The sequence below is a fragment of the Phodopus roborovskii genome, unplaced genomic scaffold (assembly GCF_943737965.1).
Source record: "Phodopus roborovskii unplaced genomic scaffold, PHOROB, whole genome shotgun sequence".
NCBI classification, from domain to species: Eukaryota; Metazoa; Chordata; class Mammalia; order Rodentia; family Cricetidae; genus Phodopus; species Phodopus roborovskii.
The window spans coordinates 10,731,657-10,872,896 of record NW_026125506.1 but is presented as its reverse complement, the minus strand read 5'-3'; the positions used below and the strand labels follow the sequence as shown (position 1 = coordinate 10,872,896).

General features: G+C 45.5%; 7 protein-coding genes across 11 annotated transcripts in view; 2 read left to right on the top strand and 5 right to left on the bottom strand.

The window, feature by feature from the left end:
- Anapc7 (anaphase promoting complex subunit 7) overlaps window positions 1-22,176 on the bottom strand; it is a 23,697-nt gene extending 1,521 nt beyond the window's left edge. The window contains exons 1-10 of the mRNA XM_051176608.1: window positions 22,014-22,176; window positions 18,719-18,905; window positions 17,855-17,974; window positions 11,848-11,959; window positions 11,141-11,294; window positions 9,511-9,653; window positions 6,655-6,772; window positions 3,598-3,794; window positions 2,650-2,874; window positions 984-1,134 (exon numbers count right to left, since the gene is read on the bottom strand). Coding sequence (XP_051032565.1) covers window positions 984-1,134; window positions 2,650-2,874; window positions 3,598-3,794; window positions 6,655-6,772; window positions 9,511-9,653; window positions 11,141-11,294; window positions 11,848-11,959; window positions 17,855-17,974; window positions 18,719-18,905; window positions 22,014-22,114 — 1,508 coding nt within the window. The 5' untranslated portion in view covers window positions 22,115-22,176. The remainder of the gene's footprint in view (window positions 1-983; window positions 1,135-2,649; window positions 2,875-3,597; window positions 3,795-6,654; window positions 6,773-9,510; window positions 9,654-11,140; window positions 11,295-11,847; window positions 11,960-17,854; window positions 17,975-18,718; window positions 18,906-22,013) is intronic.
- Window positions 22,177-31,688: 9,512 nt separating this feature from the next.
- On the bottom strand, window positions 31,689-45,578 carry Arpc3 (actin related protein 2/3 complex subunit 3). Its single transcript, XM_051176607.1, has 7 exons — window positions 45,422-45,578; window positions 40,517-40,616; window positions 37,063-37,139; window positions 34,689-34,757; window positions 33,745-33,871; window positions 32,759-32,853; window positions 31,689-32,003 (listed from the first exon to the last, which is right to left on the bottom strand). The coding sequence occupies exons 1-7, from the start codon at window positions 45,425-45,427 to the stop codon at window positions 31,941-31,943; spliced, it is 537 nt and encodes a 178-aa protein (XP_051032564.1). The 5' UTR covers window positions 45,428-45,578; the 3' UTR covers window positions 31,689-31,940.
- Window positions 45,579-46,481: 903 nt separating this feature from the next.
- Gpn3 (GPN-loop GTPase 3) lies at window positions 46,482-56,069 on the bottom strand. 3 transcript variants are annotated; one of them, XM_051176604.1, is made up of 7 exons: window positions 55,955-56,069; window positions 54,188-54,296; window positions 51,016-51,183; window positions 49,522-49,646; window positions 48,143-48,258; window positions 47,919-48,015; window positions 46,482-47,166 (listed from the first exon to the last, which is right to left on the bottom strand). In XM_051176604.1, exons 1-7 carry the CDS (start codon window positions 56,000-56,002, stop codon window positions 46,975-46,977), a joined length of 855 nt encoding a protein of 284 aa, XP_051032561.1. In that variant the 5' UTR covers window positions 56,003-56,069; the 3' UTR covers window positions 46,482-46,974. The 3 variants fall into 3 exon arrangements, with proteins under 3 accessions (XP_051032561.1, XP_051032563.1, XP_051032562.1); XM_051176606.1 differs by having other exon boundaries at window positions 55,902-56,061; XM_051176605.1 differs by having other exon boundaries at window positions 55,995-56,050.
- Window positions 56,070-56,441: 372 nt separating this feature from the next.
- Fam216a (family with sequence similarity 216 member A) lies at window positions 56,442-65,217 on the top strand. The gene is made up of 7 exons (XM_051176603.1): window positions 56,442-56,758; window positions 58,067-58,125; window positions 59,212-59,333; window positions 61,660-61,789; window positions 61,869-62,040; window positions 62,980-63,062; window positions 64,850-65,217. The coding sequence occupies exons 1-7, from the start codon at window positions 56,694-56,696 to the stop codon at window positions 64,996-64,998; spliced, it is 780 nt and encodes a 259-aa protein (XP_051032560.1). The 5' UTR covers window positions 56,442-56,693; the 3' UTR covers window positions 64,999-65,217.
- A 404-nt stretch (window positions 65,218-65,621) lies between these two features.
- Vps29 (VPS29 retromer complex component) lies at window positions 65,622-74,220 on the bottom strand. Its single transcript, XM_051176602.1, has 4 exons — window positions 74,075-74,220; window positions 68,716-68,907; window positions 66,643-66,878; window positions 65,622-66,172 (listed from the first exon to the last, which is right to left on the bottom strand). The coding sequence occupies exons 1-4, from the start codon at window positions 74,075-74,077 to the stop codon at window positions 66,055-66,057; spliced, it is 549 nt and encodes a 182-aa protein (XP_051032559.1). The 5' UTR covers window positions 74,078-74,220; the 3' UTR covers window positions 65,622-66,054.
- On the top strand, window positions 74,070-99,628 carry Rad9b (RAD9 checkpoint clamp component B). Of its 3 annotated transcripts, none has more exons than XM_051176601.1 (11): window positions 74,070-74,207; window positions 75,843-75,913; window positions 76,768-76,917; window positions 77,104-77,218; window positions 82,240-82,339; window positions 86,452-86,558; window positions 90,146-90,252; window positions 90,341-90,405; window positions 91,049-91,171; window positions 92,517-92,745; window positions 99,518-99,628. In XM_051176601.1, exons 3-11 carry the CDS (start codon window positions 76,867-76,869, stop codon window positions 99,626-99,628), a joined length of 1,008 nt encoding a protein of 335 aa, XP_051032558.1. In that variant the 5' UTR covers window positions 74,070-74,207; window positions 75,843-75,913; window positions 76,768-76,866. The 3 variants fall into 3 exon arrangements, with proteins under 3 accessions (XP_051032558.1, XP_051032556.1, XP_051032557.1); XM_051176599.1 differs by lacking the exon at window positions 74,070-74,207 and adding an exon at window positions 74,280-74,398; XM_051176600.1 differs by lacking the exon at window positions 74,070-74,207 and adding an exon at window positions 74,300-74,391.
- A 1,706-nt stretch (window positions 99,629-101,334) lies between these two features.
- Window positions 101,335-138,308, bottom strand: Pptc7 (protein phosphatase targeting COQ7). The gene is made up of 6 exons (XM_051176598.1): window positions 137,756-138,308; window positions 115,086-115,265; window positions 110,584-110,782; window positions 107,427-107,550; window positions 105,747-105,876; window positions 101,335-104,862 (listed from the first exon to the last, which is right to left on the bottom strand). The coding sequence occupies exons 1-6, from the start codon at window positions 137,994-137,996 to the stop codon at window positions 104,804-104,806; spliced, it is 933 nt and encodes a 310-aa protein (XP_051032555.1). The 5' UTR covers window positions 137,997-138,308; the 3' UTR covers window positions 101,335-104,803.
- Window positions 138,309-141,240: the final 2,932 nt, after the last annotated feature.

Sequence of the window (141,240 nt, the reverse complement as noted above, 5' to 3'; positions counted from 1 at the left end):
CACTGTAGTCAGTGGGATAGCAAATGCCTCCAATGAAACCTGGTGCTTGACTTCTCATTCCAAGCCACACTGGAATCCTGCTCCTGCCCACAGACACAGGGTAGTCTGTCACAGCTCCTCCTTACCCAAACCTTCCATAAAACTCTGGCCTACAGAGGCTCACACACTTGGGCCCACCCAAGACTGCAGCGCAGAGTTCAGAGCACTGGGAGTGTCACTGAGTGCTCAGAGCCCTGCCTTGGCTATCTAAAGGACACAGGAACAGATGAATGCAGCCTGATGAGGACAGCGCTAAGACACACTCGTCTCAAGCCTCCAAAAAAACCTCGCTTCTGCACTCGTCAGTACGAATGACTGTATTTATTGTTTATTCTCATTTAGCCATTTATTTATTTTCATTTAGCCATTTATTTATTATTAGTGTTATTAATTAGTGTCCACAAGCACACATTTGTCTGTGCGTCATGTATAAATCATGGCAGGTGTGCATGCAGAGGTCAGAGGACAACCTTTGAGCCAATTCTCTCCTTCCACCTTTATGTGAGTTCTGAGAACTAAGGTCTCCAGGATTATGTGGCAAGAACCATTACTGGCTAAATCATGACAGCCCCTAACTCAGTCATTTAATACACAGTGAGGTAGGTAGATAAGGAAAATTGGTTAGTATTCTGACCAAGATGAGAGGTAAAAGCTGTATTCAAATTTCAGAATTTAAGTTTTTAATTATTGCAGAAGGTAGAGACATAACCGTATAAAGTCATGGAGTGGGGGCAGGCACAGCAGCATCTGTAGAAACCAGTCTGGTTTGGGTGAAGAAGACTGAAGCATCTCTTTAATTCTGCTAATGTGTTTTCGGAAAATATGTCACAAGTCATGAATTCACAAACTTCCCTCTTACTATTCTTAGCCTGCCTTCGGCTGAGGGCACAGCATGTGTGTCTCCCCTGCCTTCACGCCCTCCCCTCAGAAGGCTGAGCACCCACCTCAGTGCTATACTGTACTGGTCCATTGCTTCCTGGTACTCGTTCACAGCCACTAGGAAGTCCCCTAGGATCCGATGCAGGACACAGTCACTCTGATTGGCCAGGGCATTCCTCAACAGAGCAATTCCGTCTTCATATTTCTGTTCCCTGCCTACAGAGAGAGACCATCTTCACTGCTCAGCCAGTGCACAGTAACACCCGCCACAACAACTTCTTCAGAGACGCCCTTTAACAGGGGCTGCAGTGTTCATGAGGGGCATGTGCACATGTTCTATATTTCATTGGGAAATTAGTACAAGTCCTTTCTTTTTTTTTGGTTTCTTGGGACAGGGTTTCTCTGTGTAGCTTTGGAGCCTGTCCTGAAACTAACTCTATAGACCAGGCTGGCCTTGAACTCACAGAGATCTGCCTGCCTCTGCCTCCCAAGTGCCAGGACTAAAGGCATGTGCCACCAACATCCAGCCGAGTACTGAGTCTTTCAAAAATGTTTTATTACATTAATTTATTTGAAAAGGAGTTAGCATACCACAGCACGTGAGTGGAGATCAGAGGGCAATTTGTGGGAAGTGGCTCTGTCCTATTGTGTGGGTCCTGAGGACTGAACTGAGGCGGTCAGCCTTGGTGGCACCTTTACCTGAGCCACCGAGCCTGTGCCCTGCTTCTCTAGATCACTCTTAAACGCTCTTAGGAGACAGAGTCAGGCAGATCTCTGTAAGTTCAAGGCCAGCCTGGCCTACAGAGCTAGTTCCAGGACAGCCAGAGCTGTTGCCAAAACATAAGCCTAATTCTATTTTATTTTCTAAATCACACAGGGGTTTATCGTGAATCACAACAAATGTTGTTCCTACTTATGTAGTATCTTGTGTTGCCTTTGGAATCCCGATGCTAGCACAAAGGCCAGGACCAGATGAGACTACTGGCCCTCCTCTAGACCATGAGCCAAAATAGCCTTTACACCGCATCATTTAAACATATGATTATGCCAGAAGCAAGAACAAAGCTAAGAGAAGGTTCCAGACAGCTCAGAACAGTTCAAACTCACACTAAACTAGTTCAAAACTATACCAGAGATGAGCTTAACAGCTACCAAGTGACTTTAGCTAGTTTAAACCAATCTAAGCAGATCTAAGCCATGTCTGGTTGTGATCTATGTAAAGCACTCTTGATGGGAGATGTTATTAAAAACCGAACTCCTTACACACTCTTCTAGCTGGTGCAGACCTGACGGGAGATGTCATTCTGTAAATATGTTTCTCTTATTAGTTAAAGAATAAAGCACTGTTGACAAATAAGAAGGCAAGATAGGCAAGACTAGGAGACAAGGAGGATCCTGGGAGACTTAGTAGAGGAGATTCACAATGTAGAGACTTGAGAGACGAAGAGATCTAGACCCTCTGTCTGGTAAGATAAGACCATGTGGAAATTCTTAGATTGATAGAAACGGGCTAATATTTAAGACAGAGCTAGCCAATACGGAATGCTAGTAACAGGCCAAGAGCTTTATATCTAATACAGCATCTCTGTGTGTTATTTGAGGCCGATGCGGCAGTGAGACCAGGCTGGTGGGAAAACTGCTCATAGCACAGACCTGCTCCGCCATCTTAAGTGTCCTCCCAGAGATGAGGGTCACAACAACCACAAAGAACACCCAAGTGTGAGTACTCACTGAGCAGCTCCGCTTTCTTCACCACAGCCTTGACATAATCTGGCCTCTGGGCCAGTGCTTTATCTAACAAAGTTTTGGCTTTCTCCTGTGTCACGGGGTCTTCCAGACACACGGTGGCTAACAGGGTAAGAGTCTGAGCATTTGCACCTAGAGTTTTGTAAACATTGTTGGCCATCACCATTGCTTCTCGAATGCTGTTAGAAGCTAAGTAACATTCTATGAGACCTGAAAAACAAGCAGAAACCCTGTACCACAGGCCAGCCCCACCAGGCCCCTCCCCACCCTCTGCCACTGAGCCAGCTGCACCCCCTTCAGTGCCTTCCTTCTCTTTTCCTGTTTGAGACACGGTTCTCTGTGTACCCTGGCTGTCCTGGAACTCACTCTGTAGACCAGGCTGGCCTTGAACTCACAGAGACCCACTTGCCTTTGCCTTTGCTGGGATTAAAGGTGTGCATTACCACACCTAGCAACACCTTCCTCCACTCTAATGACCAATGGGGCTGCAAATGACCCAGCATAGCCTCTGACTATATAAGCAGATTTTTATTCCTTTCAACTTTAAAATTTTCTCTTCAAATTTGAACTCATCTTCCTGCTACGAGACAGACTACTGAGCTTATTTTTAAATTCTTATAAAAAATGTTTTAGAGGAACAGAATCTTGTAAGAGCTATTTCAGTGTCGGTGACTCAGTCACCAAATGTTGCTAAACCTGGCACAGCTCTGCTGGGTTTCAGCAACATCCTGTCTCAAAAAATTAATAATAAAAATGTTTTAAAAATCAACCAAGCAATCAATGCTTGAGAGACTGTCTGGCTTTTAAAGCTGCTCTTCCCTGACCACCACAACTTTAACACACACTAACCAAGCTCAGAGGCTCTGACCTAACAAAACCGACACCTGGTGCAGCTGTCACACCCACAGTCACACTGGCAGTTTCCTGTCTTACCTTCATAACAGTCTAAGCGACAAGGTGCAAGCCTTATGGCCTCCCGAAAATGTATTATAGCTTCCTGGACTCTGCCCATGTTTCTAAGAGCTGCTCCTTTGAGTAGTAAAGCTTGGACGCTGTTGCTATTCAGTTGAATGGCCTTGGCGCCCAAGTATAGGGCCCGAGAGTAGCGCTTGCTATAAAAGCTATGGCACCTAGGGAAAAAAACACCAGAAGTTATTTGAGAGAAGCCTCAATGCCAGGCTGGGTGGCAAATTCCTGTAACACTAGCATTTGGGAAGCTGACAGACTGTCATTAAAAACAAAACAAAAAACAGGGCTAGAAAGATAGCTCAGCCGTTAAAGGCTAGGCTCACAACCAAAAACAAAACAAAAAAAAAGCTGTCCAAATGGCTCAGAGGGTAAAGGTGCTTGAGGCTGAGCCTCCTGACTTGAATTCAGTTCCTAAGACCTACACAGAGAAGGAGAGAACCACTCTCGCGGTCTTATGACGTCCATATATGTGTCAGGTATTGACACATCTACATGAAGTAAATAAAATGTAATAAAAACGTTTTTAGCAAGATTCATCCACAATCAGAGAAAGCCAGTTACCAATTATCCTTACAGCTACAACCCAGAGATCAGTAAAGAAGCAAAACAAACATAAACCAAACTAAGCATCACCTCCAAGCGGCATTTCACACAGGCAAGGTCAGGCACTCCTGGAACCCTGGCATTCGGAAGGTGGAGTCAAGAGGCTCAGAAATCAAACTGCAGGGAACAATAAGTGATCAGAGTGCTTGGCCATAAATGGGATAACTGTGTCGCATCCCCCTTTGGAGAGATCACTGTGAGGGCAGAAAGAGTCTAAGAGGCAGAAGTCTGGGAGGACTGGAGCAAAACAGTGTCTTCTGGACACAACAGAACCGCTGCATCCTGGACCACCAGCTGCCATGCCTGCATAGAATCAACATTCCAGCATGCAAGGGAATGGGGCTCATGAGATCCCACTCATAAATGAGGACCTATGGACAGCTGGTGGCTCTGGAGAAAGAAAGAGTTCCTTTTTCTTTAAGTCTGGCTCCTGCAGGTGGACTATCCTTCATTGCATTGCCCTATACCCAAAAGTAAACAGAGAGCACAAACTGGCGTCAAAGGTTTATTAACGAAAAAAGAGGGAGCTGGAGAGATGGCTCAGCTGTTAAGAGCACTGGCTACTCTTCCAAATGATCTGGTTCAATTCCCAGCACCCACATGGCAGCTCACAATTGTCTGTAACTCCAGTTCCAGGGATCTGACATACCCCACACAGACAAACATGTAGGCAGAACAACAATGCTCATAAAATAAAACATATTAAAAAAAGAAAAACAAAAGAGGATATGAAGTTGGAGAAGGAGTTGGGAGGATAGATCTGGTAGGGATTAAGAGGAAGAGTTTGGAGCGAATAAAATCAAAATACAATGTACGAACTTATTGAAGAATTAAAAAAAAAAAAAAAGGGGGAGGGGGATAATCAGAAGTCAAAGGCCAGCCTCAGCTACACAGTAGGTCCAGCCTTAGGGTACATGAGACTCTCTCAAAAAACAAAGGCCAGCCTAGCACGGTGTCACACAAAAGGAGGGTCTTTTCTGATTTCAAGGCCAGCCTGGTCTACATATTACCTTCTAGGACAGCCAGGGTTACATAGACAGACTTTGTTTCAAAACAGCAGCAGCAGCTCTTTGGTCTTGGCAGCAGAAACAAAATGAGGAAAGATGAAAAACATCATCCTTTGGAAAGCGTGGCAATAAAATGCACACATTGTATAGCTACACAAATAGTAACAATACTGCCCACCACCTTCAGAAGTCGACCTATGCCAAGCACCAAGAGAAAGTATAACTACTAGAATGCCAAGGCAAAGAGAAGAAACACTACTGGAATTGGACCAATGAAGTTACCTAAAAATTATCTATCACAGATTAAGACATAGATTCTGTCTTAATTTAATTCAGGAGGCAGAGGCAGGCAGATCTCTATGAGTTCAAGGCCAATCTGGCCTCTGTAGAGAGTGAATTCCAGGACAGCTAGGGATTCACAGAGAAACCCTGCATCTTGATAAACCAAAACAAACAAACAAACAAACAAAAACAAAACCTTACGGGGCTGGAGAAATGGCTCAATACTTAAGAGTACTTGCTGCTGCTCCTGCAGAGAACCAGAGTCTGACTCCCAGCATGTTCCAAGGAATCTGATCACACCCTCTTCTGGCCTATGCAGGTACCAGGCACTCACGTAGTATTGGGGGGAGGGGGTGGGCTGGAGAGATGGCGCATTGGTTAAGAGTACTGACTGTTCTTCTAGAGGACCTGTGTTCAATTCCCAGCACCCATATGGCAGCTCACAACTGTCTGTAACTCTAGTTCTGAGGGATCTGATACCTTCACCCCAATGCACATAAAATAAAGGTTAAATAAATTATTAAAAAAAAAAAAAAAAAAAAAAGACACACACAGGTAAAAATATCCAATTACATTAAAAGCCAAACTAACAAAAAACATAATGGACTCCAAGTAGATCAGGAGAGCACTCTTATAAAGTAATCTTGTCACTTCAGTTTTATTTCTATCTGTGTAAGGTCAGTACTCATGGCTCTCACCCTGAATGAGGCCTACTAAACATAATGCATCGCCGCTGTTCTTAAGCCCTGAAGTCAGTATTATTATCCTGATCTCAAAATGAGAAAACATACTGAGAAGAGTCAATAAATGCCCAAAGTCACAGGCACATGCTGGGTTGATTCAGCTCTCATGACTGTGATTTCAATTTATATTCTTTCTTTCTTTCTTTCTTTCTTTTTTTTTTAAAGACAGCATCTTAACTACGGGGCCCTGACTAACTGGAACTTGCTATGTAGACCAGGCTAGCCTGAAACTCACAGAGATCCACCTACCTCTGCCTCCTGAATGATAAAAGAAAAGCTGTCCCCACTATTATTCCTGGTTCAACTTACATTCTCTTAAAGAGAAAAAACAATCTTTTAAAGAAATAGACTGGAAATTGGAGAGAAATGAGGATGAATAAGCATACCCAGAAACCACCCAGGGCTCTGCATGCTGATCAGAGATGTTGAAAAGGCGGCAGCCAAGGTTCTCCACATCCTCCAGCCGCCCTTCCCGTGCCAGGAGGTAGCCGTAAACATCCATCCCTGAAAGAAAGGACATGGTAAAAAGAAGCTCTTCTACCAAAGAGGGAAAGGTCCTCAGAAAAGGCAAAGGAGGCAGGAGAAATACATCAGCAGTCAAGAATACTTCCTGCAGAGGCTCGGGTTCAGTTCCCAGCATCCACGTGGAGACTCACAACCAAATGAAATTCCAGTTTCAGGGAATCTGATCTCTGAGGGAACCAGGCTTGTACGAGGGGGAAACACACACAGAAATTTAACAAAAAGTCCAGGAAGAGCCTGTGAAATGTCTCTGTAGGTAGGACTATCTATCACCAAGCCTGATAAACCAAAGTTCAATCTCTGGGACCCACATGGTAGACCACCAACCCAAAGTAGCCCTCCAACACTCATGTGTGCGGGCCTGCTAGCACATAAACACACACAAATAATTTAATTAAAAGAAATTAAATAAGCTGGGGTGAGGGTGACACATGCTTTTAATCCCAGCACTTAGGAGACAGAAGCAGGTGGATTTCTGTGAGTTAGAAGCCAGCCTGGTCTACAGAGGAAGTTCCAGAACAGCCAGGGCTTAAGATGCAGCTCAGCTGGGAGGATGCTTGACCAACATGCACAGAGCTCAGGGTCAGTTTCTAGCACCACATAAACTGGGATAGTGGCACAGGATAGTGGGAGCTGGAAGCAGGAAAAGAAGTTCAAGGTCAACCTCAGCTACAAGAGACCTCCTCTCTAAATGACTGAATGAACAAAACAGCAAACCACAGACAGAAAACAAGAAAGGCCCTCTTTTGGCCTCTGGGGGCTCCTGTACACACATGCTGAACATAAAAGTTGTACGCAGACACCACACACATGAAAGAACGAAAGGACAGGGAGGCACAGGAGCATCAAGTCCTACATTAAAACTTGAAACCCTCTCATGCCAAGAACTGTCCCTAAATCTGTAGTGTGGCAAACAACATCCCAGAGAAGGCCCCCAAAAGGCATCATATAACGCTGTTACCTAAGAGCTCTTACCCATCTCATGCTTACTATGATGAAAAGGCTCAGACTCAAATAAACAGACAAACAAATAAATAAAATAGCCTGGCCTATGCCCCAAAAAGCTGTTATTGTATTCTAGAATGCAGCTCATCAGGGAATGCTACCTGTCTCCCAAGCCCTTTTCATTCCTCCCTCGTGGTTTATGAGAGCCCATGCTGACTCTCAGACACTACTCTCCTCCCTTACCATCCCTTCAAATTCCTAGTCCTCTCACAGTGAGAGCACAACTAGCCTGGGCTTTGGATATAAATATTCAACTCCAAGCTACCAATACCACCAGGCTAGTATTTCTAAAACACTATTTTCTCCTCTCCTTCTCTCCCCTCCCCTTTCCTTTTGTTTTTGTTGATTTTTGGGTTTTCCAGACAGGAAATATCTCTTTGTATCCTTGGCTGTCCTGGAACTCACACTGTAGAACAGGCTGACCTCGAATTCAGAGAGGCCCCCCAAGTGCTGAGATTAAAGGCATGTACCACCACTGCAGGGTTCACTCTGTATTTCTTTGGTGGTGGGTAGGTCTAAGGCAGGGTTTCCTGCAGCCCACAATGACCAGATGAACTTGAACCGCTGACCTTTCTTTTTCTACGTCTCAAGTGCTAGTGCTAGGATTATTAGTGTGGTGTGGAGAAGTGGAATAAACACCAGACGTTCTAGACTGTTCCTACATCTGAATACATGGGAAGGTCCTTTCACACTCAGTCATCCTTTTGTTTTGTTGAATCAGGGTCTCACTGTGTAGCTAGCCTTGATGTCACAAGCCTGCCTCAGTGTCTGAAGTGTTAGAATTATCATTCAGTTATTCTTTATGAATCTAAAAGGCTGTTTATTATCCCAGGCATATTTTTCTGTTGGCCTCTGTTGAGTCTTTAAGATCTGACTTCCCTCTATTCCTGAGCATTCTATTTTTCAAAGTGCTGGCCCTGCCTGCACCCACCTCTCAAACCACTGTGCCTTGTTCCTTCACCTGCAACTGCTTCCAGATCAGTGGCTTCTCTGCCACTTTGCCCCATTCTTATATCTGTCCCCCACTTCTTTATAATTACACTAAGGACAGAGTAAAACCAAAGTCCCTAAAAGGACATTAGGATTTTGCAGATGCCACTAGTCAGCCACATCATAAATTATAATTCACTGGGGTGGGGTGGGGGGAGTCACGATACTCCTTAAAAGAAAAAAGCTAAGTAATGGTCTGTGAGGAGAAAACACTTGAATTCAAGTCAAACAACCACTCAGATTAGTATTAGCTAAGTGTTAGAGACATATGCCAGGCCAGGGAAAGGACTGCTGTAATAAGTTGCCACACAGAGGCTATCCTGAAAAACAGCACATGCTGTGAGCCAGCACTTGGGAGGTGGAAGCAAGAGACTTTAAGAACTCAAAGCCGGGTTCAAGGCTAGCCTGGGCTACATGAGACCCTCTCTTCACACAATAAAAAACAAGTGGCTGAAGAGAAGGCTCAGCAGTCAAGAGCATATGACCTGAGTGGATTCCCACACTCAGGTCATGAGGGTCCTAACTCCAACTCCTGGGGAATCTGATACCCCTGGCTTCTAAAGACACTGCACTCATGTGTACATACCCACACACAGACACATTTACACATAATTAAAAATAGGTCTAGAAGCAACAACAATAACAAAACCCAAGAAAAAGACAGGTGTCAATGCCACACCCTGCCTTTCTCTAGCTGCCCTTTACTTTGCAGCCCCAGGATTCACCTTTTATCAGATAAGGATCCAACATCTGCGCCTGCTCAAACTTGAGGACGGAGTTCTTACTGTCTCCTGCTCTGAAGTACAGGTCTGCCAAGCTCCCCAGCAGGTCCACGTTGTCTCGCAGTAGGGATTTTTTCTCTAGTGAACTTAAAAGATATTAAATACTAAACCCTTAGAATCTGTTACAAAGCTTTAATCATTCAGTTTGGGAGGTGGGCATATGGATGACATACTTTTCTGTATATATGACATTTTTCATAACTAGGTTTTTGGGGGTTTTTTGTTTTTGCTTTTTGAGGTAGGGTTTACTACATTACCCAGATTGGCCTTGAACTCATGATCCTCCTACCTCTACCTCCCAAGTCCTGATATTTATACTCAGGCATGACAACTCCTAGCTATAATAATAATAATTAAAACAAACAAACTTTGGTGTGCCAGCAGATGATTCAACAGGTAAGGGCAGTGCTTGCCACTAAGCCTGATGATCTGGGTTTGACCCCTGGGACTTACATGGTAGAAGGAAGAGAAGTGACTCCTTCAAGTTGTCCTTTGACCTCCGCACAAGCATATGTGCCCATGAACAATAAATAAGTACAAACGTAATTTTAAAAACTTTTAAAATGCCCTAGGTATAATGATAATTTTTTACATAGGGGACTGGAGGGAAGCTCAGTGGTTAGGAACATCAGATGCCCCTGCAGGGGACCTATGTTCAATTCCCAGCACCAGCACCTTCCTTAACTTCAGTCCCAACGAGTCCAATGCCCTCTTCTGGCCTTTGTGCACTAGGCACACACGTGGGACACAAACATGCATGCAGACAAAACAACCATATACATAAATAAAATGGTTAAGTTATACAATGAAACGGGGTGTCTATGCGTGTGTCTGTCTCCAATATAACACTTAAATCTACAAAGAACTTTCTGGTTATATTTTTCCTTCTATTTTTTTTTTTTTACATAGGGTTTCACTGTGTAGTCCTGACAAGCCTGCCTCTGCCTTGTGAGTGTTGAGATTAAAGGTGTGCACCACCATGCCCAGCAAGGTTACAGTTTTTAAGAGGACAATATACAATACATGATTTTTATATGCAATTCACAAGTGACAGCTACTAATGACTGGGAAAAAAAATACAGCTTTTTGTCCTAGGACTCTAAACAGAAAGAAACCCCAATTGCAAAGAGGCGCCCTCTGTCAGGTGTTGGAATAAACACATCTATCTACCAAACAAAAGGGCGTGAACATGCCAGCCATAGCAAAGCAGGCTGCTCTCTGATGGTGGCCATCTTCACAGCAACAGAGCACAACTCAGCCCAGCTTTTCATTTTCACAGGTTCCAACAGTTTGTTACATGTGCGACCATTCAGTGCATTAGAAAACACTGCACAAAGATGACTAACTGCAATGCCAAGCAGTAAGCATCTACCTTTTCTGATTTACCAGAAATATATCAGCTTTCCAGACAAGAAAAGGGCCTTAATTCTTGAATTAAGACAGATTTGGTGGCTCGTGCCTATAATCTGAGCATTAGGGACTCTGAGGCTGGGAGACAGAGGCCAATTCAAGGGCAAGCTGGGCTATGTAGTAAGGTGTTGCATATTTCAGACTGTTACATCCTGGCTCTCACCAGATGGTGTTGATTGCTCTTGAGTTGTCTCCAGTGTGCACAAAGGCATAGGCTTTAATCCACACAGACAGCCAGTCCAGGTTGGGCACAGTCTGGATCACATTCATCGTCATTGATGCCACCTCTGCACCTTTTACAGAAAGAGATAACAAACCTAACCCCCCCCCCCCAAAAGCAAGAGAAAGGTGAGGCACAGCATCTTCCTCCCACAGTGCAACAAACAACAGGCTGCACAGCTGCCTCCCTAGTCTAAGCAAGATGCACACAACACATAGAGGTCAGAGCCTCAGCACACTAAGCACATGCTGTCACTGAGCTATCCCCTAGCCCTAAAAAACAGGTATTGCCCTTTATTTAAAAACTGACAGTATTTGGAGTGTTTTAAGCCTATTCTAGGGCTGGAAAAATGGCTAAATAGTTGAGAGTAGTATTGTTCTTGCAGAGGATCCAGGTTTGATTTCCAGGTATCCTGATATCCAGGATAACTTAAAAGCATTCCCAACTCCAGTTCTTTGGGCTTCAATGCCCTCTTCTGTCCTCTATAGGGACCAAGCCCACATATGGTTCCCAAACATACATACAGGCCAAACCCACACTGACATAAAAGTCTAAAAGAATGCTCTGCTCTATCTAATGCATACTCATAATTGAGAACAATCATCTTGAACTGCAACTACCCCAGGCAACAGGCAGAAAACTTTCTATACCTAGAATGGCGTCAAGGGCCAAAGGGCATTGCCGCAGGACCTCCTTATAGCTGGTGACTGATGGGCGTTCCTGACCAGCCTTCTTGTACAGGTTTGCCAACATCATGTTTATCTACACACAAAAAACAAAGGACAGTAAAGCAAGTGTATCTGCAGAGGAAGAACTTCACCAAGAGCAAGTTCTGATTTTTATTCCTAACTACTATTCTGCACGGCCCTGTGCAAATAAAGACCGATTGCATTCCTCTAACAGAGAATTGTTATCCTTGCTTTTCCTAGTTCTGTCATCCTCCCAAACAACCTCTATATATCTGAACCAAAGATGCTGCCTCTGGGATTAACACAGACCCAGAATTTTAGTTACTTTGATTTTTTTCTGTTAAGATGAATAGGTGCAGAAGTGTTGAAGCTGATATATTTTAAGGAATTTTTTTTGGGGGGGAGGGGTTGGGTTTTTTTTTTTTTTTTTTTGAGACAGTCTTACTATGTAGCCCTGGTTGGCCTGGAACACATAAAGACCTACCTGCACTTTTTAATTGTGTGTGTATGTGTGTGTGTGTGTATACATACTAGTACAGGTGCCCACAGAGGCCACAGGAGTTAGATCACCCTGGAGCTAGAGTAACAGATGGTTGTGAACCATCTAACATGAGTGTTGGGAATTGAACTCAGGTCCTCTGGAAAAACTGAGTATGCTCCTAAATGCCGGAGCCATCTTTCCAGCCCAAGCTGGTATTTTAAATTTAATACTAATACATAAGAAAGCAAAGAAGAAGAAGAAGAAGAAGAAGAATAAAGTCTTCAGGCAGTGGTGGTGTGGTGGTGCATGCCTTTAATACCAGCTCTCGGGAGGCAGAGGTAGGTGATCTCTGTAAATTGAGGCCAGCCTAAATCTATAGAGTTCCAAGGCAGCCAGGGCTGTTACACAGAGAAACTCTGTCTCCCAGGGCTATGAGCTAGCCCACCCCATCCACAGCATCTATGAACTGTTAGAGCATGTGAAGGGGATGAACGAACAGATCCAAAACTGCAGGATCTTCCACAACACAGGACAACAGGAGATCCAAGAAAAGCCCCAGAGAAAGCACATTATTGATAGTGCAACAGAAGCCAGAGACCTCGATCCAGACCAATGACTCACAGAAATGAACCCTTACAAGTACAGATGAATGGACCAAAGGGTTAACTGTGTAACTCAGCAGGTCACATTACAGCTTCCATGATGAATTCCTTTTTATCTTCTGGCTTTTCTTTTAAATTTTGTTTTGGGGGAGCTTGCATGGGCAGAAGCAAGGGGATGGGGAGGTTAAGTGGAATCTGGATGCATGATGTGAAATCTACAGAGAATCAATAACAGTTGAGAAAAAATAACTTTACTCAAAAAAAAAAGTTAAGAAATCTTAAAAAAAATTTTTTTTTTTTTTTCCTTCTTCAAGACAGATTTCTCCATGTAATCTGTCCTGGAACTTGCTTTGTAGATGAGGCTGGCCTCAAACTCAGAGATCTGCCAGCCTCTGCTTCCTGGGTGCTAGGATCAAAGGTGTGCACCACCACCGCCTGGCTGAAATCTTCACAATTTTTAAGAAGACTTTATCTTTATTAACATGCACAAATGTGTGTCTGTGTTCATGAGAGTGTGTGGGTGTGCATGGTTGCCTTTGGAGGCCAGCAGAGGTAGATCCCCTGGAGATGGGATCCTCTGAAGATAGAGTTATAGGTGCTTTGAGCTGTTGATGTGGGTTCTGGGAACCAAACTCTGGCCCCAGGAAGAACAGCAACCTCTTTTAATTGCTGAGACATCTCTTGAATCCCTGTTTATATTTGGTTTTATGAGACAAGATCTCACATAGCTCAAACTGACCTCAATTTATTCTGTACCTAAGGAGGGCCCTGAATTCCTGATCAATGTGCCTTACCTCCTGAGTGAAGGATAGCAGACATGCACCACTAACTACATCTGGCTTTTTTTTTTTTTTTTTGGTTGATGTTGTTGCTTCTTATTAGTAGCTCAGCCTGGCTTGGAACTCACTATGGAGATGAGGCTAGCCACAAACTTACAGCAATCCTCCAGCTTCAGCTTCCTAAGTGCAAGGATAACAGGCATGAGACAACAAATAAGCTTGGCTTCTGGCAGGCCAGTAGTTAGAATCTGGTCTATCTAATACTTAAACTAGAACTGTCTACTTAACATACTGAGACAAATAAATAAATAAACAAACAAACAAATGAATGAATGAATGAATGAAATCAAACTCAAAAGTGACCCCCTGAGGTGACATGACTCAAATAGTAACCACACAATTTAAATCTACATTTCAGGAAAATTTAAGTATGGTACTTAAAGCTATTTCCATAGAAATCCTTCATTAGAAACCCTATTTTTATGCCTATTATGGTGGCACATGCCTATAATCCCAGCACTACGATGAAGGCAGATGCAGATGATCATTATAAGTTCAAGGCTAACTTGGGCTACATATTGAAAACCTCTTTTAAAAACCCCAAACATGGGAGCTGGAAAGATGGCTCAGCAGTTAAGAGTACTTGTTGGCTCCTACAGAGGACCCATCTGCAACTCTATTTCCAGGTTGTTTGCTTATTTGTTTGTTTGGTTTTGGTTTTTTGAGACAGGATTTCTGTGTAGCCTTGGTTGTCCAGGAACTCAACACTATGAACCAGACTGGCTTCCAACTGAGAGATTCGTCTGTCTCTGCCTCCTGAGTGCTGGAATTAAAGGAGTGTGTCATCACCACCTGGCAACTTCCAGGGGGTCTGATACCCTCTTCTGACCTCCATGGGCAACAAGCACACTCATGCTGCACATAAATACGCAAGCAAGACACATACATAAAAATAATGAAATGAACCAGGTGATGGTAATGGTGCACGCCTTTAATCCCAGTCAGTACTCCAGAGGCAGAGGCAAGTGGATCTCTGTGAGTTCAATGCCAGCCTGGTCTACAGAGAGAGTTCCAGGACAAGCTCCAAAAGCTACACTGTGAAACCCTGTCTTAAAAAACCGGGGGGAAAAAAAAAAGAAAGAAAGAAATAGAAAGGAATGAATAAACGTAAAACAACAACAACAAAATCTAAACAAGATCAGCAAAGCACTTGCTGCACAGGCCTGGCAACCTGAGTTCAATCCCTGGAAACCACAGTGGAAGCAGAGAATTAACTCAAAGTTGCTCTCTGACCTCCAATGCACACTTACACACAAATAATAATGAAAAGTAAATAAATCATACATGAAACCCAAAACAAAATACTCTCATCCCTACCCCTACATTTCTGAGAAAAATCTACAAGCACCAAAGGATGTAGACAGAACAAAGATGGAGGCTGGGGAGATGGCTCAGTGGACACAGTGCTGGTTTGTGCAATCACAAGACTCTTGAATCAAATCCCCAGAACCCTTGTAATGGTTGGGCACTGTAGCTTGCAACTACAACCCTAGGGCTGGCAACTCACTGGCCAGCTAGTCTAGACAAAAACACAGATCATTAAGTTCAGTGAGAGACCCTGTCTGGAAAAAAAAAAAAAAATAAGATTGAAAGGAACTGAAAAAGACATCCCAACATCAGCCTCTGGCCTCCACAGGCCACATAGGCAACTACACTAACACACAGACATACAAGCAAGCATGCAGCTAACACACAAGTGCCCAGGACACACATTAACACAGAGTGCATAGCATACTCTCTAAAGTACAAGCAACCCTCACACAATAACACATAAATATATACACACATACAGAAATAACAAGAACGGAAATTTAATGAAAGAAAACAACCATGTCCCAATTTAAGTGCTTAAATGCAAGTTGGTGTTTGGAAGACTGTTAACCTGAGGAAAACACAAAAGTAAAAGAACCTTTAATATTTTGTTATCTGCAACTTGATATGCCAGCTATCATATATTCACTCAACTCAGTGGCTCTGGAGAGAACATCTGTTCTAATTATAAACCTAGTACATAAGTCTAATACAGTTTAATTCACTGATGCCTACACTGAAATAATAAAATAATAAAATGCTACAAATTATTTTATTTGGCTTTAAGTAGTGCATTTTAGAGGCCATTTGAAAATGCAAAGAGAAGGCCAGAGACAGCTCAGCAGTTAAGAGCACTGGCTGCTATTCCAAAGGACCAGTGTTCAAGTCTCTTTACCCGCATGGCAGTTCACAACCATCAGTAACTCCCATTTCAAGTGATCCAACACCCTATTTTGATCTTAGTGGGCAACAAACAAGCACACAATGTACACCAATGCTGTGTGTCTCCTGACAATGGAGCTTGACAATCTGACTACACTGGCTGGTCAGCCTGTAGTCACCCCAGCTGTGGGGCTACAGACATGTGGGGCTACAGAGGGCTTTTTACATTGATGCTGAGCATCCGAATGCTGTGCCTCATACTTTAATAGCAAACATTCAAACAACTGAGCCATCTCCCAATCCAAGGGGAATCTTGTAGTTTTGATTTCACAAAGGAAAAGATTAATACAATACTCCTGTTACCAGATGAGTTCCCCATTAAATATAAAAAAAAGGAAGAAACTTTAAAAAGTGTTTGTGCACCTGCTCTTCTTATCATTTTCCTGACAGGAGGAAATGTCAGAGAGGGACAGAAAGGAGCACTCAGTGTTAGGGACATGTTTTGGTCTTTCAGAGGACCTGAGTTCAGTTCTCAGCACCTACATCAGGTGGCTTACAACTGCCTGTAACTCCAGATCCTGGGGATCTCACACCCCTAGCCTCTGCAGGTACACATACACAATAAAAAATAATAAAAACAAATATAGCCAGGTGTAGTAGAGCATGCCTTTAGTCCCAGCACTTGGGATGGAGAAATAGATAGCTCTCTGTGAGTTTCAGGACAGCCTGGTCTAAACAGTGAGTTCCAGGACAACCAGGGCTACATAATGAGACCATGCCTTGAACAATATTTTTTTAATCTTTAGGGGGCTGGTCAGATAGCTCAGTGGTTAAGAGCACTTTGTTCTTCCAGATGTTCCAGAGGACTTAAATTTGGTTCTCAACATCCACGTCAGATGGCTCACACTGACCTTAACTCCAGCTCCAAGGGATCCAACATCTCTGTGAGCACCTGTACTAACATGCACATAACCACATAGACAGAAAAACAAATCTTTAAAGAAAGAAAAGAAAAAGGAAGGAAAGCTAAGGAGTAGGTGGGTCTGGTGGTGCAAGCCTGTGATGCCAACTACAAGGCTGACTGGGGTAAGAAGAGTCTCAGCCCAAGCCAGTCCTGGTTACACAGTTTAAAAACAGCTGATAAAATCAGTGAGATTCTGTCTCCAGATTAAAATTTTAAATGAAAGGGAAAAGGTCAAGGCTTCAGCTTAGTGATGGGGTCTTGCTGATCATGCCTGAAGCCCTGGGTTGGATCTCCAGTACCACAAAACCAAACCAAACAACTTTTTGTTGCTTGTCTGTTTTGGGACAGTTTTGAACTCCTAGTCTTCCTGCTCCTATCTCCCAAGTGCTAGGATTATAAGTGAATGTCACTATACCTAACTGAATTCTTAGGGCTCCTTAAAGAACTCAGCTATCTATCTGTCTAACCCCAAGTCCACTTTCATTGTTTTGAGGAGACAGGGCTTCTCTGCACTTTGGAGCCTGTCCTGCAGACCAGGCTGGCCTTGAACTCACAGAGACCTGCCTGCCTCTGCCTCCAAAGTGCTGGGATTAAAGGTGTGAGCCACCACCGACACCACTCCACTCTCCTTCTAAGGGGAGAATGTAAGAGTAAGAGCCATTTCCAGGCTGTGGTGGAACATGCCTTTAACCCTAGCACTTGGGAGGTAGGTGGATCTCTGTGAGTTCAAGGCCAGCCTGGCCAGAGCTGTTACAAAGAGAAACCCTGTCTGGAAAAAAAAAAGAACAAGAGCTATGAGAAGAACCATCATACAGACTTGCCGAAACATGGAGAACACACATGATGAAGCAGGGTGGACAGACCTGGGGAAGAAGGAAATTCAACTTACTTTGGGAGTTCTCTGTCTTGAAGGGATTCCATCAAGTATAGCAATGGCATCTTTGTCTAGTTTCAGCATCGTGTAACACTCCGCCATTTTGTATTTTACTTCAATTTCAGATGGAAGACACTTCGAGATAATAAAAATATGATATCAACAGCCTGACAGCCCTTCAAAACTATTAAACAGAGTAAGTAATCTCATAAGCTAACAATTCGGCTCCTAGACATACAATCAAGAAATAAAACAAGCTCACCCAAAAACGTGGATATAGGTGGGCAGTGGTGGTGCATGCCTTTAATCCCGCCTTTAATCCCAGCATTCGGGAGGCAGAGGCAGGCAGATCTCTGTGAGTTCAAAACCAAGTCAGTTCTACAGAGTAAATTCCAGGACAGGCTCCAAAGCCAAAACAAAAGAAACCAAAAACCCGTTCACAGCCGCATTTCTCATGGTCCATAAGAAGCAACCCAATGTCCATCAATTAAAAAATAAACATATGCAGCATGCATATACCATGGAATATTACATGATAATAAAAAGTGAAGGACTCTTTCCTTTTGTAACAAATCATCCCATCACTGAAAAATACTCAACCCTGTCTCTCAAAAAACCACAAAGGGAGAGAGGGAGAGAGAGGGAGAGGGAGAGGGAGAGAGAGAGAGAGAGAGAGAGAGAGAGAGAGAGAGAGAGAGAAAGAGAGTTTGGGCAATGGTGGTGCATGCCTTTAATCTCAGCTTTCAGGAGGTAGAGGCAGGCAGAGGAGGTTTGAGGCCAGCCTGGTCTACATAGAGAATTCCTAAACAGCTAGGGCTACACAGAAACCCTGTCTTAAAAACCCAAAATAAATAAATAAACAAGTTCTCTCTTAACTACCTGGCTCTGTGGAGTAGATGCAGAATTTCCAGTTGAAGGTCGAACTTTTGAAGTTTTAGTCAATGCTTTCTTCTGCTGTAAAGCCATGGTATATTTACTAACGGCATTTCGGTATTCCTTGTCGTGAAAGAGGGAATCAGCATGATAAACCAAAAGCTGGTACTTCTGAGACGGGGAAAACAGCTCACTAGAAAACAAAGGAAGCAAATCCTACATAGGTTATTTTGAAAATTAGAAAGAACACCTATTGTGAAAAATTAGTTTAAGATTGGTTACATTTGTTTATGCTGTGAATTATCTGTGTAATGATGCAGAGTTATGATGTATTTGTTAACTCTGTAAAGATATGCTATGCTGCCTGTCTAAAACACCTGATTGGTCTAATAAAGAGCTGAACAGCCAATAGCTAAGCAGGAGGGGGATAGGTGGGGCTGCTAGGCAGAGAGAGTAAATAGGAGGAAACTACAGGCTCTAGAGAGGAAGAGAAACAAGAAAAGGAAGACAGAAGGAAGCCAGAGTAAGAAGATATACCGAATAAAGATAAAAAGCCCAGAGGCAAAACATAAAGAGAAATGGGATAATTTAAGTTAGAAAAGCTGGCTCGAAAGAAGCCAAGCTAAGGCTGGACATTCATAAGTAAGAATAAGACTTTGTGTACTTGGGAGGCTGGGTGGTGGATCCCCTGGTAATTACCTGGCATGGGTGCTGGGAACCAAACTCAAGTCCTTTCTCTGCAAGAGCACCAAGCATTCTTAACTATGGAGCCATCTCTCCAGGTCCTAGAAGACTTTAATTTTACTCACACAAAGAAACTTGACAACACTAGAAGCACTATTTATTATATCTTGACTCTCAGGTGTCTACAGATAATGTAAGGAAACCCATGTTTCAAACTTTCCTTTGTTTTTTTCAGTGCTTCAGGTGGAACCCATGGCCTCACAAATGTTAGGCAAGCCTTCTATCACAGGCCTTCATCCTCTAGCCTCAAAAAGATACCATTTTAACTAGCCCTTATCAGCAAGGTTAAATGCCTGGACATTGCTTTACTTTTTGTCCTGCATGGGGTACCCAACCACGGTCTCTGCATGCTAGGCAAACATTCTACCCACAGCTCTATCTGCAACCCTGGTTTATGTTTATATTTCCAGTCCTACTCCTTCCCAAACACATTTCTCTCTGATAAGTAAAGAACAGACTGAGAAAAGAATTCTATAAAAACAGTGGAAGCCATAAGTGGTGGTTTAGCCCTTTAATTCCCTGAGCCTCAGGAGGAAAGAAGCAGGTAGCTCTCTGAGTTCAAGATCAAGCCAGCTCCAGAACAGCTGGGACTATACATCTATACAACGAGACACTGTCTCAAATAAATTAAAAAAGGGAGAGATTTTAAATAACAAAACAAAAAAACCCAACCAGGTACCACTGCCACTATGGTCATTTACTCCTGTAGTCCTAGCATTTGGAAGCAGAGGCAGGATGACCAGACATTCCAGGAACTATCCTTGGCTATATAACCAGTTCAAAATTGGCCTGGGCTATGACCCTGTTACAAAACGGGGATTAAAAGTGGATTGGGGTGGCCTAAGTTAAGAGCATCTGGGTTTAAGCAGAAGATCCAAGTCTAAGTCCATCATACCTATCAGGCAGCTGTAACTCCAGCTCTGGCCTCCAAGGAATCTTCTGGCCTCTGAAGGCACCTGGCATACACGTGATGTGTGTGTGTGTGCGCCTGCGCGTGTGCGTGTGCAGCGCCGTGTGTGTGTGTGTGTGTGTGTGTGTGTGTGTGTGTGTAGTGCATACACATAAAAAAGAAATTCCAAGTCATCCCCTAATCCTGTTTCCCTTGGCAGGCACTGATCTATAGTACTTTTTAAAGAATACATTTTGTTATTAATGTGTACTTGTATACCTGTGTACACATATAGGCACAAAATCAAAAATCATTTAAAAAAGAAGTCAAGTGTGATAGAACATCTACAATCCCAGAATTTAATGGTAGAGACAGGAGGATCAAGTGTTCAAAGTTAGCCTCAGCTTCACCAAGAACCTGTCTCAAAAAAGCAAAACAAAGCCAGGCATGATGACTCAATCCTTAATTCCAACATTCTGGAGGCAGAGGCAAGTGGATCTCTGAGTTCAAGCCTAACCTAGTTTAGTTCCTAGTTTACAGCCAGAGTGACACTGAGAAACTGGAGGGTGGAGGGAGGAATAAAAACAAAAAAGACAACAAGACATTAAAACAGCAGAGAATGAGTAGTTACTCTAGCTGGAAAAGCAACATGCTACAATGCTATATATAACATCATCAAGCCCCAAGAATAAAGATTAGGACAGAGCCAGGTGGTGGTGGTGCACACCTTTAATCCCAGCACTCAAGGGGCAGAGGCAGACAGACCTCTGTGAGTTCGAAGCCAGTCTGGTCTACATAGCAAGTTCCAAGACAGCCAGAGCGGTTACCCAGAGAAACCAGAAAAACAAAACAAAAAAGCGACTTGAGCTGAGACCTGAACCAGGAGCCAGGTCTAAAGTGAGTCGGAATAGGAGCAGCAGGTGCCAATGTCTAGAGCTGAGACCCAGCCTGGGCATTGAAGGAGCTGAAAACACAACCAAGGAGGTTGCCCCGCAGTGAGAGCTCGAGCATAAGAAGAAATCAGAGAAAGGAAGGAACTGGTTGGCTTGGCGAGCCACGGCATAGAGTGTGCACATGACGGGGTTTTTTAAAGCAGGGTCCAACAAGCACTCAAGGCTAGTGCTTGTCTCGTGCTTCACCTAAGACCCAGCAAACCGGGCTAGAAATGTCACTCAGTTGGTACTGCTTGCCTAACACTCATGAAGCCCCGGGTTCGATCCCCAGCACCACAAGAACGCCGAGCACGGTGGTGCAAAGACCTGCGACCCCACCTTCTGGGAGACGGAAGCAGGAGGGTAATAAGTTCGAGATCATCCTCGGCTAGACAGCCCGTGGCAGGCTAGTCTGGGCTGCAAAGAGCCCCTGCTTAGAAACAAAACCAAACGAGTCACTACACGGCAGTTGCGTCGGGCCTGTCCAGAGGCTGCAATGGTGTTTTAAAAAAAGCGCCACTCCGCCCGCCCGCCCAGGATGCTCGCGGTTCCGAGCGTTCGCCACGGAGACCAAGTGGGCCCCTCCCTAGGCCGCCACGGGACCTCCGCGGCTGGCGCGCGGGGCTCTGGGAGGCAGCAGGAGGGATGCAGCCTCCTCCCAGGCCGCCGCCGCCGGGAGCGGCCTCGCCGGGGCCACGGCGCCCCTCCTCCCCCTCAGCCCCGCGCCTCCACTCACGGGTTGTTATTACTCATGGTCAGCAGCAAGCTGCTGAGGAGCCGCACGTTGGAGTGCAGCCCCGCGGCCGCCATGTCCCGCACGTGGTCTATCACACTCATCCTGCCCGGCGACGGCGCGACCCGGCAGCAGCGGACAGAACTCCCAGGAGCCGAGCCGAGCCGAGCCGAGCCGCGCGGAAGGCTCCAAAATGGCGGCAGCGCCGGGGTCCTTCGGGTCCAGGCGCGGCTCCACCCCCCAAGGACATAGCTAGCTACTGACGCGCCTGCGTAAAAAGAAGCGCCCGGGAGGCGAAAGGGGTTTTCGCCAGCATTGCGTCACCGTCTTAAAGGGTAGGCCTTATTGAGGACTGGCAATGCAAAGGAAGGCATCCCAGTAGGAGGAACGCTGGCTTTGTTTGCAATAAAGCCAGCTTGAGGCGTGGATGCCTCGAAGAGGCTAGTAACAATGTACAGGAATCCATCACAAAGAAATATAGCAGTGGTGGGAAACTGACAGTTAAAATTAAATTTTTGAATCAGGCGCCCAAGGGCCGACTTTTTTTTTTTTTTTACACACCTACGCATGCGCACCAGGTGAAGTTGCCACGCCCCCTCCTCTGGTGGCTTGTATTCCTGTCACCGTGAGTAGATTCCTTGGTGCAAGGCATGGTTTACCAGGTAAAGTGACCCGGTGAGCTGGACCGCTGATAACCCCATGGTTGATGACTTGAGCCTTTACGAATTCGTTATTGTATTGCATGTTAAAAAACCGTGAAGCCTAAGCCATTCCCTCAAGGTTGAGAGCTACTGGGCGGTTAAAACTATTTGCTCCTCTTGAAGAGGACACGAATTCTGTTTCCAGTACTTTCCTGGCAGCCACAGTCGTCCTGTGGGTCCAGTTCCAGGACATCCGACTTCTTTCTCTCTTTCCTTGGGCACCTGCATGCATTTAGTGAGCTGAGCATACACCGAGGCACACACGCACGGTGATACTCATAAAAAAAAATTAAAAATAAAACTTTTGAATTGTCAGTCTCTTTGCCAACGAAGAAACCAAAATTTTAAAATGTTGAAACCGAAGCTGGGCGGCTTGAGAGTAAAGGCACTTATGCCTTTAAATTTGGCCACCTGCCGGGCGGTGGTGGTGCACCTTTAGTCCCATTACTCGGGTGGCAGAGGCAGGTGGGTATCTACGAGTTTGAGGCCAGCCTGGTGTACAGAGCAAGTGCCAGGACAGACTCCAAAAACTACACAGAGAAACCCTGTCTTGAAAAACAAGCAAAAAGCGATTAGGACTCAATAGTTGGTAAAGGGCTTGCTGTGAGTCTTATTTACTATCCTATTGCTTTTCGGGGACATCATGGCCAAGGCAACCTATAAAATAATGCAGTTAATTGGGGTTTTGCTTCAAGTTCCAGAGTGTTACTCGATCATCTCGATGGGAAGCAGGGTGGTGGGCAGGCATGGCTGAGCGCTTTAACCTGATCGGAAAGATGGAGGCAGAGAGCAAATGAGACTGGACCTGGTGTGGGCTTCTGAGACCTCAAAGTCCACCCCCAGTGACACACCTCCTCCAAGGCCACAGCTCCTAATCCTTCCTCGACAGCCCACTAACTGGGCACCAAACATTCAAATATAAGAGCCTATGGGGCCATTCCTAGTCAAACCTCCACACCATGCAAGCAGGAGAATGTGAGTTCCAACCCAGCATCCACGTAAATAAGCAAGGAATAATGGTTCAGGCTTGTGATCCCAGCACTGAGGAGGTAGAGACATGTCCATGGCTAGCATGCACACACGCATGTATGCATGTAGGCATACACCCCTCCCAATAACAAAAATAAATCTTTTTTAAAAAACACCCCCATCTCAAATCAAAGCAAACAGTATCAGTTTACAATTTTGTTATTTGCATTTACTTGTTTATTTATTTTGGGGAGTTGAGAGGTATGTGCTTCTGTGCCTGTGTGGAGACCAGAGGACAACTTGAAGGAGTTAATTAATTCTGTCTTTCCACCATGTTGGACATGGGACTGAACTCAGATGGCAGGGTTTTGTTTGTCCTGCTGAGTCCTGATCACTTAATTTTAAAGAAACAGATGCAAAAAAATAGGCCCTATTCTGAGAAAAATTATAATAGAAACATCTTGCCTTCAAACTCACAATCCTGCCTCAGCCTCCTGAGTGCTGGATATCCAAGACAACATCAGGCAATTCAAGATTATTTCTCATGGGACAGTGATGGTGTAAGCTTTTAATCCCAACACTTAGGAGGCAGAGGCTGGGTGAGCTGTGATTTTGAAGCCACCCTGGTCTATAGAGTGAGGTATAGGACAGCCAGAACTGTAACACAGAGAAACCCTGCTCAGGGGGAAGGAAAAAAAGTAAATCTAAAATATAGTAAATCTTTTAGAAAACTGCTGTTTTGCTTTTTTCAACATTTGGGATATTTCATAATTAAAACTAAGTCCGGCCAAATGTAGTGGCACATGCTAGTAATCCCAGAGTCAGGGAGATTGCAAGGTCAAGGACAACCTGGACTACATAGTGAGTTTCAGGCCAACCTGGTATATACAGAGAGACTCTGTCAAGAACAAAACATGCTGAGCATGGTGACAAACTCCTTTAATCCTAACACCTGGGAGGCAGGAGCAGATGGATCTCTGTGAGTTATAGGCCAGCCTGGTCTACATAGTGAGTTCCAGGACAGCCAAGGTTCATAGTGAGACCCTGTCTCAAAACAAAATAAATAGTAACAACAAAACAAAAAACAAACAAACAAAAACATGTTTCTGGCTTTTTGGTTTTTTCTCAGACTGTGTTTCTCTGTGTTGCTCTGTAGTCCAGGTTGGCCTTGAGCTCGTGAACTCCACCTGCCCCTGCTTCCCAAGTGGGGGGGGGGAATTAAAGGCTTATACATGCACCATCTGGCATATAACAAGTCTTAACAGTAACCAGATAATGGAAATGAGTACTATGCAACCCATGAAGAGTCAAATGGATACAATGTAACACAGCTGAGGGGAAAAACTGATCATGAAATAAGAAAAACCTGCTCTCAAAAATATCATCCTAAAAATAAAATTCCCCTAGGTGAAGGAAGCCAGATGGAAAGTGCTGGCAAACTCCAGCTGCACTTATGTGAAGTATCAAGGCACAAACAAACCCAGAGTGAGGAAGTCATCAATAACACCGGCTGGCCTGGGCCTGACGGAGGGTATGAGGCCCTGTGGGAGCTGAGGAAATGGGAGAAGCCAGACCTGGGAGTGAGAACGGGTGGATAATCAAGTGGGGAGAAGAGTAAGAGGGAGGCGATGTGGGAGCCAGAGGACGGCCATGAATCCTAGGTGAGAACATCAGGGAGAGTGGCCGTCAAAAGTCAGGGGAGGTCAGAGCCGCCAGAGGGTTTAGCATCAGTTCCCTTGGCAATGGCAGTTTTGGTGAGGTGAAGACCAGAGAGCCGGAAACCGGTGTGAGACGGTATGGATAGGTCCCTTTGTCACCAGCAGTAAAGGCTGGGGGGGGTGGCTCTCAGAGACCAAACTACGACCATTAGCCAGTCCCTGGGGCTCTTCAGCATCAGAGAAGGAATTCAGAACTAAGCATGGAGTTGGGAATTTAGCACTCACTGTGGAGCTGAAGCTGACTATAAGCACATGATCCCCCTGCCTCCACCTCTCCATGGCTTACAGGCTTGCACCAAGTTTTCAGGCGGATTGATGCAGAAGTGTGTGATGGGGTCAGGGGAATTCTACCAGGTTCATGGCACGGAGAAGCCTTTTGTAAACAAACAGTAGACAGCTGCTGGTCATCTTGGTCCACCATGTGGGCTCCGCTGGCTTGAAGCGGCTTTTCCACACCACCGGTCACCAGCCACTGTATTTCTCTCCTGTGACACCACACAGTCTTGCTGCAGAGTGCTGGTCCTCTGCTTAGGATGATTTTGTCCTCTGGGTGACATTTGGTAATGTTTTGTTTAAAAAGTTTCAACAGACTTGGAGATCTATTGGTCAAGGACAGGATGAGGTGGTGCAGGCATACAATCCCAGGATTGCCTCTACTACAGAATGAGGTCCTGCCAGTCTGGATATCTGCATCAAACTCTGCACCATTTTTACTTTTTAATTTAAGGCAGTAGCCAGAGAGAGAGCTCACTTGCTGCTCTCCTAGAGGACAAGAATTTATTTTGGAGACAAGGTCTCTTGAAAGTCTGGCTGACATGGAATTCACAGAGATCTTCCACCTCTCAAGTACTGTGACTGAAAGTGTCTGCCACCATCCCTTGCAAAAATAATTTTTTAAAAATAAGTAAATAAGTAAAGACCTGGTTAACAGAGCTGGAGAGATAGCTAGGAGGTTAAGAACACTGGCTGCTCTTCCAGAGGTCCTGAGTTCAATTCCCAGCAACCACATGGTGGCTCACAACCATCTGTAATGAGATCTGGTGTGCATGGAGAACATTGTATACATAATAAATAATTTTTTTTAAAAAAGAAAGAAAAAGCCTAGGTACAAGTTCCTAGCTAGCCAGGCTACACAACGAAAGGCTGTGCCAAGCAACAACCACCGAAGTTACAGAGAGGGCCGGTGTGAACGGAGTTCCCAGTGAAAAGGCACACCTACACCAATCAGGTGTCCATGACTGGAGAGTTAAAATGCTGAAGATCCACAGCCAAAATTATCCTGGGCTTTTTTAAAAATATAAGGTCTCACAGTGTACCCTGGCTAGCTTGGGATTCACTTTGTAGACCAGGCTGGCCTCAAACTCACGGACATCCACCTGCCTCTGCCGCTCATATGTGAGATTAAAGGTGTATGCCAACACACTAGCCTTTTTTTTTTTTTTAATGTGTATGTGAGCCCCTGCATGCATGACTGTGTACGTGTGCCTGCCTGGTGCCTAAGGATGCCAGAAGAAGCCACTGGATCCTCCAGAACTGAAATTATAGCCTGTTTTGCACCATTATGTGGGTGCTGAGAACTGGACTTGGGTCCTCTGCCAAAGCAATTAGTGCTCTTAACTGTCGAGCTGCCTCTCCCGACTTTTAGGTAAGTCACACGACAGTGCACAGTGCCATGGAGAAACCACAGCAGAGGAAGCCTACACACCCCAGGCCATTTCCACGTGCCCAGCAGCACCCCAAGGGCAGACATCCCTCCCAGGTGTTTCTCAGATGTCTTTCCTAGATGGGGGAAACAACTTTGTAAACTGCTCCCAGGGAAACACAGCTTGAAGTGTCTCTGGCTGGGTTAATTGTCCCACCAGTGGGACAAAGAATTTGCCTGAACAGTGGCAGGGGAATAAATGACATCACCTTTCTAACCAGTTGGCCCTCTTCTCATGGAAGAGACCGACCGGCAAGGCAGCAGCTTCTCAGCTGCACCGAGGGACACCTGTGCAAGGGACAGGGAGTAGTAATTAGAGATAGCTCTGAGACAGGTACAATATGGGGCAGCTTGACCCAGACAGAGTCCAGTTGCTACAACCCATGGACCCTCCAGGAAACCCTTCACTCCTACACCACACCCATCGTCCCTTACTTCTCAGACTCCAGCTACTTCCCTACGTCTCTGGGACCCAAGTCTCTCGTCTACTGGACCTCCAACCTGTCAAGTGTATATCCAACTAATAAACCCCAATAGGATTACAGAACCGACTATGATGAAATAACCAAGATGTAAAAGCCAAACTTAACGATACAATGAAACATTCCTGTCTTTCCTTTTTTCTTTTTGAAGCAAGGTCTCACTGGGTAGCCCTCACTAGAGATCTGAATGCCTCTGCCTCCTAAGTACTAGGATTTAAGGTGTGTGCCACCACACCTTGAGATCTGCCTGCCTCTGCCTCCTGTGCCACCACGGCCCCGATAGATTTACTTTTTTATTTTATGTATTTTGCTGCATGGCCTGTGGAGGTCAGAACAGGTCATCAGATTCCCTGGAACTGGAGTTAATGATAATGAGCCACAGTGCATGGTAGAACCAAACCCATGTCCTCTACAAAACCAACAAATGTTCAACTATGGGACTCAGCTCGCTAAACTGACCATTCTGCTGACCTCGGGTGTGCATATTTCAGTAAAAAGCCCCATGAGCTTCTCCTAAGGGTTAAACTGTTGTTTTTTATTTTGTTTTTGAGACAGGGTCTCACTGTTTGCTCTGGCTGTCCAGGAACAGGATGGCCTTGAATGCAGAGATCCACCTGCCTCCTGAGTGTGGGATTAAAGGCATGTGCCACCACACAGGCTAAGGTCCCACTGGGCTTTCTAGTGTCAGCACACTGTGAACTGAAGCTTTGGAGCCAAAGCAAAATGGAAACCCATGGACGATTCATCTTAGCATTGACACAGAGCAGATGTGCCCTGGAAATTACACCCTCCTAATGAAGTGGGCTTCTAACATCTTTAAACACAAACGAAATGGCAAACAAAACAAACTGCTTTAGTGGGAGTGTTACAGCTCTTTCTGGGCAGAGGCCCAACCGTTATTTTTTTTTTTTATCATTAAGAACTTCAATACTAATAGTTGTTGGGAGAAGTAAAAGTTAGAATGGAGGAATTCACATCAGTCTTGTTCCAGTATTTCCATGCACTGTGATCTTTCTTCACCCGATGATAAATGACAGCAATTAGTGTCCTACTGAAATGATGAATCTAAACAGGATGCTTATGAGAAAAGAACAAGGTTACAGACTGGCTCTTTACTTATTACTACTAAAGGGCTGGGAGCTGAACCCAGGGCCTAGTACATGCTACTCAAGTGTTCTACCATTGAGCTATAACCCAACTGCTGCTGCTTTGGGTTTTTTATTTTTTTGTTTTGTTTTGTTTTGAGACAGGGTCTCCAACTGTCCCCAAACTTACTACATAGCTAATTACTGTAACCTTCTGATCCTCCTGCCTCTACCTCCTGAGTGCTAGCATCACAGGCAAATACTGGGAATGGGACAGCAGAGGGGTGACTATTTTCTCCTCGAGTAGTGAGTGGCTGGATCAAGACTAGGCTGGCTTGAAACTCAGATCCCCCTTCCTCTGCCTCTGGGCTGCTGGGAGTTCCAGATGCAGAGGAACACTGTCTCCAAAAACCAAAACAAAGAAAATAAGACAAAAACTCCCATAGCTAACCCTAGAACATCACCTTTTTGCTTTAAGATGTGTCTTTTAATGTGCATAAGGTTTTATTTTTCTTTGTTTTTTGTTTGTTTTGTTTTGTTTCGTTTTGGACACTGTGCTTACCCCATAGCCTCTGCCACTAAACCCTTTGTCCAGTCCTGGACAGGTTTGTACACAGCCTTCTGCTGGGCTGTTCTGAAAGCAGTATTTAACTAGTCTGTGGCTCAGTGCACGTGTGCACTCAGTCAGGCATGGAGGCACACACCTTTGATCCCAGCACTGGGTGGTAGAAGCAGGAGGATTTCAGTTACCCTTGGCTATCTAGAGAGTTTCAGGCCATCGAGTTACTGATTATAAATACATCCACTTATATAAGGCAAGTGAGGTGATTCATGAGCGTCCAGACAGTGGGGAGGTTGAGGCACGACTGCCTCAAGTTCAAGACCGGCCTGGAACTCTATCTCCAAAAAAGAAATTCTAGGGGCTCGGGAGATGGCCCTTCGGTAAAGAGCACCGGAGACAGGCAGACGGATCTCTGAGTTCGAGGCCAGGCTGGTCTACAGAGCGAGTTCCAGCACAGAGAGTGATACACAAAGAAACTCCGTCTAAAAACAAAACAACAAAAAAATCACTATTACCGGTTTCTTTTTCTCCTTTTTTTCTGGTCTTCCCTACCAGAGTACACGGAGAAACTCTGGCTCGAAATCAAACAAACAAAAAAACAATGGCTGCTTTTCCAGAGTACCCTGGTTTAGTTCCCAGCACCTACACAAATGACTCACAAATGTCTGGAACTCCAGGGACCCTGATGCCCTCTTCTGGTCTCTTTGGGCACTGCAACGACATCAACACATAATAAATCTACCAATAAATACATCTAGCTGGGCACGGTGGTGCACACCTTTAATTCCAGAATTTGGGAGGCAGCGGTAGGCAAATCTCTCTGAGTTCAAGGTCAGCCTGGTCTTTGTAGTGAGTTCCAGAACAGCCAGGGCTACACAGAGAAACCCTGCCTTGAATAAACAAAACAAAATAAATAAAGACCCCTATAAGTAAAATCCACAAAACGTAAGAAAAGTTTTGTAAATTACATGTCTGGGAAGAATCTAGTGTTCAGAATATATAAAGAGCCCTTATAATTCAACAACAAAAAGTGAGGTGGCTTAAGCCACTTGAAAAATCTCAGCACCTGGGAGGCAGAGGCAGGCCAATCTCTGTGAGTTCGAGGCCAGCCTGGTACACAGTGAGCTCCAGGACAGCCAGCGTTTACACAATGAGACTGTCTTGGGAAAAAAAAAAAAAAAAAGAAAGAAAGAAAAATGGACAGAGACCTAAACAGTTCTCTGCAAAGGGTATATTAATGGCCATGTGCAAAGCGGCTAACCATCTTAGAGAAATACAGAGCAGAGCACAGTAAGATCCACGTCATAGCCACTGGAGAGCAAAGACAAGATGTGGGGGGAAACAGGGGTCACATGTCACTGTGGGAATGTAAAACAGTGCAACTGTTGTGGAAAAAACAGACAGGCCTTCTCCAGAAGGCTAAACACAGTTCCCATGTGACTCAGCGGCTCCATCCTGAGGGATATAATAAGCAGGAGAAATGGAAACTTGTGTCCACACTAAAAATGTGCACATGAATGTTCTTGGCAACACTGTTTAGTCAGAGCTCCAAAATAGAAACAACACAAATGTCCACCGGATGATGGATGAATAAACATAATGTGATCCGCACCAAAATGGAATATTACTCAGCCATAAAAAGGAATGAGCTGGGCATGGATGCAACACCATGGATGAAATGGACAACCCTGAGGAGGCTGTGCTAAGTGAGAGAAACCAGGTGTGAAAGGGTAACTTTCGTTTGCTTCTACTTACTTGAGGAATGGGGGGTGAGGGACTGGCTCACAAACATGCTAAGTGAAAGGAGCCAGACTCAAAGGCTGGGTTATCCACCACAGGACTCTATTGTATGAAATATCTAGAATAAACAAACCTATGAGACAGAGAGTACATTAGATTAGTCCAGAAGCTGGGAGACGGAAGACTTTGGAACAAAGGAGGAAGGTCACTGCTAAAGGCACATCTTTTTGGGTGTGATAAAAAGATTGTGGCACTTAGATATAGGTTATGGTTGTGAAACTGTATATATATATATACACCAACAAACACCAAATTCATTATTTAAAAGGTTATGGTGGGGCCTGGCACAGTGGAGGACATCTGCGATCCCTAGCTAGGGAGTCAAGGCAGGAGATTTATTTATTTATTTATTTATTTATTTATTTATTTATTTCTTTCTTTCTGGGACAGGGTTTCTCTGTGTAGTCCTGGCTGTCCTGGAACTGGCCACAAATACACAGGGATCTGCCTATCTCTACCTCTGAGTGCTGGGATTAAAGGTATGTGCCACGAGTGCCTGGCCGAAGGATTTGGGATTTAAAGCCCAAGTTGGAGACACAATGAGTTATGGGTCAGCCTGGGACTACACAATGAGGCTGTCTCAAAAAAGACAAACTAAATCATAAATACACAAACCAGGCCCCCACCCACTCCCTTCCCATAAAAGGTACTGTGTAAGCTTTATCTCAAAAATGTTTTAATTCAATGTCTAAGTAAGCAGTGACCTTTATTACATCTTAAGTACCAGCCTGAAATTGCCGAAAATTCAGATCACCTGACACCCACCCCCCAAATTCATGATCAAGAGCTTTTCCGGCAAAGACACACTCTCTTCTCACTTCATGATGCATTATGAACGGACACAAAGGACTGTGTACACCTCCGTGTGATGCTCCCTAGGACTCTGCAGGCGGTGGCTGCCCAGGCTCCACTCACTGCCCAGGTCCCGAAAGACTCTTGTTCATGAACTGTCTCTTCACAAAGCAAGTCCACCACTGTCAAAGGCACAAGACAGAACTCAGGGTCAGGGCACAGGGCAACCTCAAGGGCAGACCAGAATTCCAGTCAATTTATGACACACACTGTGTCTAAACTAGTTGGGCATTTTACATTAACTAAAGGTGACCACAGCAGAGCAGGTAAGTTCGCTTGCCCTCCATAGGCCTGCATCCACCCACAGGCAGAAAACATTTGGGGGGAAAGATGTGTGAGCCAGACACAGCAGCAGACTCACACTGCAGAACTAGAGAGGCTGAGGTAGGAGGAGCTCAAGGTCACCCTTGGCTGTGTAGCTGGTTCAAGCCCAGAGGCGGGGGTTGGGGGATGTGGGGGAGAAGGGAGGGGAGGGGTGGGGTGTTTGCACTGTCCAAACCCCTCCATGTACTGAAAACAAACTCTGCTCCTTGCGACTGTTCCCTACTAGATGCTGTGGAGCCATCATTTACATGGCATTCAGTGTACTATGGGTGTGAGTAACCTGGGGCATTTCTTAGCCCACAGAGGATACACAGGTCATATACAAACACCATGCCACTTTACATAATACCCACAGAGTGTGGATCTAATGCTATCAGAGAATGTCTACACATCCTATACAGAAACCCTGCACACTAATGGAACCTGTTCATCACTGGCTGTGGTATACTGAGCCCCGCCCTCCAGTCCTCCAGGTCAGGCAGAAGTGACAGATTTCAGTGGGCTAAAAGGCATCAGGGCAAAGGGCCAAGGTCCAACCAAACAGAGGGCTCACCTTGCTGGGTTTATCATTCTGAGGGTCGAACACTTTCTCACAGAGCCTCAGTCCAGTCTCTTGCCTCAGCTGCTGTAGATATGCCCGCATCACTTCTGAAACAGTGAAATCTTCATGTGAGGAGATATGCCGAGCGCACTGCCTGTCCAGCTAGGCACTGACCTTAGCAAGGTATCTGCACACATTCAGACAGCTTAGAGAAAGAAAGGCTAGTCCAGATTGCGCGCACACATGTGCAGGACCTTGTGGCTCCTAGGAATCAAACTGTCAGGCTTGGCAGTGACCATTTTCACTGGCTGACCCTTCTTGCTGACTCCAAATGGTTTTAAACTACATTCATTTTGGTTCCATAGTCTCTGCAGGTTACACTTGTTAGCAAGCTCGCCCTCTCCTGTGAAAGCGCGGCAACACAGGTGTGCAAAGCACGCCACTGTCGATCTGAGCACCAGTCAGTGAGCTTGCTATGCAAGCATGAGCCACATAAAGGTAGGAGCATGGTGGCTGGCCTGTAATACCAACCCTTAGGAGGCAGAGTCAGGGGATCCCTGGAGCAAATTGGCCAGTTTACACCAGCTGAGTCAGTGAGTGCCAGGGCCAGTGAAAGAGCCTGCCTCAATACTCAATGTAGAGAATGATCAAGAAGACCCAACACCAACCTCTGGCCTCCACACACACATGCACACAAGTACATTCACAACCACACGTACACAAAACAATGAATACCAATCAAGGCAAGAAAAGTGGGTAGAAAGTGAGACAGAGAAGTTGGGCATGGTGGCAGAGCCTTCTGGGGCGGAGGCAGAAGAATCATGAGTTCAAGACCAGCCTGGACTACAGAGAGAGACCACATCTAAGGAGCAATCAAAAAGCCACAAATCAACACCTGAAGTAGGACAGAGAGATGGCTACATGCAAGAGAGCATGCATGTAGGCACACATACACACACACACACACACCCTCCCTCTCATGCACAGTCCCATCTTACCATCCTCTTGTTTGTTCGCAGGTTTGGCATAAATGGCATTGAGGGGAAAGCCAGGCTCTCCAGGAATTGGAAAGTTCGTGATTCCTAGCGTGTACATTTCTTTCTCGCCTTGGCTCTTGGAATTGCACTAAAATCAAAGGACACATTTGATCTTAAAAAGAGTAATTCCCAAACTGCAACTGTTTGGTGCAAGCAGCTGCAACAGTGAGTGCCCTCTGCAGTGAGTGAGCCTGCAGTGAGTGCCCTCTGCAGTGAGTGAGCCTGCAGCCCTCTTCAGAACACTGATTCTAAAAAGTAAAGCCAGAGGAACGACGCCAGTGGAATACAGTAGTTACAACCCTGAAAACCAAACTTACCATGCAGGCAGACACGTCTCTTCATAAATGTACATCATAATATCTTTTAGTTTCTTTTAACTTTTCTGAGACAATCTTATTATGTAGCCCTGGCTGTCCTTATTATGTAGACCAGGCAGAACCCCCTCTCCAGCCCAGTCTTTCAAGACAGGGTTTCTCTGTGAAGCCCTGGCTGTCTTGAGACTCACTCTGTATTTCAGGCTAGCCTCGAACTCAGAGATCCGCCTGCCTCTGCCTCCCAAGTGCTGGGATTAAAGGCCTGGGCCACCACTGCTCAGCTCAAAGTCATCTCTTTCAAATACATGAGGACTGTGAGCCTTTAAGTGGGGGGGAGACAGTAACATGGCCACGAGCTGCTGTCCACTCCACACCCAAACAAATGCTCAACTGTTCTCAAAGAATAAAGGAGACCCCCGTCTCCACATGTATGACACCTCACAGCCCTCCTTCGTGTCTGGTCCCCTATAAGTTCAGAGACCTGCAGCAGAGAGATCTTGGGCTTGTCCTCTGGTATTAGCAGACCCGGGTGGTTGCTAGGGATAGCCTGTCTCTGTCTGTTGTCCTTTGTGAAGAGCCAAGCTTCATTACCTTTTGGAGTTTCTTTAGACACTCAGAAATGTAGAGTGTGATGTAGATCAAGGTCCTGTCTGCTTCATTCTGCAAGGGAAAAGGAAACAATGTAACAGCCACGTGAGATAGACACTTTAGGGCATCTCTGTCTTCCTTATACATTGGCACCCAGGGTGCATGGTCTCCCCACACCCAGCTGTGTGGCTGGCCTTGGACTCACCTGAGTGCAGGGTTACAGGTATGTGCCACCACTGCCCAGCTCAGGTGGCTCATTTTTAAAAACCATTTTTCCCTTGAATGTCTCAGAACAGACACATCCCTTCCATGGCAGTGGAAGAAGTCAGTTCACATGCGACAAGTTCTGGGACAGCTCTACGGATCTCTACAGGCCCAACATCTCGACATACCAGCAGGAGAATCTAATGACAATGACTACTGACCACATGTGGCCTGTACCCCAGGCCCAGTTTTACAGTTACAGTCAGGAAAAAGGTCGCCACTCTCATTTTCTTTGGATGGGCTCTCTGCCTCACAGCCCTGGCTGGCCTCCAATTCCTGGACAATCCTCCAGCCTGTCTCCTTCCAGGCAAATGAAATGCTACACCCAGCTTGTCCCTGCCACATCTCTCACAAACGTAGCACAAGCTAGCTGTTAGCTACAGACACGCTGCTCAGTGCTGGACAGAGTCCACATCCTGTTGGATCCCGATATCCCAGAGTTGAGCAGGCAGAGCTTGAAGACACACGATTTACAACACTGTCCAGAACATTCTTTGCCCTTCTTTGTGCCTGGCCCACTGCAGTAGCACAGACATTGTTTTGTTGGTCTGTCCCCTTTACAACCGAGCCCTCTACTCTCCCCTTGACCGCCCTCCTCGCAGGGTGAGAAGGGAGGGAGCGGTCCCAGGGAGGGCCAGGCCATTCTTGTTTCCAACCCCTCTATCCCAGCTGGGTCCAGGACACCTTGGGGCAGTAGACCAACCCTCTGCAAGGCTTGGAACCACAGGTCTTCCAGATTGGGCATGGCCTGGATCTGGGAATATCTGCACAGACTTCAACAGTTAAACAACCTGAAACCAAAACACTCCAAAATCCGATTTGTACCTTAGGGTTCTGTAATATTTCAGGCGTGATTGTTTTTTAGAGCAGCGAGGGAGGGCACTGCCTTTATTTTTTTGAAACACAATTTCAGCCTGGAATTCACAACAATCCTTTTGCCTCAGCTTCCCAAGTAAGGGAATGACAGCAATTTATTCTCAATGTCCAACCTGAATACATAAAAAAAAAAAAAAAAAAAATGGGAGGCAGAGGCAGGAGGATTACTCTACATTCCAGACCAGTGTGTCCTATAAAAGAAGTTGCAGCCAGTCCTACATGATAAAACCCTGTCTCAAAGCAAATGAACAAGCAACGTATGAGACTTTTGACCAGTTATCCATAAACATGAGCCTGGCACCTCTTGGGAGCTTAATCAATATTAAGTAAACACAGATGCGTCTGGCCTGCCTGGCAAACTCTGTCAAGGCTGGACACTTTGTGGCTAATGCAGTCTTTGTTGTGGCTGGTCAAGCGCTGTTCAGTATGACAGTAGCCACAGCTAATACATAAAAAAAAAAAATGGACAGGGCTGCGTCCCAACAGCTTATTTGCAAAAAGAGGCAGTGGGCCATTTGGCCTGAGGAGTAAAGATTTTGAAGGGAAAAAAATAAAAGCTAATACTGGGGCTGGGGTGGGAGCTCAGTTAAGAGCAACTGCTGTTTCAGTGGATCTGGGTTCGTTCCCAGATCACACATGGTAGCTACAGCCATTTCTACCCTGAGTTATAAGGGACTCAACTCCCAGGCCCCTCTCCTGGCCCCTAAAGGCACTGCACATACATGGAATACACACATACAATCTTTTTTGTTGTTGTTGTTTTTGAGATAGGGTCTCTCTACAGAGCCCTGGCTGTCTTAGAAATCACTATATAGATCAGGCTGGCCTCCAATTCACACAAACCTACCTGCCTCTGTCTCCCAAGTGCTGGGATTAAAGGTGTGTGCAACCATGCCCAGCCTAAAATAAATACTATCAACAAAACAAAAAACCCAAAGCATTTCCCATCCAGACTTGTTTTCAAATTCTAAAATCACACACATCATTTCATTTAACCTTCACAGCAACCCTGACTTCAAAGTAGGCATTTTGTTTGTTTGTTTGTTTGTTTGTTTTGGGACAGGGTTTCTCTGTGTAGTCCTGGAACTCCCTCTGTAGATCAGACTGGCCTCACACTCACAGTGCCCCTCCTGCCCTTGCCTCCTGAGTGCTCCTAAAGGCCTGTAGCACCACCACCTGGCTCGAGGTGGTGCTTATCCCCATCTGTAAACTAAGCATCCCCAGCTCGGGAAGTTACCTTAATTTCATAGTTCTTGAAGAAGACATTGGCCTTGAAGTAATAGATGGCTTCATCCACAATATCGGTGTCTTTTGCTAAGCAGGAAACAAGAGGGAAGGCAGAGTTATTAGCAAAGGCAAACACCCAGCTGTACGGAGAGGCCTCCAAGCACCAAAAGATCTGTAGTTGGATAGTAAAATGAGGCTGGGGTGCTGGAGAGAGAGAGAGAAAGAAAGAGAGAAAGAGAGGGAGAGAGAGAGGGAGGGCATGAGAGCACACACAGGCTGCTCTTCAAGAGCAGCTGGGTTAGTTCCCAGATATCTGGCGCCCTCTTTTGGCCTCAAAGGGCACCAGGCAAAAACACGTATAAAATAAAAATAAATCTTAAAAAAAAAAAAAAAAAAAACTACTGAAATACAGTCTTCTAGAAACCAATGTGGTTTATTTTTAGTTTTGCTATCTCTAAAAAAATTCATATGTGCTCATTAGAAAAAACAAGTTTAATCAATTAAAAAAAAATAACAGTCTTATCACCCAGAACAAACTATTATTGCTATTTAAGACCTCAATGCACTTATAGAAATGGGCTGAGACACAGGCAAATTCATTCCATTTAAAAATAAAAATAAAAAAACCTTCTCTGTGTGCGAGGTCAGAAGTGGGTGTCAGATCTTTTGGAGCTGGAGCTACAGGAGGTTGTGAGGCCAATGTGGATGCTGAGAACTGATCTCTGTCAGCTGGAGGAGCAGGAAGTGCTCCTTACCACTGAGCCACCCTTCCAGCCCCAACAGTGTAACAAAGCGCTCTGAAAACGAAAAACCGTTCGATATAATTTGTCTGACCTGCACAATTTGTCTGACCTGTCAGAGGAAGTACTCAAATTATTTTGGGCTTCAGATAATTTTCGTTCTTTTCATGGAAACTGTGGCTTAAGCACGGCCTGAGCTGTTCTAAGAGGCCACACTGAGGAAAGCCAGAAGTACCCTGTGACAAACACAAAGCTCATTAAACAATTTCCTTGGCAACCTTTTCTTCTCTTTTTCTTTTTGAAGGACAGACTTCTGGATCTGACACCCAGCAGCTGGCTGATGCAGGCCCTCTGCCACTTCCTGTCCTCGAATGATGCAAGGCAGAGCAGCCCTCAGGCTGCAGCCCTGGGCGACCCTGTTGCAACCTAGCCTGCTCCTCTGCTGAAGGAGCCAGCGGAATCTTACTCTAGTTGCCTTCTCTGTATTGTGCTCTCAAGGAAAGAAAACGGCTCCTGAGCAGCTGGGAGGAGATAGATGGCAGAGGACAGGAGACCTAGGACAGAGCTTGGCACACAAAGGCATCTAAAGATACCTGCACAACAGGAAAGAATTTCTCTGCAGCTGATCTTGAACCCCGGGCCTCAGACTCGCCATGCACAGGCTTTACCACAGGGCCGTCCCTCTGTGCCAAGACAATTCACAGCACAGACATCTACTCCCACAGTCCCAGCCCCTCTGGGAAAGTTTGTCTAGTCTCATTCTTCCTTAAGGAGCCAAGAATTTTGAAGGTGGTTAATGTGTTCCATTCCAGGTTGGCTGCAACGTGTGATCTGTAACCATAGGACAAACGGCTCTTGCTCTCAAACTGGGCCAATGCTCCTTTCCCTTCGGCTGTAACTTTTCTGTATTGCTGTTCTCCTCCTGTCTGTCTTTCCCCATCTGCTCCTCTTCCTCAGAATCAAGTAAAAAGGGATGGCTCGCCAAATCTACTGCGCTTACTTATGTTTCAAACAGGGCTGAGAAATCAACAGGGGGTCTGTAGTGGGATATTCACTTTGTCTCCTTCTGTGGCACTGACCACGCCCATTGGGGGTGGAGCCATGGGCGGAAGTGACCTGTGGAAGGAGGTCGGAAGGGGCCAGGAAAGGCTCTCTCTTTCTGGCTTTCTGGCGTGACTCGGACAGGAGAGGATCGGGTTGAATTTCCTGGTGTTCATCTGTCTAGGTTGTAAGTTATTTCTCCCTGAATAAACATCTATTCGGCCTATTTGTTTATCCTGATCCTTATTTACCGCAATAGGGGTCAAGGCAAACGAATCATTTGGCAGAGAAGAAAAAGGGGATGAGGACACAGCTGGGGATTGTGACTGGTCTTGGAAACTGTGAATGAAATTAGGGCCAGACTCTGGGGTCCTGTGTCTGTGACAACAGAAATGACATCTTTGTCGGAACGTTTCGGAACATGTCAGAAAGCTTCAGTGTTTGCAAAAGGGACTTCTGGGCCTGGCGGTGGTACTGCACACCTTTAATCCCAGCATTGAGAGGCAGAGGCAGGGGCATCTCTGTGAGTTCAAGGCCAGTCTGGTCTACAGAGCAAGTTCCAGGCCGGCCTGAGCTACACAAAGAAACCCTGTCTCAAAAAACCAAAAAAACCAACAACAAAAACCCAGTAGAAGAAATAAAATTCAGAAAAACAAAAGCAGGAATAGAAATGAACAGGGTTTCAAAGCACACAGGGAAGAGTTAGGATGGAAGCATGGGGCACATGCCTATAACCCCAGCACTAGGGAAGCAGACAGAGCCAGAGCATCACACTACCTGAGGCTAGCTTGGCTTCCACCTCTTCTGACCTATCCAAAAAAAGGTCTAACACTGGTGTTTAGTGAAAAAGACCCCGAGACTAAGAAATGGACAAATGCGGGCTGTGAAGAGGGCTCGGAGGGTAAAAGCACTTGCAGAGATAGCTTGGCTACCTGAGTTGAGATGCCCAGGACTGATGTCAGAACCCGAAGTGGCCTATCATCTTGTCACCTCTATCCGGGTATGGGGGCACATGGAGGCCCTCACACACAAACATGCACACAGTCAAAGGCAAATGACTTTTTAAAAAGTTGACAAGAGCAGTAATAGCTCTAGTGGGGAAGGGTTCATTTTTCTTGTTTTTGGAGATAGATCTCCCTATGTCGCTTAGGCTAGTCTTGAACTACCAGACTCCAGCCACCGCCATCTCAGCCTCCTGGGTACAGCACCGTGCCCAGATAATGCTTTTTGTTGCCTGTCTTTTTCCAGCATGATGACAGAAGAAGGCTGGGGACCTGGCACTCAGTCAGTCTGACAAGTGACCTGGCCAGAATTAAACACATTTCCTCTTTCCTTTTTTAAGACGAGCTTTCATGTAGCCCAAGACTTTGAACTTCTGCTCTTCCTGCCTCCACCTCCCAAGTGCTAGGATGACAGGTGTTCGCCACAACACCTGGCTCCCGGTGACCTGGAGGTGGAAGCGAGGCCCTCCGGCACGCTAGGCAAGGTCTCCACCTATGGAGCTCCACCCCAGCCCACGTTTGCTCTCGTGGCTCACCCACACACCCTGAAGGGGTGCGAGTGAGAGCCAGTGTCCCGTGGAGTGCAACTGTGACGTCTCCAGGGTAGAGTGTAACACAGCAGAGGGAAAGTGACCCCTGGGCTCTTCCCTTCTCACCCAATGGGGAAAGCACGGAGACTCACTCTCTCGAGGGGCGGGCCCTTTGAACTGACTTCTGATGGGCAACAGCGCCATGTTGCCGATGAGCTTCGTGTCAGGGTCCATGAGGGAAGAGTGGTAAGCCTGCAGCGGCAAACGGGACAAAGAGAAAGAGAACAGGTGTCACCGGGCGACAAGAAAACACCCACTAAGGCCACCTCTGGGAGGAGAGGGGCGGCAGCAGCAATGGGACCAAGCAGCAGATTCTGAGACACTGCGTCAGCACAGCCATGTCCCCAAACTAAATCAGATGTGCAAAGCAGAGGAAATTAGTACCTAGAGTTCACCGCTTTAAAAATTACATTTCACTATTGTCTATGTCCCTTTTTTTTCCAAGACCAGGTCTTGCTATATAACCCTGGATATCCTAGAACTCCGTACAAAGACCAGGCTAGCCTAGAACTCACAAAGATCTGCCTGTCTCTGCCTCCTGAGTGCTGGGATTAAATGTGTGCACTACCACAGGCTTTATTGTCTATGGTTTTTTGTTTGTTTGGTTTTGTTTTTAGAGACACACTGTGTAGCTCTGGCTGCTCTGAAACTCACAGAGATGCACCTGCCTCTGCCTTCTAAGTGCTGGCATTAAAGGCACGTACCACTACAGCTGGCTTTACTGTCTGTTCTTTCTTCCTTTAAAAGAAAATAATTTAATCTTACTTCACATGTACTGGTGTTTTTGCCTGCATGTATGTCTGTGTGAGGGCGTCAGACGCCCTGGAACTGGAGCTACAGACAGGTGTGAGCTGCCATGTGGGTGCTGGGAATCAAACCTGGGTCCTCTGGAAGTTAGTGCTCTTAACAGTTAAGCCATCTCTCCAGCCCGTTATGTTCGTAACATTCTCTTTTATCCTATTATTATTTTGTGTTTGTCTTCGTGGATCTGGATGCACATGTATGTGGGAGCACATGTGTGTGGGTGTACATGCATGTGGGTGCACATATTTGTGGGCGTACATGTGTGTGGGTATACATGCATGTGGGTGCAGAGGTCAGAAGTCTGCGTCAGGTGTCTTCCTTAATGCTTCCCCACCTTTAGATGTGAGACAGGGGCTCTCACTGAAGCTGAGGCTCAGCTACTGGCTGCGTGGCCAGCCACAAGCCCCAGACACCCTCTGCTTTCCTCTGCAGCACTAGGTTTACAGGTATACCGCCATGCCTGGCTATTTCCGTGGAGTCTGCAGCTGAACTTGAGTCCCCATGTTAGAGTGGCAAGCACGTGAGCAACTGGACCTTCTCCCCAGCACCAGCTCTTTTTGAGACAGGGATTGACTCAGCAGCCCTGCCTGGTCCGGGACTCCCTAGGAAGACGGAGCTGACCTCAAGTTTACAGAGGTCAGTCTGCCTTGGCCTCCTGGGATTATGTCCTCAGGCTACAAACGTGGTATGCAAGGATGTGTTTCTTTCTGGTGGGAGTGTTCCACAAGAGAAACCACACAAAACAGGTTTCCCACCCTCCAGCTAGCCAGGACCCAAGCCCTGGTTTTGAAATCTGCCACTTCCTCTATTTATGCCCCCAATCAAGACTGCAGGAGTCTTCCTTGAGCCGGTTTCCCCACCCCCACCCCCTTCAACCGCAACAGCGTTGGCCTCCCACTTACTATGTGGGTGACCACAACTTTCCAAGCACCCTCCTACCTCTACCTCCCCAGTGCTGGGATGACAGGTCTAGATAACCGTGGTATTGGCTTCAGGCACATGAGGCAAGTGCTCTCCCAGCTAAACTCTACCACAATTCCCACTAGCCCGTTTCTAAGCTAGTAAAAGGAGTAAGACACAGCACGCCTCTAGTGAGTAGGTATGAGCTAAAAGGACAGGGAGAGCCGTAGTGATGAACAACTTCACATGCTGGTTCCCGGTTTTCCTTTTTATGTCTGCTGTGAACAAAACTGTTCATTCGTTCATCAAATGATTGCTAAGCAACTTTTGTCTTTTTCTTTTCTTTTCTTTCTTTCTTTTTTTTTTTTTTTTTTTTTTGGTGCAAGAGAGAATGAGTGACAGTGTAACTTTTTTTAAGATTAGAGAGTATTTTATTGGCCGGACAGTGGTGGCACACACTGTTAATGCAGTCACTTGGGAGGCAGAGGCAGGATCTCTGTAAGTTCGAGGCCAGCCTGGTATATAGTGAGTTCCAGGACAGGCTCCAAAAAAAGCTACACAGAGAAATCCTGTCTCAAACAAACAATACAAAAAAGTTATTAAGTGCATGTGCTGTGTCTATGTATGGGGTTTCTATGTGTATACAGTGCCCAGAGAGTTTAGAAGTGGCTGTTGTGTGGGTTCCCTGGATAGACCTGGCAGTTGTGAGTTGATGGATATGGGTGCTGGGAACAAAATTCTAGTGCTCTATTATAAGCAGTGTGAGAATCGGGCTTTTCCCCTATCAATGGCAGCTAGACCTTCAAGAGCCAATCTGCCCCATCTAGTAAAACTTTTATGCACATTTAAAACCTTTTTAAAGTATTTGTTGTATGAATGCACGCCAGAAGAGGGCATCAGATCCCATTATAGATGGTTGTGAGTTGCCATTTGGGTGCTAGAAACTAAACTTGGGACTCTGGAAGAGCAGCCAGGGCTCTTAAGCCATATCTCCACACACCTTTTCCCTACCCTTCATTCCTATGTGAAGATTCTTTTAAAACTAGCCAGTCATAAAAGACAGTCACTACCTGAGTGAGAATAAAAACTACGTGAATTACCCACCCCTTTGTGCTTGCTAGCTCAGTCTGCATTCAGGTCACGGCATATCTTTTTTTGGCAAAAAAGAAACTACTTTGTGAAGTTGCTTTTGCTTTGTTTATGTGTTTCTTTGTGTGACACAGCAGCAAGCATTCATAATTGCTGCCATTTCTCTAGACCCTGATATGAGACGAGACCTCATATACATATATGTGTGTGTACATATATAATATGCACACGAATATACACATATATAGGCATATATATGATGTTCCACGCTAACACAGAAAGCAGACATAAAATAAGTTAACATAAGCTAAGTTTGGAAATTTCTGTGCCCAACTGGAATGATCACAGAGCTTTCTTTTCCAGCTTAAACGCTGACTTCACTACTTGTGAGAAATACTGCACAAGTCACATAATTCTCTGAGCCCTATTTCCTTCAGCAAAACCATCAAAATAAGGACATCTCCTTCTTCACGGTGCCATCCTGGGAATGCAGGGCTCATCTGGACAGTAACCCTGGGTCTCCACATACAGCTCAAGAGTCAGTAGTAACTCAAGACTCATAAACCTTACAAAGCTGGACACAGCAATACAGGCTACTTGGGAAGCTGAGTCAGGAGCATCACAAGTTCAAAGCCAGCCTGGGCAACTTTATGACACCCTTTCTCAAAATAACAGGAGATATAGCTCAGAGGTAGAGGATCTATGTAGCCTGCCATGGAGCTCTGGGTTCAATTCCCAGCGCTGCCAAAATATACACATAGCTCTCCTTTTCAACACAAGTACACCTTATCTATGCCAGCCTCTTGCCCTCCCTGACACTGGGTACTGTGTTGGTTTTAATTTTGCATATGTTCATGCATGCACTCATGCGTGTTTGTGTGTAGTGTATTTACACGTGTTCGTGTGTGCATGCAGGTGTATGGGTATTTCTACACGCGGAGACCAGGTCTCTTCCACAACTGCTTTTTCCACTTTAGCTTTGAGACAAGGGGCTTCAGGGATCTCTGTATATTCCCAGCTCTGGAATTACAGCGTTCCCACCCCTGACTGCTTAATTGGGTGCTAGGTATTCAAACTCAGGTCCGTGTGCAACACTCGGTAGCCACTTCCTCATCCCACACTGTCTTTTTCTTTTCTTTTCCTTTTCTCTTTTATTGGTGGCAGTGTTTCTCACTGAACCCAGAACTTGCTGCTGATTTTTGGCTAGAACGGCTGGCTGATGAGCCCAGAGGATCTGCCTGCCTCTTGCCTCCCCAGATCTGGAGGAATAAACATGAACAGCTGAACTTCGCGCGACACACACACACACACACACACACACACACACACACACCCAGCCCTACCTCTTGCACAGCAAGCACTTTCCCAAGCCTCTCCCCCCCCCCATATTTTGGAGATAAGTTTTATAATAATATATATCCCAATCTGGCCTAGAACTCATTTTATAGTCCATTTTGGCCTGATACTTGCAATCCTCCTACCTCTGCGTGAGAGATAAGTGAGACCATGGCAGGCTAGTGTTGTCATCCATCTGTTTTCTTCATAGCATTTGTTAAGACCTGAAACTACCTATTTATATTTACATGGTTACTGTCTACCCGTTAAAGTGTAAGCTCTTGAGCGGGCCTCGGTCGCTGCTGGTAACAGGGCCGGTTTCACAGTGAGAGTTCAGTGACGCTTGTCCAGTGCGGACTTACTCATCCCTTTACTAATCTGCAAAACGGAACCCATGATGGAGCCCGGCACTCCGATGTTAAGACTACCCGCCCATTACCATTCTTTCCTCCCACTCAAAAGCACACGAAAAAAGGAAACTCTGGAAACCGGTGCTGACTCGGTGGCGGTCAGGAAGGACGAGGCAGGAATCGGGCAGGGAAGAAAAGCCTGACAGGTGCTTAGTAGCAGGCCGACCCACTCCCTGGGGCGGAGGAGGAAGTGGACGTGACAAGGGAGAGAGAAAGGAGAAGCTGGACCCTAGGTTCAAAAATAAACTAAAAGCCGTCGTCCTTAACTTCGAGGCTCTCGGGTGGGACCTGGGAACACGGCAGGGACTAGGGAGAGGGCAGCCGGGCGAGAAAGGGACTGGGGCTGGAGTGGAGAGCAGGGCAGCGGCTCTCTCTCTCCCCGGCTTCTAGCACGGGCCTCCCGCCTCTCCTCAGGCCCCGGCCCCGCTCGGCTCCCCGCCCTCGGGCTCAAAGCCTTACCGGCATTTTGGCGGTGTCCGGATTCGATCCAGAGAAGCAGGACCCAGGTAACGCGAACGTTTCCGGCCGGCGAACCTGGGTGGAGTGGGCGGAAGTGAGCCGGAAGAGGCGGGCGAAGCGAAGACATGCATTTCCGGTTCAGCTTCCGCCCCCGGTTGCCGCGACTGCGCACTGCGCTGACAGGAAGGGACGCCAGGGGGTGCGCGAGCGTTAAGCTCTGAGTGTGGCGCATAAGCTTTGGAATTCAAGAACCCCTCAAAGGTTAATAATCACTTTTCATCCCCTGCCCTCCAGTACCACTCAGCTCCCTGATTTACCCTTCTCCCCTTTCAAGCCCACGTGGAGAAGTCAAAGTCGTTGCTCAGCTTCCACCACCGCTCTGGGGACCCAACTCGGGTCTCTAGGTACCTTCACACACTTGAGCCATCTTGGTGGCCCTTATTTTTATTTTCTTGAGGGAGATTCTTACGAATCTCAAACTGAATATATGTCTTGAATTTATGAGCCATCTGCCTCCACTTGAATACTTTTATTCTGGCATAGCAGGTATGGTCCACATCACCCCTGGTCGCTCAGTTTTATGATATCTACTTGTGTTTTTCTTTTTTTAAAAATATATTTATTATGTATACAATGTCAGTGTTCTGCATGATTGCATACATGCTTGTACACCAGAAGAGCCACCAGATCTCATTATAGATGGCTGTGACCCACCATGTGGTTGCTGGGAATTGAACTCAGGACCTCTGGAAGAGCAGCCAGTGCTCTTAACCACTGAGCCGTCTCTCCAACTCCCTCTCCTTATCTTCCTTGTCACATTGAGACAGTCAGGGACCACTATAGGAGTAAAGTGCAGCACCACTAACCCACCCATGTAATCCATGCCTTTAATCCCAGCACTTGGGAAGCAGAGGCAGGCAGATCTCTGAGTTCGAGGCCAGCCTGGTTTACCAAATGAGTTCCAGGACAGCCAGGATTACACAGAGGAAACGTCTCAAAATACTAAAAAGGGAGGACCCTTTCTTTCCAATATACACATTCATAAATACACATCCCAAAACACAGTTTTAGTTTTTAATTATATAAATAATACATATTTGATTTGGGAAAATAAGATTTATGTGTACCCTTCCAATTTTTTTCATTTGGATGGAGATGTTCTGTTACAATAATTGTACCTCTTCAAAAACAAATCAATCAAAAGAAAATCCCTCAAAAAAAACCAAAAATCCAACTGTAAAAATAAAGTTAGACTCAAGTGTGCACACATACATACACATACCCATACACACACAGATACATGTGGGGATAGGTTGATTTATATTATATACAAATCTGTGCATGATTTGCTACTTTGATTTTTTTAAAATCCAAAATGAGTCAGAATAAAGTCTCCCCTTGAAAGAGTAGCGGTTTCAGAGCTCAGAGAAGCACAGTCCAGGCTCACTGTGGGAAGAGCCCAGTGTTGTTTACAAGCAGCTGCTTTCCATGGCCACCTCCTCCAAAAGAGCATTTCTAGCGGCCACAATCAAATGGTCACTGTGTAGTCAACCTCACTCATTCTGCCGTTCTTGAAAATACTCATCAAACATGGACGAAGACTCTTCTTCCTGCTCCTTTGGCTCCTTAAACTCCAAGTCCTCCCCATACTGAATGGCGAAGTCGATGTGCTGGAGCACGATGTTCATGCTCTCCTCGTCTGATTGATCGTAGGGCAGAAAACGAACCATGCTGTAGTCATCAATCTATGAGAGACCAGTTCATGACAGGGTCACTTTGAGGGTATGCAGCATATGGTTTCCATCCTGGGTCTGGGGTGTTTTTTGTTTTGCAAGAGTTTCTCTATGTAGTCCAGGCTAGCCTTGAACTCACAGAGATCCATCTACCTCCCAAGTGCTAGGGTTAAAGGCATGTCCCTGGCAATGGCTCTTACTCTTACACTCTGCCCTTACAAGTGGAGTGGTAGCGCACGCCTTTAATCCCAGTGCTCCAGAGGCAGAGGCAGGCAGATCTTGTGAGTTCCAGGCCAGCCTGCTTTACATAGCAAGTTACAGGACAGGCTCCAAAGCTACACAGGCTCTCAAAAAAAAAAAAAAAAAAAAAAAAAAAAATGCTGGGCTGGCAGAATGGCTCAGCTCAGTAGGGAAAAGTGCTTGCTGCCAACCTCAGTTCATCCTTAGAATCAACTCCCGAAGCTAGTCTTCCTGGCACAAATGCATGCATGCATACACAAACATAAAACAAATAAGCAAGCAAACACACATAGGCACTCACTGAACTAGGAAAGGGAGAGCCGGAAACAGATCAGCACTGTATGACTGACCTTTCTGACTTGTGACTCGCTAGCACTTAGCTGGTTACTAGGTTACGAGAAGCTATTTCACTGGGACCCACCTCAATTCCACAGCACCTGAAGTGGTGGAGGTGTGGTGAAGGCTCAAGCACAGGTGGGCACTACTGGCTGTGGGCAGACACTACGGGGCCGTGGGAAGCTTACCAGGCCACACACAGCTTTCGTCAATTTCTTGAATTTTTGGCTTCTTAAGTCACCTGTTGAATCTTCTAGCAGAGAGTACATGTCTGGATCTAGAAACCTGTACAGGTGAGAAAGGAGACAAAGGGCTACACGAGAGGAGACGAAGGCCTTGGGACCTGTCCAGGTGGGGCACAAGGCTCCTCCCACACAGGGCCCCAATGGGGACAGACGGCCCCTGGACTCACTTCTCAATTTCCTTCTTGGCTTTCTTACTCAGCAGGTCCATTTTTGTCATGATGTTAACTTGTGGGATTTCTAGAGAAATCATGGCGCTTAGAGCCGCCAGGATGCCAGAAATAAACTGGAGAAGAGAGCAAAACGATGAATTATTGCCAACAAGGACATCCTAACTCCCTGGAAGGACACTGGCACATGACCCAGGACACTACTCTTGCTTGCTAAGAGGTGGCAGAGCCTTGGCCCCAGAGGAGACAAGGGAAGATGTGACCTCATTTATGTGACCAGAGGGGTGTAGCAGGTCTTTAATCCCATCGGTGCAAATCCCAAATCCATCAATAAGTCAACCTTCATTGATGACATTTTTTTAAATTTAATTTTTTATTTCATGTGCATTGGTGTTTTGCCTGCATGTATATCTGAATGAGGATGTTGGGCTCCCTGGAACTGAAGTTCCAGACATACACTAGACACAGGTCCTCAGAAGATTAAAAAAATCTATTTTTTAAAATCCTTTTATTTGAGATAGTGCCTTACTCTGCCCAGGCTAACTTGCAGTAACCCTCCTGCCTCAGTCTCCTGAGCACTGGGATTGCAGGCATCAACCACATACTCAGCTCAGTATTTTTTTTTTAAAAAACACAGTTCATGTTCTTTATAGACAAAGATTTGTATTTCTCTATTTATTTATTATATATACAGTGTTCTGTCTGCATGTCTATCTGCATACTAGAAGAGAGTATCAGATCTATTTATAGATGGTTGTGAGCCACCAAGTGCCTGCTGGGAATTGAACTCAGGACCTCTGAACAGTCCCGAGTTAAGATGGCTCTTAACCACTGAACCATCTTCCAGCCACCAGGTTTTGTTTTTCCCTTTTCTCATATACTATTACATCCCAACCAATTTCACTCTCTCCTCCCCTGCCAGCCCTTCCTTACCTCCCCTAGCTCAAAATTTTAAAATACATATCTAATGCAGTGCCCATTTCCCTCAATTTTTATTTCATAAGCAGTTCTCTTAAATATATTTTTATGTTTTTTTGTTTGTTTTTTGAGACAGAGTTCTGGCTGGTCTGGAACTCAAGGAGATCCACCTGCCTCTGCCTCCTAAGTCCTGGGATTAAAGACATGCATCAACACTTGGTTTCAAACCTATTTCCTTTTTTTAACTTTTTTATTTATTTATTTATTTATTTATTTATTTATTTTTACATATCTCAAATCTATTTTCTAGTTAAGCATACATTCACATAATAATCTGACCATTGGAGATACTAAATAACTGGAATAGTCTATCTAACGTCCAGACTCATATACAATGAGCAGCAACTGACCCTTACTTTCTATTCAGGACTGAAAATTCTGCAAGCAATTCATCCTCATACCTTGAAAGACTCCACCATGAACTGAGAATCAACAAGGAACACTCCACACACTCGGAACTCCCATTGTTCGAGCTGCTGGACCAGCTGCTTCATCACAGGCAGGTGTGTGTATAGCTCAATCTGACCTGCAGGGAGAGCACCAGGACAGTAACCCGGCTACTGCAGCTCGCGTGCACACACACGGGATGCTGCAGAGAGAGTGTAAAAAGGGAAGGGGCACACGTGATGCATGCCTAGTGTGTGAAGCTCTCAGTTCAATCCTGGTATTGAAGAAAGAAGGAGTCAGATCCTACTAAGACATGCAGGTCTTTTCCTTTGTCTTAGTCTGAGGCTCTGGGGACTGAACTGCGGCCTTGAGCAGGGTGGGCAAGCACTCTGTGACTACATCGCCTCTCAGACTCTACATTAGCTTTCGTTTTGTTTCTTCTTTGAGTTTTGTTTTTTTCTGCATTTTTTTTCCTGTGAGAGTTTTATTATTTCGAATTATGTATGTTTGCATGTCAGGTGTTTGCAGGTGCCTGTGGAGGCCAGAAGAGGGTGTCAGAGCCGAAGTTAACAAGTAGTAAGTCACCTGACATAGGTGTTGGGAACAGAACTTGACTCCTCTGGGAGAGCAAATGCTCTTAACCCAAGTCCCTCTCCAATACCCTGCACTCAGCTGGTAAGGGGCCTTACAGATTCCCAGGACAACCTAAGGTATGGCCACCACGGGAACATGGAGCAGATATCAATTTTCACACCTCAGCTTTGGCCAGTACTGGGATTAGGGATATGACCCCATGGCAGACCTCCTCCCTGACATGAACTAGCCCAGCCCTGGGTTCAATCCTCAACACAGAAAAACAAAAACCCAAGCACAAAGGGGCGTGCAGGGTGGAAATATCCACACCCAGACATCTCCCATCAATAAGCACCAAGAACACACAAACACACACACACTTTTCTGTGGGAGTTCACGTGTTTAATTAAAAGCGAGAGAAAGAAAGCACGTGAAGGCCACAGATGAGAAAGACTGGTCAGTATCCAAGTTCATACTTCCCCCTTAGAAGCTGGGTGCCGTTCCCTACCCTTTATCAATTTCACCTCATGACACCTCTGCTCACCGTGCCCCAGCCATCCCGACCTCCACACTCTGCCTATTGATCTTGTCTTCCTTCCCCCCTTTGCCTGCACAGTTCTCTTAATTTCATCCTACAAGCCTGGCTTAAAGGACAATTGACCAGCGGCCTCCTGAACCCTTCTTCTGCAAAACAGCCTATGTTCCTTCTGTGAGTCACCTGCCACAAATACTGATCTTGCTTGCTTGCCACCGGACCCTAAGCTCCATGGCTCTGGCTCCCTTATTCTCAAGGTTGTTCTCGGTAAGCATTTGATGAACTCAAGGGATAAACTGGAGCCTGCTGAGCTCCTCAATGCAGTCATTAACTATTGTCCTCACGAGGACACAACCATCACAGCTTCAGGGCAGACAGCACATTCAAGTGGCTGACATACCTGGACAGTCAAAAAGGATATAATCGTCCTCAACGTGTCCCAGACAGTTCTCCAGCCAGTCAAAGTTGTTGGCAAAGTACTCCATGCAGAACACCAATCCTCCATTGGGACCAAACCGCAGAGAATCGTCCTCCATCACATCGTCCACCTCGATCAGTTCCCGGATGTCTAGAGAGCCAGGCAGGGACCAGAATGAGTACCCACCTGGAAAACTTCATCCTCTTTAGTAGTGACTAACAGAGATGTAAGAACTCACATGTGGGTCTGGGCAGACACTCCGGGACTAAGAGTGCTTGACGTATAAGCATGAGGACCCCAATGTAAAAAGCTGGGCATAGACACATGTCTGTAACTGCAGTGCTGTGGGATGGAGGAGGGGGTCGCTGGGGCATGTCTCCAGATTCAGCTAGAGACCCTGTCTCAAAGGAGTAGGTACAGTGAAATTAAGACATCTGACTGTGCACATAACTTAATGTACAGATACTGCACAGCACATCACTTTGCAGACAGAGAAAGGGGAAGGGAAGCTTTTTTTTTTTTTTTTTTTGCATGTTTGGGTTTTTGAGACAGGTTGCCACTATGTAGCTCTGGCTGTCCTGGAACTCACTCTGGCCTTGGACCCTTGGACTCAAAGAGATCCGCCTGATTCTGCCTCCTAAGTCTGGGATTAAAGGTGTTTCACCATGCTCTTTAGGCATTGCTATAATATAATCTCCCAGCTGTATGGAGCTTACTGCAAGAGCTGGGTGTGCCAGAAGAAAAAGCTGGATGTGATGGTCCCCTGTAGTCTCAGCTCTTGGGAGAATGAGGTAGTAGGACCCATACAGTTAGGCCCTTTTTCAAGGCAAAAAACAAAACACACACAGAAGTCCACCACACACATGACTATACACTCTACACTCAGGTTGGATCTTAGATGCACAAGCTGCTTATGAAGGAACACATCAGAAGCCAGTGAACACTGGCTGCCCCAAGGAGCGGTTTCATTGCTGGGCCTCGATTAGGGAGATTTTTCTGCCTATATCCTTCACAGCTCCTGTGACCATTCAGCTATGTATTAACTCTACCAAGAAAGAAACTGAAATGAAGGCAACTGCTATCTCTTACCTGGATGACCAAGGAAGCCGGTTAACCCCAGAGCTCACTCACCCTGGGGTGGGAGGAGGGTAGCTGTGTGACTGACCCACAGAAAAGTATTAAACATCCTGGTATGTGGACATTTCTCATTCATTTTTGAAATCAAAGTAAAACCAACAGTAAGTAAGACCAACCAAGTTGGTCTTGGCTCCTGTTAACTTGGGCTGACCTCTCACCTCATAGTTTCCCTCCTGGGTTCTTGAGGCCAGGTCCTTCTAAATACATCTTCCACCTAAGGCATCAAGGCTCTCACCCACGTGATAACAGCTTGCCTTTCACCCCTCGGCCTGCTCCCTGACTCTAGCTACTAGAGGCCCACGCTCTCCTCATGACCACACCCCCGGCTTCCGTCTGTAACTCCAGCAATCAAAAGGTAAATGCAGGAACTTTCGAAGTACAAGGTCATCCTTGGCTATATAAGGAGTTTGAGGGCAGCCCCAGCTACAGGAGACTCTATTCAAAACTCAAGCAAAATAGAAACATTCCATGGCAGGGTCCACACTTGGGCAGCACCCTCCACTGCACTCTTTAGCTCACTCCCACCTGCCTTCAGCCCACGGCTCCACTGCTAACACCGGTCAGAGCTGCCAATGTCACCACCTTCCCACATGTAACAGCCACTCCCTATCATCGTATGGCACAACTGCTCGGCAGGCCCTAATGTGAGCAATACCTCTTTCTTGTCCTTGTCCTTTCTTGTGCTCACTGATGCTACTTCCTCTAACAGCCTCCCAGGAACATACATACACTTTCAGGGACCAGCCCAGTGCCTCTTCTCTAACACATCCCTTCCAACACAAGGTCATCTATCCTGGGGCTCAATATGCCTTGATTGCTGCATCTTCCATCTAAGTGAGCAGTTTTTACTTGATGGAGGTTTGTCGTGGGTTTGTGTCTGACAGGGTTTCTCTTTGATGTCCTGGAACTCACTTTGCAGACCAGGACGACCTTGAACTCAGAGATCTCTGAGTTCTCTGCCTCTGCCTCCTGAATGCTGCGATTAAAGGCGTGCGCTATCATTACCTGGCTAAGGTTACTGTTTTGTTTTGTATTTTTTGTTTTGGTTTGTATTTTTTTTTTTTGGTTTGTTTTTTGTTTTCTAAGGGTTTTTTTGTGTAGCTTTGTAGATCAGCCAGGCTGGCCTTGAACTCATAGAGATCTGCCTACCTCTGGCTCTCGAGTGCTGGGATTAAGGGTGTGTACCACCGCTGCCCGTCGGTTTTTTTTTTATTTTTTTAATTAATTAGTTTTATGTACATGAATGACCTGTCTTCACAAGCACCGGAAGAGGGAATCAGATCCCACTGCAGATGATTGTAAGCCACCATATGGTTGCTGAGAATTGAACTTGGGACCTAAAAGAGCGGCCACTGCTCCTAACTGTTGAGCCATTTGTTCAGCCCCAAGTTAATGATTTTAATGAACAAGGTTTGTTTTACTGTGCACTGGGGTTACAAACATGTACCACCTCATTTGGTTTTATGTGGTGCTTAAATGTAGGGCTTCATTACTCTAGGCAAGCCTGCTACTACCAAGCCACACCCCCCAGCCCTGAGCCTCACCTTTCTCTTTAAGCCAGCATTGGTGCTGCTTGCTGCATACAAATCACCTTAGCGCAGACTTACCAGTGTAAGCAGCAAAGGGACAACACAGAAGGGCAGAAACAGAAGCCACTGACCTTTGAGTCTCAAAGAAGGATGCCATCATACCCACACCCACAGATACCCATCACCACATGACGTTCATCTCCCTCATCATGCAACCAGGGGTGAGCCCAAGAGTAACTGATCTTCAGTTCCTGGGCTGAGCAACTAGCTTTCTTTCTTTTTTTGTTTTTCGACACAGGGTTTCTCTGTAGCTTTGGAGCCTGTCCTGGAACAAGCTCTGTATACCAGGCTGGCCTCAAACTCACAGAGATCTGCCTGCCTCTACCTCCTAAGTGCTGGGATTAAAGGTGTGCACCACCAGTGGTGCTGAGCAGCCATCTTTCAGTGCCAGGGGGCACTGTACTGACTGTGGCTGTGCCAGGACTTACCCGCCATCACGGGGTAGTTGAAGTGCTCTGCTGCTGGATCCAGGTTGACCACCTGGACAGAGCGGTTGAGGGCTTCGCAGTGCTGAACCATGCTGGAACAGTAGGTGCTCTGTGACATGACAAGGTGGGGTGGTTAGCATGCAGGGCAATGTGGGGCCACCCTCCATACCCCATACCCCCGGGGTACTCAGCCACTCAGTGTCCACTCAGGCCAAAGCTGCACCTTTGGGAAAGGCACTGGGAAGGCAGTCAAAACAGAGCTATAGATCAAGGTGTGGCTTGGGCTCAGGGAACTTTAATCACCTCCACTATGCTTCCCCTTTGACACACTGCTCTCTCTGGCTGGGACAACCCCTACATGTATCAAGATGCACTGTGATTGACAGGCCAGCTATCCACCTTCCCAGATAGACTACAGGCTCTGCAGAGTAACACGTACAACGCTGGTACTCAGAACCTGTGTTTATTGAATACTGAAGTGATACCACACCTCCACAGACTTTTCTACTGTGTTTAGTTCCCCTAATATTATTCCCCCAATATGTATTTACAAGCAAACATGGTCCAGCACATGGGAGGCAGAGCAGCTGGATCTCTAAGTTGGAGGCCAGCCTGGGCTACACAGAGAATCCCTGTTTCAAAACAAGACAAAAAACAAAGAAACATTGTATCACAATTAAAAAAAAATACAAGTATGACTATATTTCTCATAATATGAAGGTAACTACAAAATCCTAGGTAACTTTTTCCAGACATGGGGTTGCCTACCTATTACCCCAGAACAAAGGAAGTCAAGGCAGGGCTTCCATGAGTTTAAGGCTAGCGTGAACTACACAGTTAAGACTGTCTCCAAAAGTAATTATTCAATTTAATTTATTATTTACTTATTACTGCTGTTGCAAAAGACCTGAGTTTTCTGCAGGCAACATCCTCTTCTGGCCCCTCTGGGCAGTGCACACAAGTGTATCACAAGTCCACAGCCCAACTTTCCCCCAACAGTTTCCCCTCCCCAAGCTGAGATGGAACCCAAGACTCAAACTTCTCAGGAACAGTGAAGAACAAAGTCCTATTCTGGGAGACAGAAGGCCTGTAACTGAAATTAGTCAAAAATGGACTCAAGATTCTAGCCAGAACTAACCGTAGGACTTTGAAAAAGGTATCCTTTCTTTGTCTCGTTTTCTTTAATGTGTAGAATGAGTATAGGCCCAAGCTCACAGAGTGGTTATGAAAACACTTGGGGTTCCTGGCGCAAAAGTATCCTATTAACTATTATTATTTAAAAACTGTGTGTTGTGCCGGGCGGTAGTGGAGCACGCCTTTAATCCTAGCAGAGGCGGAGGCAGGCGGATCTTTCTGAGTTCGAGGCCAGTCTGGTCTACAGAGCGAGTTTCAAGACAGCCGAAGCTGCACAGAGAAATCCTGTCTCGAAAAAAAAAAAAAAAAGAAAAGAAAAGAAGTAAAGAAAAAAAAAGAAAGAAAAAGAAGAGTGTGTGTGTTGTGTGGATACGTGCACATGAGTGCACTGTTCGTGGAGGCCTGGGGCTGGAGTGACAGCTCTGTGTGGGTGCTGGGACCCGAACTCGAATTCTGTAAGAGCAGAACAAGCTCTCAAGTGCTCAGCCATCGTCTCCTGCCCACCCCACAAGTAACTATTAAAGCTGGCTTTACTCAGCCAACAAAAACAAGAAACAAGCAGAGAGCGGAAGCGAATTACCCAGGGTTCCCCGGAGCCCCAGCGCCCACGAAGCGCAGCTCCTCGAGCCTCACCTTCCCGCTGCCCGCGGGGCCCATTACTAGCTGCGCATACCGAGGCATGCCGGCTCTTCGGGTTCTCACTGCGGCCGGCCACACTCCCTTCAGCCTTCGCGCGAGGCCCCCTGAGTTCCGGGGACACGAGTACCAGCCAACCGCAACCCAGATCACTGCTTCGTCACCGGTATTTACAGGTCTGACTACGGAGCGTCCCAAGGACCAAAATTTCTGAGAAACGCGTCCTGAGGAATATGAGAAGGCGGAGACACGGTTTCACGCATGCGCAGTGAGAGCTGCGGGCCGGTGTCCGTTGGTCCACAGGCGAAGCTGGTTGCCTAGGTGACAGCGAATCGCAATAACGTTCAGATCCTTAAGGCCGATGCACTGGTTCTTGGGTTTGACTCATAGAGTGACAACCTAAGACTTGGACCCACTGAGGGTCTGGAATACTAAGGTGGAAGAGACATTTTGATTTAAGGGAGCGCGCGCGCGTGTACGTGTCAGTGTGTGTGTGTGTGTGTGTGTGTGTGTGTGTGTGTGTGTGTGTGTGTGTGTGGCCTTGCCCTGACGCGTCCCGGTCACCGAGAGATGCCAGGGCGTAGAAGCCTGGTCACCTGAGGCCTCCTCCTCCCCGGGTCTAGCTCCAGGGTCTCGGGTCGCCTTGGGCACTGTCCCGAAGCCGCTCGGGAAGGGTCGGAGGGTGGAGCCGGAGGCCGCGGCCTCACAGCGGGCGTGGTGCGCGCGTGCAGACGGGATGCCGAGCCGTTGTCCCGGAGTCGCAGAGCTGCCTGCGTTGGCCAGGATCGAAGGTGGCAACGGGTGAGGCCCAGGAACCCCTGCTGAAAAGGCACGAGAGAGAGAGACAGAGACAGAGAGACAGAGAGAGAGGAAGGGGCCCCAGTGAGGCCGGGACTCGACTACCGAGGGGAAGGGCTTGCGAGGTGGCCTCGGAGCAGGACAGCAGGACTGTCATCCGCTCGCGATTTCAGCGAACATAGCAGGGAGCCGAGGACTCAGTCCCCCACCCCAATCCCACAACCCGGCACTAAGCCAGTCCCTGCGACATTGGCCGCCTCTTTATTGGATGGGGCTATGGGCCACGAAGGCAGTTAGTTGATCATGACCTGCTTGGCGGATGGATAGGTTGGGTAGGTTTCTTGAGACACTCTCACGTAGCTCAGGCTGACCTTGAACTACTCTGTCCTCCTGTACCACTTCGGAGAGCTAAGTTGTCTGGTGTGAACTATCGCTCCTAACCTGGGCGGGTTTTATTTCCTGGATGGTGAGGACAGTAGACTTGATGTCATCCACGGCTAGAGGCCATGAATCCCTGTGGCACCCCTTGCTTCCTTCTTTTAAATCAAGACAGCAAAAACGATTGGGGGGATCCAGTAAGGTCCACAACCATGGCTCTTGCTAAATCGATGGTAAGGAAATGCATACTTATGTTTTATACACACACACACACACACACACAGTAATTTTATTGTACTACATATTTGGTGCTAAGACTTCTTAAAGATGTGATGTCAGGTTCTTTCCTGTTCTTGACAATGCTTGGAGGTGCGCTGGTTGAATGAACTCATTACTGAGAAACCGCAGGAAGCAATTGACTTTTTGAGAAAAGGAAAAAGAACTGATACAAGATTGGAAACATAACTGGTTAAACTTACTAGTTCCAGCCAGAATAATCACTCTTTTCAGTACTGAAATTATTAAAGGACAAGAAAGACATCCTGTGAATAGTACAAGGAGCCAAAGGACTCATTTGGTGTTGACATTAGAAGTTGATTAGGGAGCTATGAAAATGAGGCCAACTTTAAATCATTTCTAGCAAAGTACGAATGGGACTGGGGATATGGCTCAGTGGTAGAGCACTCGCTTAGCTTGTGTGAATCCTGGGTTCTATCCCCTAGAAACTCACTCTCATCTTAGTGTGGTGAAATCTGACAGCTTGCTGAGAGAAAGCTTATATTCATTCTTCTTGTTGCCAAATAGGGGAGCAAACGTTTTCAGCGGTGAAAACAGAGAAAGTGAAGAGTATGTAAGGTGCCTGTCATTGGACATCCAGTCTTCACTGGCCACCAAGCTGCCAGATTACCTATTCCTTGTGTTCTTTTCTAACAGGTCAGCTGGACATTTTTATCACGAGAATTCCAAAGGTACAGGTGAACATCATAAAGCAGGTAATGCATATAGATTACAGACTTGAGAGAAGCCAGCCTGTCTGTCACTAATTACACAACGGAATTTTAACAATAGGCTCAAAGGGCTGGCAAGTTGGACCACCTGTGTTCAGTTCCCCCAGAACCCGCTAGGTTCCGATTCTCTTGGGCTGTTCTGACTTCATCACCCTTCCCCCTCTCTCCCTGCCTCACACATACACAAATGTAAAACAGATGTTACCAGACTGAACATGGGGCTCTGTTCATGCTAGACAGCTACTAAGCTGTAGCCCTAAAAAATATCTCCAGTAAACTTGAAACTCTTTTTAAGAGTTTCAAAGATCAGTTTTTTCTGTTTTGTTAATCTATAATTTAAGTACCAATGAATTCTACAAGAACCATGTTCAGAATCAGCACTGTTGGAAAGCACAGGGCATATCCGTTGTGTACACATGGACTGAAGGGGAAAATCCTACATGAACAGCTTCAAAAACCAGACTCTTCCACAGAGAACACTTTGTGATGATGTTAAACATCAGCACCTGAAGACCTCCTACTAATGTTGTAGGGGAAGGGGAGGTAGGTTACTGGCCTTGTTACAGGGTATGTGTAGGGATGGCAGAGAACAACTCTGGAGTCAGTTCCCTCATTCCATTTTACATTCCAGGGATTGAACTCAGGGTGGTGCATTTCACTTTTGTTTGCATTAAACTGCTGAGTGATTCTGAGTATTTTGTTTGTTTGAGACAGACTTTTTCCATATAGATCTGGCTGTCCTAGAACTCACTCTGTAGACCAGGCTGGCCTAGAACTCAGAGATCTGCCTGTCTCTGCCTCCTGAGTGCTGGGGTTAAAGATGTGGGCCACCACTGTAAGGCTTCTGAGCATCTTTTAATGTGTTTATTGGCTATGTATTGATATCTTTGGAGACATGTCAATTCTAGATAATTGTGTGCGCTAAAAATAAAGGGCATATTATACATTCCCTCAAATTCTAACTATCTTATTTTAAATATTCCTACAACTGTTTCAGGATAATCATAAGTAGTCATAAATATATATTATTAATGATCTTTGCCTCAGAAAGTCACATGTCTTTGCCTACAGATAAAATCACAGAGGGACACAGAGTGTACTCACACTTTGCCAAGCTGCAGGAGTTATGGAAAATTACTCAAGTTCAAACAATTCATATCCCTAAGTCAATGACAGATGCGCCTTTTCTAAAGGTAAGACCAGAATTTAAAATAAAATTACTATAGTTGTCTGTGTGACGGTCAGAAGAAGACTTGTGGGAACCAGTACTCTCCTTTCACCTGGGGAGCAGGACTCGGGCTGTCGGGCTTGGCAGCATGCACTTTTCCCCGCTGAGCCATGTTGCCAGCCTCTGAAATGTTCCTGAGAGATGCTGTTAAACCCAGGGCCTCATGTATACTAAGAAAGTAATCTGCTACCAAGCTACAGATCCAGACTTGATCGAAGCTAAACTTCTTAGACAGAATTTAAGGCCCAGCAGACTACATGGTGTATCTAGTATACTATCAAGGAGTCTGAAGGCAGCCTTCTGCAGGGCAATGGTCATATAACCCCGTGGAGCCTGTGTGCCTCCATTTTCCTTGTTGCCCTTGCTTTTGGATACTGGCCAAAGCCTAAGCATGCTTTCCCTGGCACTCTAGGCTTTCTCCTTACTTCTCTGCCCTCCATACCGAACTTGAAAGAAATGAGTTTCTCTCCATCTCTCTCCTGGCAGCCGCCAGGATTTTTAGCTTACCTGGGCTATTGTATTTTCCCTGAAACTTAAAAAAAAAAAAAATTGCCAGGCATTGGTGGCGCACACCTTTAATCCCAGCAGTCAGAAGGCTGAGGTAGGCAAATCTCTGCCAGTTCAAGGCCAGCTTGGTCTACAGAGATAGTTCCATTACAGCTAGGGCTGTTACACAGAGAAACCCAATCTTGAAAAACAAAACAAACAGACAAAAATTTGTCCTAAAAAGAATGGGCATGGTAGCATAGGGATAAGTTATCCCAGCACTACGAAAGCAGAGGAGGGTAGAGTTGTCTGATTTGAAGCCAGCCTGGTCTGCATAGAAAGTCTGAAGCCAGCTAGGGCTACATAGTATAAAACCTTGTTTCAACAACAAATAAGATAAAAACAAAACCCACTCATCCCCAAAATAGTCAGCCAGTGAATATGCTGAATAGACTCATGTATAACTACAAGGATTATAGATTCCCCATCACAAGAGTTCTTTCCAGGCATATGGTACTTTAGAGCCAATCACAAGACGCTCCAGGGATAAAAACCCAAACTCAGAGAGATCACTCAAAGATTACAAAATTAGAAGCAAGCAGGTAAAGAAAACGGCAGTAAGGATTTTACAACTATTGATTTTTATTCTTAATTAAGGATCACACCTTGAGCGCTAAGTATGGTGGCATGTGCCTGTATTTCCAGCTACTGGGGAGGTTGAGACTGGAGGATGGCTTGAATTCAGGAGTTTGAGACAAGTGAGGGTAACAAGCAAATGGACTCTTAGGGGTGTGGTGGCTCTTGGCTGTAATTCTAGCACTTGGGAGGTACAGTCAGGAAGATTGGGAATTGGGGTCAGCCTTTGGCTACAGGAGATCTTGTCTCAACTACCAACCAACAAAATTTCACACAGCTGCTTTGAGTCTTATTTCTAGAGTAATGTAGATTGTGTAAATTTAAGCTAGGAAAACTTTTTGTAGACTAGTAAATTCCTCTGGCCAACATTCCTACTCTTCTTTGGATTAAGGATTAATGACTTATTTAATAATGTAAATAGTTGAGTCCTGTATTGGGGGTGGGGGAGACAGGGCTTCTCTGTGTAGCGTTGGCAGTCCCAGAACTCTTTTTAAATTCAGAGATCCTCCTGCCTCTGCCTCCTGAATGCTGGGATTAAAGGCACGTGCCGCCACCACTTGGTTGAGTCACATATCTTAAGGATGTAACTCTTTTAAAAAAGCAAGTACACTTAGTCAAAATTAGACTTGAAAAAAAAAAAAAAAAACCTTGGTATTTGGTATGGGACCCTGTCATCCAAGTCTTCAGGAGATGGAGGCATGAGAATCAGAAATTGAGGGTCATTCTCATTACATATCAAGGTCAGGGCTAGCCTGGGATGTATGAAACCGTTTCAAAAAAAAAAAAAAAAAAAAAAAAAAAGGATCTGAGGAGATGGCTGAGTGGTTAAGAAGTCATGTTGCTCTTACAGAGGACCAGAGTTCAGTTCCTAGCACCCACATCCAGACTCACAACCACCACCTCTAACTTCAGCTCTAGGGGGCTGGTCACCCTTTTCTGCATTCTGTGGTCCCCTGTGCATGTGCACGTACTCACCCAGAGACAGGTAATTTTTAAAACTTAGGTTGGAAACTAACTTACAGTGTGTCCCACAGAGGCAGCAGATTCTCTTCTGCTTCTGAAAAAGAATGTGTCTTTAGCTGGGAACAAGTAAACTGAGCTGCTTTCAGGCACCATCTTGTCCCTCTACACTCTAGCAGCAGTCAGTAGACCCCCATTCTGTCTTTCAGCATCCAGAACTCACCTCCGGTCAGAAGCGCTACCTGTACAGCATTGCTAAGATCTGTGACTCCGGCTACCTGAGGACCTTAATGAAGAGGCAATACATGCATGTGCTTCATCAAGGCTCACAAAAGCCAGGCAGGTGAACCCCTGCTTGGTTTCTTGTTTGTTCTTATGAGAAGTGAGAGGGGCTCCTAACAGGTGATTTGTGTGCCAGGTACCCTCACTCATCACAGGAGCCATATCAGCTCTCGGTACTCACAGAAACAGCATTCCCCCTGCACTACATGGCGGCACCATCTGGAGAGAGAGGAATCTTTGAGTGTTTCGGCTGCAACACCTGAAATGATCATCCATTCCCTGTGGCGACCACTGAGGCACAAGGAAGGGTCTGTTTCTTGAGTTTAAGAAGGAAAAAAATGTAACCAGCTCTGTCTGAAGGGGATCCTCTTGAGTGAGATTAAAGCTCCCATTTCCTGTATGTTCACTCTGCTAAACTCCGGTGAGGGAGCCCACTTCCTCTTCATTGAGATGTGTGGGATATGACCCTTCAGAGAGTTTGAGTTCCGGTGACCTGGCATACAGCCAAGGTATGCCTTAAACTCATGGAATCCCCTTGCTTCAGCTTCCCATATGCTAGAAGTACAGGTAGTACCACACCTAGCTCTATCAGTCTTTTTCACAATATAATTTGTGGATTTGCAAACATTTTTGATCAGGACAAGATGGTTCAGCAGGTAAAAGCATTTGCTATGCAAGCCCAACAACCTGTGTTTGATCCCTAGAAACCATGCTAGGGGAGGAAACGGTCCTAGAAGGTGCCCTCTGACCTCCACACATGTACCACAGCACACACACCCACATTCAAACACACCGTAAACATTAAGTAAAAAAAATTCCAGATCAGCTAGAGTCAGACTACTCTTCTCACTCAGTTTCCAAATGATGCAAGGCCTCCAGAAGCAGCACATGGGAGGCCTTCACGCCACGAGGAAGGACAGCAGCTGCTGTCAGCAGGTGTGGTCGCAAAAGTCTGCACTCTTGGTACTTGGAAGGATCAGGAGTGTAAGGGCATCTGAATGAATTTGAGGCAAGCCTGGGCTATTTGAGACTGGGTCTCAAAAAACAAATCCACAGCTTACAACACAACAGAAGCTTCCGTATCCACACTGTGATAACAGTGCTGCATTTAGGGTTAATAAGTCACAGGAGACTGGGGAATGACAGGCCTTTGGCAATGCAGAAGCTAGTAAAAAGAACCTCCTATTTTGAGATCCACAGCAGTGTTCACTTAGCTGCCTCCAACTGAATATTTCCCTTTGTCACAGGTTAAAAATTGGATATGCATCCAAAACAAGATGTAAGTCACTGAAGACGTTTAGAAGACAAGGCAGACTGCTCCTGCTACCAGGTAAATATGTGATTAAGCAGGTCCACACATAAACATGCAGTTAAAGGATTTTTGTTTTTGAAACAAGGTCTCATGTAGGCCAGGTGGACCTAGAACCCTGATCCTTCTGCCTCCACTTCCCAAGCACTAGAACTACAGGTGGGCAGGGTTACCATGCCTGCCTTGCACTTCTGAACACTTTAAAACATACTAGATACAATCATTTTAATTTTATCTTGATTAAAAATTTTAAGTGTGATGAGCTCTGTTATTTCAAGTAAAAACAAACCATAGTGGCACATGATATAAGTCCCAGCACCAAAGCAGGAAATCTCTGAATTTCAGGGCAGCCTGGTCTACATAAATTTGTCAGAGCTACACAGTAACACCCTATCTCAGAAACCAAAACAAACATGAAATGGTTTACGCTTGTATTTAAAAGAATTCACTATTTTCTGGGCAGTGTTGTTTTGTGCCTTTAATCCCAGCACTCAGGAGGCAGAGGCAGGCGGATCTCTTGAGTTCCAGGCCAGCCTGGTCTACAGAGCAAGTTCCAGGACAGCCAGAGCTACACAGAGAAACCCTGCCTTGAAAAACCAGGGAAAAGGAGAATGCACTACTCAAATGAGATTCAGGTTGTTCTTTTTTTTCTGTGACAGGTATATGCTCTTCACACAGACCTATGCCCTCAGACCTTCAGGGTTTGTCAGGGTTATTGTTGGTTTTCCATAGGCGCTCTCTCTCTCTCTCTCCCTTCTCTCTCTCTCTCTCTAGCACAGACACTAACCCTGAATTTGTGATCTTTCTAGCTCTGCCTCTCAAGTGCTGGGATTAAGCATGTGCCATTACACCCAAAGTATTTTTTTAGATGCCTGCTTAGCATGTGCAAAGCCCTATCCCAAGACATAAGGGAAAGGGCAGGGAGGCTAACTCTGTTCTAAAAGGCTAGGGAGAAAAAACATTGCCGAGGTCCTCAAGCCATGAGAAGGAACTAAAGGAATATGGAAAAACTGAAGACATAACTGACTACTTCAACTCCTAATTCACAACCAGAAGACTTTTAAAAACCAATGGGGCCAGGCGGTGGTGGCACATGCCTTTGATAGCAACACTCGGGAGGCAGAGGCAGGCAGATCTCTGAGTTTGAGACTAGCCCTGGTCTAGATTGAGTTCCAGGCAAGGCTCCAATTCAAAGCTACAGAGAAACCCTGTCTTAAAAAACAAAACAAAACAAAAACAATGGGAATACAGTGTTTACTAAGTATGTTATATAGTAGCTGCTACAATATAATGTTGTGTCTACAGTAAGAAGCAAGGGCAAGTAGGAGGGTAACCTAGTTGAAAACAGTAGGGAATTTGTCTTTGCTAAAAGCTTAATAAGCCAGGTCATTTTGAAGGTAATGCTTAGAGTTTTATTTCCAGCTATGTGTGTTGGCACACACCTTTAATCCCAGCACTTGTTGTGCAAAAGCAAGTGGATCTTTAGGAGTTAGATGCCAGTTTGGTCTGACATATCAAGTTTACAGGTTAGCCAGAGGTACAAAGACCCTGTCTCAAAAAAATAAGTAAATAAGGCTGGAGAGAAGGCTCAATGGTTAAGAGCATTGGTAGCTCTTCCAGAGGACCTGCAATTCCCAGCATCTGCCACTCCAGTTCAAGATCTCTTGCCCTCTTCTGCCCTCTGTGGGAACACACACACACACACACACACACACACACAGGTGTACATGCAGGCAAAATACCCATACAAATATAATTTTAAAAAAGTTACTTCCAATACATGCTACAAAGGCTTGTGTTCTCTTCAGTTTCTTTAGATGATTCTCAACCTTGCATGAATGAAGAAACAAAGGAGGAGGAGCTACTGAACGAGTGCATGCAGTCCATGTCCATTCAAGAGCCGCGCACATCTCAGGTCAACATGACAGTCTCCATACCAACCTCAGTTATCAGCTAACAGCCACATGCTGAGCCAGAGGTGCACAGGAAAGTTGTGAGCCATGTATGGATAGTGCTAGTCACCAGTATATCATTTGGGTTGTTGAGACATTTACAATAGCCTCCTTTATCCAATACGCTTCTGTGTACCAATGATACATGTGTAATGTATGCTTGTATCTAGCTAGGAACAATTAAAATTTTACTTGCCACATAAACCTGAATTGTTAAAAATTTATTTTATGTGCATCGGTGTTTTGCCTGCAGGTGTATCTGTGTGAAGGTGTAACTCCTGCAGTGTCAGACAGTGGTAAGCCACCATGTGGGTACCGGGAATTGAACCCAGGTCCTCTGGAAGAGCACTAGTGCTCTTAACCACTGAGTCATCTCATCTCTCCAGCCCTCTGATTTTGGAGAGGGGGAGTGTTGTGTTTTTTTGAGACAGGGTTTCTTTGTGTAACAGCCCTAGCTGTCCTGGAACTAGCTCTGTAGACCAGGCTGGCCTCTGAATGCAGGAATTAAAAGTGTGTGCACTGCCAGGCACGCCATACAACTCTTAAGAGATCTACCTGCCTCTGTCTCTTAAGTGCTGGGATTTCAAGTCTGTGGTTTTAAAATTAATCACAGGTTTTCAAGAAAGTCTAAATGGAAGGTAAGCATTTATTACCAGAGAAGAAAAAACATACATACAAATTCTGGATTCTTTCTCTTCATGCACTAATTTTGTAATGAAGTCCAAATACTCACTAGGAAGATATTTACAAGGATCAATTTTCTTATGTTTTTGGTTGTGAGCCTAGCCTTTAATGGCTGAGCCATTTCTCCAGCCCCAAGGATCAGTTTTTCTAACATGGCCCTGTACTGTATGATGGACTTCCTTTCATAGAAACAGTGTACTGCAAACTAAGTATATTCTTATAGTTTACAAGAAGCTTAGAGCAACTATGTATTAAACAGAGAAGACATTTTAGTGCAAAATATTATAAAAGTGATACAACTGTGTGCCTCTTAAGTGTTTAATTAATCGATCTGAACAAGGAAATGGAAAAAAAAAATGATCAAGACAAGCCTAGCTTTAAGATTTTTTATACTCAATTCGTTCTACTTTGACGTCATCTCCAATAAGCTGATAGACGTAAGTGACCACTGTAGAAGCCTGGATATCCATCAGCACAAATGACGGAATGATATTTCTGAAAGAGAAATAAAGTGTTAGTGTTTTGAACACTATAAATTCCAATTCAAGGTATTGAACTCAAGAGAAACACGACTGTTACCTGCATGTTGAAAAGAACAACAGTAGCTGTGTGGTGGTGGCGCACTCGAGAGGCAGAGGCAGAGGCACGTAGATCTCTGGATGCTTGAATCCAGCACAGTCTACATAAAGTGAGTTCCAGGGCAGACAAGGCTATATTAGACAGAGAAACCCTGTCTCAAAAAAGAACGAAAAGAATAATAGAGCTTGCTGACATAAAGATTTACCTGTTTTATTGTGTGTTATTTGAGACAGGGTTTCACTATATACATCAGGCTGAACTTGAACTCACAGAGATCTGCCTGCCTTTGCCTCCAGAGTGCTGGGATTAAAGGTGTGCACCACCACACAGACTCTTATTAAATGTTGTATTTCTCTTTATAAAATGTCACACATGCAATTACTTACGTTTCCAAGGCATTATACGCCCCAGTGGCAGAACCTGGGTTAATGTAGAATTTATTTTCATGCTCAAATGCTTCAAATTTGTGTGTGTGTCCTGAGATAAGAATGTCCACATCAAACTGCCTCTGCAGCAGGGCTAAGCTAGCCATGTCTCCCCATGGAATAACTTGATGTCCATGGATCAGACCAATCTTGAACTGCCCCACAGTCACAACCTTCTGTTCTGGATAATTCAGATTCTAATATAAAAAAGAGACATAAAGAAAATACACATTTCAAATAGAAAGAAACATATCAATTTGTTTAAATATTCAATTTCATATAGGTATCTTTAGATAGCACCCTACAACAAATACATTTATAAAATGTTTCTTCTCAGTCTGTAACACTGCAATGGTTTTTAAAACCCAATTCAGCCAATGTAAACTAGAAGGGGCCAAGCAACCCTTTATTGAGTTAATTTCTGTAGAATGTGGGTTCTCTAGGGCGAGCTATAAAGAATAATTATTCCTGGGCTGGTGAGGTGGCTCAGCAGGTAAAGGTGTTTGCCCCCAATCCTGAAGTCAATCTCTGGATCCCACACAGTGGAAAGAGGGAAATGACTTCATAAGCTGTTGTCCTTTGACCTTCACACAAGCACTACAACATACTGATGCATGCATGCACACACAAACGTTGCAATATAAAATTTAGAAAGAGTAATTATCCCCTAGACTTGTGATTTTCATAACTTAAGGCACATGACCTATAGGCTGGGATTTATTTAAATTACATCCCAGGCTTTATGGATGAGGAAATGAAGGCGCAAAGCTGAAATAGCTTGCCCAAGATTACACGCCAATAAGTGGTTGAGGTGAGATCCAAACCCTGGTTACATGACTCTAGAGCTTGTGTATTTAAGAAATGAATTAAACTGTCTTTAACACAAATAGAGAAGCCTTAATGTATTTCTAAATACACTGGACCTATATTCTAACTAACAAGTAGGCTGCTCTTTCCTATCTCCCTAGTGTTTTATCACCATGCCACCTTTACAGCTTACCCTAAATCTTTTTTAAGTCTGCTAAATATGAATACTGTATGCTCATCCTGTTTGATATAAAGGAACTCTGTGTTTTAATTTTTATTTTGTGTGTATGTGTGTCTGTACATATGTGGACAAAAGACAACTTGGAGTTAGTTCTTTCCTTCAACCATGTGAGTTCCTGGGGATCAAACCAGGTGTCATAAAGCTTGGTGGCAAGCATCTTTACCCAGAATGGCTCTAAACCCTTTGAAAGCACCAACCAAGTTAAATAACATTTGAGAAGCTTAAGATTCCTAGGAGCACAAATAATTTCTTCATTTTAGAATCATGTTTATTGTGAATTATTCAATTCCAACATATTTATTGAGGGTCAGAAGAAAAGTAACTTTCAAGAATCACATTATCTAATAACTAATGGGCAAAGCAGAAATTTAAGAACTCTTTTATTTTTGTTTTGTTGAGACAGGATTTCACTGTGTGGCCCTCAATGTCCTGGAACTTACTCTGCAGACCAGGCTGGCCTGGACTCACAGAGATCCTTCTGCCTCTGCCTCCCAAGTGATGGGATTAAAGCCATGCACCACTGCCACCTGGCATAAGAACTCTTAATTTTATTCCACCTCCAAACAGGTCTTGTTTTATATACCCAGTTGGCCAGGAATTCATTTTGTATCTTCAGGCTATGCATAAAAGGTATGTAGGAATGAAGCAAAAATAAATTTGCTGTTTAGACCTGGCTCTTATACCTAATATCATATTACATATGTACAAGTGTCCCTAAATCTGAGAATGCCTAAATCCATACTGGCTATAAACTAATGGACACTTCACTTGTAATTTTATACTTTGGTGACAAATAATAGTGATGTTGAAGATTGAACCCAGGCATTGTATATGCTTAGATAAGTGTTCTACCACCAAACTTATCTAGGCCTGAGGGTAACTTTGGGGGTTAGGGGGAGACAACGGTGGAAAAATTCATCTAAAGGATAAAGTTTATGCAAAGCAGCAAAAATGGGACACAGACGAGAGAGAAAGAAAAACAGCACCTCATCGAAGTCTCCTCTTACGATGTGGACGTCGCCAGCCAGAGTCTTGAGATAGTCATAACTCTCCTTGGTGCAAAGATTTCCAGTGCAGAGAATGTGCTGGATTTTTCCTGGCACCAGGAGTTTTTTGAATTTAGCCGGCAGGCTGTTGCACCGGTGTGGAATGTGCAGATCTCCTAACACCAACACCAACTTCAGGTGTCAAAGTGAAACAAACACTGCATTAGACATGATGGCAAACAACATGATTCTCCCATGATTACCCCTTTAAACTCTCAGACATTCCAAGAACCCAACAGAGCAGAGCAGAAGTTACTAACATAGTTCCTATCTTGGGTCAACAAACACATTCTACACTAATCTTATCTTGAATAAAAAATAGAATAAATCAAGTTTTCTAAAACAATTCAGTAGCCAGGTGTAAGAGCACACACCTGAAATCCCAGGAATAGGTGAACAGAGGCAAGAGACCACTGCAAGTTCAAGGCCTGCCTAATCTACATAGTGAGTTCTAAGTCAGCCACAGCCACACAGAGATACTGTCTCAGAAAAAGTAAAATAGACTGATTTAGAAACCCATAAATGACACTAAGTAGAATGAAAACTGCAAACTGAACAACAAACTGCTATAATCTATAGCATTTGATGACACAGTGATCCTTCCTGAAACACTAATAAAAACAATGTCAATGCAAATTATCAGACATGAAATGACATGGCCAGAGAGATGCCTTAGATGCTAAAGAACACTGGTTGCTTTTGCTGAGGTCCCAGATTCAATTCCCAGCACCCACAAGGCAGCTCAGAATTCCAGTTCTAGTGGATCTGATGCCCTCATCTGAGCTTTACAGGTACTGCACTGGCTAGTGTGATTAGCTATGTGACATGAAGACAAAAGGTTTTGTTGTTGTTGTTTGTTTGTGTCATTGACTATGGCTGAGCAGTGGTAGCACATGTCTTTAATCCTAACAATCAGGAGGCAGAGGCAGTTTGAGGACAACCTGGTCTACACAAAGTGATACAATGAGACCTTCCCTCAAAAAGGAGAAAGAGGAAAGGAGGGAGTGAGAAGGGGAGGAGAGGAGGGAGGGAAGGGGAAGAGACAGGAGAGAGAGAGAGATGGAGAGTGAGAGCAAGAGACAGAGGGAGAGACAGAGAGAGAATATATAGGGTACAGTGGTTTGTGTTTGTAAATCCATTCAAGGGACTGAGATAGGAGGATTGCTAGTTCCAAGCCAACCTGGGCTACACAGCAAGCAAGTTCCAGTTCTAGGCCTGGCAATGTGGCAGAATGAAACTATCTCACTCACACACACACACACACACACACACACACGTACCTAAATATAAAAATAAATTAATAGGGGAAAAGTTAATTTTATAATGCATGCTAAGAACTCTTTGGAGAACATTAGTCCAAACTAACTGATATTGTTACTTAAAATTCTTAGCAGTATGTTGCAGGGAACAAAGGCCTATGTTTTAGTCTCAATAGATGAACCTGTGCACACATGAGCTCCTTATTTATAAGTTTTGCTATTTTCACTCGAAACCACCACTGTCATATTTACATTATCTGGATAAAAATACTTCTTCCGCCCCCTTAGTATAGTTTGTAAACTTAAAAAAATAACACTTTCACAACGATTTATGTGCATTAGAGAAGTAAAACAAAAAGCCAGATAATTTGAGTGAGGAGTTTAGCATGGGGTAGTTTAGTGTTGCCACAAAAAGTCTCAGATGGACTGGAGAGATAGCTCAGAGGTTGCTCTCCCAGAGGTCCTGAGTTCAATTCCCAGCAACCACATGGTGGCTCACAACCATCTATAATAAGATCCGGTGCCCTCTTCTGGTGTGCAGACAGAACACTGTATACATAATAAGTAAATCTAAAAATAAAAAAAGTTTCAGATGACAAAAATAAAATCTGCTCTTAAATACCAAAGAATTAAAAAGCCAAAGCCAACCCTAAAACAGGGATGATGGGGCACTCCTTTAATCCCAGCACCAAGGAGGAAGAAGCAGGCAGATCACTGTAAATTCAGGGCAGCCTGGTCTACATAGGCCAGCAAGTTCCAGACCAGCTAAAGCTACACAGTGAAATCCTGTCCAAAAAAGGTGTGTGTGTGTGTGGGGGGGGGGGGAACAGTCCTATGAAATTTTAAATTTAAAAAAATTTCAAGATTGAACAAAATAAACTGTAGGAATATTGTTTAAAAGTTCATTTAAAGATAACACATGCCCCTTTGAGAACAAAAGAGAGATTTTTCCATGTTGATTAGTATAAGCACACCTTACAGGATTTTTCTTGTACAGTTCCATTCATCAATGCATACACTCTGCTTTTCAAGACATGGCTATCACTGAACAGTATCAAAGACAGCATTACATGTTTAACATGATAAAACAAATACTTTTGCCACCATAATGTTAAAATTAATTTAAAATAGTTAATTTGTCAGCTGGAGAATGGTTCAGTGCTTAAGAGCACTAACTGCCCTTCCAGAGGACCCAGGTTTGATTTCCAGCACATGGTGGCTCTTAACTGTCTGTAACTCCAGTTCCAAGGGATCTGACACCTCTTCTGGCAGTACCAGGCACACAGGTGGTGAACAGACAGACATGCAGACAAAACACATCCACATAAAATAACTAAATTTTTTTTAAAAAATTAATTAAAATTGAAAACCAATCAAAAACGAAAATGTGTGAAATGATTATTAGAACAAGCTAGATTCATCTGGCAACAAAAATGATTGTAAAGAAAAGAAACTGTTATCAGGACACAGAGTAGCTGAAGAATGGGTGGTCACAAAATGAGCACTTTGGGGGAAACCTGTGAAAGCTAAATCCACTACAAAATATCCACCTTAATTAGTAGACAAGTACCTTGACACAGAACAATCTTCATTTTAGAGGGGATCCCTTCAGATTTGGATTGATGAAGAGAGCTACTGTGGGATGCTGAAAAACATTTTCTATATTAAAAGAAAGAATTCTCAACTCCTGAGAGGGTGGTATGTCTAAAATAGGCTGAAAATCGCTGGGACTAAAAATGAACTGTTCAGTCATAATGTATCAGGAAGAACATTAGTGAGACTTAGTACTGTATCAAGACTGAGGACACCAATTCTATGAGGTGCCATCAATATCCTTGACTATTAGTATGTGAGAACTGTCAGTGGATAAGTGGCCACACAGGAGCTACCAAGAATTCTATGGTTTTCTGCTCATGACCAAGTTATAAGAAATGCATGACACAGGTCACAAGTGCCCCTGCCTAAACTCATGATGACAAATCAGGTTAGACAAACAGGAGAAGCAGCAAAGAATCTGGAAACAGTCTTGTTACATTCATAAAATGAACAACCCAAAGGCAGCATGGGGATGGGGTCACTTCCTACTTGAAAGATCAGTTATGAGCCACCCAACCACCATTGTTAGTAGGAGCAGAGAAAAGAAACTTACTCTGTGCCCAGCCTTAGTGGAATGAAGAAGTTGATTGCAGACAAGGGAATGAAAAACAAAAAACAAAAAAAAACAAAAACAAAAAGGGTGAAACATGACCAATGTTAAAAGAAAGCAACAAAAGTTAAAAGAAAAAAACATATCAAATATGCAAAATTTGTTAATGATTTCTGAATGTTATGAAAGGAAATGTTAAAAATCAGCTGTGCTGAAAATAATTCCAAAAACCACTCACTTTACTTTTAGACACAGAACAAACACCCCCACACAGCAAATTCGCCTTGCCAATGTCATTCTACATTTTCTCATCTTGCTTTCTTTCATTCTCATTCGGTTTACTCTTTGTAAGATTAGATATTTATAATTTGAAGAATTCATCAGGAAAAGGTTAAAGCTATCCTTTTCTGGTTCCTGGGGTCTTACCATCTCTGGAGTATACTGGTTTTCTTTTTCTTTTTCTTTTCTTTCTTTCTTTTTTTTTTTTCTTTTTTTTTTTTTTTTTTTAATGTTTGAAGTCCTAGTAGTGAAAAACCATGCTCCAAGGGAAGTTATTATTTGCTATAGATGACATTACTAACAGGAGTACATAATTAAATGGTGAAAATGTCAAGGAAAGATTAAGACAATTAAAAACCAACACATGCTGGGTGTGGTGGCACACTCCTTTGGGGCCAGCACTCAGGAGACAGAGGCAGGCAGATCTCTGAATTCCAGGTCAGCTAGGGCCACATCGTAATAGCCTGACTTAGGCGTCAAGAGGTGGCTCAGTCGTTAAAAGCACTTGCTTATTTTGCAAAGGACCCGGATTTGGTTCCCACTACCCACATGGCATCTCATATTTGCCTATAATTCCAGTTCCAGGGACCCAAGCCCTCTGGATTCCAGTGGTACCTGTACTCTTGTGATGTACACAAATCATTCAGATACGCGCGCGCGCACACGCGCGCGCACACACACACACACACACAAACACTGAAAAAAATAATTTTTAAAAGAAACGTGATGGATAGCAGGGCAACGACCCTTATACAAAAGTGTTCACTTCTCGAAACGACTTCAGAAACATGGATGATGGGAGCTACTTCTTCTTCCCTGAAAGTGTCTCCAAGTTACCATAAATTAACTAGTCTACTTTAAACTGTGGTCTGTGTAGAAGCAAAAATCCGGTGAATTTAAGCACACATCTTTGGAACGCTTATAAACCACCTTTTCAAAGGCCGTTTGAACAAGAATTATCTCTGCAAAAACGCAACGCGTGCACATCAGAGAGGTGCCTTCACTTTAACCTTCATCAGCACCATCAGCAAAGCTCACCAGAAACCCTCTACAAACTTTGGAGAGCAAAGGGTGCCTTAAAAAGTCTGATTACAGGGACGCGTCTGCTCCCCAGATTCCATACAGTAAAAACGGTCGTAGGGGCGGCAATCTAGCGAGGGTGGGGGCAAAGGCCTGATAAAGACTAGGGAAGCTAAAGCTCTCAGACTTCAAACGATCCCCACAAGTTCGCTCTCAGGGGTCGCAGCAGTCACGGGAGACAAGCAGTCCCTTTCCGGGTCCTGGCCCGGAGCGGCCAGGGCAGCGGCTACTTCTCTCTGGGCACCGAGGCCGGCTGTCCCCGGCAAGCCCCGAGGCCTCCCCCGGCCGCAGGGAGTCGATCTCGTGACAGGACGAGAGGCCAGGCCGGGTCCACCTCGCACGCCCTCTGGCCGCTGGGGCGAGGGGCGACGCCAGGCCGGGCCGCACCCTCGGCCAGCCGCGATCCTCCCGTCCCTCCTCCGCGGCCTTCCCAGGCTCACGCCTCACCCGCGCCCGCCCAGCCTCCCGGATCCTCCTCGTCCCCGACGCCGCGGCATCCTGGCCCGACCCGGGTCGCCGCCGCCGCGGTGCTCACCATCCTGTCACCGGGCTTGGTTCAGTCACCACGAACGCCGCCGCCCTCTTCCTCGGACTCCTTGGTGGACCCGCCCACTTCTTCCGCCACCAATAAGACGCAGGGTTTGGGAGAGACTGTCCTACGGGGCCCCGTAAGGGTCTTTCGCCGTCAGAAAGCGAAACCGTGCTGCGCGGAAGTCAGAGTAGGTGGGGCAAGTAGAGGCTGAGATCGCGGAGAGTGCGGGTAACATCCGGGTGCCTGTGGGGGGCGCACTTCCGCCCGCCATGCCTGGATTCCCGGTAGCCATGCTGAAGTGCGGGATGACGGGCGGTCAGGTGAAAGGTGGAGCGGCCGTTTTGCTTTGCTACTTCGGAAAGGGAGAGCCTGACGCTGTGAAGTGTCTCCTTGATCTTCTTTCGCTCCTGCTGCCGTGCTTTGCCAGGACTGAGGACGCAAAGCCTGGCCACAGCGCCCCTCACGAGCGCCCTGCTGGGCTTCGAATGCCTTGACAGTCCCTTCTCTTTAGTTGTACCTAGTAATTTGGTGACCATGAAATGAATTGTAGCATTGGGCTCGATTTGATGAGGGCTAATGTGAGGAGAAGTTGAGAAGAAAATAACATTTGACCAGCAAAAGTATTTTTGAGCCCAGAGAAAGCCTATCTTTGAGATTCTCCTGGAGATTTTTTTTTAATGTAAAGTCTAGAACAAGCTATTGTGTCACCTTGAAGCTCAGTTTCCTATTTGAAAATGAGACTAACATTAACACCTTCGTTGATGGAGTTTGTTATACACAGGAAATATAAATATGTGAATTGAGCTCAGTAATTAGGACGATGTGGGGAACTATATTGTACACAGCCTTATGAAAGGGAATGACAGGGCTGGGGACAGCCAGCTCGCCAGGCATGTACAAGGCCATGGGTTACATCCCCCTGAAGAGGGTGGGAGAACCCAAAAAGAAAGTGAATAAAAGCTTTAGCAGGGGAATTGGCTTGCAGGGGAAATAATTCTGTTAGATTTTATATCATTGCAGATTTATTGAATTCTTACTATGTATATAAAGGGAATATACAGTATTCCTTATGGTAAATTAGACTATAGAATGCTGTGTGGATCAGCTGAGTAACTGTGTATCCTGAGCTTTGTCCCACCCTAAACCTAAAAGTCAAATGTAATCAATGGGAAATTGTCGAGACATATTCAGGAAAGAGGGATTTCAAATCACTTTTTCCCAGCTCCTTGGCAACATATATGTTTGACCACTTTGTGGTGAATTCCTCTCACAGTGAAGCACCTTGCTAGGCCTTGACACAGCAGCAAAGCTGACGTCAGTATGATCTAACCTAAACATTTTGCAGGCCAAAATGATGAATGTTGTTATAATCAATATAAGCCCACAAATCAAATTGGTGGGAACCAGTTACTTTCTGGCCTTTTGCCCAAGATCAAGCTTAGAATGAATGATAGAGCCAGGCTGAAGTGGGTGGTACAGAATAGTCCTTGAAGTTTGGGTAGAATGGTTGCCAGCAATTTTTAGATAACTACTGCTTTGTTTGAGTTGTCTTCTCTGCAATATTTCCATCTGTCCCTATTTCCACAGGGCAGTAACAAAGAGCTCAACTGGAGAGTCAAATGAAGAATTTGACTGGTGTGATTAAGTTGTTCAGTTGATCTTCCTGTCTTTCCTAGGTTTTGTTTTTGAGTCCTATGCATGTGGAAGTAGTCCTGTGGTTTATTTTTACTGCTAGAAAGAATATAAACAGCACCTTTCTTTTCCTCTGTAGTATTTGGGAAAGCAATACAGACTCTATCACGAGTGAGTGATGACCTGTGGCTAGACCCATCTGAGAAAGGTGTAAGTAAGTCCAGTTAAAAAGCCAGGCATGATGGCACAGGCCTATAATCCCAGCACCAGGGAGGCAGAGCTCAGCCAGCCACATAGTCTGAAACCAATTTGCACTATGTGAACCTGTCTTAAAAGTGTTAAGTGATTGATCATATGGTAAAGGAAGAGATTTTTAAAAGAGCCAAATCCAAGGGCAGAGGTTGGGGGCATAATCCCAAGCACTTAAAAATTCAGAACCTGACAGTTGTAGGCACTAATTCCCAGGATGGCTGAACTGAGTGCTAGCTCCTCCCCTTGGACAAAGTATGACATGGTCAGTCATTCAGGGCTCTCTTCTATCACTTTTCCAACCTTTCATGCATTACCATTATGGTCACTATAGACATTTACAGTTTTACAGCTTCAGAGTTTAGGATTATAGCTTCTGTAAATATATGTTCGATATAGATACATATATGTAGGTATCCATGTGTAAAATCAATGCCCTTGGTTTCATTTGGATATATTTGTGGCTTCATAATAGAATTAATTCAGAATAGAAGTTAGTTTTTTTGTTTTGTTTTGGTATTTTCGAGACAGGGTTTGGAGGTTGTTCTGGAACTCACTCTGTAGACCAGGCTGGCATCGAACTCACAGAGATCTGCTTGCCTCTGCCTCCCCAATGGTGATGGTGGTAGTGGTGGTGATGGTGCACACCTTTAGTCTCAGCAGTTGGGAGGCAGAGGCAGGCGGATCTCTTCGAATTCAAGACCAGCCTGGTCTATAAGATCTATTCCAGGTCAGCCTCCAAAGGCACAGAGAAACCCTTTCTTGAAAAAAACAAAAGATGTTAGTTTTCTCTGAAATAACTTATTTTTTTCCAGCTTGCCCTGAGAGCTGTGAATTCTTGTCACTCAACATACGGCTATATCCTGTTCTCATCTTTGTTTTTTCAACATTATCAATGGTCACCCTCAGCCACCATGATCGATAATAGCATACCCATGAATTTAAATTGCAAATTGGCAATAAAGGTAAAAACAATTGGTTTTCTCTTATGTGGGGGAAATACTCATTTTGTAAGACATAACAGCTGTACTAGACTTAATCATTCCAATGTCATTTATGAATACACAGACTGCATCTGTTGGGCTTTAAAAAGTTAATGGGACAGCCATACTAAGTATGTATTTAATGTTTACAACATATTTGTGTTGCAGTCAATTCTGCCAATCTTTAGATGTCTGAATTATCTTGAAAGAAGTGTAGAGAAGTGCAAAATAGTCAGCAGATCGGATAAATGTAGAGTCGTCATCCAGTTCTTCTGCAAGCATGGTAGGTGCCACTGAAAGCAGTGTGTTTCTTAGCATCTTTATGCACATAGTACACAGATTTACTGCAAAGTGGGGTATAGACAGGTATGGAGTGGGACAGGTGTAAAACCTGTAAGGTTAAATACTGTACAGTGAACACTACTATTTCCTCAGGACTTCTTGGCACAAACTGGTCTGAATGCAAAACAAAGCAGATTTTTTAAAATGTCCAACCCCCTCAAAAATCCATGTTTTAAAAAAATCTAGCTGGGTTGTAGTGGCACACACCTTTAATCCCAGAACTCAGGAGACAGAGACAGGTGGATCTCTGTGAGTTTCAGACCACCCTGGTCTACAGAGAGCCAGGGCTACACAGGAAAACTCCTCTTTTCTCAAAAAAACAAACAACGTGATTATGCATGCTTGTAGTTGCAGTGCTGCAGAGGCAGGAACAAGCAGATTCCTAGGGCTCGCAGTCCAGCCAGCCTAGCCTACTTGGTGAGCCTCAGACCAGTGAGGCACCATCTTAGGGGGAAAAGTAAACAGGCCCTGAGGAATGAATGAGTCCTGAGATTGCCCTCTGGCCTCACTCACGCACGCACGCACGCACGCACGCGCCACACACAACCCCTACACAATGTACAATTGAATCTAAGTTGTTTTTTTTCTAGCTAGATGTGATGGCACACATTTCTGAACCCCACACTGAGGTGGCTGACCCAATAGGATCACGAATTAGGGCCAGTGCAGCTACATAGCTAGTTTCAGGCTCTCAGTTATAGTGAGATCCTGTCTCAGAAAAACCAATTCATAGCTGGGACATTGGTCCAAATCCTCTTTGTTCAGGAGTGATCTTATGGAAGGTGATAACTTTCCATTCACTCTATAGGACTGTTAGAATCCCACTTCTTAATTTTGACTTATACTGATTATATATTTTTATTTCAGTGTACTTATAGTCCTTACGTTTTTCTCTCTAAGTATGAGTGCTGTAACATTATTTCTCCCTTCTTTGCTCTATTTCTTTTCTTTTTTAATTTTATTTATTAATTATGCATACAGTGTTCTTTCTGCCTGTAAGCTGAAAGAAGGCACCTGTTCTCATTACAGATGGTTGTGAGCCACCATGTGATTGCTGGGAATTGAACTCAGGACCTTTGGAAGAACAGCCAGTACTCTTAACCTCTGAGCCATCTCTCCAGCCCCCCCCTTCTTTGAATCTAAATCCATGTAATAGCAAACAATCTTAAGAGAGTACTTAAAAGGACAGCAAAGCTGAATGTCACAGAATGTAGCTGGGAATTCTGTGCCACTGCTTGTTTGCTTTGTGGAAGGAAGGACGTAAGCCCCAGGAGCCTTCCCTTTCTGCTGTGTATACTGGGGGTGGCTTTGCCCTCATGCCTCAAGCTGCTATGAGGAAACAGTGGGGTCCCACAGGGACAGGCACAGAGCCTGATGCAGAGTGTGTGCTCATCAACTATGACAGCTAGTGCACCCTCCTCCCTGTTCCCTTCCAGGTGAATTAGAGAACCAGCCGTTCAGTATCTGAAACATCTCAAGCATGGGCATGGCTCTGTTAGTGCTATTCCCAGGAAATACTGTGTACTGGGCTTAGTGGTATGTGTCTATAATCCCAGTATTGAGGAGTTTAGAGGCAGGGGATCAGAAGTCTAAGGTCATTCTTAGCTACATAGCAAATTCCAGTCCAGCCTGGAATACCTGTATTAAAACAAAAGCAAAAATTAAGCAAAACTGATTCATTTAAGATAATTTAAAAAATATATTTATATAATTTATTCACTTATTATGCCTGCGGGCCAGAAGAAGGCACCAGATCTCATTACAGATGGTTGTGAGCCACCATGTGGTTGCTGGGAACTGAACTCAGGACCTCTGGAAGAGCAGCCAGTACTCTTAACCTCTGAGCCATCTCTCCAGCTCCTCATTTAAAATAATTTTTGTAGGGTGGTTCTATTATATAGGATGCTTTAAGACACAGAACAGGCCAGGCAATGGTGTCATGTCTTTAGTCCCAGCCCTTGAGAGGCAGAGGCAGAGGCAGACAGATCTCTGTGAGTTCGAGACCAGCCTGGTCTACAAGAGCTAGTTCCAGGACAGGCTCCAAAGCCACAGAGAAACCATGTCTCAAAAAACAAAAACCCCCAACAACAACAAAAAAGATACAAAGAACAGAAGTGAGAGAAATCAGACAATTACACTCAGTAACATTGGTTTTGGTGAGAATTTGACACTGCTTCAGGCATGCTTCAGTCTAGGCTGCCCCCGCTGCTGCCTCTGTTTCTCATGCCTCCTCCTTCCTCTCCCCCTTTTCCTTCTTCATTTTTCCCCTTCCTTCACTCCCTCCCTCCTCACCTTTTTTCTTTGTCTTCTTCCTCAATCTCCTCCCTTTCCTTCCTTCCTTCTCTTCATCTTTTTCTTTGTCTTCCTTCACAGGGTTTGATTCATTATCAATACCACCACAACAAAAGTCCTAACAGTAACTTCCTCCAGCAGCAGGGACTATGTGCTCTTCCACACCAGGAGCTGCCTAAAACTCTGCCCTTGACAAAAAATGCTTGACTTTGCTATTACTAGACCAGCCTGGACTACCAAATAGCCAAATAGTTATCATCTACTTGGCCAATTGACATATCTGGGCTACTTTCTACTGTCCAGGTTTATGCTGGAGTCCTGAAGCTGGAAGAGAAGGGGCCATGGGCCATGGATGCTGCTCCAGACTTGGGCTAGTTCTTTCCAAGGCTACTGTGATTTGCAGATTATGGAGCTATATGCTAATCAGCTGGTTGAGAAACACTGTTCAAGTTCAGTTGAGAAAAGTCACCTGATAGTTAGCTTCTGGAAATACAGATTGGGATTTTGTGGGGGAAATTGAGAGTTAGTGAATTCAGTTTAGCTCTGTTAGTAGGAGGTAATTGCCCAGATATAAGCTTCCACACAGGACGAGTCACCTTCACTCTAATAGTAAACAGCCTTCAGGACGGCGATTACCAGACATGCGCTAAGGGGGAAAAGAGTGGGTGGCCCTCCTAAAGATTCAGTCCACCCTCTCTTTTCCTTTTGCATTGGCCACAGAGTTGCTCAGAATGAATTACTCAGTGTCCCTAAGAATCTGTTCTTCACATAAGTTCTGTGCCAGCTCAAGAGATGGGCCTGCACAGAAAGGGGCTTCTGAAAGGACTCAGTGGATCCAGAGAAAACGCAGCCCTGATGCAGGCACACACACTTGTGAAAGTGGAGGCTGGAGTCTTTTAGGTTTCTGTTGCAAGGTACCCTGCAGGTGTGCTAATGACTCCAAATTGGTTAAAAACCACTGACTGACCCGCCACCTTTGAAGGCAGCACTGCCTTTGAAAGTGCAAGCTCCACAGATAAAAACAGCTATGTAACACTCACTGGGCATGCCTTTAATCCCAGCACTTGGGAGGGAGGTAGAGGCAGGCGGATCTCTGTGAGTTCGAGGCCAGCCTGGCCTACAGAGGGAGTTCCAGGACAGGAGGTTCCAAAGCAATACAGAGAAACCCTGTCTTGAAAAACCAAAAAGTGAACAAGCAAACAAATGTTTGTGGCCAGCCTGGTCTACATAGTGAGTTTCCAGACAGCCAAGGCTATTGTTAAAACCATCTCAGTCAGTCAGTCAGTCTGTCTGTCAGTCTTTCTTGTTATTCAGTAAAACAAAACAACAAAGGATCTTGCCAAACATATAAGCTGAGAAATATGTCCAATTTTATCTGTCTGTCTATCTATCTATGAGGCCTGACAAGTTCTGGCTTAAAAAGTGTGTGTGTGTGTGTGTGTGTGTGTGTGTGTACATTTAGTGTGGTTCAAACTAAAGCTATCAGATTTGGTGGCAATCACTTTTACCAGCTGGCTGTGCCTAACCCTGGTTAGATCTTTTGACTTCTACTGCAATTCATGCTGCCTGCGGTCTAGTTTATAGAAAGCTAGCTCGAAGCCACCCTTACTTAGCCTTACCAATCTGCTGTTTCCTCTTGTGTGCTTGAGTCCCTCCCTCCCCAGAAGGGCTTCAGTGAAGATGAGAGAGAATGTACAAAAAATGCATATTAGTGCCTAGCACACAGAGCACCCTAATCTGAAAGTCTGAATCTAAAAGCCCCAAAAACCTGATTTTCAGATTAGGGATACTCAGCTTATAAAATCTATAGAAATATTCCCCCAAATCCTTTCGAATCAGGAACACTTATTTTATTTTATGTATATGAGTGTATTGCTCGCACATATGTGCACTGCATGTATAGGTGTGTGTCACATATGTGCCTGGTGCTCTAAGAAGCCAGAAGAAGGAGCTAGAGTTACAAACAGTTGTAAGCTATACGAGGGTTCTCTGAACTGAAGCCTGGCACTCAGCAAGAGCAACAGTGCTCTTAACCATTGGGCCATCTCTCCAGCCCCTGAAACACTAAGCATTTAAAATCAGGCTGTATTACTATTGCTCCTAAAGTAAAAAGAAATCTCAGACCAGATTTAGTGGTCTAAATGTCAAAATTCCTATAAAGACAAGTCCTGAATAAAATATTCAAAAAGAGTGTTGCAGCTCTATGACCTGTAGTACCAGTTACTGTGTCACACACATTTAAGGAGTTTCTTTTCAGGGGCTAGAGATGTGGCTAAGTTTGCAGAGTGCTTGCTTATCATGAAAGAAGTCCTGGGTTTGATTTTCAGTACATAAGCATGATGGTGCATGCCTGTAATCACAACACTTGGGAAGTAGAGGCAGGAGGATCAGTAGTTCAAGGATATCCTCTGCTACCTTTGGAGTTTAAGATCCTTGGGATGGAAGAGACCTGGTCTAGATTGCTCGGAGGTTGTGACATGTTGCTCCTTGTCCACTAGGGGGCAACAGCACATTTCATTAAGGCCATACTCCACTGTAGGTTGAATGCACCTGCCATACAGGAAACATTACTTTAATTTTATTGCTTTAATTTAGCTGTGAAAGGCAGGCATTTAAAGCCTGCTCATTTTGCACTTACAGTTATTAAGAGGTTGCTTTGTTCTCTTTAAGGTATTAAAAGAACTCACAATGTGTATTTCCAAGACAGCCAGCCCTTGAAAATTCTCTTTGAAAAGAGCTTGTGTGCCAATATCCTGATGATTAAGCCAAGGTAATGGGTCTCCTGATGCCCCTTTCTCTTCTGAACACAGCGTCCTCAGGCAGTGAATGGTTCACCCTGGAGCTTTTCCTTCCTTTTTAAGATGCTTTTTAAGTCAGTGCACAAAACACTTGCTTTCTGTATGACAGACATCTCATGCTGTGCGTGCACATTGTACTTTGGTCACATTCGCCCTGCTACCCTCTCTTGCCCCTCTATCCTCCTAGAAATTTCTTACCAGTTACACTTTTTAAAAAGGCTAACCTGTGACTTAGAGCAATCACTGACATTGTCAAGTAGAAGCTTGACAGGTGACAAGTGCTTAAAGGAAGCAAGTCAGCTAAAGTTAGTGGCCAGGAACCCATGGCTTCCCACTTTGAGCACCAGCCAAAAAGGGAAACCTAGAAGATGCTTCACACCCATGCAGCTTCTGTTTGAGCCTTGGAACACACAACTTGAGGAAATTTGAACATTCTTATGCAAATTGATTTTATTTTCAGCGGTTTTTCCAGGTAATGAGTGAGCCATATTTGTCAGTGAAAGGACACTTAGCGATTGAGTTCAGTTGCAGCATTCACTATTAACATGACTCTGGAGGAGAAAAGTGTATTTTATCTTACTGCTGTTTTAAATTACAAAAGGGATCCTTGTTAACCGCGACACATCCAAATATACTGAAAAATAACAAAGGGACCTTGAGTTCCTCTTCTGACACCCTCTGTAGCTCTCCCTGGGCAATCTGGTGACACCTACAGCCCACATTCCCCCTCCCCCATTGTGTGTAAATGCACATGCTACTGAACATGTATGGAGCTCAGAGGACAACATGCCAGAATCAGTTCTCTCCCTCTACCACATGGAACTCAGGTCACCAGGTTTGGTAAGCAAGTGCCATGGCCTGCTGAGACATCTTTCTCACCTAAACTTGCCTTGCCTTTGAAACTGAAGTTAGTGTGAGGACCTTTCCATGTCAGCTCACTTAATTATCTGAGTAATTGCCTTTTTTTTTTTTTTTTTTTTTTTTTCATTGTGTGTCTGAGCTAGCTATAATTTCCTACTGATTACCTTACAGGGGACATTTAGGTTGCCTCCCCATTTTTGCTGTCAGAAACAATCTGAATAGTATCTGTTCTGAAAACAGAATACTGTGTTATCTATTGGTGTGGAACACATTTCCCCCAAATGTAGAGCCTTCACACGTCAGGGTTTATCACTCTGTTGAAACAGCTGGATCTTATCTGGGTGTCCCTGGGACAAGGTCTCTCTTGAGTTGGTCAGGTACTGTCAGGGCTACAGTGTCACCTGAAGGCATACCCTGAGGGAGACACTGCAGACAGAACTCACTGGTGTGGCTGCTGGAGTGCAGGAAGAGCCATTCCCAGGCATGCAGATTGCTACCTGGGAGTCCTCACAAATGCCAGATGCTGATGCGAGAACTCCAAGACAGAAGCCTCAGGCCTTTCACTGTCTAGGCAGCACTGCCCCCTCGTCCCCTTCATTCTCGCTGAAATGAGAGCTCACACTCAAGGGAGGGTTAGGGCTATGGTACAGGCTGCCCAAGCGAGCCCTAAAAATGGAGTCATTGGGTCAGAGGCTGAGACACACGTGCAGTCCCCTTGTATTCTGACAGCTCAGTTGTCATCTGAATAGTTTGTCACTTCACATTCTCACCAGAAGTGCAGGAGTTCTAAATAGAAGACTTAATAAATCTTTACAATTTTGACAACCTCATAAGATAAAATTGTTGCCTTTTCCTTGTGAGTCTGAAAATTTTATGTTTATTAGTAGTTTGTAGTTTTGTCCTTTTTTTTTTTTTTTTCCTTCACCTTTGAGACAGTCACATACCTGAAGTGAGTCTTGAACTTGAAAGTCCTCCTGCCTCTGCTCCCACACGCTAGGACTGTAGGATGCACTCACTACCTTGCCTGGCATTTTCCCTCCCCTTTGACTTGGATAGTCATGTTTTATATCAGCTTATTTGGTATCTTGTGGTCTTGGGTATAACACCATGATAGAACTATTATCTAACACACACAGATCTGTGGGTCTGACCCCGACATACACAAAAGAAAAAAATTATCTGGAGTCACAACACAGGAGAAGCTGAGGCAGAAGAGTCATGAGCTCAAGTCCATCCTGGGCTACATATCAAGGCTTGAGCTCAGAACAAATTCATTTGGCATTTGTGTAACACCTCCCTTTAAACAAGGGAGAAGTCCCCAATTGAACTGGATAGTTGTTCCTGGCATCAAGACACACTGTTAACTATGTCTAGCATCAGGCCAACAACTAAGCCTACATTAATTCTAAGAATATCATTTTAATCTAACAGCAGCTCAAGTTCAAAAGGATGGCAGAACTTGCAATTTCTCTTTGTTTTGTTATAATGCAATTTATTTTAAAACATTGTATTTATATATATGGGAGTTTTGTCTGCATGTGTGTCTATGCACGCCTGGTCCCCTCAGAGGGCAGAAGAGGGTGTTGATGCCCTGGAACTGGAGTTACAGATGGTTGTGAGTAGCAGTGTGGGGGTTGGGACTGGAACTTGGGTCCTCTGCAAGATCAGCTAGTGCTCTTAACTGCTGAGCTGTCTCTTAAACATCTACTATCTTTTTTTTTGGGGGGGGGGGAAGAGGGTTTAACCCTGGCCATGCTGGAACTTGCTCTGTAGACCATCCTGGGAGAGCCATCTGTTCTGTCCCCAGAGTGCTGGGATCAAAGGCATGCGTCACCACTGCCTGGCTCTAGTATACCATTTTAAAAAGGCGGCTCAACTAGAAATGGGCAAAGAAGACCTTAGTGTGCACAGAGAGCACATGAAGGTGCCAGTTTCATGACCACTGGGAGAGCAAAAAGCAAGCCTCAAGCGGTAGAGCTCACCTTGAGTGAGTTTTCTGTGGACGAATCTGTTTGTAAAGAGGAGTGTAAAAAAACCAGGCATGGTGGCTCTCCCCTGTGACCCTAGCACTCAGAGGCTGAGGAAGAGTTCCAGGCCAGCCCAGGCCACATAGAGAGAACTTGTCTCAGAAAAACCAAAAGAAGAAAACAACCCAAAGGGGATCTAGAATAAAGGGTCGATGGATCTCAGGAGAACCTTGAAGTAACAGGTATTAGATAGTCTAAGACAGTGACAGAAAATTCAGGCAGCTGGCTGGGTGGAAACTTCTACCTGTTATGTTGTGGGATTAGTTACTTTTCAGTTACAGTGACAAAACACCATAAGCAAACCAGTTTATCAGAGAAAGCTCGGCTGGGCACAGTGGGCAGGAGGATCTCTGTGAGTTCAAGGCTAGGATGGTCTTCATAATGAGTTAAATTCCAGCACAGCCAGAACTCCATAGAGAGACCCTGCCTCGATCAGACAAACAAGAATGTTTAATTGGGCTTAGAGTTTTCGAGGGTTAGAGTCCACAGTGCAGCTGTCTTTTTCTTAATAATTATTTTTGTTTCATGTGCGTTTGTGTTTTGCCTGCTTGTATGTCTGTGAGGTGTGAGATCCTTTGAAACTGGAGTCACAGGCAGTTATGAGCTACCATGTGCATGCTGGGAATTGAACCCAGGTCCTCTGGAAGAACACTCAGTGCTCTTAACTGCTGAGCCCTCTCCAGGCCTGGCACCTGTCTTTTTAAGCCTCCTAGCCCACCCCCAGTGTCACACCTTCTCTGAGAAAACTACACCTCCTAATCCTTCCCAAACAGTTCTAGCAACTGGGACAAAGGATTCAGATGCCCAAGACGTATGGGGGCCATCTCAGTTTAAAGCACCACATAGGCCTCTAGCTCAGTGAATCTCAGCTGTTTTTTTAGCAGCTCCATTTTCTGCTGTCTCTCTTTACAGCATGCACCAGGAATCGAAGGTGCAGTCCCATGCCCTGCCCACAATGCAGCCTCTGCACGTTTCCCTAAGGTGGCACTGTCATCTCACATGCCCTTGATTTCTAAGCCCCCTTAGTGGGCCTTCAAAGGACGGCAGAATTTAAAAACTACAAAAGGTCAGAAGGCAGACCTTTGGAGGAAGTTTCCTAAATCCAGGCCTGTCCAGAGTCAGGATTTGAATACCAGTAAGGTTATAGCTGATTTTCAGCTGTCAATAATGTCAATACATTTCATCACATTTTACAGATTGCTGACTGAGGCCATTGTTCTTCTATCGTCAAATCAAGAGGAAGTCACCTTTTCTGTTACTCCAGGGAATTTCTGCCTCAAGAGTTGGAGTGGGGAATCCCTGGGTAAGGGTGATGTCTGCCTTATGCTGGGATGGCGTGGAACATGCTTCCTGTCTCTTCATGACTCCACACACAGTCCCTGTCAGTGGTGTAATAGCTACTGCTGTCTGAGAAGCACCAAGATGTAGAAAAATGGTAAAAATGATGGCCAGGTCTGGGAAATCTATACGATTCACAATTGAAGTGTATGGCTTTGAATTTTCAGGTTGCTTTAAAATGAAAATATATTGTCATGTAACGACTGACCTATTCTCTCTCCCTCCTCTCTTCCTTCCATCCTTTTTTTTTTGGGGGGGGAGCGGAGGAGGCAGGGTCTCATTATGTAGCTCAGATTGGCTTAGAATTCCCATTCCCTGATGCAGCCTCCCAAGTAGCTGGGATTACAGGCTTCCTCTAACATGCCCAGCTTCAGTTAAGTTTTTGAGGTCTGTGTCTCATCCTTTACCATCCTAAGAGGCCAGCAATCTGACTGAGGTGGATTCTGACTGCATATTAAGAAAAGGTTCCTCGGGGTTAGAATTTTGCAGTATTCCAGACAGCAAGTGCACAAGGAAACCACGTGAACCCCTCTAATTCAGTCCTCCCTAGACTGTCTAGAAGGGGATTTGGTGATGAGATCTCGTAAGGGAGCCCCTTTGGGTCCACCTTGCTCTATGCAGTGCCTTCCCCAGGGATCTTTTGCTCCTTGTAACTGTGCTAGAAAGAGCAGAAGGAAAGGAGCTGTGTTGTTGCTCACTGTATTGCAGAACTGTGGCGGGGATCATATACGTACACACTGGTGAGCATTCCGCCGCTAATCCAGGTGCTAGGTCAGGAGGTGTGGTGTTCAGGGTGAAAGGCAGCAGATGACAGGGCTTACACCAGGCCCGGTAACTGTTGTGTTTAACTAGTATATCTCACGAATCACTTAGTATGGGCCCAGGCTGTGATATAGGTGCTGCCTGGGTCACACTTCATTGTCATCTGTGATCCTAATCTCTGTATATATTTGGGCTCCAGGGGATGGCTTCTTACCAACACACTTTTTAATGACTTCCCTTGGGTCTGCTCCAGCTTCATTTCTGTAACCCAGGAGAGAAAAGACAAACATGGCTAGTGAAAGGATCTGCTTTGGGATGTGGCTGTTTAGTAGCCCATAAGCACTGCCCAAGAGGAGCTTTCTAATGAGTGGCTACAGCTGTGGTTGACTAGCCACTGTCTAATCTCGTTACTGTGTTTCCTCTGCTACAACACTAGCTATAGTGTGAGCCTTCTTGTGTGAGCCTTCTTGTTAAGGTAAAGCATCTCCCATACTTGAGACTGCATGCCCCAGAAGCCTGGGAAAGGCTACATACAGAGAAACCCTGTCTTGAAAAACAAACACAAAAGAAGTTCTTTGTGATGGGTGGACCTTGAGTCTGGGCAAGTGCCCCTCATCATTCCCTTGAAAAAGCAGCTTTACTATGACATAACACACACATGCCATTTTAGAAGTCACTTAGTGTACTCGTGGGAGTCTAGCTATTATAATATTCCAGTTCCCCTCCTCTGCCTCCAATCCTAGCCCTAGGGCTCATCTACTTTCTGTCTCTATGGGTTGCCCAGACTGGACATTTCATAGACATAAAATCATAACTTATCTCCTTTTGTGTCTGCACTCTTCATTCAGCAGCTTTTTTTTTTTTTTAGGTTTTTCGTATTGCCATCTTTACAGTACTTCATTTATTATTTACTAATATCCCTTTACATGGATGTGGTATATTTTCTGTATCCATTCGTCATTTGCTGAATCTTTTGATTGTTTTAGTTTGTGACTCTTAGGAATTATGTTGCCATGAACAGCCATATGCAAGCATTTGTGTAGACATTTATCTTGGAAAGATTTAGGAGTAAAATTGTTGAGTCATATCATAACTTTCCATTTAGCCGTGTGAAAATGGCCAGATGTTTTCCAGTGATGTGAACACCATTTTATTATCCCAGGCAGTGATGAGGCTCAGGGTTCTCCATTCCCTTGACAGTTCTGGCTGTTGTCTGGTTTTGGAGCCCAGTGGGTATAAAGTAGCTTCTGAATGTAGGTTGATTTGTTTCCTGAATGTAATAATGTCCAGCTTCCTAGGCCACCGTTGTTACCATTTATCTTGCCCTGGTCCCTGGGGTAGTGTCTACCAGCCCTTTGTCACATGTGTGAACTGCAGATGCTTCCCTTAGTTCTGTAGATAGGCATCTTCTTTTTCTTATTTATTCTGAGGAATCTCTCTGTAACTTGGCTTGTCTTGAACCTGTCATTCTCCTGGAGCTGGGATAATGTGTTTGTCTCCAATACCTCACTTCTTTCTACTGTTTTGTTCCTCCTTTGCCTCTTTTTCCTGTGCTGGATGTTGGACCCATGCCTCATGAATGGGAGGCAGGCACTCTACCACTGGGTCTCCAGGTCCCTCCCACCCCTCTTTCTTGAGACAGGATCTCACGCTAGCTCAGCCTGGCTTAGAACTCACTGAGTGCTTAACTGGCCTTGAACTGGTGGCAGTCCTCCTGCCTCTAAATGCTAGCTTTCTTAATGCTAGATTATAGGCATGAGTTAATATGCCTGGCTTCTAGCCATCTTTTTAGCTTTTATTTATTTTATTTATTTATTTATTGAGACAGGCTAAATTGCCTAAAGTTCACCTTTTAAACCATGTTTTTATAATTTAGTCTGATTATCTCTTTTCTCTTTTAATTTCTTAAATTTTTTAAGTTTGTTTGTTTGTTTGTTTATTGAGACAGGGTTTCTCTGTGTAACAGCTCTGGCTGTCTTGGAACTTACTCTGTAAACTAGGCTGGCCTCAAACTCACAGAAATCCACCTGCCTCTGCCTTCTGAGTTCTGGAATTAAAGGCGTGTGCCAGCACCACCCATCGAGATTTTAAATTTTAACATTTTAAAATATGGGATATAATTCACTAATAAACTATAACTTGTTTTTTTACAAGCAAACTATATTTAGACTAGTCCCTTTAAGAATTAGTTAGCTTACCATGTATGGTGGCCTGGACCTATAATTTCACTACTTGGGAGACGGAGGCAGGGAGGATTAGGAGTTCAAGGCCATCTTTGGTCACATAGTGATTTTGAGGCCAACCTGGGCTATATGAGACCCTTCCTGCCCCTCTAAAAACTTTAAAACAAAATTGTTGTTACGGTATTCTGGTTATTTATTGCTGACAGAGAGCCATCTCAAAACATAGTAACTGGGACAGTCCTTTCTTACCCCTCCGGGCTCTGCAGGTTGATGGGGCCCAGCTGGGCAGTTGCTACTTGGGGTCTTGTGTAGCTGTGTTTAGACAATGTGAGGCTTGAAGCATCTGAAAACCTAAAGGAGCACATAGGGCAGACTGCTGGGGCTGGTGTGCTACAGGCAGCAGGCATGGCTGTGCTCTGCCTTTCTCTGTTGATTAGACCAGTCACAGGCTACCCAGATTCTCCAGGCGGGGTGCCTTAAACCCACCCCACCTTTAAGGAAGAACAAAGACTGCCTGGTTCTAATTAACTCGTGGTTGCATGTTTGTGCTAAACGTTAACACATGCCTCTAGGCCAGTTTTAATCTTTATGTCCCTACACCAAACAGATTTAAGCAGTTCTGTGTACAGTGAGATGTCTTTTGACCCAGAAGAGTTTGACTTCTTTCAAGTTGGACTTGATACTGAAATAACATTTTGCTTTAAAGAACTAAAGGTAAGCAAATATTTCTGCCAAAGTCAAACTCAAGTTTTCATTAGTACTTCTAAAGGAATGATCCCACTTTCTTCTCCTCTCCCTGCAGGGGATGCTCAGCTTTTCAGAAGTGATGCACGCTCCCATATCCATCTACTTTGACTTTCCTGGGAAGTAGGTTCCTCACTTACCCACCCCAGAACTCTGTATCTTCCCTTGTTACCATAACAAAAGCCTTTGGAGCTTGATGAAGTGGTGTCACACCCCAGGACTTTTTCAACTTTACTAGCAACATTTATCAAACTACAAGTTAGAAAGAGGCCATAACACATGGTGCTTTAAAATTGGTAATTTGGCCAGATGTGGTAGCACATGTCTGTAGTCCTGGCATGTGGGAGGTGGGGGCTGTGGGATGAGGAGTTCAAGGTCAGCTTTAGCCACACAGCTAGTCTGAGGCTCATAAGTTCGATAGGACTTGTCTTAAAAAAGCAAAAGTAAGTAATTTGATACTTTGAGAAAGATAATCTTTCTGCAAGGTGAAACATTTGACTGACTCCTGACAAAATTGTCTAATAGGAAATTATGCATGGCCCACGCATGTGAACTGTGAACTCCATGTGTAAGCCTTTAATGTAGTTCAAAACTAAAACTGAGTCGGGTCGGCTTCCTGTGGCCACTAAGGGCTTCCCAGCTCTTATAACTGCTGCTGTGTGAAAATATGGAAGGAGCGCCTGCTGTGTATCCCTAAGCTGGTGGCACTTGCTGTGTTCCTAACACTATCAGTGATGATTGTGGTTTGTGTTGACTGTCCTTCTAGACCCGTTGTTTTGAGTATGGACGACATGCTCTTGGAGGCGAACTTTATCCTGGCCACGTTGTCAGACCAGCCAAGCAGAGTGTCTTCACCACAGTCACTGTGTCTGTCCCAGGCACAAAGAAGGTGAGGCTGGAGGCACTTTCTCTTTTTAATATTTGGAGGATGGCACTTGTGCTGCCACACATCTGTGTAGTCAGGGGACAGCCTCTGGATTGGTCCCTGCCTTTCACTGTACTTTGCACAAGGTATTTTGCCATTCACAGTTTCACATGGCAGGCTAGTTGGCCTGTGTGCTGGGGATTCTCCTGTCACTGACATAAGAGCATGGGGATTAAATACACACACTACCAAATCCAGCTTTAAATAGGTTCTGAGGGTCCAACTCAGGGCCTCACACTTGTATAGTAAGGGCTTTACCCTTTATGTTGAAACAATTGAATGAAATATTAGATCAGAATTTTGAGACAGGGTCTCTCTACATAATCCTGCTGTCCTGAAACTCAACTAGGTTGGCGTTGAACTCTCAGAGATCTACCTGAATGTGCTTCCCCAGTGTTGGGATTAAAGGCATGTGTTATCATAACTGGCTCACAGTTATCTTTAAAGATTAGGGTCATAGGACATATGTCACTTTATATCTTGTTCTTTCCATGACATATATTTACAGACATGTTCTAGTGTCATGATTTATGATTTGAAATTATGCATTTTCATGACTTTATAAAAGTTGACCCATAGGCCATTGAGATAGTTCAGTGGGTAAAGATGCTAGCCATTAAGCCTGACAATCTGAGTTTAATCCTGTGACTTACATAATAGAAGGAGAAAACCAACTCTTGAAAGTTGTCCTCTGATGTTCATACACATTATGTCTGAGAGTGAGAGTGTGGGGGCATGCTTGCCATGGCACACATGCAATCAGGATCCCAGATATCAAATCCAGGCCATCAGGCTTGGTAGTAGGTGCCTTTTCCTGTTGAGCCATCTTGCAGATCACCAACTGAACTAGTTTCATGTAATCCTATCTTAGTTACTCTTCAGTTGCTGTGATAAGACCATGGCAACCTCTAAAAAAAAAGTATTTAATAGTGCTTATGGTTTCTGAGAGTTAAGAGTCCATGATGGTGGAGCAAAGGCTTGGCAGCAGGAATGGCTGAGAGCTCACATCTTGATCCACAAGAAAGCAGAGTGCATTGGGGATGGTGAGGGGCTTTTAAAGCCTCCAAGCCCACCCTGTGACACACCTCCCCCAGCAGGGGAACTCCTCCTAATCCTTCTCAAACAATTCTACCCGCTGAGAACCAAGCATCAGACAGATGAGCCTATGGGGGTGCTGTCACTCAAACCACCACAGGCCCTGTCAGCATAATCCATGTCTCATGCATGCTCACATCTCACATGCTTTCTTAGTTACATAAACACGTATTTCCCACTAAACAACTCCATCTAATCCTTCTTAAAACCCCAGGTCAGACCTCATACAGTCAAGTGCCCAGGTGGGTAAAAGCGGAGCCAGCCAGGCCCCAGAGAGCATCTCTCGAGCAGCACCCAAAAGGCTGTTTCCCAAGGATCCTCTAGATAGCAGCTGTGCAACAGAGACAAAGAGAGCCAGCACCAACCAGGACGACATCTCTGAAGTACCTGAAAGTGTTGTCAGTGACATGGAGGAAGGGCCAGGCCCTTCACACCTCAGGAAGGTAGGAGAGGGGTGCTGAGGAAGCCATGTCAGCCCAGTCCTCAGCATCCATCTTGTAGTCCAGTTCAGGCCAACTATATCACGAAGACACTCTTTCAAGTATATTATAGACTTTAAGCAAATTCATCCCTCTATCCTCCTCTTCCTCCACCCTCCCTTCCACTCCCTCCTGCGAGTCTCCTTTCCTCGCGCCTCCATTCTGCTTCCACATTTCTGTTATATATGATCACATATGTGGTATGTCATATCTGATTATATATGACCCACAAGTCAAAACATGCAATACTTATTTTTATGAGCCCAGGTTATTTCACTTACTGTGACCTCCATTTGCATCCACCATTTCATTCTTTATGGCTGAATAGAATTCCATTGCATAGATATACCACAGTTTCTTTATCCACTTATCTGATGATGGACAGTTAGGCTGATTTTATAAGGTGGTTATTGCAAAATAGTGCAGTAAAATGGTGCTATGGTTATACACTCACAAGTACCCAGAAGTGATATGGCTGGGGTGTCATATGGTGACAAATTTTGGAGAGTCTCATGTAGCCCAGGCTGGCCTTGAGCTCTGTATATAGCTAAAGATGGCCTCAAACTTGTGATCCTTTTGTCTCTCTCCTAAGTGCTAGAATTTCAGGCATGTGCCACCACACCCGGCTCCTTTTGGTGTTCAGACAGGGTCTCATGTAGTCCACACTGGCCTTGAACTATGTATCAAGGATAGACTTGAGGTCCTGATCCTCTTGACTTGCCTCCCAAGTACTAATCACAAGTGTGCCAACCATGCTTAGCATCGTGTGTTCTTATCTCTGAGGGTTCTCTATATTGATTCCCATAAGGAGTGGATTAATTTATATTACACCAGCAGTGTATGATGGTTCCTATTTCCCAATATTCTTGCTGGCATTTATTTGTGAGTTTTCTTTTTGTTTTACATTTATGTGTATGTGTGTGCCTGAGTATGTTTGTGTACCAGTGTGTTCAGTATCCATGGAGACTAGAAGAGGGCATCAGATCTCCTACAGCAGGAGTAACAGGTTCTGGGAACTGAATCTGTGTCCTCTGTAAGAGCAACAAGTGCTCTTGACCATTGAGTCCCCTCTCCAGCACCCGAGGTTTCTTTTTGTTTTCGTGTGTATGTGTGTATGTGTGTGTGTGTTGTGCACACATGTATGCATGTACATGGAGAGGTCAGAGGACAACTTCCAGAAGTCAGCTCTCTCCTTCTGCAGTGTGGCTTCTGGGGATTTGAACCAGTTCATCAGGCTTGTTAGTCAACTGCCTTTTCTTCCTGAGCCATCTGGCAAGCCCCCTTGTTTGGTTTTGGGTATTTCTTTCTTTTTCTTTTCTTTTTTTTTTTTTTTTTCTTTTTTTTTGAGTTCACTGTACATTGTAGATCCTGATCCCGCTACATGCATGGCTAGCAGAGATCTTACCCCAGTCTGCAGGCTTTCTCTCATTGTTGTCTGCTGTGCAGGGCTTCATGCAACGCCAACAGTCAGTCCTTAGTATTCTACTTATTTTTGGTTTTTCAAGACAGGGGTTCTCTGTGTAGCTTCAGAGCCTGTCCTGGACCAGGCTGAGCTCAAGTTGACAGATCCACTTGCCTCGGCCTCCCAAGTGCTGGGATTAAAGGCGTGCGCCACCACCACCTGGCAGTCCTTAGTATTCTTACCTGAATTATTGGAGTCCCTTTCATAAAGTCCTTGGCTGTTCCAGTAACTGCTTTATCTGTGTTTTCTTCTAATTTCAGTTTCTATTTACATTACGGTCTTTGATCATTTTATTTTCAGTTAAAATCTGTGTTGGGTGCACACATGCCACAGCACGTGGGTGGTGGTCTGAGAACTTGCTGGTCAATTCTCTCCTACTCTGTGGGTCCCTAGGAACAAATCAGTCATTAGCTTGACAGCAAGTGCTCTGACTCGTTGCATACTGCTGGACTTATCAATTAAAAAATAGTATTGTGTGTGTGTGGTATTATATCTGGTGTGTGGTGTGCACATCTGTGCATATAACTGCACATGTGAGCACGTGGGGACTCAAAGTCAATACTGGGTGACCTTTTTTAAATTAAGAATTATTTGTGGGGACTGGAGAGATGGTTGTGATTACATATCCTTGATACTCTTGCACCCAAGTTGGATAGCTCTCAACTGCCTCTAACTCCATCTCCAGGGGATCCTACACCCTCTTCTGGCCTCCATAGGAACTTGCATGCATGGGAACTCACACACACACACACACACACACACACAGGGGGACTGTAGAAAAAACAAATCAGCAGCTTTAAAGAGTTACACTTGAGCGTGAAAATGGCCACGCTGCATCCTTCACTCTATGGGGCTGAGATCCAGGCTTTGCCCACTGAGCCCTTTCGTTGTCCTTTATTTTTTGAGACAAGGTCTCTAAGTGAACCTGTATTTATTCCTTCAGCTAGGCTGACTGAACAATGAGCTCCAAGGATTTGCCTGTCTCCACCCCACAGCCCTGGGGCAACAGACAGGTGACATTGCCCTGATTTTTACACTGGGGCTGGGATCCAGACTCAGGTTCTCATGCTAGTGTACCAAGCACTTTGTTTTCTCTCTTAACAAACGAGCAGCTGCGCATATTTTCTTACACAAATACTGCTTCCCAGCTGCTTTCTGCACTTAACGTCCTGGAAAACACTTTCTGCACAGCAGCTGTGATGTTTTCCCTGTGAGTTAACTCAGCTGCTCTACATGGCCATTTATAGTCCCCCAGTATTCTGTAATTACAAAAGCTGTCTCAAGCACTTGAGGCACAGAGTCAGGAGGATCTCTCTGAGTTCCAGGTCAGTGTGTTCTACACAGTGAGTTCCAGGACAGCCAAAGGTGTCTTTTTGAGAGTTTGCCTTAAAATAATATGCCAGGCAGTGGTGAACATGCCTTTAATCCCATCACTCAGGAGACAGAAGCAGGTGGATCTCTGAGTTCAAGGTCAGCCTAGCCTGGTCTACAGAGTTAATTCCAGGACAGCCAGGGCTACACGGAAAAACCCTGTCTTGAAATCCAACATCCCTCCCACATATACACAAAAAAGAAGGGTGGCCTTAAGGTAAACTATTCCCCAGTGAGATAAGTGACCTGTGTGTACATACATTCTTTGAAGTCCTGCCAGTGTCTGCTGGCTGTAGCAGTGAAGGGAGTGACAATCTCCCCAAGTCTGCAAACAGCATGTGATGCCAAACTTGGGGAGTCATTGCCAAATTTATAATTCAGAAACCTTATTTTGTTTTTAAAAGGTTTTATGTATGAGTGTTTACCTGTTTACGTGTGTGCTACATGTGTACCTGGCGCCACAGGGGATGAGTTGGATCTCTTGAAACTAGAGTTATTGGTGGTTGTGAGCCCCTATGTAAGTGCTGAGAACCAAATCTGTCTACATAGCCCTTGCTGTTCTGGAACTCACTATGTAGACCAGGCTGGCCCTCAAACCCACAAACTCACCTATTTCTTAGTTCTGGAACTAAAGACCTTTTGTTTTTATGTGTATGTGTCTGCCATATGTGTACAGTACCCAGAAATCAGAAGAGGTGTCAGACCTCAAGGAACTGGAGTTACAGGTAGGTTCACACCAAGCCAACTTGGTGATGGGAACAGAAGTCAGGCTCCAAGCACTTGTAACTGCTGAGCCGTGTCTCCACTTTCAACATGGTTTTAGTCTGCATTTCTCTGTGAGTGATGTCAAATAGCTTCTGGGAGACTAACTGGGGTCTTCAGAAGGACAGAGGGCTCTTACCAGTCTCCAGCCCTGTCCCCTGTGCTGTGCTCACTGGATATACAGGCTTATTAGGCCACTATCGGTGATGGTCGTCGTGCCCACCTACACATCTTATAGTTTTTGTTGGATTTTTTGCCATACAAAGAATTTTTCCATTACATGGTAATCTTTTTTTTTTTTTTATTAAAATGATTTTTAGTTAGCTTTTCCTACACGGGTTAAGAAATCCACCCCTTTCGTGTTTACTCACTGAGCCATCTGGAGTCTGCCTTGTGCATGCTGTAAATCATGGGTCTAACTTTGTCGTTCCAGAATGGCTATGCAGCTGCCTCTTTAAAGCTTAAAAATTACAGCTGCCTTTGCCCAGGGCTCTGGGGTCTCCCCTGCCACTTGTGCCAATGTCTGGGCTTGCTGCGCCTGACCCCGAGGTCTCCGCATTCACTGCTTGCTTCATCAGCAGCTTCTAGTTTGGTGGCCTAGTAGCTTTTTACAGACTGATCTTTTTCTATTTTTGAACATTTACTTGTAACTTAAACTTTAGGAACAGCTCACTCATCTCCATAAAAAATACCTGCTTGTATCTGAACTGCTTTACAGGTCTCTTAAGTTAGGCAAAGCGGTTCAGTTAATTTTCATTTTTTTCTTGAGACAGGGTCTCATATTGCCTAGGTTTGCCCTCAGATTTCCCTTGCAGTTGAGGATGGACCCAGCTTGTTCCTGTGGAAGGTAGTATAGTGAAGACAAGGTCTCACTATGTAGCCCAGATATAGACTCCCAATCCTCATGCCTCAGCCTTCTGAGCACTAGGAGTAAAGTGGGCAGCACATCTAGTTTCTTCATAATGGGTTGAATATCTACTGTTAAGTGTATTCCTGCCTGGGAACAACCACGTGCTAGGGATTCCAGTGTTTGTGAGGGTGAGGCAGGAAGATTGTGAGTTCCAAGCTTTAGAGATTCTGTCTTTAAATACATGGTAAAGGGGTGAGTGCTTGCTTTGATTCCAGCATTGTCTGAGCTTGGTATGGTAGTATACACATCGAGTGTGAGGCCAGCTTGGCTACATGACTGTTGCTGTAGATGTTTCCTCATTAGTGTGCACTGACTGTTCAGCATGTGTGCACAGCTATTCTGTACACTTACTTTGTCTCTCTACTTTGCTGAGTGGTCTTCTTGCTTGTTAGGTTTCCCCAGCATAGTCATGTAAGATAGAAATGGCCTGATTTCATCAGTGCCAGCCGTTGAGTTCTCCTGTCCACTGCTCCAGAGTTGCAGCCAGAGGCAGGCATTCTGCTTCCTCCCTATCCTAGAGGATGGCGCGGTGCAAGTACTGCATTCTTAATGTGTGTGTAGCTTGTCCATAGAGGAAAGGTGTTGGCTATCCGGTAGCTGGAGTTACAGGCAGTTGTGAGCCTGTCCAACATGGGTCCTGGGACCTGAACCCAGGTCCTGTGAAAGTGAAGCAAACACGCTCAACTGCTATCTCTTCAGCCCCTCGTATTGTTTTTGTTCATGCATCTGTGTCTCACAGCCCACACTTGTGACCCAGGGCCAGGAGTTTCTTACCTTCCTTTGCTTCGTGGTGCTGGCGCTGGAACCCAGGTCTCTGGCACTTTAGCAGAGTACTCTACCATCCAGCCCAGTTGGCCTTCTTTCCTATGTGTGTATGGTTCCTGATGTAGGAAGAGCTGTTGGCCAGCCATGGTTTGCTGTGTGTGTGTGTCGTGGGTGGTTCAAGACAGGGTCTCTCCTGGTAGCTGACTGTCCTGTAACTTGCTCTGTAGACCAGGCTGACCTCAAACTCAGAGATCTAACTGCCTCTGCTTCCTGAGTGCTGGGATTAAAGAGGTTCGACATTACTTCCTGGCACCTAGCCAGATTCAAAGCCTAGGTAGACATCAAGAACAAGGGCAGGTGGCAAATAGCACCCAGCCCAAGCCTGAAGAAAAGCCAGGCAATCCGCAAGCACCAAGATAAACTTGAGTTTTGCAGCCTCACAGGGTGCCATGAACATTACTGAGAGCTACTGAACGGGGCCAAACACCAGACAGGAAAGGCTGCTTGAGTCATTTCTAGTCTCAGGATCTTGACCTTGGTCAAGCAATAGAGACTGCTTCCAGCTGAGCTCAAGACAACTGCTGCTCTTTAATAGGTGGCCACAGACTTCACTGCAGGAACAGCGCAAATGTATTCATTCTCCAGTTCCAAAGGTCACCATGTGAAATGGTTTTTATGGGACTAAGCATCAGGGTGTCACTCAGCCTGCTTCCTCCATTCTTTAGACTCATAGTCCCTTTCTGTCTCCCAAGCCAGGCAGCCAAGTTTTTAACCCAAGTGGCTGGTAACATCAGCTGTGCAACCTGATTTCATCACTACGTACCTGTGTGCTGGGGTTCTAGGGTTTAGTCCACGGTTGGGCTATTGTCCTGCTCACCCTAGCTAAGCTGGAGTTAAGTGGAATAAGGGGTCAGATGCTGCTGTGGTCACACCTGCAGAAGGCACCTTCTCTCTAGTCTGCCTCATGTCTTCTGTTGTGGCTGCTTCAGGCATGGGGCTTCTTCTGGGAGTGCTGAGGGCAGAAGCTTAATGCAGGGTGGGAAGGGACATGAGGAGAGCTCCTATATATGAACAGTCCCATGAAGAGAAGAGGATGACACATCTAACATCAGCAACACCAAGAAGCTTTAAACAGAGGCAGCAGGGCCTGGGTGAGGGCAGGGCGTATAGATAGGTCAGGAGGGGAGGGGGACAGCTAGTCATCCACTTGGCCTTTCTCAGTCCTGGTGGACATTTTTGTAGCTCCAGGAAAGGTCACAGTGGACCACCATTCACAAAGGCCCTGTCTTGGCTGATGACATGAGAAGAGGTTCTTGATCTAGATGACTTGGGTTGATAATGGTGTCCATGAGTCATCACCAAAGACAGTGGCAGCCCCTGACCCCATTCTCAAAGGCTCAGCTGGGGCCTTTAGTGAGGATGCTTTGTCTTCAGAATAAACTGCAAGCTTCTGTCTTCCCTTCCAGTTTTCCTCCATGTTCTTTGGAGCGGTTTCTTCTGAACAGCAAGAACATGCCAGCCACCCTTTGGACAGCTGGGCAATAGCAAGTGACAGTGAAGAGGACGTGAGCGGATGAGCGTCCACAGTCTAATGCTCAGTGATAGCTGCACTGGGTGCTGGGTGCTGGCTCCTTGAAGGCCAAGGGGAAATGGAGCAGACACTGTCCCAGCTTCCCTGGAGATGCTCTCTCTGCTCTCCCGTTATCACTGTGCACTACAAATCCATTGTGCCACTTGGGGACAGAGCAGGCGCCACAGGAATGAACGTATCAGTGTTCTTAGATAACATCGTTTACCCTGCATGTCTTCTGTGGGCCCCTAAAGGCAGACATTCCTCAGTATCAGGGTGGGAGGACAGCTTCTCAGGGCCCCTAGGAGTCCTCTGAACATGACTGCAGACAACAGTCATGCAGGACCGCCTTACACAATGACCAGTCAGTTTTTGTTTTTTTTTTTTTTTCTCCAGACTAGAAAAAAGGTTGTGAATAAAGAAATATACAGTTAATCTTTCACTTGGTGGTCATTTTACATATTATACAATTTTATTTTCCAACCTTCATTTGCTCTGGTTCCTGCACGCTCTGCAGTGGGATGCAGAAAGAATGGAGTGGAGTGAAGCCAAGTCTGTCTGAGTCATCAGCACACGCAGCAGCAGCTGAGCTCAGGGAGGTGGGAGACACACGCCTGTCTGCCTGCCTGTCTGTTGCTCTCTCTGACTGAGCTGCTTACCTGCACAGACACAATGTTACATTGTGGGACTCTCACCCAAATCTGTTTACAGTCAATTACAAGCTGACAAAGGAGCCTTAGGGAACATCTTATTGCTGTCTTGGGAAAGCCATCAAACCATAAGGAAATGCAACCAGCAGGCCACTATACTTTAGTCCCTTAGAAATTGGAAGTGCTGCCTAAGTGGATTACCGTGCTTTAGAAGTGTGAGCAGATTCTAGCTGAAACCAGAGTGATTTGGCTCTTGTAGCTTAGCAATGAGTCACAGCTGCCCACAGTAACCTAATAAAAACCCAACTTTATCCCAAGATGTTCCTCTGTGAATGAAGATGGGCTTTCACCAAGCTTTTTGTGGCAAGTGGCAATGCCCACCTATCTCAACAGCTCTGTCCTTCCTACTGTAGGCTGAGGATTTACGAATCTCATGTTTACACTGATGACTAAATGATTTCTGACATTCCTAACTGATGCAGGTGGCTGCAGGCAACTCTGTAGGTCTCTGTGCTGAGGACGAGGCCTGGGTTCACTCCAAAGCACCTTGGTCAGCAGTGTCCTGAGTACAGCAGTCTATACAAGACAGTGATACCATGACACTTCAAGCACTTAGGGCTTTGACATTCCACGAGAGCACAAGCAGGGTGTGTGTGAGTGTGTGTGTGTGGTTCTTGGATAGAATCCAGGGCGTCTCACACACACACTCTCACACACACACACACACTAGGTCAGTGCTCTGCCGCCAAGCCCTAGCCATCACAGCAGCATTTTTTGGTAGCTTCACTCAGTACTATTTGGAAGGCACAACTACACCCCAGCTGGAAAAAAAAAGAAAAAAAGAAAAAAAACCCTCAATTTTACACTCAATTGCCAGTCCACTGTGGTGAATTTCTGAGGAAGATAAGTAGCTGTCGATTAACAGCCACACCAGTTCAAATGGTAAAGCTCTGGAGTGTGGCCCACTGTTAGGTAGACCAAGAGGCTCGGGGGGAGAGAGAGCACGATGATGCCCAGGGCTGGTGCCCTACTTCCTGACCATTCAAAAGCAAAGGAGTGTCAATTAGTATAAATACTATATTTATTAAATATCTTTACAGTTTATTTAAATGTATTTACAGAACTATTCCTGCATAAGTTATATTTCAGACAGAGATTCAGGTCATTGCCTCTTGTAGGACAAACAATGATAGTCTCAACAGAAAACACAGTTCATTAGTTTACACAGATTCAGATTTGCTTCATCACTTGTCACCTTTGCCACAAACTACCTGCTAACAGTTACATTTGGACATGGACACTGCTTTACTTGAGAAGTTCAATTTTGTGATAAATTTACTTTTTTGAAAGAAATAGAATCCAAATGTCTTCCGGTTCATATTTTGCTTTATAAGCAGTCCCCCCTCCCCTTGGAACAACAAAATTTTTTTAAATGCAAAACTGTTACAGTCTCCAAAGAAAATGAAGTGTTTTAACTTTGCCAAAGATAGCTGGTGTACAGTGACAAGGAGCCATGAACCTACCCAAAAGTACAAACATGTACAGCCCTACCCAATCCTGTCGGCCACCTCCACAACACTCACCCGGATGGATGGCAGTCCTCTGGGGTCGTTGTCTGGTGCCTACTCTGTCCAGAACAAGGGCAGTGGCAGAAAAGGGCACTCTCCTGCCTCTGAAAGCTCATATTCAGACTCTACTCCAGACACAGCCCAGCCCAGACACACACACCTGGAATGGATTCTTTTTGAGTTAGTAACTTATCAACCACGTCAAGCACGCACAGTAACTTGGGACAAATAACTTGTTTCCACCCTCACTGCTTTCAATTTTTAAGAGCCTAGGGACTCTAGCTACTTCATCTCCATTTGGTAATCTTACTTATTTTTTGTGCGCAGGCAGCTTAAGTTCATAGGAAGGAAGAAATAAGGTTCTGATATGTTTAGAGTGCACATTTTTAAAACAGAACAAAATAAAAATTTCAAGCATGTGATAAAAATAGTGATTTTTTTTTTATAATACAGTATTGCTTTATAAATATAGATGGAAAAGCTATAAACTTTACTGGTCTTTGGTGCATCCAGAGAGGGATAAATAATTTGCCATTTGTAAATTAAAACCCAAATTTCTCTTTTGTTATAAAAGTTCACTCCATGAGACAAGTATGAGTGCTTACATTGCTTGGTTTAAAATACAATGCATGAGCATACCAGGGTTCAGATCAGTCCTATCAAGGGGCATGTGCCGGCCCCTTGCCATTGGGAAGTTGAGGCAGCACTCACTCCACCTGACCTCCGACAGTTATAAAATGAAGTACTAAAAGGATAGGGAGGCAAATGGAATGTGTAATGTCACTAGTCCATGTGCCAGGCCCGAAGAAATTTTCACTCTGAACCTCAATGCCTGCCCCATGGTTCTCAGTGTACTAGAACAGCCACACACACACTGTCCACTGGCCCTTTCTAACAATCACTGCTCAGAAAAGTGAGTTGACTAAATAAGTTGTATAAAATACACCAATCTACCTTTATAAAGATTGCTTGATGGGCTAAATAAGAGCAGAAAAAAAGCCAGTGACTTGACCAGCTCTGCTCTTAGCAGGAATTAAAAGTCGGCATTGGAAAATTAATGCAAAATATATCCAGATTGTAAGGCTACAATACTTCTGACCAGAACCTAATTACAAACCATACAGAAGAGGTGAAGTAGTCAGTCCTAGGGTCACACACCCCGTCTGGATGCAACCGTACTGTTTTTAACACAGACACTGCAAAGAGTTTGTGCAAAATAAATACCCACCACACGCCCCTCATGCTCTGTGACCAACAGAGCATGATGTCTCCTTATTCCAGTCTCCCTCCATACCCGGCCCCTGTATCTCCTCACCAAAGAACTCAGTGTTGTCAGGTTAGGGTAGTTAAGGCATTCTGACATGTAATTAAAGGTGATTCAAAATAGGAATCTAATATTATGCCAATTTAGGAATAGTAGATAAATTACTGAACAGCTTACAAATGAGTAACTCATTCTTATAAACGAAATGCCTGTTACAAGCATGATGCACTGAGATACAGCAATGACATGTACATGGTACATGGTAAACAATTTAAATAAAACGAGACAGCTACTGAAATATACAAACACACAGACAAAAATCTTTTAAAAACAAGTTGAGGTAACCTCAAACACAAGTTCGACGCAGTAACCAGGGAGCCAGTGTCTCCTGCAGAGGAAGGGCTGTGAGGCTGCTCACGAGATCTTCACACCATCACCTGACTTGCACAGAAAACACGGCTTTAACTTAAGGGCTTCTAAGTATATATGGTTTTCTACCACCAAGTTAAACAAGGAAAAAAACGGACCCAAAAATATATATCTTTACAGCAGTCAATTGTACATAAACCTTAAGAGTAAGTTTGCGCTCGCAGGTAATGGGGAAGTCTGAGAAGGGACGTTACCTACTGCAAATGGCTATTGGAACTGTAAACATTAAGCTGGACTCAGAACCCCACACTCAGCTGGGGCCACTGCCAATGTCAGGTCATCATTAGCTTCCCTGTGGACTCTGTGTGCTGCAGCCACCACGCTGTCACCTTGAGGACATAGCACAGGTGGGGCATGCTCTAAGGGTGTGAGGCTCCTGAGGAAAGGAGCAAGGCTGCCCACAGCCAACCCCATTCCAAGCTCCACACTCTTCCCCGGGAAGGCCCGAGGCAGACATCCTCACAGGCAGAGTGGACGAATTCAGCCGCAGCATTTGATTCTCAGGCTTTGAGGACTTTTGCAATTTTGCGTTGCCTTTCCATCAATAGATTTTGTAAGGAGTCTCCTTCCTCTATCCCTCCTGTGGGCCAGGCCTCTTGCCTGTGACCTGGACAAATCAATAAACTGCCATAGCTTCAATCACAGCAGCACAACGAAGCATCGTTTTATAAAGCACAAAATATTTGCATCCATAGAACGAAAATTTTCTTCCAATTTGTAACCAAAACCGTAAGTTGCTAGGGTTGAGATGTCATAACCCAGCATACAGTTTTGGAGCAGGATTGCGGCTCCTGAAAAACAGGAGTTTACACAGAAAACACAAAGCCACGCCAGGCCTAGCAGAGACTGTGCCTGTGGGACACTGGGCTTCTCCTGGGAGGGTCTGTGTGTTTTCTGATAGATATGTCACTATTTACTGTTTGTTGAATGTTAATATCCCTTTAACACACTGAAATTTTGAATTCACTTTACCAACATTATTTGTTTTCAAAACTTCAACTGCTTTTGAAAAGTAAAAGGTTTTGAAAACCTCCGGAGGGAGAAGGGAGCGGTCACCTCGCTTCTCTTGGCGTCACCAGCAGGCCCCAGCTTAGTGGATGACAGTAGTGGTTTTCAACAAGGATCTCAACGGTTCTCAAACATGGGCCAGGCATCCATCATTGGCCACTGAGATCAGTGGCAAAGAAACGTGGTCCTGCCAGCAGGATCAGCACACATGGCAGGGAAAAGTGGGGCGACCAGGGAAAGGCAGGAGTCGCCAGCATGGCTAATCAGTCCGTGTACTCAGCCACTATTGAGAGGAGGACAGTGATGTCATCTGGTTTTCCACCTAAAACACAAATGAAACAAAGATGTGGCCCAGGTAAGTACTGGGACAAGTGCTCCTATTTCAGTGGATCTGGTTTGCCAGGGCAGTTAAAGCTGCAAGCTCCCGAGTCTGGCAAGATTGGGAGTTCCAGCCCAGTCTATGTTACACCATACCCTCCTCCAAAGCTAACAAGAAGCCAGGGCATGGTGCTGCATACCTATAATCTCAGTACTTGATAGGCTGAGACAGGAGGATCACCACTTATCTGAGGCTACCTTGAGCTAGCTCAGACCCTGTTTCAAAGAAACTAAAACAAGAAAGTGATTGAACTGAAGCTTAAAAGCACTGCCCCAAACTGCCGCTTCTCCACTTGATGGCTGTGCAGGTGGCCTGCCCTCAGCAGTACACGGGCTGCAGTCAGCACTCCCATGAGCACCGTCCTGATCTGGACAGACGTATATTCTAATGTGCTTTTCTCTATTTTAACATTTTCTGAGCTCAGATGTGCTCTTCATGTCATATTACACTAGGAAAAGCCAGGGAGCCCCACAATCCTGACAACAACCTCATCCAGCTGGGGCACATCCTGAAGTGGACAGAAAGGCATCACAACTGAGGACAATGTCACACAGCTTCCCTTCGTAGGTGCTGTGGCAGTTTGCATCAGCCATTTGAGGGGCAGAACATGGCTGCTGGGAATGTGGCCCAAGGTGAGCAGGGCGGTGGTAGAGTAAAGGTCTTCAAGCTCCACCTGTCTCTCTCTCATCGAGCCAAGGTCAGCTCTGAAGGGCACCTGGGAGGAGAAACCAGTGACACACCGGCTACTACCCTGCTGGCTTTGCTGGGGGAGGAAGGTCACTTAGACATTCTCACCCAGAGCTCAGAGCCTTCCAGAGAGTGCTTACCTCTCACGTTCAATCCGTTGTCACATGCAAACTGTGCAAAAGGTGACATATAATGTGGGTCATAGGCCAGCTCATGCGCTTGCTCGGCAATGCTTCTTGCAGTCCGCTGTATGCTCTCATAATTTGAATTCTAAAATGAAAGGACACAGTTATTTTTGCCACAATGCCTCGTGTGAGTTCTGCCTATAAGAACACTTCGTGCAGACAGCACGGTAAGGCAGAACGTTACCTGAACACTTCCCCCCTAGTGCTTAAGCTCTACTCTAGTTAGAAAAGACATGGAGACAACCAGGAAGAAGCCCAGTGTGGGCCTGCTCCAGGATTTGGTTGAAACGGTTCCAGGTCTTCAATTCAGATTTTCATATGAAATTTAAGGTATTCTTACTAAAATAAGATGGTCTAAAAGGTGGGTTCTGGCCAATTTTCCTGACACTTTGAAAGCCCCTGTGTTTGGGAGCACACCCTAGCCAGCCATGTTTGCGGTGAATGCCTCAGGCTTGCTATGGCTACAAAGAGCTCTGCTTTGCACTGTGCTTTTGGGCCATGCCCTGTGCTAGCCGGTTCCATTCCTCATCTACAAAATGGACATGGGAGGGCAAGGGCACCCCCCTCAGGTTCTAAATCTTTCTATCTAAACATCGACCACCAGAGGACTCAGGTTCAGTTCCCAGCACCATGACTGCTCATCAGTTCTAGGGGATCCAGCACGCTCTTCCTGCTTTCCCAGGCACACTCACACGCATAAGGTAAAAACTATAATAAATGTCTGAAGGAATTAGATGAAAACCCAACAGGCCCTTGCTTCCATACCACTTCCTTACAGAAACTTCCCTGCCAGCCTAAGGCAGAAGTTCCTTTACTTATATCCCTTTTCACGTACCAGCAACCCAGATCATATGTTGCTCACCTCTCAACCGTAAGCCCGGTGTGTGTGTGTGTGTGTGTGTGTGTGTGTGTGTGTGTGTGTTCGCACACAGGGTTTGGTAGGGCCTGTTCACCACCATCAGCACAGGCTGCATACACTACAGATCAGGAACACATCAGGACTCCTTGCATTCTTGTGGTTTTGGTTAATCTTCCCTGACACCCTGAAGGACAAAACCTTTGCTACTTCCCATTTTATAGACAAAGGTACTACTACTTGAACATCAGAAGAGATACCCCAAGCAGAACAGTGAGGGGGGCTGCATTAGAAGGGCTAGTTCCTGCCAGCCAGTACTTGCACTGGGCTAAGAAATTCTGAGAACCTAGCTTCTGTCCCCCACCCCCACCTTCTGTAGGAGATGCCAAACTTCCCTCAGCTGCAGCTCGGGTCACACTCAGATCGTGGCTGTCTGGACTGCCTTCTGATCTAACTGCTTCCAGACTTTCCAGCCTCAGCTGCTACTGGTGTGTGGTAAGAATAAGAGAAGAGGACAGGCAAGGGCATAAAACACCAAGAAAAACACAAGTGAGAAGGCCCTCCCACTCCCCGAGCCCCTATGGAGGAGAGGCTTAGGCAAGGGCCTCCCCCAGTCCTCTTCCAAATGTTCCCATTTATAATCGCTTGGAACATTACATCCATCACTTCCCTGAAGTTCAGAAAACAGTCCTTTCCAAACCAACCCCGGGAAAATGCATGAGACCCAATAAAACTTAGCAGTGCAGAGGCCACAGCTCGCCAGGCTCCAAGTTCATTACCTTCAGTTTTTTCAGCTCCTGAAGGATCATATAATCAGGCATGTTGTCAAAGAGCCCATCTGTTGCTGTCAGGATGATATCTCCTAACTGGACATCGAAAGACGTGCTATCAGCAGCGTCAGGGCTGTGGCAAGGACAGAAGAGGGACAGCAAAGTGAAGATAGCCCTCTAGGCATGAGGCAATGGTCCTGCTGCCAGAGTTTTACAGTGTAATAAGGCTTTTAAAACGGCATCAACTAAAGCAAAGTTGGGCCATGGAGATGGCTCAGTAGATAAGGGCGACCCCTCCATCAAGCCCACAGGTGTCCTCCACGCTCCTGCCATGGCATAAGCCCCACCCCACAACATAAAGTCATACCGAGAAAAATTACCTGAAAGTACCACCTAAATGTCTCAAGGGCTTATTAGAAAAGCCATCAAGTAAAGCTGAGTCTGGGCAGTCAGATCAGCCAGGTCACAAGGCTCAAGAGGGAGGCAGATCTAACTCCTCTAGGCCCTGTGGAAATGACTTCTCCTTTCCAGCCTGCAGTCTCAGATCCCAGCCTTTCCCCATCCGTACCATCGACCCTTCTGGCTCTCAGGAGGCTGAGCACCCAGAGACAGGAACCCCCATAGGAATGACTACTTGGGGACACCTAGAGAGGCTTTGGCAGTTAAGAACTGTGCATCTCCCACCCTGTTCCAGTGTGCCTAGCATGTAGAGCTTCAGGAAATTCACTGCAAAAGCAGAATAACCCTCCCAATTGAGAGGAAATCTTTGTATGTTGTTAAACAGCCGAGGGGGTAGAGGAAGACTGCTTGTTTTTTGAATAACTTTTTTTGTTTGGTTTGTTTTGGAGAAGGTCTCAACATGCAGCCCAGGCCTTGAACTCCTAGTTCTCCTGCCTCACCCTTCTGGGGCTGGGATGACAGGTGTGGGCCACTGGATACTAAAGAAAGAGATGGGAGATTTTTTTCCTGACAAAGCCTGAAGGAAACAGATCTAACAACAAGGGAGATGCAGGCAGCTCACAGCCCCATGAGGCTGGCCCTCGGTCACTCCTGAGGCCACCTTCACTGCTTCCCAGGCTGAAAAGGCAAGCAGGAGTCTAATCATCTGCCTGACCCTGTGGTGAAAGTAAGGGAAGGAAGACATTGGCCACTAACTGAGAAAGGGCACAGTCAAAGCACCCCAGGCTTAACAGAAACCCCACACTTGAGTAAGTGGTGATAGAAAACACACAAAGTCAGCCACCCAGTGCCCTGAGCAAACTCCTGGCTCAGTCTCAAATGGCTGAGGGAAGGAGGCAGCACACATTCACAGGTAAGAGTGACAACTAAGGACATGTAACAGCAGAGAAAGCCACCATCACACTAGGGGAACGGGGTTAGTTCCTTCTGTAAAAAATCAAGACAAACATACAAGACTCTGGCCTGCTGTCTTTGCAAGTGTGTCAGGTTCTAGAAGTGCAGATTAATGACCAGCCTGGCACCGGGGCTCTGTTTTATGCTGAGGTTTGCCTTTCCCCACGAGTGGCCTTTGCGCCATTCTGCCTGTGGGAGCCTCGCTCCCATTGGACAGTCTGTGCTCTGCGAACACGCCCACCCACGAGCTTGGCGTTCTGACAGCTGCAGCTCTGCCCATTCCGACTGAACACACTGTGCCGCTGGAAACTCTCCACTGCACTGAAACACGAGCCACAGTCACATGCTGGTGAGCTGGGCTCCACGGGCAGCCACCTCCACCTCAAGTCAGGCCAGCAGAGCAAGTGTGCCGCTAGCCTGCCTGTCTCAAATCTTGCTTGTGGATCTGGTACTCTGAGGCTAAAACAGCAGCAGCCAATCAGGAAAATGAAGCGCCATGAGCCAGAAGCTGTCTGCTGGGCTTGGTACCCACCGAGGTCTTCACTCCAAATGGCTCAGCTACTGTGCGTTACAGCCCACTCGACAGCAAAAGAGGACTGGCTCGCTGAGATGGCTCTGGGATGGCACCCGCTGCCAAACCTGACACCCAAGATTGATCCCAGGAACCCACATGCTGGAAGGAGAGAACTGACCTGCACACCTGTGCTCGCTCGCTCTCTTCTCTCTCCTCTCTCTCTCTCTCCCCCTCTCTCTCTCTCTCTCTCTCTCTCTCTCTCTCTCTCTCTCTCTCTCTCTCTCACCCCACTTCCAAACACACAAAATAAATTAGTACCTTAAGATACAGTAAAATGTCTCATCAGATGCTCTTCTACCCGGAAGCTCCAACAAAGTACTTCCCTCTCTACGATCAGGATCAACACTCTCATTTTTTTAAAGCATGTCTCTTGCTATATATAGCCCAGGCTGGCCTCAAACTGGTAATCCCCCTGCCTTAGCCTTCTGAGTGCCAGGATTACAGGTGCAAGCCTACCTAGCAAGTAGATTATTTAAATGGACAACACCATTACCTAATTATATGATATCGTCACTACAAAATCAAAGATGGCAGAGATATCTGTTTTATGTTAGTTTGGCCTTAAGATCTGACTCATGAAGAGGTAATAGGTAGGAAAGAAATAAACACAAAGAGCATTTGTTAAGAGTTTCTTCACAAAAGACCAATTGGGAGGTTGCCAGTGGCCAAGCAAAGTGCAGCACAATTCCCAGCCTTACTCTGTCTATGAAAAGAGCAACTAAAACTTAAACTCTTGGTTTAAAAATAAACCAAGAGACATTAGCAATCAACAAGAAAGAGAGCAGCCTAGTGGCCTCCTCAGGGTCGGAAGCAGGCCTTGCTTGACACTTTACTTCTGACCTTTGGGTGGGGAGGTTATTCTGACAGATAAGACAGCATCTGCCCAAGCTCACCTAGAAATGATGAAAACCCGCACAGGGAGAGAGGCCTCTGAGCCACTCAGCTCCTAGTGTAGCTAATACACCCTGCACTCACAGTGTGCTGCTGGCATGGAAACACAACATGCAGAAGCTGAGTGCCTCTGCACAACCCTTTCATGTGACAGTATGTTTACAACGGCTTGGTTCTGCTGTGACGCCCAGTTTGATCTGAATCCCTTGCAAGGCCCACCAGCTCCTCCTGTGGATGAGCAGTTTCTCACAGGAAAGGTGCCTATGTCAAGAGGACAGGAGGGGACTATGGCCAAAGTACACCACTCGGGAAGGGAAGGGGAAGGGAAAGGAAGGGCTGCAGGGTTACCTGTCACTCAGGACAACGCCCTCAGCCTCGGGGGGAGCAATGGAGAGCTGGAATGGAGTGTTGAAGTAGTGCTGCTGCTCATCAGATCGGTGCACGACTTCACCGCCCCGGACCACCAGGAAGCCAGAGTCACCCAGGTTCGCCGTGTGCAAGCGGTGGCTACTTCTGTCCAGTACCACGATGCAGGCTGTGCTGCTACCTACAAACAAAACGGGCATCCGCTCACTGTCTCCCCTGGGCCACTGCCAAGCATCACAGCTCCAGAGAGCAGCTGTGGTCTGAATCTCGTTGACATCAGACCACCCCGGTTTGCCCCACACCCAGGAACTACAGCAATATACGCAGGGCTGATGTGCTGAGGGCAAGGGTGTGGCGGCACAGCAGGTGGACCACCAAGGAGCACACTCTTCCTGGTGCCGTGGTGGAGTGCCAGGGACTGGTGCTCCAAAGTATGTTACTGCGTTTTAATACTTAATTACTTGAACAAGGATACTGCACCTGACACTATTCTTCAGTTATGGCAGCAAGGCTTCACTAAACTTACTAACATTTAAGACAGGGACATAACCGGCCTTCTAAACCAGACTGCCATCTGCTGAAGCTATGAAGCTTGCAGACTAACCTGCTCACTTTCCAGAGACTGCATAAGGCCCACAGCCTCTGGCCCCACTGACGGCAGCAATAACTGCTCCTGTCTCCACCAGAAGAATATGCAGCTCACCAAGGAACAAATGGAACATGCCTGTGTATGTGGAATAACACAGCCGGCTCTCTCAAAAGAACCATAAGACGAAAGCGCAGGGTTAGCCAGAGTGCAGGGAACCCACTCACACTTACTCTGGGGAGGCACTGGGTAAGATGAATCTGAGAGTCACATAGCTCTGAAAATTCTTTATCTAGCAAGTCTACCTGGAAGGAGCCATGTAAGAAAACAGCAAGAAAAGCAAGTCGGATTGAAAGAGAAAAAAAAAAAAAAAAAAACTACTGCTAAAGAGCCAGAGAGCTAGGAGTGAGCCACACTCCCCTGTGACAGGGGAGGGCAGGCAGGCAGCTAAGTGGTAGAGGCGTGGCTAGTGCAAGCAGTCTGGCTCTCAATCTCCAGCAGAGAAATAGATAAGTACTGTCACACAACACTCTGCAGCGTGAATGGTGGTCAGCTTATCTGCATTTGAACACCAGCTTTGCCACTTCTGAGCTCTGCAGTCCAACTCTGCGCTCAGCTTCCCTGTCCACAGAAGCAGGACTAAGAGAAAACCCCTCACAAAGAAACCCATGAGGAGAAACCAGTTAAGTTTTGGCAAACCCTTAAGTGGGGTTATCCAATGAATGATTGCCATTAGGAGAGTGTTAAAGAATACACTTGCAAAGGAAAGATAAGTGAAATAAGTAGATTAAAAGCTAGTATTGGAGGACTGGAGAGCTGGTTCAGTAGTTAAGAGCACTGGCGGTTCTTCCAGTAGTGGGACCATCTGCAACTTCAGAGACCCATCCAATGCCCTCTTCTGGCCTCTGTGGACACCCCTACACTCAGACACACACATATACAAATAAGTAAATAAATGTTAAAAACAAACAGTATTGGCGTGAGATGTAGCTCAGCTGGTCCAGTGCTCTCTGAGCATGCACCAAGTCCTGGGTTCGGTCACCAGCACCATGGAAACCAGATGTGGTGCCCAAGACTGTGATCCCAGCACTGGCTCAGGAGGTGAAGTCATGAGTTCAGAAATTCACTGTCATCCCAGGCCACACACTGAGTGTTGGTCTGAGGCCAGCCTGGGCTGCAGAAGACCCTGTCTCTTTAGGGGAAGCAAAGAAAAGCTACAGCTAGTGGGGGCGTGGTTAATCGCAGGGCACAGCACAAGCAAGCCACTCAGCCTGAGTTTCTTCCCAGCCAGCTGTGGAGACAGTTCCTTCCTGTGTGCTGCCTCAGCAGGTGGGACAGCAGAGCATGCTCAAAACCCCATGCCACCACTCTGTGCAGACACATGAGAGGAAAAGAGAAGCACGTGGCTAGTATTCAGTTTTCTTGGTGAGATTGTGGTTATTTGTTATTTTGCATCAATGGAAATGTGAGATTTAATGTATAGAATTAATGTAGCAGCTTTCATCATTAATGGTCGGCAATTCGGCTTCCTTGTCATCTGAAGCAGACTGATGAACAGTGGCCTTGACAGCCCTCCAATGCCTACAAAAAGGAAAATGTGGGTGCTGCGCCCAGCCAGAGGGCTAGCAGAAACTGCTCTGTGGCCTGCTGGACTCTGCCTCCTTCCTGAAAGCCTCTGACTTCTCATCATTACAACATGGCCACACAAAAGATCTCCTGGAAGCCGAGGGAATTAAATCTTGAGAGTGAGAAACAACACAGTCCTGGAGCTGCTCCTCAGGAAACACCCCTGATGACTCACCGTGACAACTTCAGGCCACCATTTCATGCCCCTGTGGAAACAACACTGTCCTTGTGAGTGATGGGGCTTTCACAGCCAGACCAGGAACAATGACCGAAGGCATGTGCAGCCCGGCGGCTTACATTCCTTCCCTCTTCCAGTGACTGCCGAGTACACAGGGCTCAAACCCCACACACTTGGGAGAGGAGGTGCTGAAGATGAGGGCTGGATATTCAGGTGACTGACCCACACTGGAAGGTGCCTGGACAACTCTCTCATGTTAAATCTCTCAGCCAAATATAATATGACCTTAACTAGGTCTGACCCCTCAGCTTCATTTCCTTTGTGGTGCTGAGGACTGAACAGCTTTGTGCATCCTAGACCTGTGTTCTAGCACGGTGTTAGAGCAACAACTGCAAGACCCCCCACCTCTTTTTTTTAAGGTCAGGTCTCTCTGTACAGCCCTGGCTGGCCTGAAACCTGCCTTGTAGATCAGGCTGGCCTCAAACTCAGAGATCACCTACCCCTACCACCCAAGTGCTGGGATTAAAAGGTGTGAGCCACCATGGGCAGCAACCCTTTGGATTCTTAAGAAGTTACTGCTGTATTTAAGGGTTTCTGAGTCCTCATCAACAATAAAGGCTCTTTACAGCAGATTTCCTATGTAGACTTTTTATTAATTGCTGGATCAGAATGCAAAAGCAGCCTGGGAGATGGCTCAATGATTAAGAGCACCCAGCTCTTCCAGAGGACCTAAGTTCCATCCCCAGAAGCCAGAGAGAGTGCCTCATAACACCTGTGTAACTCCTGGCCTCCAGGAGCACTGACATACAACACCCTCAGAGACATACACATAAAAGCAATACACTAACCTAAAATCAAAGCACAGTGTAATCTCTGTCTACACTTAACCAAGGTTCAGTCAATTGAACAGTCGGCTGGATCTGCTCCAGTTTAGTTGCAAATGCCCTGGAGGTGTGTGGGTTAGGTCAGGGAGGGGTGTGCACACCAAACATGGCAACAAAGGATTATTTCAGTGGATTTCAGAAGAAACAGTAATCCCAACATTGTAAGTAAACCTTTATAAGTAAACCTTGAATATGTTTTTAAATTTATTACTAATTCTAAGTTACATGGGTGAAAAGGAAGGAAAGACAATGTATAAGAAAAAAAATACTGCCCCCTCCCCCAAATTGTTGTTAGGCAACAAAAAAAAAAAAAAAAAAAAAAAGCAGGTCATTCTTCTGTGATGTTAACTGGCTGTCCTATATCCAAGTAAAAAAACAGGGCTGGGAAGATGGTGTCCATGGAACATGCTGGAAACCACCTAGGAGACTGCTTTCCACTCACGGGTTAAGTGATCTGTCCACAGCCCCACAACTCTTGACAGAGGTACTAGAACAGAATCTAGAATGCTCCACTGAGCCAAGCACAGACTCTGAGCGCATCAAGAGGAGCAGGAGGCTGGCCCAGTAAAGGCCCTGTCAGCCTGCACCCCAGCTGCAGGACCTGAATGCTGGGGGGAGAGAGGACCTACTCCAGGAGGCTGTCCTCTGACACCCACATGTGTGCTGTGGCACACACGACCCCACACACAGAAGAAATAAAGTGTAGTACTAAAAAGGGGGCCGGGGACTGCCGAGATGGCTTGGCAAGTAAAGTGTCGGCTGCCGAGGCTGATTTACATGGGAGAAGGACAAGCTGGACTCCCTTGAGTCTTGAGTTGCCCCTGACCTCCACATCCAGGCATACACACACACTACTACTAGTAAAATAAACATTTTAGGAGGAAGTGAGAAAGCAGCACCATGGTGAGCCCCAGGAGAGCTTCCGGTGGGAGGAAGACAAAGCTGCTTACAGAAGACTGAAGGGGCAGTGAGGGACACCTTAGGCCAATGCTCGCTTGAAGTGGAGGTGTGAGCAAGGGAGGCCCTCTGCTAACCAGAGAGACTCTGGCAATTGAGAAGGCCAGGCACGGTGGCATGCACCTTTAATACCAGCACTTGGGAGGCGGCGGCAGCAAAGCTCTCTGAGTTTGAGGCCAGCCTGGGTTACTGGTAAACTCTTGTTTGTTTAGCCATTAGTGGATGCTGTAAGGAGGCACGGTCACCTACTCACCCAGCAAAGGTACTTTGTTTTGCAGCAATTCACAGTAGCTCGTGGTGAGAATCCCAACTGGATTGCTGGGGACGAAGCGTCCTTCTTTTACTAACCGCTCACAGGTTCGCATTAAAGTCCCTGAGAACTGAGATGGGTCCACTCCATAGTCTCTCCATCCTCCAACGCCATCTGCTACTCCTGAAAAAGAAAAAAAAGTGCTCTTAAAACCATTACCATGTGCTGAGAACCTAGCTTATGGCAGAGCTACTGCCTCGCACACACAAGGCCCTAAGTTCAGTTCCTAGAACTGCCAAAACAACCAAGAAAACACTGTCACCAACTTCCCAGCAACCCTTACTCGACCTCTCCCTCATAGCTGGTCACACAGCCTTACTCAAGAGCATCACTGCACAAACTAGCATCTCTGTTCAATGCCCTAAATCATCTGCCACTATTTGGTATTTCAGACACTCATGAATAGCTGGACATGGTGTGCATACCTCTGAACCCAACAGAGGCAGGGGGATCTCTGTGAGTGAGAGGCCAGCAAGAAATCAAATATTCATGAATAAACTTGAACTACTAAAGGGCACTGCCTACTGGACAAGACTTCAAGTTCACCAAAATTATTACCTTTATACAGAAGTACTAGAGTTTTTACTATTGTTGATTTTGTAAGAATGAAAATTAATTTTTAAAAAAGATTTGTGTTTGCCTGCATCATGCCTTCAGAGGGCAGAAGAGGTAATCAGGTCTCCTGTGAGCTGCTATATGGGTGCTGGGAACCAAACCCAGGTCCTCAGCAAGAGCAGCCAGTGCTCTTAACCACTGAGCCATTGCTCCAGCCTCTCGCTTTTTCTTTAAGTAGCAATGTTAGTGATAATGTTAGAACAGGGCTGACAATCAGAATGAGAAGTAAAAGCAGATGAACCAGAACAAGCGTTCATGCACACGCAACCAAACCCCAGAAGCAAGAAACATACACAAAAATTACACTACATCAAACGACAAAGGACAAAATGGAAACCACATTCCACCCTTTTCCTTCTACACAGAAAAAAAACCCAGGCCCTGTACAGGGCAGAGTTGGCCAGTCCATGTGTACTCAGGGATCTCTGGAGACAAGCTGGTCCATACTGAGCTGTGCTGTGAGTGGATTCTGAAAACTTAGTATGAACAAGGAAGAATATTCTCATGGTTTTACACTGACTAGATATTCCAAAGGTATGTTGGGAGCCAGGTCTGGTAGTACAGGCCTATAATCCCAGCTACTCAGGAAGACTGTAAGTGCAGGTCAGGCCAGGCAATTTAGTGATTCTGTTTCAAAATAAGAAGTCAGAAATAGGAAGGGCTATAGCTCAGGGGCGCTCACAAGACCCTAGTTCAACACTTAGTGTCTCGAACAAGTAACATTCTGAGTGGAATTCACTCACTTTCTCTTAGGATGTGTAAAATCGTGTATGTGGCTCACATTATATTTCTACTGGGCAACACTAGTGTGGTCTTCCACAGGTCTGCAGGGCTGCGGGAGAGTGCAGGACCTGCTCAATGCTCCTTTTAGTAGCAGAAGACTAATGTTCAGTCAACAGAACCTGGATGTCAACACAGTATCATCTCCTATCCCAACCCTTGCAAAACAACATGCTTCTTGTTCTTTCCAAAGTTAAAATCAATTTCTGCCTCCTGGCTTTAAAGAAACAGAAAAATGTCAGACACATACACATTATTTAAGGAGCTATAAGAAATACTAACAATAGTTGTTCTAGAAATAAGGGATTGATAGCAACTAATGACAGAATGACTAGGGGGTAACCAGGGCACAGCTCAGTGCCATATGTAAAACACTGGGTATAACCCCCAGAACCACAAAAATAAGTATCATACCATTTGCTATTATTTGAATTGTATCTTTGCCAAAGCAATGTGCCATGGCTTTATCTTATTGTGTGCTCATACATATGTGCACATGTATGAAGACTAGAGGTCAACAACTTTTCACCTTATCATCATTTCATTTGTGCACGTGTGTGCCTTACTTAGCACCCATGTGGAGGTCAAGGAACAAACTCATTAGGGTGGTTTCTTCCATGCACCTTATGTGGCTTTTGGGACTCAAACAGGTCACCAGGCTTGCACTGGAAGCACCTTTCTTGACTCGCTGAACCACCCTGCAGGCCCTCTACCTTACTTTGTGAAATAGTATGACTCACCGAACTTTGAACTCACTGACTCAGCTACAGCAGCTGGCCAGGAAGGCCCAAGAAGCCTCCTAGTTCTTGCTCCCCACACAGATTACAGTGCACACGGCTACATTAGATTTCTATGTGGGTACTGGAGATCAAATTCAGGACTTCATGCTTACACAGAGGGTATTTTATCAACAATCAATGGAGTCATCTCCCTAGCTTCCAAGATTTTATTTTTAAATTTGGGGGGGGGGGACACAAGATAGCTGAGTTGATAATGGCTGAGCAGAATTTGATCCCAGGGACCTACAACTAAGGAGAGAAAACTGTGACAAGTTATCCTTTGACCTCCACATGAGGCATACACATTCCCAAATACACACACACAAATAAATAAACAAACTAGTAAATAAACATTTTTCTAAAAAGCCAAGCATGATAACATCATACCCATAAACCCAGCACTTGGGAGGTGGGAAACCAAGAATTCAAGAGGCCAGTCTGGGACAGACACAGACACACAGACACACAGACACACACACGAAAAGGGTAGGCTTGTTTATTTATCTCATGTTTACTGATTACATTGTAAGGTTCAAGTACTCTACTATCTAGCTATACCTCTGACCCAAACCCAGCACCACCACCCCTCAACCTCCTCAATGTAACATTGATATTTTGATACATTCAACTTTGACAGTCATCTTTAAAAGAACATGCTTGGTCAGAACTGGGTTAACACGATGTACACAGGAAACTCTTTCTCTGATGGCAGTGGTTATCAACAGAAACAAAACACATCCAAGAAAGTAACAGGAAACAGAGGAAGACAATGAAGAAGGAAGACAATAGCAGCAGCTATATATGACCACCAGGAAGCCAAGCCACTTCAAAGCAACTCCAAACCAGCTGATGGGATGGTATGAAGCCTGGCATCTGTTTCAAAATACCTGGGGGTGGAAGTGTGGGTGGGCGGCAGAGGAAAGAAGAGTAAAGCCTGGTCAGGAATGGTGTTGTTGAAGGTGAGACTGCACTCACCTCTACCTTGTTACTCTGAAAGATTTCCACACCATCAAGTTGAAACAAAAGATGGCAACACTAACAAAGCTAAAAAAGCCACTCTGTGCCTGCTGCATGGAAGTTTGTCTGGTTCAGAGTGAACCAGAAAGGTTTGCTGTCATGAGAACCCATGAACTTAGCAGCAGGCTAGGGGTGCAGGCAGGAGCCATGAGAGACACTCCTCACAGGAGTCAATAGCATCTTACCCTGATCTTCAAACAAGTAGGCAAGACATAAGAACAGAGAAAGGAAGAGTGCTTACGGGGATGCTTCTGAGGGATCCTTGCTTCACAAGGGTTAAATGTAACAATTTCTGTTAAAACACAGGATCCAAGATTACAGTCCCCGCACACCATATGATGAATCATGCATTTTCTACTGCCTGCTCAGGGAAAGAATTTGTTTTAACCAGTCTCTGGTCCAAAACCCACAATTAACTGAAAATACAAATCAGTGGGCTGAGGGATTGGACAGCCCTCCACAGCAGCCAGGACTCTCCCGGAGCAGCACAACCTTTTAGGCACCCGTCTGCCTTTCACAGACAAGGATCCCAGGCAAAATGCCCTGGGCTCAATCTCTTGAGGGGAAAAGAAACTCAAATAGCACTGCAACTTTCCAATAAAGCCACAGGGAAAAGCTGTAGTTTACACCTGGAATTCAGTCACTGACCTACAAGGGGAAAAGTGGGTTCCAGGGCCAGAACCAAGTGAGAACCAGACATGTGTATTTGAAACATCAGACCACAAAAAGGCGAGCCAAGCCTGAGGTAAAACTACTATTCAAAAATGCATGTAGAAAAGGCAAAACCCCAAAACTACTAAAACTGTGACCTGGAAGGATTCCTGAAGGCCACTGAAGATGTCAGCACAGTAGTTACCAGCAGCAGCAGCCGTGGTCACAGTGTACGGCAGCTCATATGCCTGCACTAGGAATCCCAACAGGTGGCCTAGCATGAATAGGCAATGTTGACAGGCCTTCTGTGAAAGCGGCACCCAGCTGACCCTAGAGGGCCCTCTACTTTTCACAGGCAGGCAGAGTAGGGCATGGGAAACGACCTGTCTCACAGGGAGTCAATCCTCCAGAGACTACCAAGTGTGCAGACATCCACTTGCTATGAAATGTAACACAGCAGCCTTAGGGGTTTGCTACTGAATACACAGAAAGTTTTCAGGTCTAAGGTGCTAATTAAATGTATTAAATAAAATTCACTGCATTGCATTGGTCTAGGTTTTTTTGTTTTGTTTGTTTTTGTTTTTTGTTTTTCCAGACAAAGTTTCTGTGTAACCTTAGGCTGGCCTTGAACTCACATAGATTCTCCTGCCTCTGCCTCCCAAGTGCTGGGATTGTTTTAATTGGGGGAGGGAGTATGGACATGCCAAAGTATGTGTGTCAGTCAAACGACAATATGTGGAAGTCTGGTCTGGGTTTTCCTCCTTCCATGTGTGTCCCAGGGACCAAACACAGGTGGCAGGAGCCTTTGTCTTCTGAGCCATCTTGCTGGCCCTGTCTCCACTGTTTCCCTTGAAATCTGATTATTTACTTGTGACTCAAAGATGCACTCTGGACTGTATTCTGACTTAGAAACAGAAGCGCTCACTGAGGACAGCCTACATCTCTTGGTAATCAGTTCCTAGCATATTTCTTTGGCTTCCTTCATTCTGTTGGTCAAAAGTTTAGCATCTCCTGCAGCCTCCTGATTTTTCTTAGAGTGTTGTTTCTTCAGAACAATATGTTGGTGTTTATGTTACAGGACACATGGAGGAATAAGACACTAGATCTTGGGTGCACTGGTCCTAGGCCTTTTTTTTGGGGGGGGGCTTCTGACAACATATTGGTGGGCTCTATATATATATATTTATATAATTTTAGGGGGACAGGGTTTCTCTGTAGCTTTGGAGCCTGTCCTGAAACTTGCTCTGTAGACCAGGCTGGCCTCAAACTCACACAGATCCACCGCTTCTGCCTCCCAAGTGCTGAAGTTAAAGGCGTATACCACCAACACCTGGCCTGACACTGTCTCGTTAGAGAAAGGGAAAAGCTTTCAGATTCTGTGACAGTTGGGACCACAACTGTCAAGGCACAGTAGCATGTGCCAGTTCAGAATATTCTATCTCCCTTTTGTTTTACAGTAATCAAGGTGAGAACACTCAGATTGACACCCACAATGCATCCTGAACAGACTTGTGCTTCTGTCCTCCAGTTCTCCTTGGTACTTAACAACAATGCCTCTCACTCAACACAAGAAGCACTCTGCCCTTTGTCAAGACAGCTTGCTTCATGGGAAAATCTTATATCAACAGGTTTCTGGGGGTTTGTTTGTTTGTTGAGACAGAGTCTATGTAATCCTGGCGGTCCTGGAATTTGCTATGTAGACCAGGCTGGCCTCAAACTCACAGAGATCCTTCTGGCTCTGCCCCCCCCCCCCCCCCCCCGCCCCTAGTGCTAGGATTAACACATATATGCACTACCACACCTAGCCTGTATCAATAGGTTTCTGGACTTAAGACACAGTAGAATGCTGACTAGGTAATACACAGCTGGAAGGGTGTGGAGATGCCAGTGCAAGATTCTGATCTCATCTGGGATGTGTGCTAAGCCCCAGGGTCAGTAGCATCCAAGTGGAAGTGTCTGCACGAAGTCAGGCACTGAGTTGAATGAGCTCTGACACCACAGTGGAGGGTGAGAAGATCGGGAAGCAGAGTAAGGGATTGCAGGGGTGTGCATTCAAAGCAATTGTATTTTAGGAATGAGAATTCTGGCCAAACAGCTCACCTGTGGACTGTATCTTTCTTCAAGAAACAAATGACAATCATAATTGATTGAGCTTAAGTCTGTATCTAATATCCATCAACAGAGAAAGGCTGAGAAGGTATGCTAAGTTAGGTGAGAACGGCCTTTAATGCCACCTGAAGAGTTGCCATGGAATTCAGAAGCTGCCTTTAATTCACTGTAATCATCTTATGTCTCCAGTAGTAATGTTCTGTGAGCACACAGCTAGCTCAAGTGTCTCCTTTGACCCCAAATCCAATTACAACTATCATTAGATTAAGATAATGGTTACATATCAGAACAAACAGCTGAGCAAAAGCCTGAGAAGAGAATACAGAGCACAGAAAGTCCTCCAGTTGCATCACTATGTCCTGAGCTGGAAATGAGCAACTACAAACCACTGAAGGCATTATACTTGTGATTGGTTTGTGACAGGGTCTCTCTGTACCTGAGGCTGGACTTGAATGTAAAGCAACCCTCCTCTTTCTGGCCAGACCTCTTCAGTGCCAGAGACTACAGGCAGGAGCCACTTATAAGACCCAAGTCTTGGAGCTGGAAAGATGGCTCAGAGGTGAAGAGCACTGGCTGCTCTCCCAGAAGTCCTGAGTTCAATTCTCAGCAACCACAATGTGGCTTACAACCACCTATAGTGAGATCTGGTGCCCTCTTCTGGCCTGCAGGTATACATGCAGACAGAACACTGTACACATAATAATATTAAATAAGAAAAGAAGACCCAGATCATAGAAGTTTTAAAAAGCACAGTGTTGGGACTGGAGAGATGACTCAGTTATTGGGAGCACTGGCTGCTCTTCCAGAGGACCTTGGTTCAAAACCCAGCACCCACATGGCAGCTCACAGCTATCTGTGACTCCAGTTCCAGGGATCCAACACTTTCACACAGACCTACATTCAGGCAAAAACACCAATGCACATGAAATAAAATAAAAATAATTTTAAAAACTCAGTGCTAAGTTTTCCATACATTTTCTAAAGTGAAGAAAACAAAGCATGCAGTAAACCAATTCTGCCCCACCTTTCATTAAAGGTGTCTACTGTGGGCACTCCTTTCTTGGAGCCCCTCCCACCCTCAGGAGTTCCTTCTTGCCCTTAACAAATTGTTCTTTGTTAATTACTTTTATAAGTAGAACTCTAAGTAATAATTTTCACTTTTTAAAATTAGCATGGGTCTACCTTTGCCACAGTTACAACCATATAAAAATGGAGCTGGAGGGCGGATGAAGTTCAACTAAACAGTGCAAGTTCAGCATGCCTGTGTCCTGGGCTCAATCCTCAGCACCACAGATGGGCAAGGCTTTTTTTCTTTATCATAAAATAATCATTTTGTTCTAGACAAAAGTCTAAGGAGGGTAGATTTGGTTAATAAACTCAAATTGTGGAACTTTAAAACCCCATCTCTCCAGCTGCACACAGCTACCTGTGTAGCTGCAGAAGGCAGCCAGACCCTGGGAGGTGAAATGCCTTCAACAGTGCCCTGCACTTCCAGCATGGCAGGTGCTGTTCTGAGTGCTTTCTTTTTAAAGGAGAGAGAGAGAGAGAGAGAGAGAGAGAGAGAGAGAGAGAGAGAGAGAGAGAGAGAGAGAGAGAGAGAGAATGCACTGCTGCCATGCACCGGCACACACATCTGTGACACATGAATGTAGGCACCAGAGGAGTCCAGAAGAGGGTGTCAGATTCCCTTGGAGCTAGAGTTATAGTTGAGCCACTTAACACAGGTGCCAGGAACCAAAACTGATAGATTTGCCAGGTTGTTGTTGTGTTGGTGGCCCACGCCTTTAATCCCAGCACTCAGCAGAGGCAGGCAGATCTCTGGAGTGCAAAGCTAGCCTGGTCTACTCAGAGAAACCCTGTCTCAGAAACAAACAGTAAGAGTGCTCTCTTACCCAGGGAGCTGTCACTCCTGCCCCACGTCTGCTCTTCTGAATTCCCGCCTCACACACAACTCCCAGACTGATCTACAGTTATTTTAAGATCACTATGGAAAATGCCACCTAGAGAGCACTGCATCCCAGTCCTAATATAAACACCAGTGAAGGAAACGCTGCCATTCTCCTTCATCACAGAGACGCAGAAGACAAAACTTAACACAGAAGACAAAACTGCAAACAGTAGGTAGCATCACCCTGTGGAGGGTGGCTCACTGACATGGGAGCCTCATGCTTCAGCGAAGCTTCTTCTCAGGGACTGGTTTTCTGTAAGTGAAACACAACTCATGTGATTCTGACGTAAGTACCCACTAGGGAAAGGAAACTCCTAGATGATGAACTAAGACCTTAGCTGAGGAGCTGCTCCAAGGTGGGGTGCACCTACAGAGATGCTTAGCATCGCTTAGCCAAGTACTACAGCCACCCATGTAGAGACCAAGGCTCTCATTCGAGCCACTGCTCTCAGGCAACTTTGGGCACCACAACATGAAGACTATGGTTGGAAGGAAACGACATCTAAGCACATAGTTGATACTGTGTCAACAGGAATGGGTCATATTTACACCAACATTTCTGTAGCTTCAACTACTGGGGCGTTGGAGAATACTCCCCTGTGACTCAGATCTGGGAAATGTGTCTGCAAAAGATTATCCCAAAGGGAATGAAAAAAGCAAGAGATATATATATATATATATATATATATATATATATATATATATATATATATTTTCCCCCCCTCAACCATCAAGTTACTGCACAATGCAATTGGATTTGACTAACAGTCCTCAGTTCTCTAGAGGAAAAAAAAAAAAAAAAAAAAAAAAAAATCACAGGGATTACAACACTCTGCCTGCCTCAACAAGCCAGGAATCCCTCTGCACTGAGATTTCCCCACAGCAACCACTCTGCGTCAACTACTACAAAACCTGCATCTTTTGACTCCAGAGACTGAGTCTCCATCAAGTTCTCTAGATCTCTCAGCAGAACAGCTAAGATCAAGCTAAAGAATAGGAAGAAGAAAAGGTTGTCCTATAAGAAAGCCAGACTCTGCCAAAGAGATAGAATGCCAGAATGCCCAGGGCGGTGGGCCACAATCAAAGATCCAAGCAGGAACAAATGGCCTACTTCAGGTTTCAGAATCTGGGGAAACAAAAACAAACAAAAAAGCCACCTATTCCTTATCAGCTCAGTAATCACACACACACACACACACACACACACACACACACACACACTCTCTCTCTCTCTCTCTCTCTCTCTCTCTCTCTCTCTCTCCTCTCTCTCTCTCTCTCTCTCTCTCTCAGTTGCTGTGTCTTTAAAAGCAGTCAAGTGCCTAAGAGAGGATTAGGAAACAGAGTATGAAGACAAACTTCAAACAACTTCTATTACTCTCCATCTTCTTTCTTGAGACAGGGTCTCATGTTTGTCCTCTATCTTTAGCTCACTACAACCTATAACACAAGCTCCAAGGGGACCTGACTTTTCTGGCCTCAGAAGGCACCCTTACCATCTCATGCACATTCTCATTCTCACTCTCTCCTCTCTCACACACACAGAGCAATAAAATAAAGCTTAAAAAAAAAAAAAGAGTAGCTGGGTGTGGTGGTGCATGCCTTTAATCCTAGTCCTTGAGAGGCAGAGATAGGTGGATCTCTGTTAGGCTAGACCTGGAGGCCAGCCTGGTCTACATAGAAAGATAGAAAAGTTTCAGGACAACTAGGGTTACATACTGAGGCCTTGTCTCAAAAAAAAAAAAAAAAAGCAAAGACTTACTGGAGAATTATCTACTCTGGCTCAAGTGCCAACTGCAGCTTGGGGAACTGGTAACCTCTAGGCTTGGTGTGAATCACTGGCCAGATTTCCTCAACAAGCTACAGAGCTGGAGGCTGTCTCTCTGAAGCCACTTAATTACTTTCTGGTCTGCACCACTATCTCCCCTAATGCTGAGTGCCGTTAGCAACACTCTCTAGACTGGAGGAGGTGACCAACAGATTACCTGGGAGAACCGGTGTCCTGTCTGGATCATGCCTATGACCAGTGCTAGCACTAAGTGTGTACAGAGTTGAAGGTCTCTGGAAGACCAGTCCATTGGTTACTTTTTTGTGTGGCATGTGTCTACCTGCACTGGCCCCTCAGGATGAGAGAAGGATTCCCCCTCTTTTTAATTGGTAAGATTAAATGCCTAGTATTTATAATTATTATGTGAACTTTTCCCTCCTCCCTATCCTGTACATCCAAGTCTGGCAGGCTGGCCCTAAATTCCTAAACTCCTCCTGCCTCACCTCTCCTGATCCCAGCATCTCCTGCTTCCTTCACCTCTGTAAAATAAAGAGCTGAACTTGACCAGAACAGCACTCCTTGGGTGAGGCTGAACACCCCATACAATCCTTGTAGTGCACCCATCAAAGCATCCGCAGGGCGGCCTCAACTCCAACACTGCCAGCATCCACTCTATTGTTGCATTAAGTGAGTAAAGCACCTTACAGCAACCAGGAACTTAGTCATTTCTTAAAAAAAAAAAAAAAAAATACTTTACATGGTTTTCTTTTTAAGATCTTCATTTTATTTATCTATATGTGTGTCTATGTATCCTACATGTATGCAGGTGCCTTCGGAAGTCAAAACAGGGGTAGGATCCCTGGAGCTGGAGTTACAGGAGGCTGTGAGCCTGGTGTGGGTGTTGGAACAGAGCAGATATTCTACAAAGCAGTTAAGTGCTCTTAAACACTGAGGGGCCTGTGCTAGATAGGTTAATGTCAACCTGACACAAGCCAAAACCATCTGAGAGTAGGGGTCATCAATAAAGAATATGCCTCCACATAGAAGCTAGGTATGGGCTGGGTGGTAGGTAGCACACATTTATTTATTTATCCATCTATTTGTCTATTTATTTGTGGTGATTTTTCAAGACAGGGTTTCTCTGTGTGGCCCTGGCTGTCCTGGCATCTGCTTTGTAGACCAGGCTGGCCTAGAAATCATGGAGATCTGCCTGTCTCTGTCTCTTGAGAGGGGGTGGGAAGGTGGAGAGTGGTTCTAGGAAGAAACCCATCAGTTTGATGTTAACCTGGGCTACATGACCCTGCCTCAAAATAGCAACTAAAGCAAACTCCTAAATAGATTAAATCTAATGGAAGGTATACAAAGTGTCTAAAAACGAGCCTCACGGATGGAACCCTGAGTTGGAAAGATGCTGAAGAGTTCCTGCCATTCTCACCCAGAAGGATAAACTAAAGCACAAGTCAGAAAGGCTTAGGGAGAGTTCCATGCGGAGAAACTTGGCCTCTAGGTAAATGCCTCCTGCACCCATGCCAGGATCCTCTCACCATTAATCAGCCCCAACAATTCTGCACAGGAACCAGGCACTCCGGAGATGCCCTGGAGGGAAAGGCAGACCTGCCGCCACCAAAGTCAACACCAGACTCTTACTTGTCTCAATCAAGGGGCTTTGTACTAGTAGCTTAGGTATAGCTGATACTTGCACAATACCGACACTCAGCAAAAACCACCTCCATGAAAGAAGTTACCATCTGTCTCCCTTTATGTCAGTATACCCTGCCAGGGTAGGCTCTGAGGCAGCTCTGAGCAACTCCAGCTAAAACCTAAGACTAGTGTCCAGAACCAGGCTCATCTGCTTCACTCATAGGGGAAGGACTCCAACCATGGCCATCTGAGGACAGCGGTGAACTCCACTGGACTGTCAGACTGCAGGCTCACAGACCCATGGTCACAGTGTGCTGCTGCCCACAGCTGGCTCTGTGAAAAAAATACAGCTGCTTGGTATCAGGGTGCACATCTGTAGTCCCAGCACCTGGGGAGCAAGCAGGATCTGGAGTTGAAGGTCATTCTTGACTTTACAGAGAGCAAGTCTGAGATATACCAGCTCTTGTCAGACACACATCAACAGGAGTGGGGGTGGATGTAGCTCAAAGGTAGAGCACTGTGAAGAAGCATGGCAAGGCTTGGGGCCCCACACAATCAAAGGGGATGATTTAAAAAAGAAACAAAGCCGGGCATTGGTGGTGCACGCCTTTAATCCCAGCGCTCGGGAGGCAGAGGCAGGAGAATCTCTGTGAGTTTGAGGCCAGTCTGGTCTACAGAGCTAGTTCCAGGCTCGAAAACAATACAGAGAAACCCTGTCTCAAAAAACTCAAATAAATAAGAAACAGCCAGGGCTGGAAGAAATGGCTCAGTGGTTAAGAGTATTAAGGCTATTCTTCCAGAGGACCAGGTTTGATCCCCAGCACCCACGTGGTGGCTCTCAACTGTCTGTAACTTCAGCCCCAGTAGATCCAATACCTTCTTATGGCCTATACAGACACCAGGAACAGACATACACAGGCAAAATACCCATGCACATAAAGTAGTAATAAAGGTTAAAAAAAAAAGAGGGGGCGAGGGGGGACCAGTGAGCAAGAGAGGCCAGCGCAGGCAGCCTACAGCAATCAGGCGGGTTTGTGGACTTAGTTGAGCTTTTCTAACTCCCATTTGTAAGCCATCAGCTCTCCAGACACTGGTCTGTGGTCACAACCAAAAGACAATGTCTACTTATAGATAATGTATAAAAGATGAATGAGCAGATCATTTCAGTTCTACAGTAAACTCCCCAAGCTGTCATTCACTAGCTCATTAAATATTTAACAGTGACATTTGCAAGTACTAAGGAAGAAGCATTTATTTGTCTGAAAAAAAAAAAAAAAACACAAAGGAACAAAATGGTGCACCTGCACTTTTAAGAAATGAACTGGCCTTTCCCCAGAAGCAACTCCATTTGACAAGTGTCTCTTTAGTACATGCTGTCTACTGTGTAGGGCTTGTTTTAAATGGGAATTTTAGACAATGAGCAATGTACAAAGGGCTAAGCATTTTCTTCAGTCACTTCAATAACCTCAATGGGGCTAACACACACACACACACACACACACACACACACACACACCAGCTGGCCAACACCTGGCCCATCGATCGGTTCACAAGCCCCACTGCTGGCTGAGACATCCCCACAGCCCTGACCCTTTATGCCTGCACACACAGGTGACTCTTATAGATGGTACTGTCCCAGCATTTGGCACTCTATATAAGCCCCAAGTCTATGTCTCCAAAGGCCACTAAGCAATCCCACCTTCCATTCCCAAACTTGGCCATTCCCCATTGCATGTGCCAGCCTGCCACAAGCAGCCTTCAGCCTGCACTTCCAAAGTAAAAACCCTGAGAATCTGCTGGGTGCTAACCCAGCACCCACTTCTCCTCCTCCCTCCCTTCTTGGTGTCCTGTATCACTAACTTCTGCTGGTTCTATCTGCACTATCTGGAGCCCACCCAGGTCCTTCCAATGCCCTGGTTACCGTCCTGTGGAGCTCAGCTATTTCAGCAGCTCCTACCCGTTCCATTCCCAAGCATCCATCTGTTGTTCCCACACTGCCATGCCCATGTACCCATGTAGACAAAGTCCTTCCACGTATAGGATGTATCCTATACTTGCTTGTACATGTAAAAGCATTCTTTACAAAATGTAATGCAGCTTGCCCCTGGAGAGAGGGGTTTTACAACCAAGAGATAGGGGAGCTGACTCTGGGCCTCCAAAGCTCACTGGCAGAGTAAGGAACAGTATAGAAAACTCCTGAGAAGGCAAGAGGTGGACAATCCTGTTCCCACACACAGCTTTATATTTGCTGTACAAACAACTTTGGAGGCAAAGGCTCTGTTTTCAGCTCCCAAAAAGTATTCTTGCACTTGTCACATGGCCATGGCTGTATTTTCAGAAGTGTCAACAATGACTCTGGAGTAAAAAAAAAAAAAAAAAAAAAAAATCAAAAACGTGGATTTGGTGACTTAGCTAAAATGTTGAAAAAAGCTTTCCTCTACTAACAGAACATTGGGTCAATCAGTTTTGAATCTGAAATCACTCACCACCAAAAAAAAAAAAAAAAAAAAAAAAAAAAAAAGACACAGTACCCTGTGAGAGGGACATCATTTCACAGGGAAACTCTTGAGACCTTATTACCCACTAGTGGCCAAAGCTCAAGTCCAGCTTTTAGGGAACAGCTCAAGCCTGACCCAGAGCTGCTGCCCAAACCCTGAAGTGAAAACACAAACACTTTTCTGTTTGCCTCATTCAGGGCAGCCAACCTTCAGCAGCTACCTCAAATGATAATGGGCAACAATTCTGAGAAGCCAGAACACGAAAATGTGCTAGGTGACAGAAGCCTTGAAAGGTCATAACAGTCAACAAAACAGTCTGTGCATTCCTGGACCCACCACAACACATTCTGTAGGGAGTCACTTTTGTGGACCCTGGCAACACTGCAGTCTTGGCAGCCCTTGGGATTCACACCAACAGACAGAAATCATGGCGAGCCTGGTAAATACATACATGGTAAGTGTGACACCCTCCAGACTGACCTGAAGCTGACTGAAGAAAGTGATCCCCAGAGCCTGATGAGCATCAAGCATGCAACCTTTCTGGAGGGTTCCAGGGTGCTATGTGCACAGAGACCCTTGCACACTCCTGGCCTGCTGCCAAGCTCCTCAAGGAGTCAGCCCTAAGGAGCTATTCCAATGTAAAAAGAGGCTCACCTCACTGTTACTTTAAGAGGACAGTGGGTACAACCTAAATAACTATAAGTAGAGGACCAATTCAGTTAAGTTCTGGAGTGTCATGCAGGTGTGATGAGCTGGGCTTGTCAGCATAGAAACATCTACATCTAAGCACATCGAACAAAGCTGCTCAACAGTGTGCACATATGTGTGTGTGCGCGCGCACTTGTGTGTGTGTGTGAGAAAGAGCGAGAGAGAGAGAGAGAGAGAGAGAGAGAGAGAGAGAGAGAGAAGGCGGGAGGGAGCTGGGCTCATTACAGCCAGCGTATGTGCTACCTGCGTTTTACCAAGGAGGCTTCTGAGCAGGTGCTACTTTACAGCACACAACAGAAGCACTTGTTTCAAAGACTAGGCAATGATACTGAGCCCGAGGTTCAAGTGTTCAACACTAATATGCCGACCCTCCTGACTAGTCAGCTTTACAGGAGGGGACAGGTAAGTGCAGCTGTCTGCAGCTGTACAGATTCCAAAAGAGCAACGGGACTGCTCTGCCATCTGCAACACTGCTTCAGGAGAGGACAGACTCCCGAGTCAGGCGTGAACAGGACAGAAGAGCCAAAGCAAGGTCTTTGCTCCTCACACAAAAAGGACCTGTTTCCTCTTCCAGTGCAGCCCCAAATCCCACTGAGAATCTTACTGAAGCACTCAGCACCTCTGTTCTTCCATAACGCTTTTAAAATAAACTGAAAGAGGCAAGCTCACATCCAAGTGAGCAGTGTCTTGCCTGTTATCAGCACTGTGACCTCTGCAGCCTTTGTGAAGGCCATGGACTTGTCTGACTTTATGAACTTTTAGCAACAGTAAGGACATGAAGCTTACATTCATAAATGCTCTTAACAGCAGCAGTGCACTAGATGCCACACTACTTCTCAAAGAGATGTAAGGTTAACACTGCTTCTAAAAGATAAACTCACCCCCAATTTCTTTAGACATACTGTGAACTTACTTTCCCATTTTCCTAAGAAATCTAATCCTATGGCCTAGGCACAGCCTGAGGGGGGAAAAAACCTTTAGAAAAGACATGGGGAAAACTACATGAAAGGAACTTGGCTTTTAGCCTCAAGTTGACATGTGTTTATCTGCCAGAGGACATGGTTGTAGGTCACATTCTGACCTGGTGTAGTGTTCCCAGAGCCACACACCAGCACCAAGTCCACTTGGACACTGCTGCAGCCATTAAGATCACATGCTGCCTAGTTTCATGAGGCCATGCTGAAGTTTGGGGGAACAGCCTCCCCCCACCCAAACCCATCCCTAACTGGAGCCCATCGGCACCCTGCCTTCCCTTGGGATTTAACAAGTCTTTACAATTATCTACCTAAAATATATAAGCACTAATGCTTCTAAAAAGCCAGTGGCTTACTCTACAGAGAGATTCGTCCAAAGCCCTCTAGAGATTACTAACCCTTGAGGGAAGAGTGAAAGTCAGGACCTTATCAAATGGAGCCAAAGACTCCAGATCACAAACTGGTGAGCAGGAACAGCTGAAGGCAGTGGCTGAAAGTGAAGGCACCTCATAAGCACCTCACACAAAGTGTAACTCGCCCACACAGCAGGGCGGGGAGATGTGCAGCACAGCAAACAACAGACATCCTCTACACCAACCCTGTCTCCCAACCATGTCTGCAAAAAGACGGCAGCAAATCAGTCCTCATCAGCCCTTCCTTTAAGGACATACTTCTCATACTTCAATAGTTCATACTTTCTTTTTTTTTTTTTCTTTGAGACAGGGTCTCATCATGTAGCCCTGGCTGGCCTGGAACTATGTAGAACAGACTGGCCTCAAACTCTGATCCTCCAGCCTCTGTCTCTCAAGTACTGAGATTAAAGCCATATATTACTAAGCCCGGCTGACATTTTCCTCTTGAAAACATATAGATTATGACATATTTAAGTACTGATTAGTCTTAGAACTTACATTTTAATTACTGCAATTTCAAAATAATTTTCTTTATATAAAATAATTATATACTCTAACTATACCAATTTATAATCTGTCCAGGTAATTCCACCCCCAGGTATATACCTGAAAAGATTAAAAAGCATGTGGGCAAGCCAAGCATTGTGGCAAGTCCCTGCAGTCCACGCACTTAAGAGGCTGGGGCAGGAGAACTGCTGAGAATTCAAGGCCTGCCTGAACTAAATAATGAATGCCCACATACATTGCACAATAACACCTGCTCACACAAAAGCTTATATACAAACATGCAAAACACAATTTACTACAGCCAGTATATGAAAATACCCATGGATACCAACAAATGAATGGATCAACAAAATGTGGTACATTCCTGAAATAGAATTTTATGCAACCATGATAAAGAATGAGGTACTAACACGTTCTCCATCTTGAACTTTGAAAACAAGCTAAGAGAGCCAGGTGGTGGTGGCATCGATGTCACATGCCTTTAATCCCAGCACTTGAAAGGTAGAGGTAGGGGGATCTCTAAGTTCGAGGCCAGACTGGTCTACAGGGCGAGTTCCATGAAAGCCAGGGCTACACAGAGAAACCCTGTCTTGAAAAACCAAAAAAGAAGAAAACAAGCTAAGTGTAAGGAAATAGCAGAGCAGGTTTTTTTTATTTTGGGAGGGGAGGAGTTCCCTGGACTCAGGCCATAAGAAAGGCTGTGCAACCTTCTGGATTTAAAAGTTGAGTATACATTTTAAAGAGTGAATGTCATACCATGTGACTTTGTAACTCAGTTTTGGCTTTTATGGACATGTATTATAGGACTAGAGTGTGAAGGTCATAGGACAGCTTGAAGAGTCCAGTTTTTGTCATGTAGATACTGCGGCCCAAACTCAGGTCATTAGGTTTGGTGTCAAGCACCTTTTCCAGCTGAACCATCTTCTTAAAACAGCTTAAAACAACAAAAAGTCAAGGTCATCATCAACAGGTAGATTTCTGGGCAGTGGTGGCACACATCTTTAGTCCCAGCACTTGGAAGGCAGAGGCAAGTGGATCTGTGTGAGTTTGAGGCCAGCCTAGTCTACAAAACAAGTTCCAAGATAGGCTCCAAAGCTACACAGAGGAACCCTGTCTCAAAAAACTCAAACAAACAAATGAAATAAAAGTGCAGCTCAGAGTCCCTACTTCAAATGACCTGACAGATCTACATGACCCCACATGGAGGGCACTGCCCTACATGTGGAATTGGGGTTGGGGGATGGGAGGGGAGGGTGGTCAGGGTGCATGTGAGGGAGCAGAGAGGGTAAAAGGGAGGGAGGGAAGGAGAGGGAACTGGGATCGACATGTAAAATAATAAATTAAATAAAAAACAAGTGCAGCTCAGACTCAGACACATCAAATTAACCTACACACCCATTTCAGCTCTACATGTAGCTCACCTGGTCTTCATACTTTAAAATTCAAAAGCCAGGCACAGTGGGTCACACCTTTGATCCCAGCACTCAGGAGGCAGAGGCAGGCGAATCTTTTATGAGTTTGAGACCAACCTGGCCTGTGTAATGACTTCTAGGTCAGCCATAGCTACATACAGTGAAGCTATCTCAAAAAACAGAACCAGGGGTAGAAAGATGGCTCAGCAGCCAAGAGCACTGGCTGCCCTTACAGAGGACCTGGGTTTGAATCCCAGCTCTCCTGTGGCAGCTCACAACCACTCAGGATTTCAGTTCTAGGGAACCCAATGCCCTCTAAGGGCACCAGTCATGCATGTGGTACGTACATGCAGGCAAACCACCCAAACACAAAATAAATACATCTTTTAAAAACTTAAAACACACATGCACAAAATAAATACAAACAAAAACAACACAAAATCCTACCAACACTACCCACCCCAAAGAATGTTTTTATGACTGGCAAGACTCACAGAAACACTTCAGAATCCTGGCCCAATAAAAACTTGAAACCAAAGGCTGGAGTAGAACACCGTTTTATTTTCATGTTTAGGTTCCAAGTTAAACCATGCTTAAACAAACATCCCTCGGCTTTTTAAGAGCAGCTTCACAGCTCCATCTTTAGAGGCCAGAGTTTATATGGCACAGACCATGCCTGCCATTTTCAAATAAACGGTTTCTGTAAACTGTGTTTAACATGCAGGGGAGTTTTTGTTGCTTTTTAGTTATGAGTCAGAGAGAATAAAACAATTATAAACATATTCACATTCTCTCTCTCCGTCTTTTCTCCTCCCTCCATCCCTCCCAAGTGTGACAGAGAGGCTTGTCTTTACCGATGATAACTGTATGCTTTGAAATCACCTAACCCTCTGAAGGCCTGTTTGCTCATCACCAAAGCATGGAAGAAACTAACCCCATACAGCCTTTTGATGCTGCTGTTGTGGCTGGGGAAACTCAATGATGACATCAGGTGGCTTTCATGATTCTGTGTACCTAGGAAGGCACAGCATGCCGAGGAGCAAAGCTACAGGGAGGAAGGAACAAAAGTCCCCACAGCTTGTGCCCATGTGGGCTACTCCTGCTGGCCCAATAGAGAGAATGAGCCTCTGCCAATTTTCCACGGGATGGGAGCGGTGCCTGGTCTCACCACACCCACCACAGCCAATTTTTCCTAAAAGAAGTCCAGTGGGGACAATAACAATGTGAGGCATCAAGTACTCTTCATCATGACTAACAGGGCAGATCAGTTTCCATTTTTATTTATTTTATTAAATTTTTTCTTCACAATTTCTCTGTGTAGCTGGCTGACCTAGGACTCACTCTGTAGACCAGGCTGGCCTTTTAACTCAATGATCTGCCTTCCCAGTGCTGTGATTAAAGGTGTGTGCCACTACGCCCAATTTTCTAATTTATCTTTTTACTGGTTTTTTTGAAACCAATTTCAATTTTTAAAGCATCAAAATATTTTCTTTCTCTTACAAAAGAAATTAACGTTCATTCCTAACAATTGAAGAGAAGCCCACAGTGTGACCAAACTGCAAGAGTCTCAATTCAGATGCAAGGTCTCATCAGGCTCACCTCAAGCTCACAGAGATTTGCCTTCAAGAGTCTTTTAATGCAGTTCAGTTTATAACTCCTATCATTCTGGCCTGTGATCGGATAGTGTCAACAGAGTAGAGGGAACCACCTGGTAAACTGGTTCATGGCTGCGATCTTTGAAACAACTTATAAGTTGTTTCAGGTGCCTCTAAGGATGGCTTTCTAGAAGAGCTCCTCCACAACAGAACAGTCCTGGAAAAGTTGTTCCTCACTCTTCCCATGCCCACTCCCCCAATTTCAGGAGTGTGTCCACGCGTGCGTGCATGTGTATGATTTGTCAACTCTAACTGACTTCTTGGTGACATAGCAGCCATGTGTGTGGCTGTCCTATGACATTAGTTGCAAGACAAGGGGCTGGGGACTTCTTTCAGGCCAAGCACATGCCTTCTTCAGTCCACATGCTTGTCTACTACCTGCAGGACTAAAGACTAGAGCCTGTGCAAGCCTGCCTCTATGCCCTCTTATCCAGAGAAGTTCCTTCCAGCCAAGGAACCAAGGTAATTTAAGATGTATCTCAACGATACATACAAACAGAAGACATGTACTGGAGGTGTCTGTGGCAATGCCATAGGACTGCATGCAGTTAGTGGGACAGCAAGGAAGTGTGGCTAGTTAGCCAAAGTCAGGCCTTAAGGTCTCAGAGCCCACTCCTTTCATCCGCTGCAGATAAAGAATGACAGGCTCTTAGAGTCCACCCAAGACCGAAATCAACTTATTAAGCTGCAAAGCTTAACTTCAAACTAGGCATGGTTTCTGCCAGAATGTCAGAGCATGAAATTATGTTTGTGCTTTTTTAGAAGGGGTCTGACCACTATGTCCCATATCCTTGTAAATATGCCACAATACCAAAGTAGTAGCATGTTAAAATTCAGCATCGGGATTTAATACATTCGGATACAATAGTTCCCTTTCTCCTTGAGTGATACATTCAAGGCCCATAGCAGCTTTCTGAACACTGTAAGTACTTTTTCAAATTTATATATATATATATATATATATATATATATATATATACATACATACACACACACACACACATACACATATGTGTGTGTGTAATTTATAAATTAGATATAGTAAGACAGTAACAATATTTGTTAATATTAAAGCATACTGTAATAAAAGTTACACAAATCAGTACCCTCCATCTTCAGTTGACCTGATAACCAACATGGCTCCTCAGGGACTAACAGCTGGGTAATTTCGAGTGAACACAAGGAACAACGAGAAGGCCTGAGGAGGCATGGCTTGCTCACCTGTAGTCCTAGTACTGCAGGACTCAGGAGGCCAAGGCACAAGGGTTGCCATGTACTCCTGGCCACAATACGCAACATAGCAAGATCCAGTCTCAAAACAAAACAGTAACAAAAGGACCCCACGGTAGATGTGGGGAGATTCTGCCTCACTCTTCAGAAAGGCATGCAATTTAAAACAATAATGGTTTATTCCTAGGATTTTTCAATATCCTCGGACCTCAGATACTAGAAACTACTCCCAAATTATCAATCAAATCACAGGTTTCTCTCTCTCTCTCTCTCTCTCTCACACACACACACACACACAATTTTATAATCAGCTTTAGTAGGTGAAACTCACTGGCTCATTATCCCCTCATCTGTTGTATGACTGCAACTCCTGACACCGTTCTTTGGTGGTACTGAGCCTTGAAGCAATGGCCTCGTGCACAGTATAAGGAAGCATTCTGCACTGACCTCCCCATGCTGATTGTAACTTTAAAGGCAGCATAGACCATCAGCTCACTGAAAGTACTACCTAGGTGACTCACAAAGACGGCTAATGGCAGCCTCTTAAAAAGGACCCTGACTTCAGGGTTTGTGTAGCTCCAAAACCTAAGCCTCTAGGGAGGCTCTCTAAACCATTAGTACCCACAGAGCTAAATACTAAGAGGTGTTTCACACCATAGATAAGGGGGTCATTCACCAATTAAAATGAGAAGCACCTTCTCAGTCTCATGTTCACAAACACTACAAGAGGCAGAACCAAAACCTAAATAATGTCATGAGCTGGGAGTTAGGGCACACACCTGTACCTCAGCACTTGGGAGGTGAGGGCAGGAGGCTCAAGAGTTCAAGGTCAGCCTCCATTACACAGCAAGTGGATTTAAAAATAAAAAAAAAAAGCAAGCAGTTACTGTCACAAAAAAAAAAAAAAAATTACTTGCTCCAGGAGCATGCCAAATTCTGTCTTAGCATATGAAACTTTAAGTAATCAAAAACTCAATGTCACTGGAGAAGTGAAACCAACGTGACATTTGAACCTGGAGTCAATGACAGCATGTCCTTCATTTTCAAAGGAAGGGCTTCATGAACCGAAAGAGCTTTAATAGCATACACAAAATCTCCAAGGGCATATCCACGAGCTAAGTTTCTAATTGCCTGAGTACTGTTTAACCCTTTGGACAGCTCTCTCCTGTCTACCAAAGGTGTAATTGAGCTAGGTCTTAGGAAGCACCTGTGGCCTAAAAGGCTGTGAGCGAGTCTCAAGGCTCTCTTGGATGCAGCCTACAAGCAGGTCCGACCATTCTATTTTGGGTCAAGGAGACCTTCTGCCACCCCAAGTGACCTCAAGTAGCCAAGTTCGGTTTGGGAGAAAGCACAGCTAGAATTTCTAACCAGGCTAACAGTCAACCCCCAACCCCAAGGTCCTTCCCAAAAAGGATGGGAATCAGGGGACGGTCGAGGCGGGAGGGGGGGATGGAGGATGGGGTACGGGGGGAACGGGGACGGGAACCCGAAGCCGGCCTGTGGGCTCCCGCCATCTGTCTTCGGTCTGCTCCGGATCCCGCAGCTGGGGCCCGGCCATGGCAACAGGAGCTCGCCAAGAAGCAGGGGCGCACAGAGGGAGGAGGGAACCAGGCAAAGCGAGGTTAGCAGCCTGCAGGTGTCGCCGAACGAGGAGGACGAGGTCGCGTGGGGGCTGAGACTAAGAAGAGAGCGGCTCTGCACCGGGACAGACTGGACACAATCCCAAGGCGGTGACCTTGGCACGTGGCTCCACCGCTCTGCCCCTCGGTTTCCCCAACTCTCAAGTGGGGGGATCGTGAGGCAGAAAACGCGTCTTGGGGTGCGTGGCGGGGCGCTGCGCCGCGCGGAGGAAGCAGGGAAGCCTCGCACTCCGGGGTCCCCAGGAGGCGGACCCGGGGCCGGGGGACTCACCTAGCACGTCGGCCGAGCGGTGGCGGGCCACGAAGCACGCGTCGTCCCCATAGCACGCGCCTTTCTTGAGCAGGCCCTTACGGAAGTCCTTGCCGAAGCCGCAGCCCGCCGTCACCAGCCCGTAGTCGCCGCTACTGCCGCCGCCGCCGCCGCCGCCGCCGCCCGCCCTGGGGTCGGTCTGCGACAGGCCGCCGAGGACGGCGCGGGCCACCAGCCGCCCGTACGACAGGACCGAGAACATCGCCGCCGCCGCCCCCCCGAGGAGGCGCGGGGCCCGGGGCGCCGGAGGACGCCGAGGCCCGGAGCCGGCTCTCTCCTCAGCCGCAGCAGCGCCGCCGGGGCGTTCGTCAGGGCGGCGCGCGCTGGCCGCCACCGCCCCTGCCCGCCGCACGGGGCCTCGCACACGCTCCGCCGCACGCACTGGAGCCAGAGCGAAGTCAGAGCCGGCGGCTCCTCCGCCTCAGCCAAACTGGGGTCCCGGCTGCAGCCGCAGCCGCCGCCGCCATCTTCCGCTCCACTAGCGTGTTCCGGGCCGCTCCGGCAGCGCCGCCCCCTCTCCGACCCCGCCCATGTCCCGCCCCCTATTCGCGGCTCGGGTCCAAGCTCCGCCCCCTCTGGTTCGCCGCCCTATGTAGTCACTGGAATTGAGTGTGCGCAAAGGGTGTGGGCGCGGTGTCTCCTGGGAGCTGTAGTTCAGTAGTTATAGTTACTTTGGACTTGGCTGCCTGAGGTCCAGGATTTGCTTTTCCGGAGGACCGTAAATTACTGAGAATGAAATTATTGAGACTGGTTTTCTTTTTTTTTTTTTTTTGGGGGGGGTAAGGTCGGGAGTTCTTTTTTTTTTTTTCTTTTCCCTATCTCTTTTTTCCCCTATTTTCAGATTTTTAAAAGTATCATGGAGCTCAGGCTGACCTCAAACTCAAGGTTTGAGTTCAAGGTTGGCCTTGAACTCCTGATCTCCTAGTCTTCAGTTTTCCAAGCGCTGGGATTACAAATTATGTGCCACCATATCCGGCTTAACAATTTCTTTCATAGACACACACACACACCATTCCTTTATATAACTGTAAGCAACCAGGATTGAGGTTTTTATACCTTACAGTATATGTAGTGAGTATATGTAGCACTACACAAACCTAACATTTCCATAATTACGGTACCTTGAAAGTTCCATGTCTAAAAGGTCTGTGCCCCAGATTCTAAGTTTGATAGTCTACCTGCCCTGTCTGTCGTCTCCCTGCTTCTGATTTGGACCCTGTGAAGAGGTCAGAACTGACAATGATGGGGTCCCTTTCTTTCTCCTGCCACAGCTGCTGCCTCTTCTCAAGAGCTCCATCCCTTGGCAAAAAGAGCAGGGCATGATGTCACATATCTTTAATCTCTGCAATTGGGAGGCAGAGGTAAGCAGATCTGCAAGTTTGGGGCTAGGCTGATTGACATAGTGAATTACAGGGAAATCAAGGCTACATAAACCCTCTCTCTCTCTCTCTCTCTCTCTCTCTCTCTCACACACACACACACACACACACACACACACACACACACACACACACGAGGAGGAAGAGGGGCCTCTTAATTTTTTTTTCCTAAAGCCCTCAGCCTAGCTCAAAGATATCAAGCAGCCGTTCTCCAAATATTGACTATTGTGAGTTATTTCTCTTGGAAATTTCAGTTGAATAACAGCTAGGATTCTTTTTTTTATTATTTTTAAGGGAAATTCTAAAGATTAATTTATTTTTATTTTATGTGTAGGAGTGTTTTGCATATGTATGTCTGTGTGTCAGTTGTCCATGGGAGCCAGAAGAGTTCATTAGATCCCTCAGAACTAGAGGTACAGCAGTTGTGAGCTCTACCATGTCCTCTAGAAGAGCGGCCTATGCTCTAACTACTGAATAATTATTTTATTTTTTAAGACAGGGTCTCCTGTAACTTAGGCTGACCTTGAATGTTCTCTCTAGCCAAGGCTGACCTTGAACTCACACCTGATCCTCCTGCCTCCACTTGCCAATCACTGTGTACTATAGGCATACACTACCATGCCCAGTTTAACTCATATATAATGTTATGTGGGAATGGATATATGAACATTCACGCCCCTAGGCAGTGGGCGTGGTGTATAATCTAGATCCCAAATGCCTTTTCTTCCTTTTTGGTGTTTTGTTGCTGACTGGCTTCCTGCCAAGCACACAGCTGCCTCCATACCTCTGTCCTTAATCTTTCTTCTGCGACTTAGGATGTAATTCCATAGCTGAGGATCCTGTGTTTTCTGTTGTGCTCCCAGACCGTTTGGGCAAACAGTGAATAGTTCCTTAAATGAATGAGTATTTTCACTACAGTCCAGGCTCCTCGGGGGTAAGGATAAATTGGCATCATATTGTCAGGGTTTAACGTAACGCCTGTCACACAAGAGGGGAGTTTGTAAATGTTCGGTCTGTTGGGTAAAAGAAAGAACAATGGGCTTGGAATCATACATAATAAAAGGATAGGAGGAAATTATTGGATAGGTGGAATTCACAAATAGAACCGGCCTTCAGTAACCCAGTGTGCAATAATTTTAGTTCAGCTTATTGTGCGAGAAGTGTGTATGTGTGGGTGAACACTTGCGCCTGCGTGCATACACACAGTGTGGGGAGTTGGGGCATGCATGCCATAGTGCAAGTTTGCTGTCAGAGGGCAACTATCAGGATCTGGTTCTCTTTTGCCACCTTTATAAGGGTTAGGAACCAAACTCAGTTTTCCAGAATTGCACAGTAAGCACCTGTACCTGCTGAGCCATCTCTCAAGCCCCATAGTTTTTAACTGTAACATAAAAATATCTCATCCAGGAATATTTTACATTTTCCAAGATTCACTTCAAACAGGATTCCAGCTACTTTGGAGATTGCTCTTTAATATTCCTTTTTTTTAAAAAAAAAAAAACTATAGTTTCTTAACAACACCTAGGGTCCTGCCAGTTACCCACTCAACACATTACTGTGTCACCCTGAACACTTTGGCAGTTCACAGTGTGCCAAGTCCAAGCTTCTGGAACTCAAAGTTTTCCATCAGGATTAAGCCCGATAAGACACTTCCCCCATAATGAGTGTCAGGTGGTTGGATACGTGGATAAAATAGAAGTCCACTTTCAGAATAAAAAGGAAAGCACTCACACCTTGCTACATGTATGTATATCTATGTACATCTATGTACAAGAATTGGTGCAAGTCCAGAAGAGGGGGCGGCGCCTCTCTGGAGTCCTCTGCTTGGCATTTCTGTCTCTGCCAACTGAAGGTTGCTCTTTAAACTACACACACCACTAGCCAGTCCCAGCCAGTCAGGTAATCCTACCCCAAGGACAAGCTTTTTTAAGATGGTATGTCAACCCCTGTTTCTTGCCTTGTCCGACTCCTGCAGACCAGTCAAACTTATTTTTAAGGCGTGTATAATTACCCAATTTCCGTGTCAGTCACTAGAACCGGTTGGATTGGGTCAGTGGGAACACAGGT

What these genes read in the sequence shown, in the direction of transcription:
- Arpc3 (XM_051176607.1), bottom strand. An exon ending in AGGGCCCGCCCCTCGAGAGA is followed by an intron (nt 37,140 to 40,516) that starts GTGAGTCTCCGT and finishes TTTCCTGCTTAG; the next exon opens with CAAAAGACACCGATATTGTG. An exon ending in AGAATGATAAACCCAGCAAG is followed by an intron (nt 32,004 to 32,758) that starts GTGAGCCCTCTG and finishes TGCCTTTGACAG; the next exon opens with TGGTGGACTTGCTTTGTGAA.
- Gpn3 (XM_051176604.1), bottom strand. Translation starts at nt 56,002, where the DNA reads ATGCCTCGGTATGCGCAGCTAGTAATGGGCCCCGCGGGCAGCGGGAAG. An exon ending in TATCCTTTTTGACTGTCCAG is followed by an intron (nt 49,647 to 51,015) that starts GTATGTCAGCCA and finishes CTCTCCCTGCAG; the next exon opens with GTCAGATTGAGCTATACACA. An exon ending in TCATGGTGGAGTCTTTCAAG is followed by an intron (nt 48,259 to 49,521) that starts GTATGAGGATGA and finishes TCTCTTCTCCAG; the next exon opens with TTTATTTCTGGCATCCTGGC.
- Fam216a (XM_051176603.1), top strand. Translation starts at nt 56,694, where the DNA reads ATGCCGAGCCGTTGTCCCGGAGTCGCAGAGCTGCCTGCGTTGGCCAGG. An exon ending in CAGATGCGCCTTTTCTAAAG is followed by an intron (nt 59,334 to 61,659) that starts GTAAGACCAGAA and finishes TCTGTCTTTCAG; the next exon opens with CATCCAGAACTCACCTCCGG. An exon ending in TCAAGGCTCACAAAAGCCAG is followed by an intron (nt 61,790 to 61,868) that starts GCAGGTGAACCC and finishes TTTGTGTGCCAG; the next exon opens with GTACCCTCACTCATCACAGG.
- Vps29 (XM_051176602.1), bottom strand. An exon ending in TAAGAGGAGACTTCGATGAG is followed by an intron (nt 66,879 to 68,715) that starts GTGCTGTTTTTC and finishes TTTTTATATTAG; the next exon opens with AATCTGAATTATCCAGAACA. An exon ending in GCGTATAATGCCTTGGAAAC is followed by an intron (nt 66,173 to 66,642) that starts GTAAGTAATTGC and finishes TTTCTCTTTCAG; the next exon opens with AAATATCATTCCGTCATTTG.
- Rad9b (XM_051176599.1), top strand. Translation starts at nt 74,341, where the DNA reads ATGCCTGGATTCCCGGTAGCCATGCTGAAGTGCGGGATGACGGGCGGT. An exon ending in GACGGGCGGTCAGGTGAAAG is followed by an intron (nt 74,399 to 75,842) that starts GTGGAGCGGCCG and finishes TTTCCTCTGTAG; the next exon opens with TATTTGGGAAAGCAATACAG. An exon ending in ATCCTGATGATTAAGCCAAG is followed by an intron (nt 82,340 to 86,451) that starts GTAATGGGTCTC and finishes CACATTTTACAG; the next exon opens with ATTGCTGACTGAGGCCATTG.
- Pptc7 (XM_051176598.1), bottom strand. Translation starts at nt 137,996, where the DNA reads ATGTTCTCGGTCCTGTCGTACGGGCGGCTGGTGGCCCGCGCCGTCCTC. An exon ending in CCGCTCGGCCGACGTGCTAG is followed by an intron (nt 115,266 to 137,755) that starts GTGAGTCCCCCG and finishes TTTCTTTTTCAG; the next exon opens with GAGTAGCAGATGGCGTTGGA. An exon ending in GGCGTTGTCCTGAGTGACAG is followed by an intron (nt 107,551 to 110,583) that starts GTAACCCTGCAG and finishes TCCTTGCCACAG; the next exon opens with CCCTGACGCTGCTGATAGCA.